A 144179-nucleotide genomic window follows, 5' to 3' on the forward strand; every position below is an offset into this window, starting at 1 on the left:
AATGCCATATCTTGCATATTCCTTGAGACAAATTTATTAACTGATAAGGGCTATTTTTCACATTTGAAAGACAGTTAATAAATTGGGTTGTAGTGTTCTTACTGTGCTATGAGGTTTGCACACACTACATTTAATGCTTTAGTATATCCGGCCCAAACACTCCCTCCAAATGCTCCTGGCCCGGCCCCTCTGTCAAATTTTAGAACCCATTGTGGCCCACGAGTCAAAAAGTTTGCCCACCCCTGGTCTAACCCCAAGAAGTCCTGGAAAATGGTTAAAGATATGGAGAACAAACCCTCCTCACAGCTGCCCATGTCCCTTAATGTTGATGATCTGGTTGTTACTGACAAGAAGCACATGGCTGAGTTCTTTAAGTAAGGATTCCTATTTGACGCCTCCTTGATCGTCCAACATTTCCTCATCTCCCACCTCTTCTAATGCGACTATCCCCGATGCTCCTCCCTCTTTTCCCCTGCCCCGCTACAAAGTTTCGCACTGCAGACTGAGTCCGAGGTGCTAAAGGAGTTGCTGAAACTTGACCCCAAAAAAACATCTGGGTCAGATGGTTTAGGCCCTTTCTTCTTTAAGGTTGCTTCCCCTATCATCGCCAAGCCTATCTCCAACCTTTTTAACCTCTCTCTCCTTTCTGGGGAAGTTACCATTGCTTGGAAGGCAGCCACAGTTCATTCAAATCAAATCAAATTTTATTTGTCACACACATGGTTAGCAGATGTTAATGCGAGTGTAGCGAAATGCTTGTGCTTCTAGTTCTGACAATGCAGTAATAACCAACGAGTAATCTAACCTAACAATTCCACAACTACTACCTTATACACACAAGTGTAAAGGGATAAAGAATATGTACATAAAGATATATGAATAAGTGATGGTACAGAACGGCATAGGCAAGATGCAGTAGATGGTATAGAGTACAGTATATACATATGAGATGAGTAATGTAGGGTATGTAAACATAAAAGTGGCATAGTTTAAAGTGGCTAGTGATACATGTATTACATAAAGATGGCAAGATGCAGTAGATGATAGAGTACAGTATATACATATACATTATATTAAGTGGCATTGTTTAAAGTGGCTAGTGATACATTTTTTATCAATTCTCCCCCTTTATTTAAACATTGTCAATAATCAACTGACTGGCTTTCTTGATGTCTAAGGTATTCTGTCTGATATACAATCTGGTTTCAGCTCAGGTTACGGACGTGTCACTGCAACCTTAAAAGGTCCTCAATTATGTCATCATTGCCCTTGATTCTAAGCAATATTGTGCTATTTTTATTGACTTGGCAAAAGCTTTTGATTCAGTAGACCATTTCATTCTCGTGGGCCCGGCTAAGGAGTATTGGTGTCTCTGAGGGGTCTTTGGCCTGGTAAGTGACTCCAAACCTTTGAACAGTAGTGTATATATATTGTTTTATCCCCCGTCCTCGCAGGACGCCTTTTGGTAGGCCGTCATTGTAAATAAGAATTTGTTCTTAACTGACTTACCTAGTTAAATAAAAAGGTTAAATAAAATACAAATTTTAAAAATCCAGTGACACGAAGGCTGTAATAATGTGGTATGACAGCTCCAATTTAATGCTGCCGAGTCTGACTTCTCAGAAAATATTTAAAAGTTTAGTTTCAAAATAAGTCCCTATTGAGTAAGAACATCTAAGACAGAAAAAAAGACAGAGACAAACACGTACCGCATCAAAATTGTGTTTTAATTAAAAACGGATAACAATTCAATCCAAGCAGTACTCCCCACCCCTTTTCTCCCCCTTTTTCACTCATACAAAATCAAAAGAATCAAAGTGTCTAGTGTTTAGAGAACAATAGAATATATTATAATTCTTCTTTGTATGGGGGTTGATATGAAATACTCTCCTCTTTTTCCCCTGCATTATTATTACTATGTGCAATTAACAATATTCACAACTATGTACATTCAAACCTAAGTCAGTTTCAAATAAACTTCACCAACAAAAAAACAACAATAACCTTTAAAAGTAAAAAGATAGAAAAAAGCTAAAATTAAACAATATATTTATCTTTAAAAATATAATTGAAGACATTTACAATAATATGAGAGTTCAATTATGATTTCTTAATTTTTTATTTTACTGTAGGCACATTGTAGATACACTCTCCTTCATATGTATTAGGACATTGAAGCAAAAAACGTTTAATTTGGCTCTATACTCCAGCATTTTGGATTTGAGATTAAATGTTATACTAGGCCATGTCACCCTTTTGAGAGTATTATCCTACATATCTGTTTTACAGTTTATAAATGAAAGCACTTTATGTATCCAGTGCCCCCATTTGAAGGTGACATAAGTATTTGGACAAAATCACTTACAGTGTACTTTTTAGCTGACAGCCGCTTTGCACTGTTGTACTATGGCTGTATTCATCAATCTAGCAAGACGACCCAGAAAGCGATGGCCTTTGGCTTTTTTAATATTTTTTTTAACTTTTCAACCCATATGATCTAGTAGTACATAAAGGTATAATAAGCCATATACAAATATGATGATATCACAGTAAATTCATGACACGTCAATGAATAATAATTTTTATACCTTATAATCCGTCTATACATAGTTAATCAGTTTTAGGAACATCTACCCCAAATATTACACCTTTATTACTTTACCCAAAATATTGTGACATTAGTGATGTCTTACCAACATTTTGGCCATTTAAACGGCATGCGTCCTCCGTATCAACAAAGGGAAATGCTCTGCAAAAATGCATTTTTATTGGTTCTACTGATGTGCTGTGTCGGTTTTCGACATAAAAAAACTGTTTAACTCATTTTAGGTTTAAGGAAGTGTGTAGGTCGCATTCTTTATCGTACAGCTATATTTGACTAATTTCAGGAAACTAGGCATATGTCATGCATCACAACTTAACAGGAGAGCCATTTCAACGTAATCAAAATATTATTTACAACCATCTGCTCGATAGGAATCCAGCGTTGTCCATGTCATGTCTGTGTCGTGAGCAAGTGAGGTCGGGCACTGATGTTGAGCGATTAGGCCTGGGTCACAGTCTGCGTTCCAATTCATCCCAAAGGTGTTCGATGGGGTTGAGGTCAGGGCTTTGTGCAGGCCAGTCAAGTTCTTCCACACCGATCTCGACCAACCATTTCTGTATGGACCTCGCTTTGTGCACAGGAGCATTGTCATGCTGAAACAGGAAAGGGCCTTCCCTACAAAGTTGCAAGCACAGAATTGTCTACAATGTCATTGTACACTGAAGCATTAAGATTTCCCTTCAGTGGAACTAAGGGGCCTAGCCCAAACCATGAAAAACAGCCCCAGGCCATTATTCCTCATCCACCAAACTTTACAGTTGACAGCGTTCTCCTGGCATCTGCCAAACCCAGACTACCAGATGGTGAAGCGTGATTCATCACGCCAGAGAACGCGTTTCCACTGCTCCAGAGTCCAATGGCGGCGAGCTTTGCACCACTCCAGCTGACGCTTGGTGATCTTAGGCTTGTTGGATGCTCAGCCATGGAAACCCATTTCATGAAGCTCGAGACGACCAGTACTTGTGCTGACGTTGATTCCAGAGGAAGTTTGGAACTCGGTAGTGAGTGTTAAAACCGAGGACAGATGATTTTTACGCGCTATGCCCTTCAGCACTCGGCGGTCCCGTTCTGTGAGTTTGTGTGGCCTAACACGTCGCAGATGAGCCATTGTTGCTCCTAGATGTTTCCACCACATAATAACAGCACTTACAGTTGACCGGGGCAGCTCTAGCAGGGCAGAAATTTGACGAACTGAGTTGTTGGAAAGGTGGCATCCTATGACGGTGCCACGTTGAATGTCACGGAGCTATTCAGTAAGGCCATTCTACTGCCAATGTTTGTCTATGGCGATTGCATGGCTGTGTTCTCAATCTTATACACCTGTCAGCAATGGGTGTGGCTGAAATAGCCGAATCCACACATTTTAAGGGGTGTCCACATACATTTTGTATTTATAGTGTATAAAACGATGGGAAATTTATAAAATAAGTAATGTTAAAGTATTATCAGTAATTTCCGGTCTTAGTACTTGGTCCCATATTACTAGCATGCAATGACTACATCAAGCTAGTGACTACAAACTTCTTGGATGCATTTGCAGTTTGTTTTGGTTGTGTTTCGGTGAAAGGTTGTGGCCAAGAGAAATGAATGTAATTTAAGGAACTGTGTGATTTTAGAATCACTTTTATTGTAAATAAGAATATAAATGTTTCTGAACACTTCTACATTAATGTGAATGTGACCATGATTACAGATAATCATAAAGTAATCGTTAATAATGATGAGCAACAAAGTTACAGAGGAACAAAGATCATACCACCAAAACATGCTAACCTCTCACCATTACCAATAAAAGGGGAGTTAGTATTTTTTGGGGCATTTAATATTGATGCCTCTAATTTCTCAATCATCATTATTCATGATTCATTCATGATTATCCGTAATCATGGTAGCATCCACATTAGTGTGTTCAGAAACCTACTCTATTCTTATTTACAATTAAAGTGAATGAATTACTCATATAATAATTCATTATTTACCATTCATTTCTATTGGACACAACAGAAACAACCTAAACAAATTGTAAACGCATCCAACACGTTTGTAGAGTCACAAGCTTGATGCAGTCATTGAGTGCTAGGAATATGTGACCAAAGTACTAAACTTCTGACTACTTTAATACACTAAGTCCATTTGGCCAAATTCGTATGGTACCTTCAAATGGAGGGGGGGGGGATGAGATACTTTAAGTGCTTTCATTTCTAAACAATGAAACAGATATGTATGAAAATAATCTCAAATAGAAGGTGATATTTTGTACTGTCGCCTCAGAAAACATTTGATCTCAAATCCAAAATTCGGGAATATTTAGCCAAATGAAACTTTTAGCTTCCCTGTCCAAATAAAGATGTAGGGGAGTATACGTGAGGCGCTGTTGAACTGGATTCTCTGGGAGGGAAGAGACGCCCATGTTGGGGGTCATCTTGGTGGCCGTGTGACGGCCATTTTTAGATGCTCAACACTGGCTGACGCTCATGTAAACAAAAACACTGGAGACCCAACAGCCTGTGTCATCATCAGCTAGCACCCAGCTAACCTGTTCTCAATAACAGTACAGGACCTCCAAAATAAAAAGAACACATCTCTTATAGTTTTCCTTCCTTTCCCCTATTTCCACACAATACAGAGCAGTTATGTGACAACACATCCATAAAGTGCTCTGGTTGGAAGAGATATCATATCAGACACATTTAATGATTTGACAAAAAGGGTATTCTTTGGCATCCGTCGTCTTCCCTATTAAATTATGCCACACACATAAAACTTAAACAAAAATAGAACTCTGAATATTGCAATGAATTTCCATCACGTACTAAATAACACTGCAATATAATTATCGATCCAATTCACCTTAAGGAAGCTGTTTTAAAATAAAAGGGCTTCCGTCTTTTAATCTATTTGATCAGGAGAATTTAAAGGAAAAAAAGGAATAAAAACAAAAAATACAAACAAAAAATCTAAAACTAAAACAAAGAACTAAAACAAAAACAACTTAATTCTAGATGTGATCATGAAACATAAGAAGTTCATATGTTTCTGGTAAGAACCAATCACACTCCAGAAAGCTCACACACCTATCTGACCACAACCAATCACATCCCCGCATCAATATCTCAATCTGGCATGTCATTCAGGTCAAATATCCATAGTTCTGATATGTGGAGGTAATACTCACTATTTAATAGAGAGGTCCACATACTGTATGTGTTATAGCCAATTCTCAAGTAGTTTTAGCATGACAATGAAGGAACACAAGCTAGAGGTTGGTTATGGCACATTAAGCATGGACCGCCAGGCTACTATAATAAACTAGCCACACTATACGGTGTGTGTGTGTGTGTGTGTTTGCTGTACAATGGGCTTCATATCACACAGCTGACTGACCATGTTCTCCCTTAGCTTTGAACAGAAATGGCAGGAACACACTTTTCCCCTCATGTGTGTCCTTATAAGCTACAGTACAGTATACAGCCAGAGTGTGAATATATAATATAACCCCATCAATACATGACCACTGTCATGCAGACAACTCTACAGTGGTGCGTGGTGGTCGAGCATTTCACTCGTGTCATAATTAGCCAACACCAGTGACTGTCGACAAAGTGAGTTCTCCTGTTAACCATTGGTGCCATGTCCATGCACTGTGTCATTTTACCATGTCAACAGGTGCATATACCTATAGTCTGTGTGAATATACTGAAATCCAATATACCTTGGGAATATACTGAAATACAATATATAGAGGAACCTAGATTACAATTTCTCCCATTATGTCGCTGCGTGAAAATACTGAAATCCAATATACGCTGTGAATATACTGAAATCCAATATATAGAGGAACCTAGATTGCAAATTCTCCCATTCTGTTCCCCGAGTGAATGAGACTAGGAAGTATGACAACATGAGACTGTTTCCAGAGTAACCCCGTAACCCTCTAAATTAAGTACTGTGATATAGACAGATGACACTGGGGCCAAAAACAGTTGTCCTCTATGTTCACAAAAAGGAGGAAGCTGTGGAGAAAACATAGTGGAGATGTTAGGTCGGAGCTCAGTTCTCTCTCCCCATGGTGACAAATCTGAGGCTCAGGGGCCTAAACAGAAATGTTCTCTCCTGTTCTGGGCTGTAGCTGTATTTTTAGTTCTGCTCTACATTGTCCACAGAGAGACAGGGATTCGGGGAGCTAGGCAAGGTGACCCGCTTCTCCATGAGCGACCGATTTTCTAAAACCAAGGTGGCTTTTGTTAAAAATAAAAAGAATAAACAGAAAATAAACAGAAAATAAACTTCTATTTCTCCACAGAAAGGTGACAAATTTGGCACACTTAATTTGCTTTAGCACAGGGGCTTCTGCAGCATCTTAATCCTAAACAAAGAGACACAGCTAGGCTATCTTCTTTCTCTGAAACCCACACGATGCTGATACGTTGTATTCACCTAAGGCAAAGGATTGTGATAGAGTGATGTGTTGTTGTCGAGTTAGCCCCCCTTCTCCCCAGTCAGTAAAAATAGTACAAAGAGATGGAGAGGGAAAACAGGGGGATTGAGAGAGGATAGAAATGGGGATTGAGAGAGAATAGAAGCAGGGAAGGAAGGAGTGAATCCCTTTTACAGTTCTGCTGTTGTAGGAAGACATTCAGAGGGTGTTTCTTTCTCTCCATCCCCTTCATCCCTCTTTCAGAGCTGGCAGAGACAGGATGTGAGGATATCCACCCCTCCAAGTCGCTAGCTTTCTTTTTCTCCTCCTCTCTCTCCACTGTTCCGTCTCTCTCTCCATTCTCAGGGGGATGTATTGAGCAGCTTGGTGGATTTATTGGGGTAATTGATAGCCAGACTGATGGCTGCGATGTTCTTCAGAGCCTGCGAGATAAAAAAAAAGAGGAGAGTGAGTGAATGAGCAAGTGAGTGAGAGAGTTGATGTGGGAGTGAGAGAGAGAGAGAGAGAGAGAGAGAGAGAGAGAGAGAGGGGGAGAGAGAGAGGTGGGGATGAGGGAGTGTGTGAGAGGGGAGGAGTTGAGCAAGGAGAGAAGAGTTACAGTGCATTCGGAAAGTATTCAGATGCCTTTTTCCACATTTTTGTGACGTTACAGCCTTATTCTAAAATGTATTAAATTGATTCATCATTTTACACACGTCACCCCATAATGACAAAGCGAAAACAGGTTTTTAGAAATTTTTGCAAAAAAAACCAAAATACCTTATTTACATAAGTATTCAGACCCTTTGCTATGTGACTTAAAATTTAGCTCAGGTGCATCCTGTTTCCATTGATCATCCTTGAGATGTTTCTACAACTTGGAGTCCACCTGCGGTAAATTAAATGGATTGGACATGATTTGGAATGGCACACACCTGTCTATACAAGGTCCCAAAGTTGATAGTGCATGTCAGAGCAAAAACCAAGCAATGAGGTCGAAGGAATTGTCCATAGAGCTCTGTGACAGGATTGTGTCGAGGCACAGATCTGGGGAAGGGTACCAAAATATGTCTGCAGCAATGAAGGTCCCCAAAAACACAGTGGGCTCCATCATTCTAAAATGGAAGAAGTTTGGAACCACCAAGACTCTTCCTAGAGCTGTCCGCCCAGCCAAACTGAGCAATCGGGGGAGAAAGGCCTTGGTCAGGGAGGTTACCAAGAACCCGATGGTCACTCTGACAGAGCTCCAGAGGTCCCCTGTGGAGATGGGAGAACCTTCCAGAAGGACAACCATCTCTGCAGCACTCCACAAATCAGGTCTTTATGATAGAGTGGCAAGACAGAAGCCCCTCCTCGGTAAAAGGCACATGACAGCCCGCTTGGAGTTTGCCAAAAGGCACTTAAAGACTCTCAGACCATGAGAAACAAGATTCTCTGGTCTGATGGAACCTGGTCTGATTAACTTTTTGGCCTGAACACCAAGCGTCAGGTCTCGAGGAAACCTGGCACCATCCCTACAGTGAAGCGTGGTGGTGGCAGTGTCATGCTGTGGGGATGTTTTTCCATCGGCAGGGACTGGGAGACTAGTCAGGATCGAGGGAAAGATGAACAGAGCAAAGTACAGAGAGATCCTTGATGAAAACCTGCTCCAGTGCTCAGGACCTCAGACTGGGTCAAAGGTTCATCTTCCAACAGGACAACGACCCTAAGCACACAGCCAAGACAACACAGGAGTGGCTTTGGGACAAGTTTCTGAATGTCCTTGAGTGTCCCAGCCAGAGCCCAGACTTGAACCCGATTGAACATCTCTGGAGAGACCTGAAAATAGCTGTGCAGCGACGGTCGCCATCCAACGTGGCAGAGCTTGAGAGGATCTGCAGAGAAGAATGGGAGAAACTCCCCAAATACAGGTGTGCCAAGCTTGTAGCCTCATACCCAAGAAGACTCAAGGCTGTAATCCCTGCCAAAGATGCTTCAACAAAGTGCTGAGTAAAAGGTCTGAATACTTATGTAAATGTAATTTCAGTTGTCTATTTTTAATAAACTTGCAAAAATTTATAAAAATTGGTTTTGCTTTGTCATTATGGGGTATTGTGTGTAGATTGATGAGGGGAAAAAACAATTTAATACATTTTAGAATATGTCTGTAATGTAACAAAATGTGGAAAAAGTCAAGGGGTCTGAATTCTTTCTGAATGCACTGTATAACCTTCCAGTGTACCTACCTAGCTAATCCAAATATATATTTGCATTTATTGATTAACCTCAGCTTGAATTCATGGTGCTAGCAGCTGCACATAATTGGTTTTTAATGGACATAAATGAGCACGTGAGCAATAAATTATAAATGTAATAAAAACTGTTGCACCTACAAATGTAGTCATTCTGACATTTAAGTCCAATTGTCACTTTAAGGAGGCTATAGTCTTGTTTTAATCCGATGTCTAAAATTTGATCTAGGTCGGCGCAAGAAAAACTCTTAAAAAGGAATTGCTAACGACCCTGTCAAAAAATCTGGTATGTGGTTCTCGGTAACGACCGGACGGTTCATGACGAGAGACCGGGAGTGTATTGTGTGCCTCCAATCAAGTTGATTTGTGAATTTTAATCAAGATTGGTGTCATATTGGCATAGATATGATGGTAGGGAGATTTGAATTGAACACTGAGCTTCAACCAATGCCGATAATAGACTAAGATCAATGAGGTTTTAGACATCTTTAGACAGGTAAACCCTTCTCAGCTCTGACAATCAGACATAATTTTAATCGTGCATCTCCCAGAATCCCCCCTCCCTCCACACTGCTTGCCTGCTGCCCCCTTGCACCTCTGCCCTTCTGTTCGGGATCACAGCATAGCGGGGCGGAGATGATGTTCGCTAAGCCACGCATGATAATGAGAGGTAATTACCAGATACATTAGTACAGAATGCAGCAACAGCCCACATACAGAGCACCGGTAGGGGTTTGTGTGTGTGCAGTCTGCGATGTGTCACTCGCATTATGATTCACCATGCGAGGAGAAAATGAGGAACAGCTGAATATCATAACTAAAGACCACCGGTATTCTCACTGGGACTCATCACACCCTGATTGACAAATGGGAAAACAGATCACCTCAAATTATTTGTCACATGCGCCGAATACAACAGGTGTAGACATTACTGTGAAATGCGTACTACCAAGCCCTTAACCAACAATGCAGTTCAAGAAATAGAGTTAAGAAAATATTTACTAAATAAACTAAAGTAAAAATAAAAAAAACGAGGCTATATACAGGGGGTACCGGTACAGAGTCAATGTGCGGGGATACAGGTTAGTCAAGGTAATTTGTACATGTAGGTAGGGGTAAAGTGACTATGCATAGATAATAAACAGCGAATAGATAATAAACAGCAAGTAGCAGCAGCATAAAAACAAAGGGGAGTGGGGTGTGTCAATGTAAATTGTCTGGGTGGCCATTTGATTAATTGTTCAGTCGTCTTGTGGCTAGATGTTAAGGAGCCTTTTGGACCTAGACTTGGAGCTCCGGTACCGCTTGCCGTGCGCTAGCAGAGAGAACAGTCTATGACCTGCGTGACTGTTTTTTTAATTTTTTGGGGGACTTCCTCTGACACCGCCTAGTATATACAGTGGGGCAAAAAAGTATTTAGTCAGCCACCAATTGTGCAAGTTCTCCCACTTAAAAAGATGAGAGAGGCCTGTAATTTTCATCATAGGTACACTTCAACTATGACAGACAAAATTAGATTTTTTTTTCTCCAGAAAATCACATTGTAGGATTTTTAATGAATTTATTTGCAAATTATGGTGGAAAATAAGTATTTGGTCAATAACAAAAGTTTATCTCAATACTTTGTTATATACCCTTTGTTGGCAATGACAGAGGTCAAACGTTTTCTGTAAGTCTTCACAAGGTTTTCACACACTGTTGCTGGTATTTTGGCCCATTCCTCCATGCAGATCTCCTCTAGAGCAGTGATGTTTTGGGGCTGTTGCTGGGCAACACGGACTTTCAACTCCCTCCAAAGATTTTCTATGGGGTTGAGATCTGGAGACTGGCTAGGCCACTCCAGGACCTTGAAATGCTTCTTACGAAGCCACTCCTTCGTTGCCCGGGCGGTGTGTTTGGGATCATTGTCATGCTGAAAGACCCAGCCACGTTTCATCTTCAATGCCCTTGCTGATGGAAGGAGGTTTTCACTCAAAATCTCACGATACATGGCCCCATTCATTCTTTCCTTTACACGGATCAGTCGTGCTGGTCCCTTTGCAGAAAAACAGCCCCAAAGCATGATGTTTCCACCCCCATGCTTCACAGTAGGTATGGTGTTCTTTGGATGCAACTCAGCATTCTTTGTCCTCCAAAGTTGAGTTGAGTTTTTACCAAAAAGTTCTATTTTGGTTTCATCTGACATTCTCCAAATCTTCTTCTGGATCATCCAAATGCTCTCTAGCAAACTTCAGACGGGCCTGGACATGTACTGGCTTAAGCAGGGGGACACGTCTGGCACTGCAGGATTTGAGTCCCTGGCAGCGTAGTGTGTTACTGATGGTAGGCTTTGTTACTTTGGTCCCAGCTCTCTGCAGGTCATTCACTAGGTCCCCCCGTGTGGTTCTGGGATTTTTGCTCACCGTTCTTGTGATCATTTTGACCCCACGGGGTGAGATCTTGCGTGGAGCCCCAGATCGAGGGAGATTATCAGTATGTCTTCCATTTCCTAATAATTGCTCCCACAGTTGATTTCTTCAAACCAAGCTGCTTACCTATTGCAGATTCAGTCTTCCCAGCCTGGTGCAGGTCTACAATTTTGTTTCTGGTGTCCTTTGACAGCTCTTTGGTCTTGGCCATAGTGGAGTTTGGAGTGTGACTGTTTGAGGTTGTGGACAGGTGTCTTTTATACTGATAACAAGTTCAAACAGGTGCCATTAATACAGGTAACAAGTGGAGGACAGAGGAGCCTCTTAAAGAAGAAGTTACAGGTCTGTGAGAGCCAGAAATCTTGCTTGTTTGTAGGTGACCAAATACTTATTTTCCACCATAATTTGAAAATAAATTCATAAAAAATCGTACAATGTGATTTTCTGGAGAAAAAAATTCTCATTTTGTCTGTCATAGTTGAAGTATACCTATGATGAAAATTACAGGCCTATCTCATCTTTTTAAGTGGGAGAACTTGCACAATTGGTGGCTGACTAAATACTTTTTTGCCCCACTGTAGGTCCTGGATGTCAGGAAGCTTGGCCCCAGTGATGTACTGGGCTGTACGCACTACCCTCTGTAGCACCTTATGGTCGGATGCCGAGCAGTTGCCATACCAGACGGTGATGCAACCGGTCAGGATGCTCTCGATGATGTAGCTGTAGAACTTTTTGAGGATCTGGGGACCCATGCCAAATCTTTTCAGTCTCTTGAGGGGGAAAAGGCGTTGTCGTGCCCTCTTTATGACTTTCTTGGTATGTTTGGACCATGATAGTTTGTTGGTGATGTGGACACCAAGGAACTTGAAACTCTCGACCCGCTCCACTACAACCCCGTTGATGTGAATGGGGGCGTGTTTGGCCATCCTTTTCCTGTAGTCCACGATCATCTCCTTAGTATTGCTCATGTTGAGGGAGATCAGGCCTACCACTGTTGTGTCGTCAGCAAACTTAAATTATGGTGTTGGAGTCGTGCATGGCCAAGCAGTCGTGGGTTAACAGGGAGTATAGGAGGGGACTCAGCTTGCACCACTGAGGGGCCCCCGTGTTGAGGATCAACGTACAGATGTCTTGTTTCCTACCCTCACCACCTGGGGGGCGGCCCGTCAGGAAGTCCAGGATCCAGTTGCAGAGGGGGGTGTTTAGTTCCAGGGTCCTTAGCTTAGTGCCCACAAAGCTCATCACTATGGTGTTGAACGCTGAGCTGTAGTCAATGAACAGCATTCTCACGTGTTCCTTTTGTCCATGTAGGAAAGGGCAGTGGTGAGTGCGATTTAGATTGCGTCATCTGTGGATCTTTTGGGGCGGTATGCGAATTGGAGTGGGTCAAGGGTTTCCGGGATGATGGTGTTGATGTGAGCCATGACCAGCCTTTCAAAGCACTACATGGCTACCGACGTGAGTGCTACGGGGCGGTAGTCATTTAGGCAGGTTACCTTGGTGTTCTTGGGCACAGGGACTATGGTGGTCTGCTTGAAACATGTAGGTATTACAGACTCGGCCAGGGAGAGGTTGAAAATATCAGTGAAGACACTTGCCAGTTGGTCCGCACATGCTTTGAGTATACATCATGGTAATCCATCTGGCCCCGCGGCCTTGTGAATGTTGACCTTTTTAAAGGTCTTGCTTACATTGGCTACGGAGAGAGTGATCACACAGTCGTCTGGAACAGCTGGTGCTCTCATGCATGCTTCAATATTGCTTGCCACGAAGTGAGCATAAAAGGCATTTAGCCTGTCTGGTAGGCTCACGTCTCTGGGCAGCTCGCGTCTGGGATTCCCTTTGTAGTCTGTAATAGATCCGACGAGCGTCAGAGCCGGTGTAGTAGGATCCAATCTTAGTCCTGTATTGATGCTTTGCCTGTTTGATGGTTCGCCTGAGGGCATAGCGGGATTTCTTCATCCACGTCGTCTGACCACTTCCGTATTGAGAACCGTCTTAAAAGTGGTATTTCAACGTCATTTGTATAGCATGGATGGAGTATGTTTTGGAAAATTATGGAGATCTGGGCCTGGAGGCACAGTGAGAATGTTATCTAGCCTATATGTTTGAGCCCACATTTCAAAATGCATCATTCATGATATTGATAACCATCTAGGTCACAGAGTAGTCCTAGGCAAAGTGTAAGTACTTAGAAGATATTTTAAATAATAGTTTCTAAGCATTACCATCCTGGGTGAGTAGAATATGTCGTTACAGCCTCTAAATCTTTATACGAGATGGAAAAAGAATGTCACTTTCTACATGGCTAGCATCATGATTCTGGTGGTCAATCCCTGTCTTCAACATTACCAAGTACAAAGTGGTGCAAGTCTAACTGTGAGTTCTTACCAGTGCTGTGCGGGCTAGGAGCTGTTCATTGGTGGTCAAGGCTAATAGGTACTCTTGGAGAATGCCTTCCTCCTGGAAAACAAAGACAAGGGTTTGTAGTCCTTTTTAATAAGACCTTGCTCCTCCGTCCTTACATGCTTGCTACACTGTGACTTCCACGCACAGAACATACATTGAGCAAGAAAACTGAGGTACAAACAGTGAATATGCTATGGCTTTCAAATCATTGATTTCTGCCAAAAGTGCCCATACAACCTACAGTACACATTCACTGGAAAGAGTTCGTGAAACATTCCAGAGACAATCTCACTTGTCACTGGGAGAGTTTCTGACCACTTACCTCAAGAGTACCGAGAACAGCTTTCTGTGGTATGTAGAATTTAGCGTAGGAAAATCCTTCAAAATTACTAACAAATAAAATAGAGCTTCCAGCAGAAGAAGCCAATTCTGAGAAAGAATAACTCTGTCATGAAGACCTGGGTTCAAATAGTATTAGTTTTCTGTCAGATACTTCAGCTGCGCTTAATTGAGCATGTCTGGCGCAATGGAACGAATGTAATAGTCCCCAGAAGTGCAACTCCAAACCTCACCCACCTGGCACTCCAGACAGGCTCAACCACACTCTGGAATTAGACAAAAAACAAATTCTATTTGAACCCAGGCAGGTCTGGTGTTACTGTTATTATGTAACCGTGGAGAGAGAGAAGAGTTCCAGAACATAGATAAGACTGTGACTGGCCAAATGGAGCTTTTATGGTGTAGCTAGTAGGAGAGGGAGACACAATCCAGACCCTCATACCTCCATCCCTCAGTCTCGCAAGCTGCTAAATGTGACCCTATTCCCTATTTAGTGCACTACTTTTGACAAGGGTCCATAAGGCTCTGGTCAAAAGTAGTGCACTATATAGGGAATAGGGTGTATTTTGGGACATATCCTCACTCTCCCTATCCCAGCCTGCTGTTTATACCAAGGTAACATCTTGGGACTATTTGTACAGCTGACAGTGCACGACAATCCCTGACATGTATACTTCAGGAGATATAGGCGAATATAACTAAAGGATCCATTTGATGATGTTAGAAACGCCTTTATACAAGTCACTTCCTGTCTGAAGTACATTGTCTGCGTACCAAATAGCACCCTATTCACTACATAGTGTACTGCTTTTGAGAAGCAAAAGTAGTGCACTATACAGGAAAAAGGGTGCTATTTGGGATGCTGCCTATGTTTTAGAGATTAACATCTTCCCAAGGTGCTCTCATGCACATAGAACAAACGTTTCGGAAGTTGGGAACCCAGACCCAAATCTCCCATGCACGCTGGCCAGCTCTGTCACGAGACACTATAAGACACTGTTTGGGGAAGCAGCAGAAGTGACTGTATATTAACCACTGAGCCTTGGCAGTTCATACAGTATGTCTACTGGTTCTGGATGATAAAGTCCTGCACCAGATAGACCAGACAGGCTACAGTTGACAACTAGCCAAGCTGGCTTTATTTGGCACATTAACAGAAATGTTGATTCAGGTCTATTGTTTCTGTCAAATTAACCTCAATTATGAGTAGGGTGCTATTTGGGAGGCTTACATAATGTACTTGGTCCTCCGTGTTTGTTTTTTTGAAAACCTAATAAAGTAAAGTAAAGGCTCTGAAACCTGACGCGTCAACATGTTCAACAGCACGCCGCGCTCGCTGCATCAGTGTCAACATGGAAGTGTGAACTACGCTGTATGTCATCACCTTACTGGGAACTGCCCCATTCGTCAACACACTGACAAAGCAGATTCAATGCTCATAATTATTTTTAGGACAAAGGTGATGGCGTATCTATTACACCTTCACAACTCCTGTAGTCTGGTCTGAGCGTAGACATCTGTATAATATATTGTCAGGGTGTGTGTGTGTCGATAACTCTCTTTGTGTACAGTCCGCTACTCCGCTCTCTCCACTGGCTTCCAGTTGAAGCTCGCATCCGCTACAAGACCATGGTGCTTGCCTACGGAGCTGTGAGGGGAACGGCACCTCCGTACCTTCAGGCTCTGATCAGGCCCTACACCCAAACAAGGGCACTGCGTTCATCCACCTCTGGCCTGCTCGCCTCCCTACCTCTGAGTAAGTACAGTTCCCGCTCAGCCCAGTCAAAACTGTTCGCTGCTCTGGCACCCCAATGGTGGAACAAACTCCCTCACGACGCCAGGTCAGCGGAGTCAATCACCACCTTCCGGAGACACCTGAAACCCCACCTCTTTAAGGAATACCTAGGATAGGATAAAGTAATCCTTCTAACCCCCCCCCCTTAAAAGAGTTAGATGCACTATTGTAAAGTGGTTGTTCCACTGGATATCATAAGGTGAATGCACCAATTTGTAAGTCGCTCTGGATAAGAGCGTCTGCTAAATGACTTAAATGTAATGTAAATGTGTAAATGTGTGTGTGTGTATGTATGTGTGTGTGTGTCATAGTAGAACAGAGTCTAAGGTTTGTCTAATGTTTAGACACACACACACAGACTAGTGCATGCTGAGGCTATGGTCAGTGTTTCCCCTCTGATGTTTTTAGTGGCGGTGGCAAGGTTAGTGGGGGTAATTTGGGATACACAATAGTGTGCAATATGAATGACAAGGCCCTGCACACCTCTGGTATGCCCCTCCTCCTCTGTTCTTTCGCAGAACACAACACTTCACTACCCACCAGTTCAGATATGGAGAGTGAGTCAGCAGTAAATAGGCTTTGCAGCAAACAAACACATTTAGGTGTTTGTGAGAGTGTTTGTAAAAAAACAAGTATTTTTCTGTGGGTTGATTATACAGAGAGAGATGGATTATATACAGTACCAGTCAAAAGTTTGGAAACACCTACTCGTTCAAGGGTTTTTCATTATTTTTACTATTTTCTACATTGTAGAATAATAGTGAAGACATCAAAACTATGAAATAACACACATGGAATCATGTAGTAAACAAAAAGATGGTAAACAAATCAAAATATATTTTATATTTGAGATTCTTCAAAGTCGCCACCCTTTGCCTTGATGACAGCTTTGCACACTCTTGGCATTCTCTCAACCAGCTTTATGCGGCAGTCACCTGGAATGCATTTCAATGAACTGGTGTGGCTGTTAAAAGTTAATTTGTGGATTTTTTATTATTTTATGCGTTTGAGCCAATCAGTTGTGTTGTGAGAAGTTAGAGGTGGTATACAGAACACAACCCTATTTGGCAAAAGACCCAAGTCCATATTATTGAAAGAACAGCTCAAATAAGCAAATAGAAACGACAGTCCATCATTACTTTAAGGCATGAAGGTCAGTCAATACGGAACATTTCAAGAACTTTTTGAAGAAAGTTTCTTCAAGTGCAGTCGCAAAAACCATCAAGCGCAATGATGAAACTGGCTTTCATGAGGACCGCCACAGGAAAGGCAGATCCAGAGTTACCTCTGCTGCAGAGGATACGTTCATTAAAGTTAAATGCACCTCAGATTGCAGCCCAAATAAATGCTTCACAGAGTTCAAGTAACACACAACTCAAAATCAACTGTTCAGAGGAGACTGCGTGAATCAGGCCTTCATGGTCAAATTGCTGCAAAGAAACCACTACTAAAGGACACCAATAAGAAGAAGAGACTTGCTTGGGCCAAGAAACCCAAGCAATGGACATTAGACCAGGTGAAATCTGACCTTTGGTCTGATGAGTCCAAATGTTTGATTTTTGGTTCCAACCGCCGTGTCTTTGTGAGACGCAGAGTAAGTGAACGGATGACCTCTGCATGCGTGGTTCCACCGTGAAGCATGGAGGAGGTGGTGTGATGGTGCTTTGCTGGTGACACTGTCAGTGATTAATTTAGAATTGAAGGCACACTTAACCAGCATGGCTACCACAGCATTTTGCAGCGATACGCCATCCCATCTGGTTTGCACTTTGTGGGAATATTATTTGTTTTTCAACAGGACATTGACTCAAAACACACCACCAGGCTGTCTAAGGGTTATTTGACCAAGAAGGACAGTGATGAAGTGCTGCATCAGATGACCTGGCCTCCACAATCCCCTGACCTCAACCAAATTGAGATGGTTTGGGATGAGTTGGACAGCAGAGTGAAGGAAAAGCAGCCAACAAGTGCTCAGCATATATGGGAACTCCTTCAAGAGTGTTGGAAAAGCCTTCCTCATGAAGCTGGTTGAGAGAATGCCAAGAGTGTGCAAAGCTGTCATCAAGGCAAAGGGTGGCTACTTTGAAAAATCTCAAATATATTTCGATTTGTTTAACACTTTTTTTGTTACTACATAATTCGATATGTGTTATTTCATAGTTTTGATGTCTTCACTATTATTCTACAATGTAGAAAATAGTCAAAATAAAAATCCTTGAATGAGTAGGCGTTCTAAAACTTTTGACTGGTACTGTATATATATATATATATATATATATATATATATATACACAGTATATCCAACAAGTCAGTTGGTCAATTGTCTGCCCTGCTAGAGCTGCCCCAGTCAACTGGAAGTACTGTTATTATGAAGTGGAACCGTTTAGGCGCAACAACGGCTCAGCCGCGAAATGGTAGGCCACACAAGCTCACGACCCGCCGATTGCTTAAGCGCATAGCGCGTAAAAATCGCCTGCTCTCGGTTGCGATGTTCGATGAGCAGGTGTGCACATACTTTTGGTCATGTAGTGTATATAGTTAGATAGAAAGATGGATGGATGGATACATCGATGGATAGATACACACGGTCCTCTTAGGTGAATCAGTGTGTGTGTGTGTGTGTGGACTGCTTGTCGATCTCAGGCCATCACTATGGTACCCAGTGTGACTGCGTGAGTGCTAGTGAGAACTCCTACTGCCCCCTGCTGGTAGAACCACACAACACTCCCACATGAAAACAACACATCAACCTTAGTTTGAAGCCCACACACACACAGATCAACAACAACAACAGCAACACATCCAACATAGGTATTAGCCCAAACCAGACAGACAGACACCCAGACATACTAATTTCCTCTCATATCCCCAGCAGCCAGCGGCGGAGATCCATCTCTGAGACAAGTCAACAGATCATTCATTTCAGTAATTTCACTGTTGGACTGGCAGCTTAAGCCTCATTCATTCAGTGGGGAGAGGAGAGGGAACTGGTCTAGTCGAGAGCCTTTATAGCCAGTCAGGTTGAATGGGTATCTATCTTTAAATAAGTAGACGTGACGGCTCCGTCTGAACTCGCTCTTTTTAAGAAAAAATGAACTCACGTCTCCACCTGTCAGAAGACAATGTAGACGTGACTGGCTCAATTTAAGGGACACCAAGCTGGAAGGATCATTTCCTGCTGGACTGCAAAACTACATGCACGCCTTTCCTTAATTCAGAATTCAAGGCAGGTTAAAGAGTGACTGGTCACCCACGCACCTATTGAAGGTTTCAGGTGGGCAGCTCTCTCTCGCTTCATCCTCGCCATCTCTCCTCTCGCTCTTTCCCCCTCTCCCACTCTCTCCCCCTCTTCATCCACTCTCCCTCCCCTCTCTTTCTCTCCCCATCCCAGGCTCCATCCCTCTCTCTCCACCATCAAGCTAGAGAGATAATAAATAGTGGTGTGCCAGCCAGGTAGCAGGTGCCAGGGGCTGTGTTGTGTGACAGATGGCAGACCTGCTGCTCTCTGCCTCGGGCCTGGACTGGGCCCAGCAGGTGAACAGGTGGGCTGAACAACACACTGAGGGGTCAGGGCTATGTGACAGTGCTATATTAACCTTCCTAGGTGGAAACAGGCAGGCTAGCTGACAACACAGATTACCACACACACACATATTGAGAAGTGCATTAACACATCTAGAGTGCCAGCACTATCCATAGACTGGTAACAGGTTCTTCACATTGACATGCCTGATAAAAAGGACAAGCTCCTTGGGTATTAGTAAGCTACATATGAACCTGTACAACCTTTTACTTACTACCCTCCCGCCATAGAACGTTATGTCCTCTAATTGGATAGCAGCAAGTGTGTCTGTGTGTGTATGCTGTGTGTGTTTCTCACCATGGCCCTGGCTTCGGCGATGAAGAAGAGCTCAGTGAGTGCTCTGTGTAGGGGCAGCAGTACAGTGATACTGGTGGGGTCCTGACTCAGACCACTCTCCATGGTCATGAACAGCTGCCATAGAGGCCTCAGCAGGGTCAGCTCACAGCCCCTACACACACAGAGATATAAGAGTTAGAGACTAGCACACACTCAAACACACTCACACACGTTTACTTGTTCAGTGTTTTTTCAGTGAGATGTGAACCTGCAAGTTGGGTCAAGTTAAGCTCCGTTAGTTCTCACCATTAGACGACATGATACATCTGTAGGATAGTGGGTTCTGTTCCTGGGATTACCCATGCGTAAAATGTATGCACGCATGTCTGTAAGTCGCTCTGGATAAAAGCGTCTACTAAATCACGTGTATTATTATAACACATTGTGTATTCTATTTAGTCAGGGTGATGTCACTACAGCCAGACGGGGCCAGCGGCATGGAAAATATGCAAATCCTCCAATAGATATGTGACCTCATCTCCATGGCAACTATCAGGACATTAGGCTTCTCTGGAATACTCTAAGCAAAAACTGTTTTCTCTAGCTCTAGGGGGAAACACAGACGCGGAGGATATAGATGTGTTTGTAATCTTCATACTGAGCCTTGAAATTGGTAACAAAAAGGGTCCCCAGAATCTCATCCTAGGAAACTATTACCTAAATGGTTTCAGCTGCTAATCAGTAGGTTTACCAAAGTTTCAAGTATAATAGTGTACCCCAATATTTGTGACAAGTTTGCTTTATGATTCTAGTAGGCAAAGAGTGCGGTTGAGTCGTGTGTTTGGGAGTGTGAGTCCAGCTTGTTACTTTAGGTACCTGATCCTAAACTAGGCTAGGTAGTGCCTGAAGTCCTGAAAGCCTTAAGCAGGTGACAGAATGAGGTGTGTGTGTGCGTATTTACTTGTGTGTATACTGTGTGGATTTACAGTTTGTGTGTGTGTGTATATATTCAAGATGGATACGATGGACAGGGACATTGGACATCTCACCTCTGTGATTGACACTGCAGGAGGCGGAGCAACAGGTGGATGGCCTTCAGTCTTTGGTTCCCGGTCTGGCGGCAGGCCACGCCCACCTGCCACTCCCAGATGTCAGCCAATGGGAGGTGGCTGAGCACTTGGTCGTCAGCCAACATTTGTTTTAGGATCTCAAAACCTGTTTGAGGAAGAGACAAAGAGAGATTTAGACGTGAAAGGATAGTTTCTATTTCCCTCTATGATCAGACAGAGCACTCAGTAGCTCTTCTTCTCGTGTGCACGTATGTGTGTGTTCAGTCAACTGCATTAAAGACTCAGCTGCATTAAAGACCATTATAAAAGCTTAACCACATGAGACAGGTCCTCTGCTGATGCCAGCCCCGGCCCACTTCGTTCATCAGTCTCAATCTCCCAACGCCGCTGCAGTGTGTGTATGTAAGTGCGCGTACATGCGTGTGTGTAGACCGACCTGTCTGGAAGCGGCCCCTGTGTCCCCCGGTGACAGTGAATTTGTATCCCCACTCTGTGTTGCTCATGTCTGAGATGAACCTGTAGTGCAGAGTATCCCCTGTGGAGAAAACACACAACACACATCAGTAATCAACACGTCATGAGCCTACACACACACAGACAGGTGGTGAAACTATGTAGATAGAAACCACATTGTGGAAACACCTTTAATACCAACCCCGAAGCGATTCACTTAATTGGGTGGCATACTTACTCCTAGTCCACTCTCCCTCGCCCAGACCCCTCTCCCTCTCCTAGTCTCCCCGTCCCCTCTCTCCCAGCCCTTTGTCCCTGTCCCAGCCCCCTCTCTCCCAGACAGTCCCTCTCTCCATGCCCCTGTCCCCTCACCAGGGATCTCGAAGTCAGTCCATTTCTGTGGGGAGCCGCTGAAGTTGTGCAGGTCCTGGAGAAAGTCAGAGCTGCTGCCCATGATAAGTTCATCACAGCCCTCCTCAGTGTAACAGCGGGAGTCAAACTTCACAGATAGGTAGATGGCCCCTGGGATGTGCACCTTGTCCTACAGAGAGAGAGAGAGAGAACAAGAGAACGAGAGAGAACGAGAACGAGAGAGAGCGAACGAGAGAGAGCGAACGAGAACGAGAGAGAAAATGAGAAAGAGATAATAAGTGAGAACGAGAGAGAGAAGCTCTACAACATCCTTGCTCGGCTGCAGAACAGCCAGTCCAACGCAAGCTTCCGCCATTAGGCCACACAGGAAGGCCACAGTACATATCTGGCGTGGAATTATCTTAATATCAAAAGAATGAAAACCACTTCCACATGCTTATATTTGAAGTTATGTATCATTTTCTTGCAAATGCTCATTGATACTGATATACAGTTGAAGTCGGAAGTTTACATACACCGTAGCCATTTAATCTGAGTAAAGATTCCCTGTTTTAGGTCAGTTAGGATGACCACTTTATTTTAAGAATGTGAAATGTCAGAATAAGAGTAGAGAGAATGATTTATTTCAGCTTTTATTTCTTTCATCACATTCCCAGTGTGTCAGAAGTTTACATACACTCAATTAGTATTTGGTAGCATTGCCTTTAAATTGTTTAACTTGGGTCAAATGTTTTGGGTAGCCTCCACAAGTTTCCCACAATAATTTGGGTGAATTTTGGCTCATTCCTCCGGACAGAGCTGGTGTAACTGAGTCAGGTTTGTAGGCCTCCTTGCTCGCACACACTTTTTCAATTCTGCCCATAAATTATTTATATGATTGAGGTCAGGGCTTTGTGATGGCCACTCCAATACCTTGACTTTGTTGTCCTTAAGCTATTTTGCCACAACTTTGGAAGTATGCTTGGGGTCATTGTCCATTTGGAAGACCCATTTGCGACCGAGCTTTAACTTCTTGACTGATGTCTTGAGATGTTGCTTCAATATATCCACATAATTTTCCTGCCTCATGATGCCATCTATTTTGTGAAGTGCACTAGTCCCTCCTGCAGCAAAGCACCCCCCACAACATGATGCTGCCACCCCCGTGCTTCACGGTTGGGATGGTGTTCTTCGGCTTGCAACCCTCCCATTTTTCCTCCAAACATATCGATGGTCATTATGGCCAAACAGTTCTATTTTTGTTTCATCAGACCAGAGGACATTTCTACAAAAAGTACGATCTTTGTCCCCATGTGCAGTAGCAAACCGTAGTCTGGCTTTTTTATGGCGGTTTTGGAGCAGTGGCTTTTTCCTTGCTGAGCGGCCTTTCAGGTTATTTCGATATAGGACTCGTTCTACTGTGGATATACATACTTTTGTACATGTTTCCTCCAGCATCTTCCCAAGGTCCTTTGCTGTTGTTCTGGGATTGATTTGCACTTTTCGCACCAAAGTACGTTCATCTCTAGGAGACAGAACGCGTCTCCTTCCTGTGCGGTATGACGGCTGCGTGGTCTCATGGTATTTATACTTGCGTACTATTGTTTTTACAGATGAACGTGGTACCTTCAGGCGTTTGGAAATTGCTCCAATTTCTTTTGATTTTCCCATGATGTCAAGCAAAGAGGCACTGAGTTTGAAGGTAGGCCTTGAAATACATCCACAGGTAAACCTCCAATTGACTCAAATCATGTCAATTAGCCTATCAAAAGCTTCTAAAGTCATGAAATCATTTTCTGGAATTTTCTAAGCTGTTTAAAGGCATTTAGTGTATGTAAACCTCTGACCCACTGGGATTGTGATACAGTGAATTATAAGTGAAATAATCTGTCTGTAAACAATTGTTGGAAAAATTACTTGTGTCATGCGCAAAGTAGATGTCCTAACCGACTTGCCAAAGTTATCGTTTCTTAACAAGAAATTTGTGGAGTGGTTGAAAAACGAGTTTTAATGACGCCAACCTAAGTGTATGTAAACTTCCGACTTCAACTGTATATCCTATATTGAGAAACTTGTAGAAAGTGAGATGTGGTAAGAGTTCTCAGTGGGGAATTAGATCTGTGTGGTACCCACCTCAAAGTTAGTGTTGTTGTCGTAGGGGTGTTTGGACTCCCTGACTTGCACGGCCATGCCAGGCTCCTCCATGAACTGACACGCTGTCAGAGACAAACTACCCAGCATGCTCTGGCTGCAGCCAACCAGCACTTTCTGTAGAATCTGGTGAGCGGAGGAATGAGTTAACCCACATGAACATGTAGACACCCCACACACCTCCATACCACTCACTCACACTCTAATTTGTTCACCCCCTCTCACCCGTTTCCAGAGTGGAAGCCCAATAACTCCCTGTGTGACACATCACAGACACACCACCACACGCTTACCCTCTCCCAGAGTGGTCTCTCCTCCAGCTGCATCAGCATGTCCAGGATGTAGGCCATGTGCGATGCCCCACTCAGCTCCAGAGCCTCCTCACTCAGTGGCGCCCCCTGGGGCCAGTCAGCCAGCAACGACGCCAGCACGTGGCGGGCATACAGGGTGGCGATGGCCTGGTTCACCTGAACATAATGATATCATCATATCATTCAGAAGACCATTTTATCAAAATCCACTTGCAGTACAGCGACTGCATACATCTAGAGTAAGTCCTGGCCTAAAAAAGCATGTTCAATGGCTTAATATGTGTCCGGGAAACAAGCCCGTTTAGTATATGTGATCCTTGCAGGAATCGAATCCATAACACTGGCATTGCTAGCTAGTGCCATGCTCGTACAGTACCAACTGAACCAGACAGACAGGACCTCCACCTACCTTGACTAGGTACTGTCTGACAGAGCGGTTGCTGCGTGCGTCCAGCTCCTTGTGCAGCAGGGCGGAGGACTTGGTGCGGCGCTGCTTGGCGTAGCTCAGCTGGAGGTCAGTCTCCGTGTTGGTGATCAGCTTTTGAGTCACCACCGTGGTCTCCTCCGTAGCCTTCTCACAGTGACTGGGCTTGGACTGGGAGAGGAAGGGGGAAGGGGAGTGGGTTATTTATCAACCTGTTCTATTATCTTACCGACACCAATTCTTCAAACTACGTCATATGTAATGCAGTGCTCACCACACAGGGCACGACGATCATGTCAGTGTCCACAGCCTTGGTGCTCCTCTCCTCAGAGCGAGGTCTCTTGGTGGGCTGCCACTTCTGAGCCAGCGTCCTAATCGTCTCGTCCGTCTTTATCACGTCGCCATCAAACCTGCGGGACGTCAACCAAGTCAGCCACCACCATGCAACGTCATAGCAGAACATTGTCTGGGATGGATGAAAGCTACACAAGTCAGGCATGAAAATGACATTGGTGCAATGGTATTCAAAACATATTCTTTATGAAGCATATATATTTTTTATTTCTGTAAAGTGTGTTGTGACTGTTAGATGCACTTTTATTCAACTGTGATTTGATTTGTATGGAGGAATGTATGACAGGAATGTGATCCAATTCTCACCTCTTCTGCACCTCCAGAAAGAAGGAGTCCGTTCTCTTCATCTGCAGCTCGTACATGGCCCGCAGGATGTGCAGGGGCGCGTTTAAGGCATCATGGGTAATCTGAAACAGACACAATTCAGAGAGATTGTTACAATTCAGAGAGAGAGAGATCGTTACTTTCTCTTCCAAGTGGTTTAGTGCTATTAAAGCAGTGGTTCACAAGTTTGCCTACAGACTAGAAACCTGGGTTAGAGACCGGAGATCCAAGGGGCTGTTGCCCTTCGATACATTAGTGTCAGAAGTAGGACAATTTTTTATTTATTTTTTTAAACAGTACAATGAGGATGTGGGCATCCCTGCTGACCTGGAAGCAAATCTTAGTCTCTTCGTCGAGCCCCTCCAGTGGGTCAGGCCGGTTTGGGTCGGGGTCGTCGGCACAACAACTAGAGTGGTCCGAGTCATGCTCCTTGTCTTGCTCCTTCTCCTCCCTCTCCCCGTCCTGGCCCTGGGCCATGCTGTGGATCTCTCTCTTGGAGGAGTAGAGCATTATGGAGAGGATCTCCAGGTCTCGGAGCAGCCACAGCTTACTGAAGCCGGTCCCCTTACTGCACTTCCTGACCAGAAGCTGGGTCAGACCGGATTGTTGGATGGCCTCCTGGGCCTCGGCAACGCCGTGCTTCTACAGGGAAGGAACACAACAGGGAATGTTAGACAAAGTCTTCAAGGTCAACCACTAGAAGACGGAAATTCAATAAAAAGACAAAAAATCTAGAAGAAAAACACAGCACAGGTGATTAACATAAAATGTCATATTGAAAAGAGAGAGAGAAAGGCACATAGTGTAGAAGTTGAGTGATGATAACCAAAAAGGTGGCTTTGTTTCTGAGGTACCTTGAGTGTGTTGTAGAGGCCCTTGAGGGCCAGTGAGACAACCCAGGAGGCCTCCACAGCGTCGGGGGTGCTGCTGTCCTGACTGCTCTGCAGCAGGTGGCTGATGATGGAGGTGAAGTTACTGAGGTAGCGGGTTAGCTGGGCCTGGGGGGGTCCCTGACCCTGACCTACGCCCTGGACCTGGGACCCTGGGCTGTGGGAGCCTGTAGCACTGGAGTCCTGCGGCTGGATCAGCTGGTAGTCCTTCACTGTAAGGACAGGAGAGGGGTGGCATACAGATTCAGAAAATCTTTATTGCCCCGTTGCTGGGCAGTTTGGCTGCAGCAGTATAAAAACATCAAAACATACACACAAATGTGTGAGGGTTTAAAATACAGCTCTACTATGTGCACCATGAGCAAAATGTATGAAATTAACTGTGACAGTCCGTCCTCTCACCTGTCTTTCTCTTGCGGGTCTTGACATCCACCACAGCAGCGTGGTTCTTCTCGGTGAAGTGCTTGAGTAGGATCATATGATGCTGCTCGTTGGCATTGTCTATGAACACTGACTGGGTGCCCATACACAGCACCTAGGATAGCAGAAAGAGCCAGGGTCAGACAAAGGGCACAACAGTGCAGGGCAGAAAGTCTACAAGCCCCTTGAATGGTGGACTACTGGAGGAGACAGCAGCAGGTTGAGTGATGCAGTACGACGACGCCAACACCCTCATCAAGTTTGCTGAAGACACAACGGTGGTAGGCCTAATCACTGACTACGACGAGACAGCCTGTAGGGAGGTCAGAGACCAGGCAGTGTGGTGCCAGGACAACAATCTCTCCCTCAATGTCAGCCAGACAATCACGATGATCGTGGACTACAGGAAACGGAGGTCCGAGCACGGGTCGGGAGCTTTAAGTTCCTCGGTGTCAACATCGCCAAAGATCTATCGTATCATGGTCCACACAAACCAACACAGTTGTGAAGAGAGCACGCTTCTTCTCCCTCAGGAGGCTGAAAAAATTTGGCAAGGCCCCTCAGATCCATAAAAAGTTCTACAGCTTCACCATTTGAGAGCATCTTGACTGGCTGCCTCACCGATTGGTATGGCAACTGGCTCCCTGCCATCCAGGACCTCTAGAATTTTGCCCTAAAAACTGTCAAGGACTCCATCCACCCAAGTCATAGACTGTTCTCTCTGGCACCACACAGCAAGCAGTACCGATGCACTAAGTCTGGAACCAACAGGACCCTGAACCGCTTCTACCCCCAAGCCATACGTCTGCTAAATAATTAAAGTTTACCCATACTAACTTTTGACTCATCACATAGTGTATTTGGAAAGTATTCGGACCCCTTGAGTTTTTCCACATTGTTACGTTACAGCCTTATTCTAAAAAGGATTAAATAGTTCCCCCCCCTCAATCTACACACAATACCCCATAATTACAAAGCAAAAACATGTTCTTAGAAGTTTTTGGAAATATCACATTTACATAAGTATTCAGACCCTTTACTCAGTACTTTGTTGAAGACCTTTGGCAGCGATTATAGCCTTGACTCTTCTTGGGTATGACAATACAAGCTTGGCACACCTGTATTTGGGGAGTTTTTCCCATTCTTCTCTGCAGATCGAGTTCAAGTCCAGGCTCTGGCTGGTCACTCAAGGACATTTAGAGACTTGTCCCGAAGCCACTCCTGTGTTGTCTTGGCTGTGTGCTTAGGGTTGTTGTCCTGTTGGAAGGTGAACATTTGTCCCAGTCTGAGGTCCTGAGCACTCTGGATCGCTCTGTACTTTGCTCTCGATCCTGACTAGTCTCCCAGTCCCTGCCGCTGAAAAACAGCCCATAGAATGATGCTGCCACCACCCTGTTTCACCGTAGGGATGGTGCCAATTTTCCTCGAGACGTGACACTTGGTATTCAGGCCAAAGAGTTCAATATTGGTTTCGTCTGACCAGAGAATCTTATTTATCATGGTCCGAGTCTCCTTTAGGTGCCTTTTGGCAAACTCCAAGCGGGCTGTCATGTGCCTTTTACTGAGGAGTGGCTTCTGTCTGGCCACTCTACCATAAAGGCCTGATTGGTGCAGTGCTCAGCGATGGTTGTCCTTCTGGAAGGTTCGCCCATCTCCACAGAGGACCTCTGGAGCTCTGTCAGAGAGCCCATCTGGTTCTTGGTCACTCCCTGACCAAGGTCCTACACCCCTGATTGCTCAGTTTGGCTGGGCGGCCAGATCTAGGAAGAGTCTTGGTGGTTCCAAACTTCTTCCATCTTCCACTGTGTTCTTGGGGACCTACAATGCTGCAGAAATGTTTTGGTACCCTTCCCCAGATCTGTCCCTCAACACAATCCTGTCTCGGAGCTCTAAGGACAATTCCTTCGACCTCATGGCTTGGTTTTTGCACTGACATGCACTGTAAACTGTGGGACCTTATATAGACAGCTGTGTGCCTTTCCAAATCATGTCCAATCAATTGAATTTACCACAGGTGGACTCCAATCAAGTTGTAGAAACATCTCAAGGATGTTTAATGGAAACAGGATGCACCTGAGCTCAATTTCGAGTCTCATAGCAAAGGGTCTGAATACTTGTGTAAATAAGTTCTGTTTTTTATTTTTAAGAAATTTGCAAAAAGTTCTCAAATCTGTTTTCACTTTGTTAATATGGGGTATTGTGTGTAGATTTTTATTTACCTTTATTTAACTAGGCAAGTCAGTTAAGAACAAATTCTTATTTTCAATGACGGCCTAGGAACAGTTTTCCCTGATGAGGATTTGTTTTTATTTAATCCATTTTAGAATAACACTGTAACGTAACTAAATGTGGAAAAAGGCAAGTGGTCTGAATACTTCCCGAATACACTGTTTCTTGCTGCTACTGTTTATTATCGATCCTGTTGCCTAGTCACTCTATTTCTAGTTATATGTACATATCTAATTCAATTACCTTGCACCCTTGCACATAGACTCGGTACTGATACCCCGTGTATATAGCAAAGTTATCGTTACTCATTGTGTATTTATTATTACGTGTTATTACTTTTCAATAATTTCTCAATTTTCTTTCTCTCTGCAAGTAAGCATTTCACTGTTAGTCTACACCTGTTGTTTACAAAGCATGCAAGGAATAAAATAAAATTAGTTCCAGTAAATTATTGTCAATAGTATATAGGTATATAGCATTGGATGCTCCTCAGAGGAGGAAGGGGAGAACCATCCTCTCCAGTGAATGTCATAAAAATGAAAATAGTGAAACATTAAAAAAAGTTATCCTTTTTAGAGATATATATATATAGTTTTATTTAAGCTACAAAATAATTGATTCAAACACACTGTTTGCAATGAAGGTCTACAGTAGCTTCAACAGCACTCTGTAGGGTAGCACCATGGTGTAGCCGGAGGACAGCTAGTTTCTGTCCTCCTCTGGGTACATTGACTTAAATACAAAACCTAGGAGGCTCGTGATTCTAATTCTCTAACTATGACAATTTCTGGAGGACGTCCTCCAACCTATCAGAGTTCTTGCAGCATGAATTGACATGTTGTCCACCCAATCAAAGGATCAGAGAATTAATCTAGTACTGAAAGCATAAACTACAGCCTACAGCTAGCTAGCACTACAGTGCAAAAAATGTGGTGAGTAGTTGAAAGATAGTTGAACAGTTAACAAATTAAATTCTTCAAAAATGAAGGAGAAGCGATAGTTAGCTGTATTTTGTTGTAATTTTCACAATTTCACTTACTTAGCTAGCGAATGCAGCGAGCTAGTTCAGCCTACTCAAACACTCGACTCAAACAAAGAGGAATGTTATGTTAGTTAGCGGGATATGGCTATCCAACACTGGAACTCTTCCAAGTTAAGGTAAGCTTTTGGTTTTATGAATTTATTGCCACCGGGGGCCCCTGCTGTAGCTGTTAAACTGCTTGCTGCTGACTGTACACTGTACTACATGATTGTAGCAGGTTTGCTAACGCGTTAGTTCTAGTAGCTATGTTGACTATGACTGTAATAGGGTGACAACAATGTAGGCTGTGTGTAGCGATTATGATGAAGGTTTGGCTTGGAAAGATTTTGCGCCTGGTCACAGACAGCTGATGTGTTGTGCACTGAAGTCCACAAGTGAAGGGAAAAGGTGAGAGGAGAAGAGCGCATAGATGCGAGAAGGAATTATACAACAGTCAAACTCATGTTTGCAACTGTTGGACTAATGATTACACCCTAGATTGGTACCATATTCCTTTTACGCAATTACTACATCAAGCTTGTGACTACAAACTCATTGGATGCATTTGCAGTTTGTTTTGGCCTATGTTATCCCAAAAGTCTTACAAAACCGATTAACTAGCCTGCTAATATTGTTGCACTTGCTATGTCTAGGAGTCTTAGGTCTAGTTAACTGGTCTGTAACCTGAATACATTTTTTAATTCATGTGAGAAATCAGCATTTGAGGACCGTGTTGGATGCACATGTGCCTAAGGAGACAGCAACCTTACCTTAGGTCCAGGGACAGCTTTGTCTTGACTCTTTTGAGTCGGCGAGCCCAAGCAGATTATTATGGTCAGATGGTGACGGAAACAAATATAAGCAAACAGGAAAACTACAAAACAGGCTAATAAAATCGAATAAAAGGCCTCAAACAAACCCAGCAGCCTCACGGCTTGCAAGCTGGGACACTGACAGACGATCACCCTAAATGGCAACCAGGCTCAGCACCTGGACAAGGTTGCTGCTGCCCCCTGTGGGAATGGAATGTGGACGCGATAGTGAGCTGTAGTGTGCTGTCTAAACTACCTAACCTATTCCATAAAAATAGTAACTGAATTAGTCAGTACCTCAGGGAAGCCGACCAGCACCAGCAGGGTGAAGAGGTTGGTGCGTTTCAGCGTTTGTGGTAGTTGCCGGACACAGTGGTCAGTGAAGGCTGCTATGACAACACTCCACTGGGGACAGGCGTTCAGGCTCCGCAGGATATCAGCCACCGAACACGCCCAGTCCAGACCTATACGACTATATTTCAAAAGAGAGAGAAAATATATCTAGTGACTTCAGCATAACAATGACTGTCAAGCAACCTCTTTAGGTATGTCCCATATGACAACAAAGAAGAGAGCGGGAGAAGAGATGTCTCACAACAATGGCGTTAGAATAATTGGTCAAGCAACACAGTCAAATCTGCAGCAAACATAGGAAAATTTCGGTTGAACAAAATTTTACTGTGAGCTGCAAAATAACTCATTTTTGTAAGGATTACTGTGGCTTCTTTGTGGCAATATTCTAGGACCTTGCCATTCCTACTACATATAACAGACAGCCTATATGGCCACCTGATTATTTACAGCTTCAGTTTAGACCGAAACAAACATTTACATTCGCCACACACTACCTTCTATACTGTTCGCTAACGTTAGCGAATGTTGGCGGGTAACACAAAAACAAATGGAATATGTTAGCCAACATTAGCTAACGTTTGCAAACTATTTCCCTAGTTGAACGCACATCTAGATCTACTGGATGTCCTGTTCCACTCTCCGGTTCACTGTGGTTTACAACTCATATATAAACACAAACAGTGAATGCATGTCTATGGTGCCATTGTTTACCTGTCCAGACAGACAGCCCCCAGGCTGAAAAGTAGCTGGGTGGTCTTCCAGCCCTGTGTGTCAGCCCCGGAGGCAGCCCCCTCTCCAGGGGTGAGCAGCTCGTACTTATCGGCCAGGGCATCTCTGACGGCCGCGTCCGCCTCCAGGGGTGGTATCCTCAGCAGTAGCTGCCCCAGGAGACCAAGGGTCAGGTGGTAGGTCTCGTTCAGACACCCGGCATTGGAGATGACCACCCTGAAGAGCTGGGGCAGGATGGGGCTCAGGCTGGACAGAGCAAGGGTGGAGCCCTGGAGGAGGGGGGCAATGTAAGAGGTCAGAGGTCAATGGATAAATAGTTACAGCGGTAACTACACAGTAATAACTGTAGTAACAATATTGCATTAACATGTAGTTGCATAGTAACTGTTGTTAGTTATTACTGTGTAGTTACATAGGGCAACTTAAGTGACCGCTTGAACTTAAAGAACGGTGTATTGGCTCTGAGCCCCCTTGGCTATTCAGAACAATACAACTGAAGGCACTTCATAGACTCAGTATGGACTTCCTAGCTTCTGCTGCTATCTTGTAGTACAACCATCTTACCGGTTTGGCTGGAGGCAGCATGGCAGCTAGCAGTCCCAGGATCCTCTCTCTGGAGCACTCTGCAAACACATGCTCCTGGATGGGCACCTTGGCCATCTTCTCCATCTTCTCATCCCTCTCCTTCATCATCTCTCTCATCTCTTCTATGTCCTCAGGCGTTGGAGAGGTGATGGTATCTGAGCCCGACTCTGGAGCTGGGGGATACAGGGAAACAGGCAAAGGTTAAGGCAAAGGTTAATTTAGCTTCATCTCCAGACTAGGCGCAACAGTCATGGATAAAGAAGGATGGATGAATGCTGTGATACCGACTGACACACTCATTCAAACAAGTCGGTGGACAGGATGACTTAACCAACATTAAATTCAGCTATAAGATACGTGCAACATTCTTGTACCATTTCACCAATTGGTGATGAAAGCTAACAACAATCTGACACACATTCAATTGAATTGAATTCAAAGCGACTACTAAATTCCATGCGGGGGGGGGGGCGATTAGAAAAGCACAAGGCTGGTCCTTCCATCCTCACCTCTGACCACAGGAGAGAGTGTTCCCTCGCTGGACAGAGACGGGGTCTGGCTGAGGCTGGACGAGTCGAGGGTGTCCTGTTTCACCAGCTTCTTCTTCCCCTTCTCCTGTCCTCCTTCTCCCTCTGACGTGGAGCACACCTCCAGGGCAGCAGGGGGAGACTGCACCTCCTTCTCCTTCCCTTTCTCCTTCCCCTGGGCTTTACTCTGATGGATCAAACAGAAGAAGGAGCGTCAGTGTGTGGTGGTGTATTGGAGCAGTAGAAGTGAACAGCTGCAGGGGGAAATTGATTCTGAAGCAGAATCATATCGGTAAAAACAGACATTTTACAAGGAGTAGGGACACAATATGGAAGCAGAGGCCTGGCTCCAGGCCAGGGTCTAGTAACTCACCTTGTCCCTAGAGGGCAGTGGTGAGCAGATAGCAGTGGTGGAGCCAGACAGAGAGGAGGTGTCTTCTGTGGTGGTGTTGATGCTGAGCTCCTGGGAGGGTGACTCAGGACACAGCTCACTCTCTGACTCATTAGAGGCCAGCAGGGACAGCAGGGCAGAGGACCGCAGACCTGCACACACACAGGGATGGAATGATTTAACAGAAACCCTAACAAGTTGCGATATGTAACTGTACAATTTCCCACCCCCCCTCCCCATCACTACAAGATATACAGGTGCTGTGCGGCCTACCTTTGCCAGTCTGTCCCTTGAGTAGGCACTCGGTAATGAGCTGTGAGCAGCGTGTCTGCAGGGCGGAGGCCTGGGTCAGGGTGTCTGGCCCCAGAGGCTCCCCCTCCTGCTGTCTCTCGCTGCTCAGGTCTGAGGTGTAAAGAAAAGAAACAAATACTTTTCAATGACAATTACAACTCCATCAAGTTGAGTGCTGGTCCCATTTTGTCATTGTTATGTGACAGACTATTGACTTGAAGCTCCCTTTCATTTGTATGCCAGAGGATAAGAGTTGAGCACGTTTACCTGAGGTGTACAGGGCCAAGGCAGCAAACAGCAGCCAGGAGTAGTTGTGGATGTAGGGCTGGATGAGACGGTGGCGGTCACTGATCCTGATGGTCACCATGGGACAGACGGTGATCCGATGGGTCGGGAGGTGACTGGAGGACGACATGAAGGAAAAACAAGAGGCAGGGTGAGAGATGGTAAGCTGCTGCAGTACCTGTGCATTACCACCACAGTCAATTCTACTGAGGAAGACGTATCAGCTTTAGCAGGTTTTAGACAGATTAGATAGAGACGTAACATATAATAAGCCTTATTACAAGACATTATAAAGCCTCGTACATGCTTTTGGCGTTATACCTAAAGTGTTTCTGAAACAAAAAAGTGTTAGTATGTTACCTGTCGGGGTATTTCTTGGCATTGTAGCAGCCGAAGCAGAGGTCAAAGTCTTCACAGACATTACAGTTGATCCTGCTGCCCACAATGAGGCCCTGGCAGTGGTCACACGCATACTCCATGTTCACCATCTCATGGTCGTCCTCGTGACCCTCCGGTTTGGCACCACCTAGATACACACAGAGACGGTTCAGGTAGTTTTGAGGAAAGATGCAACTGTTTTACGTTCTCACGTTGAAGCTTAAACAAGACATTTCAGGTCCAGCTCTACACAGTGTGTGTGTGTGTGTGTGTGTGTGTGTGTGTGTGTGTGTGTGTACTCACTGAGGAAGCAGGTCTTGCACAGGTCCATGTCCATACACTGCAGACAGCGGTACCGGTGCCAGGGGGCCATCCTCTCACAGCCATCACAGGAGATCACCACGTTGAGCAGGTCACAATAACGAGCTATGAACATGTGCATCTGAGGACAGGAAGGGGTTAAGTACATCAAGCTTTTGGACAATATCATGGACATGGTTGGGGTCAATTCCATTTCAATTCAAGCGGTAAACTGAAATTCTAATTCCAATTGTCCTCAATGCATTTCAATGACAAAATTGTAATTAGAATTGACATTTTTGTTAAATTCCTAAATTCCTCATCATGGCCATTCTGTATCTCTGGGGTCCTGAAAGAACCCTGTTCAGGATAAGTGTGTACACCAGCTACGTATTCTTTACATGTCAACTTTCCCTTGCTATATTACAAGTGACCACATAATATATCAGAGATTAGAAGATAGTTTTCAGAAGAAAACTATCAGTAAATATTTGCCAAAGAATTATTCATACTGCAGAGATCCCGGATGTTTTTGTGGATCAGCTGCTGCCTTAAAATACCAACTCACTCAAATATCACGGGAGGTTATGGCAGAAGGTGTTGTCGGGTTTTTATTTGACTCAAATAAGGAACTAAGCACATGACCACGCAGTAGGGATGTTTACAGTTAAATTTGACCAGTCATGCTTATCGGTGTATGGGTAAATTTGCATAATTCTGTGGACTTTAATTGACCAGTCTGTATTTTCGTTAGTCATGCATCTTATTTATCCCACATGACACCCACCCTGTTTAACAACCCTGTTCCGAGGCTTTTAAATGATATCTAATTCAACCGTTTATCTTTTAAATGTTTTGGCATTCAGCTCCAGAAAGTCACTTTCTGACCACATCTACCATTGCCAAATACGTATAAAGTTTGTTCAAATCAAAAGCGGAGCGGTCAAAAAGTGATTGAAATCAAATGAAACGACCCCTTATCCAATCCTCTCAGATCTACACAAGAGCCGAGGGGGTAGGGACTAGGGATTGAGTATTAGGTATTAAAGGGTCCGAGTCCACTCTACCTTTCTCCTGTCCTCCATGGAACCCTCCTCGTCAATCTTGTCATACCACTTCTCAAACATCCCGTCCACGCACTCGTCCATCCAGTCCCGGTTCTTCTTGTAGTCTGCTATCTCATCCTCCTCCGTCCACTGACTGGGGACAAAATCAGACAGGGTGGAAGATGAGACGGCCATTTTCTCACATTTAGGTAACATGTTACCTTCAGGTGATATCCTACCCTTTATGTCTGGCTAATATCTAGCGGAGCATGGTCTTCAAATAAAAACTGATTGATATTTTCACAGGCCATAACACTCACTCTTGTAGCGCATGAAGAAAGCTGTTGTGTCTAACGCATGTTATGTGGCATATATTATGAAGATAGAGTAGTTGAACGCTTGGTGAAATGCTACTAAACAGCGCCACCACTCCACACCACTAGTTGGCACCATTCCTCTGTCCCTCCTCAGACGGTACCTGATGGCAATGTCGTGCACGCTGATGTTCTCCTGGGACATGGTGAGGAGGAGGTCAGGTAGTTTGATCTGGAGGAACAGGGGGAGGTCCTGCACCTCCCAGCTCATGTCCAGGAGATGCAGCAGGCATGTCTGAACACAAGAAAGGGCAGGCAGCAGGACCCTGGGGAGGGGAAGAACACAAATTAGTTATCAATCAGCACATTTAAATGGGAGAGGGGAGGAGAGAGCAGAATGGGTTTCACTTATTTTCTCTATACTCACAAATGCTGTGTCATAACTGGCACAGCAACACAGCCGACCAGTATACATCTTTATCATCCTTATAATGTCTTATTACAAGGCTTATAACACGTTATGTCTCTCTATGCAGCAGATTTTCAACTGAACAGGGATTAATGAATACATACTTCTCGTTGAGACTGCTGAAGCCTTGTACTGCCTCCACCAGCATGAGGACTAGTCGATGGTAGGACCTCCTCACCTTCTCTCTCAGCTCCTGCCCACTGCCAGACAACTGGGAGAAATAACTGCCCAGGGAAAACAAACCCTGAATGAGTGTCTTAACAGGAAAAGTAGGTGGAAATAGATCATTATATCAATACAAAATCAGTGGATCTCAATCAGACTGTTATTATTGCAATCATGAAGCCTTTATGACAGCTACATGACACATTATAAAATCAGTCTTTATAGGGTCAGACGGACCTGGTGAAGTCTTTCTGGCAGGCCAGCAGTTCCTGTAGGAACAGAATGCAGGGGGCCTGGAAGAGGTGTGGTTTCCCCAGGGACAGTAAACACTGCTGCACCGTCTCCAGTACCTTACACACACTCTGAGCCTGGGCCTTGTTCAAGGACAGCGTCTGCCGGACACTGCACAGGTAGATAAATATAAATACACACACAAAAACAAAGGCTTAGCAAAACATAAATCACAACATTGGCTCTAGAGAGCAAGTCTGTTCAATCTAACAGTTTAAGAACGACAATATAATAACACATTTATAAATGAGTTAAAGGAAATCACTGCTTCCTAATCAACAAAGCCAAACAATGAACCCTTCCAGTGCCCAGTGTGTGGATGACAGTGACACATACCTGACAGCAGTCAGTGTCTGGTCCTTCATGAAATTGATGATGTGTTTGAGGAGAGGGTAGCGTTCCTTGATAGAGGGGGCAGAGCGAGGCTCTTCCACGGAGCGCAAGGAGAGGAGGCGAAGGCGGCCCCGGCTGAAGGAGGGAGCCTTCCGGGGGAAGGTGGAGGGGGAGGCAGGCTCTGCTGCCCCTGGCTGGTAGGACAGGCTCTCTGTGGACCCCAGGAGGCCCTGGCTGGATGGGCCCGGCCCTGGGTCAGAAGCTGTCGAACCTTGGGGATGGACCCTGAAAGAATGAGGGCAGCCTGGTCCAGGCACTGGGCCCACAGCTCCAGACCTTGCCTCACAGCCCCCCACCTCAGAGCCTGCTGCCTGGGAGGACTGGGCTCCCAACGAGGTGCTGGGCTGGAAGTCCCCCTCTGATATGGAGGTGGAGTGGAGGAGTGGAGGATGTAGGACAGCGCTGCCCTCTGCTGCCCTGGAGGAGTCGGTGTCCAAGCGAGAAGAAGCGCCACTGGGGGGGAATCTCAACAAAAGATCGGCCTTCCCAAGGACCATCTCAGCTAGAGGAAAAGGAAGTGGCAGGAGGGAGAGATTTGAAGCATTTGTCCATACATATGCATGATTCTAGTTAAGATATTTGTATCAGTACGTTTAAAATACAAATCAAAAGGGTTGTAGTGCTCACCGAGACCATCCATGGTTACTTCACAGTGGCCCTCCTCCTTCTCCTCCTCAGAGACATTCATTTTGCCTACCAGATACCGCTGCTTCATCTCCAACTGAAAACAACAGAACACAACACACTCACACCACTGATAGGGGCCTTTGATTGTGTGTTATTTGTGATTCTTTCTTTTGTCTTCTGTGTGGCTGTGTGTATGTGCGCAGTTTCTAGGTTCATTTCCCCTAGAAAGATAATTAAATTGTGTCGTATTAAATTGTATAGCAAATGAATGAATCAAAGGGATCATTTGAGTTTAAGGATTCACTCAAAAGACACTCACCATCCATGTTTTGATGCTCTCAGCCAGTGAGAAGACCTGCACAAAGTCTTCACTCAGACTCGCCTGACCACCCTGGCTGGCTACTCGTACAGAAAAGGGGGAGGGGGGGGAGAAAAGTGAAGGAACATATAAGTCAATTCACTATCCAAATTAAACAAATGTGAATCTAGTTAAAACAGTTGATATCAACAACAGCGCTGAGCACATAACAACCATGATAGGGATTAGCGTCCTATTCTCATTGGCCACCAGTACGCCTTTTCCCGTTTTCTAAAAATCCATATAAGAGCATAGCATGGAACAAAATGTAAAAAAACCTAAAAATATATGTTTTTTCACCCCAAGTCTGTAAATATTGAATAATCCTCTTGTAATAAAGTTAGTTATGTAGGAGGAAGGAACTTAGTCGAGAGGAAAAAAAACTCTAAATGTAAAAAAGCTCAAATTTACATGCATTGAATAATCCAGTTGACGAGCATGCGTCACTGTCTAGGGTGTGGTCCAGAAGGGGCCAGTGTTGTCCACAGGCGGGTCCCAGAAGGCAGGCTGCAAAGCAGGAGCAGTGGGCCTCTGAGTACATGCCCTTTTCATTGGTTATTATTTTGTTTTTACCCATTTTTCTTCCCAATTTTATGATATCCAAATTGGTAGTTACAGTCTTGTCCCATCGCTGCAACTCGAGAGCCATGCGTCCTCCCAAACATGACCCTGCCAAACTGCACTGCTTCTTGTTAACCCGGACTGCTTCTTGTTAACGACACTGCTCGCTTAACCCAGGAAGCCAGCCGCACCAATGTGTCGGAGGAAAGACCATACAACTGGCGACCGTGTCAGTGTGCATGCGCCTGGCCCGCCACAGGAGTTGCTATAGTGCGATGGGACAAGGACATCCCCGGCCGGAAAAACCCTCCTCTAACCGGGACGACGCTGGGCCATTTGTGCACCACCTCATGGGTTTCCCGGTCGCAGCCGTCTGTGACACAGCCCAGGATCGAACCAGGGTCTGTAGTGACGCCTCAAGCACTGCGATGCAGTGCCTTAGACCGCTGTGCCACTCGGAAGGCCCACCATTTTCATTTTTGCATGTCATCTCCACCTCCCTGTTTAGCCAAAAGATGACGTGGACATGACTCTGTCCCCTGGCTGTTCTTCAGGGAGGTGAGGTGGACGAATACAGAATCTTCAACGTTTATGATTGGATTACTTTCCAACGTTAGGGTCTCTAACCTTTGCAGCCCAAAGAAACTGTTCTCTGTAATCTGAGAGACCTCGTTAGTCATTAGGTTTAGGAACCTCAAGTCACTTAAATGTAAAGTCCACAATAGTGATATCATTCCAACAGTTCCAGATTTATCCAGCAACAGAACTTCTCTGAGGGGATTTCTGCGATCTGAAAGCGTCACAAAGAAAGTATTTTCAGCCATGTAACAGGACTGTCACAAAGAAAATGTTGACAAGTACTAGGTGTTTACTAAGAAAACACATGGTGAATTGATAATTGGACAGTAATAACCTATGAATTACTTGTCTGTTTCTTTGGCATCTTCTCCCCTGTCTGTGGTAATGACAGTTCTCCATCGTGTCGTTTGCTCCACAGAAGGTGACGTTTGAGGCTGGGCCCCAGCTGCAGTTCCTGTTCCACTCAGACAGCAGCAACAACGAGTGGGGCTATAAGTTCACAGTGACGGCCCACGGCCTGCCTGATATCACCGTGTCCTGGATGTCAGACCTGTAATACTATTGTGTACCATTTGAGTGAGATTCTTCAAAAAACGGATCAATCTCAGATTAATGGGAAGCTCCTTAACACTGTGGATCTCTGATGACAACATATCACATATGATCAAAAACTACATATACTAGGGACTAGGGAGGGTAATACTTTTGTGTATCATTTGAGTGAGATTCTTCAAATAATGGATCAATCTCAGATTAAATGGGGGCCTGAACACCAGTATAAAAGCTGATGTTGAGCACCTCAAGCCCTTGACAGTTTCTCACTGCAGATACTGCGTCGTTCGCAGAGTCATGGATCTATCAATCAAGTTCTGTGATAGAGTCTCAATACTGTTTAACAGACTAAAAGGAAATGCTTTTTTCATTGAAAGAAACATAACGCAACTTTGAGACGTTCGAACGCCACAGCACATTTTGTGTAATATTTTTGTGTAGCACATGCAGAGAAGATTATATGGACATTAAAAAAATGTGAAAAGGCGTCCTGCTTTAGAAAATGTGAATAAGGGTGAGGTGAACCGGGAGCCATTTTTGCAATTTTTGTAATTATCAAATAAATTAAATGAATCACTCATTCTAATTATTCAATTACCATAGATCCTGAGAGCGTGGTTGAGGGCTGGCGTGTGGTAAATCATGGCTGCAAAGATGGCATTCACCGCCATGTCAGCCTTCCACCCCGCAACTATCTCGTTCCTAATTGGCTGCTTCTTGCAGGCCAGCATGAGGCTTTTCATCAACTGAGTCCTGCCGTCTAGAGGCTCCTCTGTCGGGTTCCAGTGACCAAAGTCGGCACAGAATCTCATGAAACAATCAGAACAACCTGGCTGGCATGTCTTCACCTGATTCACAGAGCAAGAGAGAATATTAGAAAGTGCCGTAACCATACATACACAATCACATACTTATTTCTATTTCATTCTGTGGCTGCAACAATATGATGTGACCTGCATTTATGCATTGGCATTCAGCTATGGAGTGAGAGGTATATACAAATAGAAACACTGACTCAGTGCTCGTACACCATACCTCATCTGTGTGGACGTGGGGAGATTCAATGAGCCCGTGTCTGAAGACAGGCTTCCACAGAGGAGAGGACAGGACGTGGGCCATCTTCCCAGCAGGAAGCTCCTTCACACTGCGGATCTCTGATGACAACATATCACATATGAAAACCACATATACTAGGGAGGGTAATACTTTTGGGTGCAGGCCTTAGTGTGAATTAGGAGAAAGAACAGAAATGGGGAGATTTTTCTCTCTCTCAATATCTCTGTCTCCATCGTGCTCTAACCAACTACCTCCTTCCCTCCACCCCCTCTAAATCCCTCTCCCCATCCCTCCCTCTCACCGTGGGGTGATTTGAGGGCCATGGTCCTGGAGGCCAGGCGGCCCATGAGTCGGGCCACCAGGAGCTGTAGGTCTGACATCCAGGACACGGTGATATCAGGCAGGCCGTGGGCCGTCACAGTGAACTTATAGCCCCACTCGTTGTTGCTGCTGTCTGAGTGGAACAGGAACTGCAGCTGGGGCCCAGCCTCAAACGTCACCTTCTGCGGAGCAAACGACACGATGGAGAACTGTCATTACCACAGACAGGGGAGAAGATGCCAAAGAAACAGACAAGTAATTCATAGGTTATAACTGTCCAATTATCAATTCACCACGTGTTTTCTTAGTAAACACCTAGTACTTTCTGTAATGTCTCGGGTAGCCGTGGTTACCTGCGCACACTGTTCCTGGTGCGCACAATCACAAAAACAATTTCCGCATCCAAAAACCAACAAGCCAATCATCCTGAAGAGCCTGACTACATGCTCCCCTGAAGGAGTCATCAAGGCTATCCAGCGCCCTATACATCGGGAAGACCACACGCGCGCTGAGAACACGGATCACAGAACACAAAAGCTCTATTAGACGCAAGGATGACAACTACCCTCTAGCAGCCCACTTTATCCTGCACCAACACACAGTCAATGAACTAAAGTTCTGGGCAATAGAGAAAATAAAGAGGAATGAGAGGGGCTGATTTTGACCGTTTCCTACTACAAAAATATACGGTTGCTCCCCACGGACGAAACAAACAACTAGAACTAAACATTTTTCTAGTATACCTAGACTGACTAGCATAGCCTTGTGGATTTTCCTTGTTTATCTGAGTTTTTGATAACTGCTATAGTTTCTTTTTTATAGAGCGTGTTTTACGCACCAGTGCCTGTACTGTTCTTTACGCTCTTCCTTCAAATATATTCCTGTGTGTTATTTTTCATCTTGTGATGTGAAAATGTAGCATATATGTTTTGTATATAGTTTATTTTCCTGTCATGTGACATTTACTTGTCCCCGCCTCTATTTCTAGAGACAGGTCGGCTTCGGTCCACAATGCTGCCTGAGGAAGACTCTAGCAGTCGAAACGCCCTGCAGTTGTGCGTCCTCATGTACAATGCTGAGCTGCTCCTAAATGTATTCTTTTGTAAACATTTTCTGTTTATTGTTCACTAAAAGTTTATTGCAAAGTACTGGCCGCCTGCTGGTCCTTTTTCTTGGATTACCTGCCATTTAGGGGCCTACCTTCCCACTGCCCTAATCTCAGCCGTGGTTACCTACCTTTGGCCATTTCTCAGTCCCGACCTTCATGTCGTAGCGGACCTTCCCTCCTCTGGCGTCTGTGAACTCTAGGTAGTCGTATCTGCCAGGATTCAAGAGAACGCTACATGAGGTAATGGAAATGTAAAGAGATTTCCTTAATCTCTTGATGATATTATGTCACATGAAGAGGAATTCAAATAATTACATGCATGCAAACAGTTGGTCAGATATGCTAAGAATAAGTGTATCTGATAAGGCATAATCTTCAATGAAAAGAACAGAATAGAGAGAGAGAGGAAGAAAAGAGACAGGACAGAGATAAAGAGACAGAATGGTGTGTGGCTCTTATGCTCACCTCTTCTCTGTCTCACTGCGTTCGTCAAACTCCACCTCGAAGGAAGTGGCCCCGGGGCAGGCGAAGATGGTGGTCTCGTGTCTGCTGTTCTCGTAGTTATGAGGAGACTCCATGTTCCAGGTCCTCAGGACCACCGGCTGCTGGGGCTGCTGGCAGCTCTCCAGGTCCACCTAGCAGGGACACAACACATATCACGTTAACATCACATCTAGGGTTGCAAACTGCGGTTTTCCAGAAATCCTGGTTGGAGGATTCCCAGATTTTCTTCATATTCTCTCATATTGGGACAGTTGCCGGAATGTTGCAACCGTAATCAAATCAGACAAAAGCAGCATATGGGTTCATTCGGTTCCTTTTACATAAACCATGCAGTTCTTCATGACATCAAACAGACCCAGTCCTCTACGGTAGTATGAAGGTTGACTGACCTTAGAGAAGATGTCTCCCGTTTCACTGGAGAGGTTTTTAAGCAGCTCAACCAGAGAGGCGAAACTGGTGAGCAGAATACAGTGAGGGATGTCCAGGAAACACAGCTCCAACAAGAAGATCATCTGACAGAGACAGACAGACCCAGAGGGTTGGTATTAGCATTAACATCTGACAGACAAGAAGGTTAGCATGAGCATCTCTCTGGTTCAGTGTGATGGTACGGTTAGCTCGTTCAGTTTAGGTAGAACATAAAGGCCAGACATGCGACAGGTGGATTTTACAAACTGCTGGGTAACTACTATATGTCCAGATTCGCAGAACTGACTATTGAATGAGTGACATAGCACCCAGTAAGTGATAAGAGGCAGGGGAGTTTTTCCACAGTGATAGAAACAAAGAGAGTGTACCATCTGTCTGGTGGCCATGGCCAGGATGGATCCATTGAGTTTGTCAGTGATTTCAGCTCCACTGTATCTCCGCAGCAGGCCTCCCAGCACTGTCTTAGTGCTGCCCAGGAACTGATCCACATCTACAGGGAGAGAGAAGAGACACACTATTTATTCGCTGTGGATCTCTGTAATTTAATTCATTTACAGATGCCCTTCAACCTCACAAAGTGTAATTAAAGGAGTGTTTTCACTTTTTATTTATTTTTTTCAAAATCCCTATTGTTTAAGAAAATGGCATGTTAGAGACACTTTTTGGAGGAATTGACTTGGTTTTGAGAAACGCACATTTCCGCAATAGACTTCCTCATTGCTTGTTCTGCAGTATGGGAACTACGGATAAATATCCAAAAATACCCAAATACGGATTTTTTTTTATTTATTTAGAAGCTGCAAAGCTCTTAGCAGGTCTTTCGATGCTGCACACATGAAATTATCCGCAAAGTTATATTCCGTTTTGGTGGACTTCAGCGTTACATTTTCACGTGGGAGCATTTGCCATTTCTAAAAGGACGTATTTGGGTGCTTTTGGAGCCTTTGCTCATGTTTATTCGTGGCTCCCATACTGCAGAACAAGCAATGAGGAAGTCTATTGCAGGTAGGATAAGTTTCCCCAAACCAAGTTAAATTGCAAAAAAAAAAGTGTTTGGACCCTACTGTAATAAGCTATTTACGTTGATTTGGTTAAAAAAAGTTCATCAGTCCTTTAATTCAATGACCCACGCTAGCATCCATTGACAGCATTGTCCTATGTAACAACAAATCAATGACATGCTGTTCATTTATTCCTCTTCAACTAACTAACTAGGAGAGCCTGTACAAAGGGATATTGAAAGTCAGACATATTGGTGAGACACTTACATTTGAGGAGGATATCTCTGGCCAGGTCTGCAGCGGTGGGGGCTGCAGCAGCCCCTCCTTTGAGTTGCAGGTAACACCAGGAGAGCAGGCTGCCCTGCAGAGCCCAGAACAGAGACAGTAGCACCTTCCTGCTGGCCCCGCCACTCACATCCACCATCATCACCTCACACTGACAGAGAGAGAGAGAGAGAGAGAGAGAGAGACATACAGAAGAGATTACCTAAATTAACACAACATTTTGTCATTACAGTTTGGAACGAGGTCAAGGAAACTGCCCAAAACAGGTTGCACTGTTGAGGCCATTCGCTCCACTAGGGGCTAAAAGGGATTATGGTTAAGTAAGTAAAGTCATCTCAGTTTGTGTACAACTGTATGAGTTGAAAGAAAAAAGGAAGTGGGGTGGGAATGACGACTCACTTCCCGAGTGGCCACCAGTAGCAGGGTCTCCATGACACTGAGGATGGGGCTGATGTCAAAGTCTGAAGGAGCTCCTTTAGGAGGGAGCAGGAGAAGGCCACTGGGATCCTGGTCACTGTAGCAGAGGAAGGGAAGAGAACTGAGCTCTAATTCACCTATTGTGTGTGTGTGTGTGTGTGTGTGTGTGTGTGTGTGTGTGTGTGTGTGTGTGTGTGTGTGTGTGTGTGTGTGTGTGTGTACAAATTATTACCTGAAGTAATTACAAAGCGATTCAAACGTCAATTTCACAGACTCTGGCTGATCCTCCTCTGTGATGTTTTTCTGAAACAATTAAAAATCGAAGATCGTGTATAGCTGTTAACCGCAACTTCAACAGAAACAGCACAAAGTTCCCCCAGTGCCAATGGTCTGTCAGCAGCAGATGGAGCTATTTCCCAGTCACTCACCATCATGTGGAAGAGTTTGTCTCTTCTGCTTTGTTTGTCTGGGAAGAAGATTGCGGCTCCGTTCAGAACGGCTTTCACTGCCTCCTTCCTCAGGGCTTTGTCCACTGTCCCCTCAGCCTCTGGACCATCTACTACTGCTCAACACAATCACAACTTTAAACCTTCTCCACTTCCAATACTCTTTATACCAGTCTCCAGTAGCTTTTATATCGTTTTCTATATTTTACCTTGGCTTCCAAGAGCACATTGCATTTTACAAAAAGTAACACTGAAACTACTGATACACCGCTACCACTGTGTGTCTAATAGATGTACAAGGCATTTACTTTGACAGAGGTGGGTGTAGAGCTCCCACACTGCCCTGGCAGAGTCTGGCTCGCTACTGCTGGATGTGGACGGGGATGCCGAGGCTGATGCTGGGGTTACTGCTCCATCCTCGGTCCCCCTGCTCTCCTCTAGGCCCCTGAATTCCAGCGAGCTGGGGCTGGGCAGCACGGCGAAACAGTTCTGGAGCAGCTGGAGCACCAGCACTCTGCTCTTCATCACCTCCTCTCCATCACTGGGGAAACAGAGGGACAGAAGGTTGGTTAGACAGATGTCATACGCCGACCATACTCTGATATCACGGACCACAAAAGCAGCAGTCCCATGTGTGACTGTGTGATTAGATGTCTTCATCCCGAACCACAATGAGGGGTCAAAGGCAACAGTGACCTATTCACTGACCACACCATAATTAAACCAACACAAACGTTCACTTTATCTATACAGAAAGGGCCATAGACAGAATAGGTAATCATGACTCATATCTAGTGTATAATTTCTCTCTGTACTCACATCTCCCGGAGTTTGTTGTAGAAGCTCCAGAACAGGATGAGGTTGAGGCCACTGAAATCCAGTAGAAACTTCTGCTTGAACAGGGACACATCCTACAGAGTTAGATACAGAGGAGATATCACATCTTTATCTAGCTATTTGATGCATAGACAATCAACATGATCATCAAATAACATCATTGTCAAAGCAATGTTATTCGACTACACCATTTAAAATCTGAGAGCTAAAAACGAATACAACAGCTGTATTGAGAACTGACGGACCTAAATTAAGTTCAGTTTAGTTCACTTAATTGGCCTTATTCATTTGTCTCCCATCCTGAGCTTGGACTTAAAAGACAATCAACATGTACAGACCACACTGACATGCATAGTGTATAAGTGGGCGAATATAATAATTATTTTATTTTGCTACAGCAAATAGTGTCTTATAAGCCAATAAGCTGGGCATCATTAAAGACGCATGACTATGACTGTTGCGGTCATGACATTTTCTCAGCCGGTGATTGTCATGCAATTAACTCCAGGTCTCGCTGTCATTTTCCACCAACAAATAACAAACACGTTCAGCATCTCCTGGCTTTCATAGCCTACAAGCCACTGATGCAGACCTTTGGAACATTTAAAAAAGTATAATAAATCCATTTAATATAGCCTACACCATCACAACAAATCCAATATTTATTTTAGGCAGGTCTAAATAAACATTATGACATGAAAAAAAAAGTTGCCTATTTGAAAAGAACAGAATAGCCTATTCTGAGTCATCCTTATGTTAGGCCCTGATCTGGCTATGTCATATGGCTGTGAGACATACTAGTTGATTTAGCAGGCAAGATTTGCTTATAATTCCAGTGGAATTATTTTATATTATTTTATAGTAAAAACAATACAATAAACATAGCTGAATAAAAGAGAAAGGATATTTTCTCCAAACGATTTGAGGGAGAGTGGCTATTCTGTGTTGAGTGGTTAACAAAGAAACAGGTACTCCTACATGCCAAATAGACTTATTTATATAACTTTAGTTGTAATACAAAGGTTAGGCTATATGTTTAGAAGTTACATGAAAGGCAAGCGCTCTGCTCTGTTTCTTGAGCAGGCTGCACAAACTTCATCAGTCTCTCATTCACAATTTGACAAGCACTTGATAATACTCTCACCCATCAGACTATTCTCAATGTAGTCTGGTCTTTACATATACTAAATAATACACAGTGGCAAGAAAAAGTATGTGAACCCTTTGGAATTACCTAGACTTCTGCATAAAGTGGTCATAAAATTTGATCTGATCTTCATCTAAGTCACAACAATTGACAAACAGTGTGCTTAAACTAATAACACATAAAGTATTGTATTATTCTTGTCTATATTGAATACATCATTTAAACATTCACAGTGTAGGTTGGAAAAAGTATGTGAACCCCTAGGCTAATGACTTTGCCAAAAGTTAATTGGAGTCAGGAGTCAGCTAACCTGGAGTCCAATCAATGAGACAGGTGATGTTGGTTAGAGCTGCCCTGCCCTATAAAAAACACTCAAAATGCTATTCACAAGAAGCATTGCCTGATGGGAACCATGCCTCGAACAAACGAGATCTCAGAAGACCTAAGATTAAGAATTGTTGACTTGCATAAAGCTGGAAAGGGCTCCAAAAGTATCTCTAAAAGCCTTGATGTTCATCAGTTCACTGTAAGACAAATTGTCTATAATTAGAGAAAGTTCAGCAGTGTTGCTACTCTCCCTATGAGTGGCCGTCCCGCAAAGATGACTGCAAGAGCACAGTGCAGAATGCTCAATGGTTAAGAACAATCCTAGAGTGTCTGCTAAAGACTGACAGAAATCTCTGGAAAATTGTAAAATCTCTGACGAGTCTACTATACGTAAAACACTAAACAAGAATTATGTTCATGGGAGGACATTTCGGAAGAAGCCACTGCTGTCCAAAAAAATACTGCTGCACGTCTGAAGTTCGCAAAAGAGCACCTGAATGTTCCACAGGCAAAATATTCTGTGGACAGATTAAACTAAAGTTGAGATGTTTGGAAGGAACACACAACAATATGTGTGGAGAAAAAAAGGCACAGCACACCAACATCAAAACCTCATCCCAACTGTGAAGTATGATGGAGGGAGCATCATGGTTTGGGGCTGCTTTGCTGCCTCAGGGCCTGGACAGCTTGCTATCGTCGACAGAAAAATGAAGTTGGAAGTTTATCAAGACATTTTGCAGGAGAATGTAAGGCTATCTGTCCGCCAACTGAAGCTCAACAGAAGTTTGGTTATGCAACAGGACAACGACCCAAAACACAGAAGTAAATCAACAACAGAAATGCTTCAACAGAAGAAAATGCACCTTCTGGAGTGACCTCAACTCAATTTGAGATGCTGTGGCATGACCTCAAGAGAGCGGTTCACACCAGACATCCCAAGAATATTGCTGAACTGAAACAGTTTTGTTAAAGAGGAATGGTCCAAGATTCCTCCTGACCGTTGTGCAGGTCTGATCCTCAACTACAGAAAACATTCGGTTGAGGTTATTGCTGCCAAAGGAGGGTCAACCAGTAATTAAATCTAAGGGTTCGCATACTTTCCCCACCCTGCACTGTGAATGTTTACACAGTGTGCTCAATAAAGACATGAAAACATATCATTGTTTGTGTGTATTAGTTTAAGCAGACTGTTTGTCTATTGTTGTGACTTAGACGAAGATCAGATCACATTTTATCCAGGTAATTCCAAAGGGTTCACATACTTTTTCTTGCCACTGTGTATACAGCACATCAGGAACACCTTCCTAATATTGAGTTGCAACCCCTTTTGCTCTCAGCACAGCCTCAATTCGTCGGGGCATAGACTATACAAGGTGTTGAAAGTGTTGCACAGGGATGCTGGCCCATGTTGACTAATGCTTCCCACAGTTGTGTCAAGTTGGCTGGATGTCCTTTTGGTGGTGGCCCATTCTTGATACACACAGGAAACTGTTGAGTGTGACAAACCCAGCAGCATTGCAGTCCTTAACACACTCAAACCGGTTCGCCTGGCACCTACTACCATACCCCGTTCACAGCCACTTAAATATTTTGTATTGCCCATTCACCTGGTCAGTCTGTCATGGAATGAGCAGATTTTAAATTAAAAAAATTAAAAAAGACATGTAAACCGTATGCACTTGAATGGCGGACGCTTTTTCTGCGGTTAATTTTCATGCCAGCCAGGTAGGCTACTCTGAAGTTAAATATATATAAATATAGCAAGCCTATAGAAAGCTGATGGGATCCTCCTCTTTTTAATAGAGGCCATCAAAACTCTGTATTCTTACGCAATTGCATAGCCTATAGAAATGTTGTGCAACATGAGCTTATAGGAACACTTATTTCATTCCATGAATCAACCAGCTACAAGGAGCTGGTTCTCGCTGTGCAACAGGTAATCCTATTCCGGTCAAACTCTGAATGCCAGGGCTCTCATGAAGTTTTTGATTAGATTTTCGATTGTATTTGCATTGATGTCAGAATGATTAGAGGGGCAATAGAGCGCTAGCTGTTAGCAAGTTCGGTAGGCTACTAATGACTATCAGTGGCATCACAGTTTTGGAGAAGCCTAGTTATCGCGAATCAAGTGTCAAATGTAATTTTTCTGCAGTCATAACTTGTGACTGCCGGTGTGGCGGTAAAACACATAACACTTTAATAATAAAATAAATCTAATCTTACAGTATAATGACTGAGGGTACTACTGACAGTGGGTACCATGTCTCGTGTGAGCTGCTGGATGAAGAAGAGGGTCTTCTTGAGCAGGGTGAGTCCAGTGACCATGTCCCCCTCTGAGCCATCTCCCTGTGGGCTCAGGTCGTCCAGATCATCCAGCCTCTCGGCCCCGGGACACAGGTACCCACTGAAGGACAGGGACTGGACCCCCAGACGCTCTGCACTGTCCTGCCGCGCACACAGGAACTTCACCATCAGGAACTGGGGGAAGGGGGGGAAGAGAGTCACTTCTCAGTTATCAGTATGAGTGTTACATAAATGTGGATGGTGGGACTATTCTTACACTTAATTGATTGATTCACACAATTAACATTACATATTGGGAAACATGGTAATATCTGATTTCTGCACATAGATACTCTTATTTGATTGGTAGATGGGGAGGAGAGGGAGGAGCAGGGGAGTGAGGGGTGTTGAGTGTCAGAGAGAAATTATTGAAGAGTGGTTGAATGAGAGGAGGGAGAAACAATAATATGGACAGGGCAGAGAGCGATAGTAAAACTAGAAAGAAATGAGAGATAGAGAGCGCGAAAGAGTGTCGAGTACCTTTGCAACGCGACAAGTCTGCAGTTTGATTTCCACATCGTTCCAGTCATCCTCCAGCTCAAACCAGCCAATGGGCTCATCCTCCGCCTGCAGTGGAATCCTCAGACTGCAAGGTAGGTCACATGACAAACCAGGGTTCAGACATTCATACTGAACTGTCACATTCATTCATTCATATGGAACAGGTCACTATACTGACTGTAGTTCAAGGCCTCGTTTTATACCAGACATTACGAACATGGGTAGGATGTCTGGTCCATGAGACTACTGTACGACTGACTTACTACCGAGTTAAATCCAGAAGAAAATAAATAGGCAGTTCATCGGGGTTCAACAGGTACCACTCCGGGGAGGTCCTTACTTGTCTTGCACAAACTCCTTGTAGTCCTTGTAGTTCCAGGAGTCATACTTCTTAAACCTCTTGAAGTGTTTTTCTGCATCAAAGGTGTCTCCTTCACTGTAGGCAAACACCAGGCCACACTTTGCTCCAATGGCACCTTTACGGACCTGTTGAAAAACACAGGTAGCATGAAGAAAACAGCAAACGGTAGGGAGCAATAGGGAAAACACTTGCTTAAGTGCAAACACACACTATGCCACAAATACACTGATAAAGGATGCTTAATACTCCATGAGAACCCCAATGCACTATTGCAAGATATGAACACTACACACACACTCACTTTAATCTTCATCTGAGTGACCTGGAAGTTGCTCTGGTCTTCTGTAGACAGGATCACGCTAGCTCTCTTCTTACCACTTTCTGTAAGAAACCCTGTACAGAACATTAGAGCAACTGATTAAGCATGCAAACTCAAACATGCACATACTTGGAGAGCGTGAAGGAGAGAGAGAAAGAGACAGAGAGACTGCAGTAACTATACCGTCTCCAGTGGCGGCGGATTCAGTCAGCATGTTCTCTGGTCCCGACTTCTCCTCTTTGCCCTTCACATCACAGGCCTGCAGGTGCAACTGAAGGGTCTTCCCTAGAGTAGGGCACAAGACACACCATCACTTCAGAACAGCCATATCTAAAGGCGATGGTCGCAAACCATTTGTAATCCAACTAGGGCTGCAAAATTCTGGTAAATTTCCCCAAATTCACAGGCTTTCTAGAAATCCTGGTTGGAAGATTCCCAGAATCAGGAGGGAATATACAGGAAATCCAGAATCCTCTAAGCAGAAAAACCAGAATCCTCAAATTCTTTGCAACCCTAAAGTTTTCTTGTGTCGCACAAATACGTTTCTATCCGGGAACTAGTGTCTACATGCGATTCAAAAAGAATCAGGCTTGATCCTGGCCCACCATATTGGAAACACTGATCTAAAGCATAATCACAGCACCATCGCCAGAATTGTCTGCTCAGCAGCCCATTGCCTCAACTAACTACAGCCATACTGCTTCCACTCCTAATGGTATGGTTTAAAATGACCACTTATCACCTGCATGAGGGACATAGTAGATAAGGTAAGCGGGGTTGGCTGAAGACTGGGAGAAGGATACTGTAAGTGGGGTTGGTTGAGGTTACCGTTGCGGTAGAGCAGGCGCAGTCTGACTGAGGCCATGGAGGAGATGAGGGACGAGGCTCTGTACTCTGCCTCCAGGTGCTCACTGATACCAGACAGGGATTGGAGGATCTTAGCCACACTGCCCCGGGCCAGGGCAAAGGCCAACAGGGTCAGTTCTGCATCAGGGGTCACACAGCAACTACAGGGGGATGAAGAGAGAAAGAGGGGAAAAAATGGTGTGAGGTTGAGAGCGATTGAGTGTAAGACAAACAGAAAGATGGTGAGTGGGGTAAGATAGAGTGTGCGAGAGAAAGAGAGTAAGCGGGTGTGAGATAGTGTGTGAGGGAGAGAGAAGAGAGGGGGGGGGTGCGTGAGTGCATGTCTACATGCGAGAAATTGATAGTGAGAGAGTATTTACAAAGAGTTAAGGTAATACAGAGAATATCACCACTCAATCAATGTGCTGATATCTGTACAGACACACACATACACATGGATTTTGTATAGTAGATACAGTATGTGATAGTAGAGTAGAGGCCTGAGGGAACACACTTAACGTGTTGTGAAAAGTGTTATGAAATGTAATGTGATGTAATATTTGTAATTGTATATAACTGCCTTGATGTTGCTGGACCCCAGGAAGAGTAGTTGCTGCCTTGGCAGCAGCTAATGGGGATCCATAATAAATCAAATAAAAAATACAAAATGCCAACATAATCATGTAAGCATAGTAGGATCTCTGGGCTCCGAGATTATCAGCATAGTGAGGTCAGTGTAATGATGTAATCACAGGATCTATGCATTGTTCTGTTATTCTCATTTCAATGTTTTTATTGTCAGTCATACTCATTATATAGTTATTACTACTATAGACTTACTCTGCTATTCTGAGCAGGAACCCGTCCACCTCCTCAAGGATGTTCATGGAGAAGAACTTGGGGAACTCAGTGGACGACGGCGTTAAGGACAGTGGTGGCATGTGCTTTAAGGCTTTTCTATGAGGAGGGAACAGAAGATACCAAGCTCTCAGACACAGTGCCACAACAAAAAGTCAAGTCAAAGCAATCAATTACTGTTGACAAAAGTGAAATACTGTAGAACATCTTCAAAATCATGACAACTAGGAGTTGTTCCTGGTTAGGTCAAGTGGTCAGAAAAAAAACTCCTGGCCCTAATGATGATCCCTTCATATGCATGCAATAGACCCATTCATAACATCAGGGCCCGTATCCACAAAGCCTCTCAGAGTAGGAGTTTCACCTTTTAGATCATAATGAATAAGAATATATAGGGACAGGTGGGGACCTGATCCTAGATCAGCACTCCTACTCTGAGACACTTTGTGGCTACGGGCCCAGACCCCTAAATAAGCATGACATAGCACCCTTCCATAACCCTGTCTCTAGTTGGAACTCACTGTGTGCTCTGTAGGACAGTCTGTGCCAGGACAGGGTTGGTCTCCATTGAGGCTGTGACCAGGGATGTGAGCAGTGACAGGTACCAGATAGCCGAGGCATCAGACACAGACACCTCTTTACTCTTGGTGATCTGGTAGCCCAGGGTCTTCAGCCCGTGGATCCGCGTGTCACAACCATCACTCAGGCACCGCTTGATGTTGATCTGGATGTCTGGAGGCCACAGAGCGGAATGATTTGAATGGCGTAGGATAGGATCGTACAGAAATACTTTACTAATCACAGAGTGTACATGTCTTTAGTTGGCACATTGAACAAAAACATATTAAACTAAATACTTGGTCACCAGGGGTGGTCTACGGCCTGATAAATTTAGTAATAAAATAAATAAACACATCTAAAACTAGATAGAAAGTATGCAGAAATTATCATGGATATATGTTTTGAAATAACTGCTCTTTTTCGCCAATGAATTTCAAAATCCCGATGTGGCCCTTGAGCCAAAATGTTTGCTGACCCCTGATGTATACTGTATTCAAATTCCAGGGAGAATCGATTTCAAACAGAAGCTTAACCAGAGAAGCAGATTTCTAGCCTCCCCAAAAGACTAACTCAAAAGACTAACTGGAGGAACTAGATGAATTGAGTAGTGTGTAATACAGTAGGAGCTTTCACATTAGACTCATGATCCGGATGGATTGCACCCATATCGATCTGCATCATTCTTTTCTGGAGTGAAAGGCCCTAGTGACTGACTCACAGAGGTGAAAAGTTAGGTCCAGACAGACAAGCAGACAGACAGGCAGAGAAGACATGCAGGCAGGCAGACAGCGACTGACTCACAGGGGTGAGTGATGTTGGCGTTCTCCAGCAGGGCCACGTAACCTGTGACGTTGGAGGGGATGCGCACATCCTTGATCTCCTGCAGCGAGCGCCGGTTCTTGCCCACGGCCACCGACACCAGCTGGGGCATGTAGCTGTGGTCGTTGGATGCCACTGCGATGGCCAGGCGACGCAGCACCACGTCCGGCTTCATCTTCAACCTGAAAATACGACGATACGGTAAAATTAAAAGTAGGGCCCTGAGTTTAACCTGAGAATGTGACTTGATCAGGTCACAGAAGCTGGATAAAAAAAGGAGCCGAACAAAAAAGGAAAACGTTACATATCTACTTACTGTTTACGGCTTAAAAATATATATTTCAACTACAGAGGTACATTAGAAAGCAGCCACAGCTCCCTTTCAAACTGGATGTGAACGCTTGGATCTAACCCTGATTAAAAAGCCATGCTTATTAGCTGTTGTCTCTCACCTTATCCAGTGTGAGCGTGCACTGCCGTCTGACTGCCAGAAGGTCACAGTCTCTCCGTTGGTCATCTTGTGGATGTCCGCAGCATTGGATGAAGCTTCTATGAAGTTGTAGCACTGTGTGACCACCTTCACTTTATCCACCTCTGGGTCCCGGTTCAACTCTGCCCTGTACTGGATGTCTAAGTCTGGGAGGAGGGAGAGGAGAACCAGAGAGGCTCAATGAGACAGACTGAGGTGTTGTTTCATTGTGAAAAAAGAGTAAACTAATATTACATGACATTCATGATCTGAAGATCGTGTAATTGATGTGTAATAATAGGTTGTTAGTACAAGGCAATCTCCTTGTGCTAATTTAACAACATTCATGTTCCCAGAGGGTATTCTATCGATATTTTATAATACTTTTGTTTACCTTTCTCCTTCTGAAGGAGGAACTCTAGGAAGTCCTGCACCACGGTAGACCTCATGGTACAAATGCTGTTGTATCCCTCTAGAACAGGGAAAGGGATGGCACTACTGGGAATACGGTTCCTGTGGAGGAACTTCAGGATCTTTGAGGCATGCGCTCCCAACCTGTCTTTGGACTTGGAGAATATGTCAACGAATCCTAAAATAAAGAGAGAAGATAAACGTGTAAGATTTATCACGCTGTTAGTGAACACAGAAATCCCTTTTACCTACATCTTTGCCTATCCCTCTCTCCTCTATGCCCTCTGCCCCTATCCTTTCCCCAATCTTCCTGTCGCAACTCTCCACAATGTACAGAATACCCACCACAATATAACTCCCCATTAACCTATAACATACATCAGTATCACATTGGGTCTGTTCCTACCTGGGGTTAGGGTGCATGCCTGGAGTTGTCTGATCACGTGACTCAGCTCTCCCTGTAGATTGGCCCCGTTGGAGTTCTTCAGAGCCATCAGCATGTTCTCAACGTCCACCACTCCATCGCCCTCTGCGTCAAACTGACCAAAGGCCTAGGGCAGGGACAGAGAAACATGAGGAAAAACACTCAAATTCATAGGGACATAGACATTCAACTACGTAGGTTTTTCAACTCTGCTTCAGTCTACACTAGGACGTCACCTGGGTGACGGGGTTAGGAGACAAGCTAATATTTTTGACACACTGACCTGAGGTGGACACATTGCCAATGCCTTGACCCCCCTGGCCTCTACAACAATCTTCCTAGGAAAGGCCCGACAACTGTCAGCTCTGGATAAAAGTGACATAGACCCTAGAACCAAAACATGGAGCTATTTGATATCTGCCTATGCTGATAATCTGTTATGAGATTACACTATAATTTTTTGTGTCTCTGTCAAACCAGACAGGTATACTGTTTCTATGGATTGTGGATGTTACTGTGAGTCAGGATTCCATAGCATTCTGAAGCATGCCTACCTTGCCATAGGCACACAATGTCCTACCTTGACAGAGATAAAGGCAAAACTATTCATTACAGAGCAGGTCCTATTCATATATCAACACGTGACAGAAAACGTAGCTAAAAGGTCTACAAAAAGTACAATGCAGCTTGTTGTAGATAGAGCAGAAACGAGGAAGGTTTAGCATCAAAATATCAATGATCACTGACAAACGTAAGGGTCTGACAGCACATAATATCCCTTTATGGCTCGAGGTGTCGTGACACACTTATTCGTGACACACTTATTGCTTGGCATGGGTTAGTCAGAGGACATGTAACCAGGCCTACAATGTAAACAAACTACTTTCAGCAACTCAGCTGTGAATCACATAATGGTGGACACTCGCTCTTTCTATGCTAACATTTAGGTATAAGAAATATTGTGGGCTTTATATTATGGTAGTTATCGCGGAAATACTGTACCTCTTCGCACTCATCTCGCGGAGCGTCTCGGCTCTCGAGCATCTCGCAAAATTGTTCCACATTTACAGACTCCTCTCCCCGGCTCAACCGGTCCTCGAGCCACCGCACCAGGACGCCCTCATTCCCGGCCAGGACCGACTCAGGAATGGCGACCCCCGAGTCGCTAATGCGGGCCGCCGCCTCCCTCAGTTTGACTTGCTCTAAAAGTACCCCGGGGGTAGGTGGTCCGCAGCCCGGCACTGGAGGGTTATTCGATCCCCTTCCACTCATTCCAGAACCAGAGCCTCCACTGTTTGCAACGCCGACGCCCGTGGCCGCAGAGGCCGGACTGCCTTCCGCGAACCCGGGGCTCTCGGCTTCGACATCCTCCTCGTCCCCACTACCACCTCCGCAGCCGCTCTCTGCGTTTCCCATGTTGTATAGCGGCCTCTGGCTTTCCTAAAATTCGTAGTGGTCCGGTTGGAGACAGTTTTGTAAACGGGATTGAAAAATCCTCAGCCCTTTCCAACCTGTGTTCTTCCGTTTCGTTCCACTACCGCATTGACGTTCAGTACGTGCCCTACTAGATCGCTCACTACGTCATCAGAAACTTTGGACCCAATGGGCGGAGGTGTACGTTCTAGGCCCGGATCATGAAATAGCGTAGATGCATATAGAAAACAATATTTGATGTAGGCCTATTCTTACATAAAAATATTCATGATATAGCTGCAGTACAAAACGCTCAGATTCACTATTATACCGTGCATTGCTGAACGTGCGGACACCAAGCCAAACCAGGGAGCTATATAAGCAGATGGTTTGTAAATCTGCACTGATGTGAGCATGCGCTGTGGATTAAACGCACACCCGGAAATAAAAATCCAGAAACGGCGATTGTTTTTAACATGTTTAATTCATTGACAAAATGTAACGGCACATGACAAGGAATAGCTGAGCGGCGAAGGCTTCGACATAATGCTAGGGTTTATCATTTCATTTATTTGTGTATTAGTGGCAATACTAATACCACAGATAGAACAAACAGAAACATCTGTACTATTACTAAACCAGGACTGGGCCCACATCACTGACGATGCACCACCTGTGCCGCGCATAACCAAAGAGGAGTTATCTCTGTATAGCGGAGAGAACAGCAAGGGCCTTCACCTGTCCATCCTATAATGTTTACATATTTTGCACAACTCATCACATATGTATATATTATATTATACTGTATTTTAGTCTATACCGCCCCGACATTGCTCGTCCAAATATGTATATATTCTTAACTCCATTCCTTTACTTTAAATGTGTGTGTATTGTTGTGAAATTGTTAGATCTTACTTGTTAGATATTACTGCACTGTTTGAGCTAAAAACACAAGCATTTCGCTCCACCCGCAATAACATCTGCAAAACATGTGTATGTGACCAATACAATTTGATCCTAGGACAGGTGTTCGATGTAGAAAAAGGGATGAAGCACTATCATTTCTTTACAGGTGATTTTCTCTACCTAGCTAGCTAACTTAGTTGACTGCTTTGGCTAGTCAAAAAGGACTCCATTTGAAAGTTGCATCATCTTATCCTTTAAGGCTTTAAAAGTGTTCGTACACTGATTTTTGAACATTCAAAGCAACTGGGACGCATCCGTGGCAGGCATTGTTGTCACTTTAGCTTGCAACATAACTTCTGCGTGATAGGAACCCTGAGCACCACCAGCAATCAGTCTACACCACTGAGCACACACCCGGTGTTACAATGACAACTGACTGCTGTCTGAACACATGCAAATCCAATTTGTCACTTGTCTCTTGCTGTTTTGGACAGTCAGTATTCCAAAACGGATTTTTAAAAAATGATTTGAGCTTTAAGGCCTGCAGTGAGAACAAGCATTAAATGTACACAAAAACATGTACAAGATTATATAGCAAATACACTTCAAAAGATACACACAGATTTTGCCAGACTTGTGAATTAATGTAATGCTGCATCTCCGGCCTTTGTCACTGGGGACTTTACAGATACCAGTCTGACTGATGATGTGTCCAGTCTGACCTCTGCTCAGGTGGTGTCCCTGTAAGACTGGCTGACCTTCTATCACAAGGACTACAAGCCTATGGGTGGGTATCAATGCCTGTAGGCCATCGTATCTTCATACGAGGGTCCCATGCATGGTCCATTTGACCAATGAACTTTTGTCATGGAAACTAGCACAGTTGATATTATTGCACTCAATACTAGCCTGGGTACCGGTCTGTTAATAATGCAGTCTTGCCAACTCCTTATGGAATTGTGATGCATTTGCAAGCAGTGGAGTGCAATGATACTTATTGAACAGACTGGTACCCAGGCTAGTTCATTACATACATGAAAATAAGGTTCAAAGGCCCTCGCAGACAACCCGAGAACCGAGTTTGGAAAACCCTGTGTTAAACCAAAAGGACAAGAATATACAGAGAATCCTTTGACAGTTGTGAGATTCAAGTCCTCCCTCTGTGATATGCTGCAGGCAGACTGGTGGGGGCAGTTCTACAGTGACGGTGGAGAGCCCACAGAGGCCCTGCTGCAGGTGGAGGCAGCCCTAGAGGGGCAGACACTCAAGGACCAAGCCCAGGCTGAGAAGTAACACCTCCCAGCCTGCAACTCAGAGTGGAGCGCTGCCAGGAGAGGACGGGTCTGGTGCTCCACCAAGAGGTACTGACATCATGGTGCACAGAGAAACTTTGTGCATGTTTGACATTGCAGTCGGCAGTGCAGGCGACTACCGACTGATTGATCTAAAAATCACCCTGAATCATAAGTACCTACTCTTTTATATGTAGATCAGTCAGTAACAATCAACAATATACCATTGATTTGATGTTCTCGACCACGGCCATTGTATTTACTAGCCTAAGGTTGATGGTGGCAATGTGTGCGGGCCCTAACATGCTGAAGGATATCATACACTAGGGGGCGCTAACTCAAGCCTAAATAACATTAATCGTTGCCTCCTATCAACTAGTATGGATAGAAGCATTCACAGCCATCATAGAGATCAGTCTATGCTCTGGAAGCATTACTAGGGAAGTGTGTTTTTAAGCATGTAGCTCTGATTTGACTGTCCTTTTCTCTCCTCAGTGGTGGAGTGCAGAGATACTCGGCTGGCGTACCGAGGGTACTGTCTCCTGGCTCGGGCAGCTCTCACTGTGTGTGTCCAGAACTCCTCCACAGTGAAAACCCCTAACATCCAGGATTATGAGGGCATCCTCCTGGAGTGGCCTAGCCAGTCTCCAGATCTCAACCCCATAGAACATCTTTGGAGGGAGTTGAAAGTCCGTGTTGCCCAGCAACAGCCCCAAAACATCACTGCTCTAGAGGAGATCTGCATGGAGGAATGGGCCAAAATACCAGCAACAGTGTGTGAAAACCTTGTGAAGACTTACAGAAAACGTTTGACCTCTGTCATTGCCAACAAAGGGTATATAACAAAGTATTGAGATAAACTTTTGTTATTGACCAAATACTTATTTTCCACCATAATTTGCAAATAAATTAATAAAAAATCCTACAATGTGATTTTCTGGATTTTCTTTTCTCATTTTGTCTGTCATAGTTCAAGTGTACCTATGATGAAAATTACAGGCCTCTCTCATCTTTTTAAGTGGGAGAACTTGCACAATTGGTGGCTGACTAAATACTTTTTTGCCCCACTGTATATACTGTTATCTAAAACTTCCCAAGAGTTCTGAATTAGAATTACTGGGTATCTGATTGTCAGTTTGAAGATAACCTCTGTTGAATGGCTTCTGTTCTTTATGTATGTACATTTTAGTTTAGTTAATATGCAATATGTCAATTAATTGCAAGTGCAAATGGCCAAATACTGTACACTCAATAATTAGGAATAGAAGGGAAATGTTTAATACTACACTGAACCAAAATATAAATGCCACATGTAAAGTGTTGGGCCCATGTTTCATGAGCTGAAATGAAATATCCCAGAAATGTTCTATGCACAAATAGTGTATTTCTCCCATTTTGTGCAAAAATGTGTATTTAATCCGTTAGTGAGCATTTCTCCTTTGCCAAGATAATCCATCCACCTGACAGGTGTGGCATATCAAGAAGCTGATTAAACAGCATGATCATTACACAGGTGCAACTTGTGCTGGAGATAAGTGCAAATGGTGTAACTGTTCGCTGCTCTGGCACCCCAATGGTGGAACAAACTCCCCCACGACGCCAGGTCAGCGGAGTCAATCACCACCTTCCGGAAACACCTGAAACACCACCTCTTTAAGGAATACCTAGGATAGGATAAAGTAATCCTTCTAACCCCCCCCCTTAAAAGAGTTAGATGCACTATTGTAAAGTGGTTGTTCCACTGGATATCATAAGGTGAATGCACCAACTTGTAAGTCGCTCTGGATAAGAGCGTCTGCTAAATGACTTAAATGTAAATGTGCTGGAGATAATAAAAGGCCATTAATGTGCAGTTTTGTCACGGCACAATGCCACAGATGTCTCAAGTTGAGGGATCATGCAATTGGCATGCTGACTGCAGGAATTGAATGTTAATTTCTCTAGCATAAGCCGCCTCCAAAGTCATTTTAGAGAATTTGGCAGTACGTCCAACCAGCCTCACAACCGCAGACCACGTGTACGGCATCTTGTTGGCGAGCGGTTTACAGATGTCAACGTTGTGAACAGAGTGCCCCATGTTGGCGTGGGGTTGTTATGGGCAGGCATTAGCAACGGACAACGAGCACAAATGCATTTTGTCGATAGCAATTTGAATGCACATGGATACCGTGACGAGATCCTGAGGACCATTGTCACGCCATTCATCCGCCGCCATCACCTCATATTTCAGCATGATAAAGCACGGCTCCATGTCGCAAGGATCTGTACACAATTCCTGGAAGCTGAAAATGTCAAAGTTTTTCCATGCCCTGCATACTCACCAGACTTGTCACCCATTGAGCCTGTTTGGGATGCTCTGGATAAACAGCGTGTTCCAGTTCCCGCCAATATACTTTGCAGATACATTGAAGAGTGGGACAACATGCCACAGGCCACAATCAACAGCCTGATCAACTGCTGCATGAGGCAAATAGTGGTCACACCAGATACTGACTGGATTTCTGAGCCATGCCCCTCTTTTCAATTCAGATAATAAAAAATGCATTGGTCACATACACATGATTAGCATATGTTAATGCTAGTGTAGTGATATGCTTGTATTTTTATTTGGGGGGGGGGTCTGAACAACAGACACATATCTATATTTCCAGTCATGTGAAATCCATAGATTACAGCCTAATGAATTTATTTCAATTGACTGATTTCCTTATATGAACTGTAACTCAGTAAAATATTTGAAATTGTCATGTGTTTGTATTTTTCTTCAATACACCACACACAGAAATAACCATGTTTTATAAAACATGTTCGTACTTCCAACTAACTGGTAATTGTCAGAGGATATTCATTTGTGGTTAAGACAAAGGACAGGAGCGAACATGTGCCATGAAGTTGTACTTAAACATGTCTTGGACTAGCTGATTTTAGCAACACGGGTGTATTTAAATACACTAGCATTGCTCCCAATCGTAATAGTTGGCACAAAAACAGTCCCCGGGAACCTAGAAGTTAAATACAATTCCATTTAAAAACTTACTGTACCGGTGGGCAGGAAAGTTGGTCATTATGATGGGTGAATGAGACAATAGCTCAAGGATCGTATTATTAAACAGACTCACCGATCACTGTACCTGTACACAGCCCATCTGTAAATAGCATACCCAACTACCTCATCCCCATACTGTTATTTATTTTTTTGCTCTTTTGCACCCCAGTATCACTACTTGCACATCATCATGTGCACATCTATCACCCCAGTGTTAATGCTAAATTGTAATTATTTCAGCACTATGGAGTATTTATTGCCTTACCTCCCTAACCTTACATTTGCACACACTGTACATAGATTTTTCTTTTGTGTTGTTTTTGGTCGCACTGCTTTGCTTTATCTTGGCCAGGTCGCAGTTGTAAACGAGAACTTGTTCTCAACTGGCCTACCTGGTTAAATAAAGGTGCAATAAAAATTATATTTCAAAAATTAAACAGACTTGCCAAACGTGGGTCTGTTGTCGACCCACTTCCTCTCTAACCTCATGTCAAAAATAAAAGTCCCCCAAAATGTATTCCTTTATTGTCCACATGGCACATGTACAGGACTTTTATTTTGACATAACATAAGCAGAATGGAAGTTGGTCAACAAGAAACCCACGTTTGGAAAGTCCTTTTGATAATACGATCCTTTAGATATTTTCTCAAATTAACCCCATCATCCTGCCCAATCATCCTGCCCACCGGCATAGTAAATTGAAATGGAATTGTATTTAACTTCTGGCTTCCCGCTCACTGTTTTTGTGCAACCCAATACAATTGAGAGAAATGCTAGTCTCACGTTGCTAAAATACACTCACGTTGCTAAAAGCAGCTAGTCTTGGACATGTTTGTATTTAAAGTACAGAGCAAAAAACAATATCCTGTTCTTATTTTGATGACCTTTATGTAAAGTCGTCCTCCCTTTCACAAGGAAGAAACAGGCTAGATATCTGAGCATACTGAAACAATGTGCATAAAAGATTAGAGGCAAATATTTCAGTTGTCACAATTACAAAAAAAGCTAACTGCATTAAGTACAAAACAGTTGTAGTGGTCAAAAATATTATACATTTATCTGTACAATTTAACAATACCTAGAGCGGACCACTGACTGGCCAGTGGTCACCACCAACTCCTCTCACATTCTCTCCCCTTATGATCAGAAATGTCATGTAATCTTGATAAAGTGCACCTGTTAGGTTTTGAAATCAAGAATCAGAAAAATAATAAATGGCTTGTTTTCTTGACACAGATGAATAAACCTAGTTCTGGACTTGAAGGCATTAACATTTTAACATTTTCATTGAAATTGCTTTTTAGTCAAGGACTTCACTTAATCTGGTTCGGGGAAACCAGACGGGTAGGTCAAGACAACACCTGAATTGAGGCAATACCAATTGTTACATAAAACAAATCCCCAAGAGGACCTTACTATAGGCCCGGATTAAATGGAATGTACATGTCAGTGATCTGTGTGACAAACATAAATCAGGAGGACTACGATATTATAATAAAAAAAATGTATACACTACAAATTAAATGACATGCATAGACAGGCATTTTATCAAACGTATAATTTTATAGCGAGGATTATTTTGCATTTGGGACTAACAAAACCTTAAATGGTACAGGTTCTCACCTTTTCCAGTTCTCACGGAAAATACATTGATTAAACTTAGTAGTCCAGTATCTCGTCCCATTTACAGATTAAGTGGTGGTCTATAAATGCTTATGAGGTTGTTTTATGCAGTTACATTGAAATCATGTGAATACAATCTCACTTCCTTTTTTCACTTTTTTTTTTTTTTTTTACAAGCAGAGAGCTCACTTCTTTAACCAGTGACAGAGTTAAAATTGAGTGTTTCATTAACATTTTAATCATTGAATCAAAAATGTAATGTTGAAGCATTCATTAAAAAATATATTATTTTGTGTGTGAAAAAGCTGTCGTCCCAACAACAAAAAAACATGATCTGCTTCATAGTAACTCAACTCTATTCCCTTAAAATCCAACACACCGGTCTCTAGTTCTTATTAGAACCAGCCACATAGCCAACAGTAAAAAGTAGAGGGCAAAACAACAAAGTGATCATCTTAAATTGACAGAAGTAGAACAGAGTTGAACACCTGTAAACACTACAACAGAGGGGGTAAACCCAGCCCTGCATCCCAACAATTTATCATTTCTACCAGTGGGCACTGGTGAAATTTTTATAGCAGTCCTTTCTTTAAAATCTATGAAGGGAAGTCGGGAGAAAAGACAAGATTGTGATGCAGGGCAGGTCTTGGAGAGCAGCAGGTGTTTTGCTTTCTGTCTCAGCAGCACAGTGCAGTGATGGATTCATTTGATGAGTGGGCCAGTGAGTGGCTGCTACTGGAGAATACAGTCTGTTCGTTCTTCAGCTCCCAACAGAGACCAGGGTCTAACCGCTCCTGCAATCTGACACCATTACATGTTCATCACTGATTCTCATGATTCCTTCAAACATTTGATAAATTATATCTGGGGTCAAAACCACGATCAGTCCTTAGTAAGACAATCTGAATAACATCTCCCCTCCCCCACAACTAGCCCAGTCCTGGAGTCACTGAGCCAGCAAGCGTTTCCTTTAATCCAATTTCACATCATGATTACTTTGATCAAAAAAACAAATTTGATAAATTCTACTTCATAAGTCCTGCTAGAACTTTAACATATTTGTATAGACTGGAATGACTAGTACAGAGGTTGTGGTTCATCCATAACTCTGTCCAATAACTTTCCAGGAAGTTAGACCTGGCTGCTACTGCCGTGCCGCCACCTTTCCTGGTGTTGCCCAGCCCACAGTGCCAGGGTGGTGAGCCAGGCACGGCTAGCACCCCATAACGGGAAGATGAGGGAGGGAGGGTCGGATGGATGGAGGGGCATGCTGTCCGGTGCTGTTAGGACAACCCACCCAGAGTCAGCACGTCGAAGCAGATGTCACAGACCCTCACAGGCTTGTTCAGGTCAAACTTAATGATGGGGATTTCCTTTATGGAACACTTGTGGCAGAGTAAGCGGCCGCAGTGACGGCTGGGTGGAGACAGGGGAGGAGGGAGACAGGGAGCAAGGGGAGGGGGGAGTGGGAAGGAGATGAGTAAGAAGAGCAGAGTGGGGGAGACAGAGAGAGTTAGGTAATTAAAGGTCAACAGGACAGACTTTCACTTCACTTAAAAAGGGGCAATCAGATGTTCAAACGATAAAAGCACCACCCCGCCACTGTCATGGTAAAATAAAATGTAACCACTCAAATTCAGATATAATATTTGACAAAAAATATTTCAAACCTTGTGTGGGAATACTTGGGAAGAGATTTACAAAACAAAAAAATAAAAATCACATGGAGCTGATTTGCTGGTGTTTTTAGTCTTATGTCCCGAAAAAATGAATAATACAATCACCCGAGAGTCGCCAGTTGGGGAACCCTTGTATAAAAGTATTTGTTTACAATGTAAAACATTGGAGTAAAACAAGCTGATATTTAGGGTTCTGAAGTTCAACCAAGCTCACGGAGGCATTAATAGTGCTATATTACTCAAGAATCAATGGCTATACCATTAATTCATTTATAAGTCAAACAAAATGTTGCAACTGCAGATTGCCCCTTTAAAAAGGACTGAAGCAGTGTTTATTAGGAAACAGTTTTTCCGGATCTTACCAGTGATGTTTTCTTGTGGTGACTCCAAACTTGGCAGCACATTCATAACAGTTTGAGCCATCACACCACGGGGGCTCTTTGGACAACATATCTAAAACACACAAAAGGTAAAGTTACCTGCGTAACCCTGGTTACCTGCGTAACCCTGGTTATCTGTGAATATGGGTGAGATGTATCATGTGGGGTTTGCTAGGACCGCCTACTCTATTGGAAGTATCTATCAAAAGCTTCTCTGTTGTAGACAGACTGGTAGCGGTGAATGAGGAGACCCTCACTTCCATAAAAGGAGCCACTTTCCCGCCCTCTGGTTATCCTCAAGCATGCTTCTCTTTCTCACGCTCTGGCAAACAGGAGAATGCGGGATACAGCTCAGTCGTTACCAAAGAACCGGGGTTATGCAAGTAACCTTAAGTTCTCTTTCAAATGCACGTGGGGATATGGCCTACTCCGGTTTGGCAAAGCATCCTCTCCGAAGCCAGGGTAGTCCCAACATCAGCACCCCTCAGGTCCCAAAACTATAGGAGTATGCACCGAGAAGGTGCAGGGACACAACCCATCAGGGAAAAACCTCAAAGTGAGGGAAGCCCAGTACATGCCGCACAAAAACAGTGCACAAGAGGTAAATTCGTCTGCAGGAGAGCGCTCTTCAAGGCCCCTCCGAAGGCCAACACCCTTGCCATTATAAATAAATATAAATGTTCCCCATGACCCAGCAGGATATAGTCGAAAAGAGAACGATTAGGTTTCCCCATGCCTTGTTGTATAGAGTAGCAGTGCCCTCTGTCGGGAAAATTGGAGCGGTGCATACCAAAACTGGCTAGACTGACAGTCATAGCGCCATAGCAGTCAGAGGCAAAAGGCCATAGGCACGGGGAAAAAGAGCCACAGTGGATGGCGAAAAAGATTGCCTTACTGCTCCATGTGTCGGTGAGACCGGAGGGAGTGCTGACATGCTGACTTCTACCACAGGCTTTAACCTGAGAAGGCCCTGGGGGGAGAGCTTGAGGGAGGCAGGCAGGCAGGCACTCGGGGGAGGACACACAAAGTGCGTCTACTCCATTCTCTCATATGAGCACGGTTATAAAAGTGAGCTTCTGCACAGATACGTTTTTTTCCTTAACGCAGCTCTGCATTCCCACATCTGCGAAACTCGGAGTGGAAGGAGTAGCAACCGTTAAACCCAAAGAGAAAGAGGGTAGGGCAGAAAGCCGTAGACCTTGCACCACTAGCTTCCTCAGCCACAAGGGCTGCGCCCAAGGTTGGCCGACCCTTAACTTCCTTAGGAGGGTTAGAGGGGTGGATCCTTGATACGGCTGCAGTGTAAAACTGCTTCCCTACAGGTTTGAACTGGTTCAGGGGCCTAGCCTGAGTTTTGGCAGACTGTTGTGTTGCAGAGGACCTCATTCCCCCAAGGCCAGCTCTTTGTTCCCTGCCAGCTGTGAGCAAGATGCAGGAACCAACAGGCTGCCACAGTGACCCAGGTCTGCAGAGCAGAAGAAGTTGAAGTCTTCGCCACCTTTCTTGCACATTTCACACTTCTGCCACATGGCGGCGACTTTTGTTGTTGGCTATGACTGATATTTACTTCTGGAGGCTGTTCTATTAGGCACGGAGTGGAGACGGTGCTTGTTGGCGACTAACATTGAACTCACTCAGCCTTGGTTTGAATCTCAAAAAGGTGCAGAGGGCACAACTGAACGTTATGTAAACTATACCAGACAGCCAAGTGGTAAAGCCAGCCTTGCCCCGTTAGCTAGCTGTTTCAAGCCATCTCGTGGACCAGATCATCACCTAGCAGGGCCGTCTCATTAAGCACAACGCAATCAATGCTAGGCAAACTAAATACCAGAGCCAAGCTAGCAATAGCCAGACTGCTAACACCAGCTAGCTAACCAGTGAGGTCTAGTAGACTGGCCAAGCACAGGCCGGTACTCAGTAAAATCTCACTCGCAGGACTTGTTAGAGAATTTCCCATTGCAGGGGCCATAACTCTGGAGTAAAAGCATTGCATAACTGGGTTATGCGTGCTAGTCAACGCTTTCGGTGTTGCTAGCTAGTGTTCACTCACCTAGCTGGTGAATGGCCGAGCTAGCCAGCACCACGTTAGCCAAAGACAACCGAGTGAATAGCGTTGTTTCTTCGGGTTTGAGAGTTTCTTTTTACCATAGGACTGTAAGGTGTAGCTGGTCAGTTTAGCCAATGAAAGCGAGTGAACGTTAGGTGTACTAAAACGAGAGAAGCAAGCTTTTCAGCATTGCTGCAAATTAGCCTTGACAGGCGTGAGCTACTTCATTAGATGCCTCGCGACTAATGGCTAGCTGAAGTGAGCACTATGTATGAATGCTATAGCCGTGAGGCTAGTGTAGGCGTTAGCTAGCTAGCAACCACCTCGTGAGGCTAAGGGTAATCTACAGCTAGTATAGTGCTATCCGAAAGGAACAGCATGGGTGCATTGTTCGAAATCGGGCTGAAAATCTCCACAACCATAATGCCGTGAGACTAAACCAGTCAGTCGAGTCAACACAAAAGAGTGAACATAGGTTGTACCAAACGAGAGAAGGGAGCTAGCAATACTATGGTCTGTGCAGGTAGGGAACTCGTTTCTGCGTTATCTAGCCATGCTAATGCATTCGTATGTGTAGGTAGGAATGATAGTGTGGTTAGCTTGCTTTCCAGCGAGCTAGCCACTGTAAGATAGCTAGTTAAAAGCCTCGTGGCTAATGCTAGCTGGGGTGAGCATAGTAATGCGCACGCTAGCATCTACCTCGTGGCTAAGGAATGCTGTATCTAGCATAGTGCTAGCCGAAGGGAACCGCATGGGGGCAGTTCAATTTCGGGTAGGTATTCTCCCACGACTGCAGTGTCGTGAGGTTAGCCAGTCGCTCTAGTTAATACAAACAAATAAACTTAGGTTAAACGAGACAAGAGAAGGGAGCTAGCAATATTACCGTGTTGCAGGTAGTAATGCTGGTGTGGTTAGCTTTCCTGGGGCGTTAGCTAACTAGCAGCTACATTGTGGCGAGCTCAGTGTTGGCTGAAGGAAACCGCGTTGGGGCAGAGTTGGCCTTCAGATTGTGCTCCCGCGACCGACGGAGCCTTGAGGCAGAGACGGTCGGTCTAGTTAACACAACGGGTAAACGTAGGTTAAACTAGACAAGAGAGCTAGCAATGCCACCATGTTGCAGGTAGGGTATTCTAGTGAAGTTAGCTTAACTCTCAGCGAGCTAGCCATGTTAGCCTTGCAGCGTGGGCTAACTGAGTCTCAATAGCTATCCGTGAGACAGAAGTAGAAAAGTAATTTCTACATGAAAAAAAACCTTAAGATTAGTACTCAACCAGCGATATCCTTCACGGTTCACTTGTAAGCAGATTAAGCAGGCAAACAGGTATCCAACCGATATGAGGAGAGCTAGAGTACTGAGGAAGAGAAGCAATAAAAAACAGAGGGTGGGAGAGTGGCTCTTTTTGATAGATATTCCCAAGAGAGAAGGCAGTCCTAGCGATACATCGAAACGAGTATTTGAAAGCGAACACAATGAGAATTGCTCCCCTTCTTCTTAAAAACACCTATTAAAATTGTACCGACCGTGACGATCATGATTAATGCATGGATCAAAAGATCAAATAAACTCTTCTCTATGCTTAACTGATATATAACTACTGTAAACTACGGACTGTATTCTTATGAACTGTACTCTATGCTGAACTACTGTACAACAAACCAATTGCAGTGAATAGCATATCTATTCAAGGAGTACACCAGGACCAAGCGTCTCACCTAGAAGGCGGAAGAGCAGCTGCTTGGTGGCTACTTGGTAGTTGAAGATGTTGATTCCCTGGTTGTTGTTGAGGCCCATACGAGCTCCAGACCTCACAATGGCACGACAGAGGTTAGCATTGCCCTTCATGTAGGCCAGCAACAGAACTGAGGAACAAAAATGTTTGATGTTATTCTTTAGAACAGGGGTGTCAAACATATGGCCAGCGGGGCAGATCCCGCGGGTGGTTTGAGCAAAACATTTATTTTCTGCCATTGAAATGACTTAAACCAAATTGAAACGAAGTATAAATGATAATGGATCTACCTACATTTATAGTCTTCATTCTGTCCAACTTGCTAAGAGTCATTGAAACGAAAGCTAGACAGTCAGGGGAGCATCAAATCCCAAAAGCGAAGGAAAGAGGACTAGTTTTAGCTCATTTTGACCGTGGGGAAATATAATACATTTTATGTTTGAAACCACTGTTCTAATGAATAACATCTTAACATCAGTAAGAACAAGAAAGAGGAGAGAGCACACCTCCATCCACATCAACAGGGCTGTAGTGAAGCGGATCGAGAGCTTCAAGTTCCTTGGCATCCACATCACTAAGGAGTTAACATGGTAGACAAACACCCGCACAGTCATTAAGAGGGCATGACAGCGCCTCTTCCCCCACAGGGGGCTGAAAAGATTTGGCATGGGCCCTTAGATCCTCAAGAAGTTCTACAGCTGCACCGTCGAGAGAATCTTGCTTGGCTGCATCACCGCTTGGTATGGCAAATGCACCACCCTCGATGGCAAAGCGCTACAGAGGGTGGTGCAGACAGCCTATTACATCACTGGGGCAGAGCTCCCTGCCATCCAGGACCTCTATATCAGGCGGTTCAAGTGTAAGATCAGAACAATTGCCAAAGACTCCAGACAACCAAGCCATAGACTGTTCACTTTGCTACCGTCCGGTAAACAGTACCGGAGCATCAGCTTTCGGACCAACAGGCTGCGAGACAGCTTCTATCCCCATAAGACTGTTAAATAGCCATAAGACTACTAAAAATAGTTAAAGGTAGAATGTGCAGATATCGTTAAGCAAGTTCCTTGTTGCTAAAATTCTAATAGTTCACCTTATTTCAATTTATGCGACAAAACAAGCAGTCGTGTAGAGAATCATTGTACCATCTAAACTGCTGTGAAATATATTTTCCATAACCAAAAATATTATATTTTCAGCTGTTTGAAGCTGGTGTACAAAACCGAAAGTGAAACAAGCACGGGAAGCATAGAAATAGCACACATTGAACAGATCTACTGCTTCTTAGACTTGCCTTCATAGAAAATGACAAATCAATAAATCACATTCCTATGTGAATTTGGTCGGGTCGCCCAAAAAGTTACATATTGCAGCTTTGATCAATGGTTACCCGGACTATTTGCACTGAACCTATCTTGCAGTGACTATGCACACTAACAAGACTATATACAGTGCCTTCAGAAAGTATTCACACCCCTTGAGTTTTCCGACATTTTGTTGTGTTACAGCATGAATTTAAAACCGATTAAATTGTGTCACTGATCGACACACAATACCCCATAATGTCAAAGTGGAATTTTGTTGGTAGACATTTTTGGAATGTAAAGATACCTTAATATAAAATGAAAAGTAAAAGTGAGTCGCCCAGTAAAATTCTACTTGAGTAAAAGTACATATAATTTAAAAAAATCCTTATATTAAGCAAACCAGACTGTACAATGTTATTGTTTTTTACATTTACGGATAGCCAGTGGTACACTCCAACACGCAGACATAATTTACAAACAAAGCATTTGTGTTTAGTGAGTCCGCCAGATCAGAGGCAGTACGGATGTTCTCTTGATAAATGTGTGAATTGAACCATTTTCTGTCCTTCTAAGCATTCAAAATGCAACGAGTACTTTTGGGTGTCAGGGAAAATGTGTAAAGTACATTCTTTTCTTTAAGAATGAAGTAAAAAGTAAAGTGAAGTAAAAGTCAAAGTTGTCAAAAATAAATAGTAAAGTACAGATACACCAAAAAACGAATGAAGTAGTACTTTAAAGTATTTTTACTTAAAACTTCTTATGGCTGCAATCCCGCTACCGGGATCGATATGACAACAGCCAGTGAAAGTGCAGGGCGCCAAATTCAAACAACAGAAATCTCATAATTAAAATTCCTCAAACATACATGTGTCTTATATCATTTTAAAGGTAATCTTGTTGTTAATCCCACCAAAGTGTCCGATTTCAAATCTGCTTTTCAGCGAAAGCACTACAAACAATTATGTTAGGTCACCACCAAACCACAATTTCCAGCGAAAGATAGCAGTCAGAAAAAGCAGAAATAGAGATAAAATGAATCACTAACCTTTGATTATCTTCATCAGATGACACTCATAGGACTTCATGTTACACAATACATGCATGTTTTGTTTGATAAAGTTCATATTTATAACAACAAATCTGAGTTTACATTGGCGCGTAACATTCACTAGTTCCAAAAACATCAACTGATTTTGCATAGCCACATCGTTTCAACAGAAATACTCATCATAAATGTAGATGATAATACAAGTTATACACATGGAATTATAGATATACCTCTCCTTAATGCAACCGCTGTGTCAGATTTCAAAAAAACTTTACGGAAAAAGCAAATCATGCAATAATCTGAGACGGAGCTCAGAACAATAGCCAAATTAGCCACAATGTTGGGGTCAACAGAAACCAGAAAATACATGATAAATGTTTCCTTACCTTTGATGAACTTCATCAGAATGCAGTCCTAGGAATCTCAGGTCCACAATAAATGCTTGATTTGTTCGATAATGTCCGTTATTTATGTCCAATTAGCTACTTTGGTTAGCGCGTTTGGTAAACAATTCCAAAGTCACAAAGCGCGTCCACTATAACGTGACGAAATGTCCAAAAGTTCCATAACAGTCAGTAGAAACATGTCAAATGATGTACTGAATCAATCTTTAGAATGTTGTTAACATACATCTTGAATAACGTTTCAACCGGAGAATTAGATTGACTTCAGTTGAGCAATGGAACGGAGATGCCGATCACGTGAACGCGCGTGGTCAGCTCGTGGCAGTGGTGACTAATTCCTGTCTCCTTCGGCCCCCCTTCACATTAGAGTCATCAGACAAAGTTCTATTGACTGTTGACATCTACTGGAAGCCGTAGGAAGTGAAAACTCATCCATATCTCGCTGTAATTTCAATGAGAGCTTGGTTGAAAATCTAGCACCCTCAGAAAAAATCCGGAACAGGAAGTGGAACTTCTCAGGTTTTTGCCTGCCATATGAGTTCTGTTATACTCACAGACATAATTCAAACAGTTTTAGAAACTTCAGAGTGTTTTCTATCCAATACTAATAATAATATGCAAATATTAGCAACTATGACTGAGGAGCAGGCCGTTTCCTCTGTGCACCTTTCATCCAAGCTACTCAATACTGCCCCTGCAGCCATAAGAAGTTAAGTACTTTATGCCACTGAATGCCTTTGGACAATAATTATTCAACCCCTTTGTAATGGCAAGCCTAAATAAACTTCAGGAGTAAATATACTCTTAACAAATCACGTAATAAAAGTTGCATGGACTCATTCTGTGTTCAATAATAGCGGTTAACATGATTTTTGAGCAACTACCTCATCTCTGTACACCACACATACAACCATCTGTAAGGTCCCTCAATAAAGCAGTGAATTTAGAGCACAGATTTAAGCACAAAGTCCAGGGAGGTTTCTCAATGCCTTGCAAAGAACGACACCAATTGGTGGATGTGATTTTTATTTTATTTTAAAATAAGCAGACGCTGAGCATGTTGAAGTTATTAATTAGGCTTTGGATGGTGTATCAACACACCCAGTCACTACAATGATAAAGGTGTCCTTCCTATCTTGCAGGAGAGTAACGAAACTGCTTAGGGATTTAACATAAGACCAATTGGTGATTTTAAAACAGTTACAGAGTTTAATAGTCGTGATAAGAAAACTAAGGATGGATCAACAATGTAGTTACTCCACAATACTAACTGGAGGTCGACCGATTAGGATTTTTCAACGCCGATACCGATTATTGGAGGACCAAATAAAGCCAATACCGATTAATCGGACAATTTTTATATATATATTTATAATAATGACAATTACAACAATACTAAATGAACACTTATTTTTAACTTAATATAATACATCAATAAAATCAATTTAGTCCCAAATAAATAATGAAACATGTTCAATTTGGTTTAAATAATGCAAAAACACAGTGTTGGAGAAGAAAGTAAAAGTGCAATATGTGTCATGTAAAAAAGCTAACGTTTAAGTTCCTTGCTCAGAACATGAGAACATATGAAAGCTGGTGGTTCCTTTTAACATGAGTCTTCAATATTCCCAGGTAAGACGTTTCAGGTTGTCGTTATTACAGGAATTTATAGGACTAGTTCTCTCTATACCATTTGTATTTCATATACCTTTGCCTATTGGATGTTCTTATAGGCACTATAGTATTGCCAGCCTAATCTTGGGAGTTGATAGGCTTGAAGTCATAAACAGCGCTGTGCTTCAAGCATTGCGAAGAGCTGCTGGCAAACACAGGAAAGTGCTGTTTGAATGAATGCTTACGAGTCTGCTACTGCCTACCACCGCTGAGTCAGACTACTCTATCAAATCACAGACTTAATTATAATATAATAAACACACAGAAATACGATCCTTAGGTCATTAATATGGGCAAACTACCATTTCGAAAACAAAATGTTTATTCTTTCAGTGAAATACGGAACCGTTCCGTATTTTATCAAACGGGTGGCAACCCTAAGTCTAAATATTGCTGTTACATTGCACAACCTTCAATGTTATGTCATAATTATGTAAAATTCTGGCAAATTAATTACGGTCTTTGGCTGGAAGACATGCTCTTTACACAGATTGCAACAAGCTAGGCAGCCCAAACTGCTGCATATACCCTGACTCTGCTTGCACTGAATGCAAGAGAAGTGACACAATTTCCCTAGTTGATATTGCCTGCTAACATGAATTTCTTTTAACTAAATATGCAGGTTTAAAAAAATATACTTGTGTATTGATTTTAAGAAAGGCATTGATGTTTGTGGTTTAGGTACATTTGTGCAACAAATGCGTTTTTTTGCGCTTTTGTTAAATAATCACTTAGGATTCACTTTTGGCAAAGTTGAAGAAGGCTGTGATTCGATGATAAATGAACAAAAAATGCCGATTGTTATGAAAACGTGAAAATCGGCCCTACCAAAGTTTTGCCCCAGCTAACTCCAATAATCACCTAATCATGATATTCAGTTTAGAATTCAATTTGATTAATCAGCTGTGTTTGCTAGATGAGAAAAAGTGTGACACCAAATCAGGCCCTCGAGGACTGGAGTTGCCCCACCCCTGCACTATTTTTTGAATTTAGTCTGTAAAATCAACAAGGGGTATGAACACTTTCTGAAGGCACTGTAAATGTCATTAAAAATTACTTACACAAGTAAGACATTTAAAACTAAGGCCGCTGTTAGTAATGACAGAAACACTCAACCCAAAGGGCCTTGATCCAGCCAGTCAGATATAGATTACATTACCTCAGCACCTTGCTCTCCTTCCTACCGGTGTTCAGGGCTGGGCGAAATATGGCCTGAAAATCATATCTAGACTTATGGGTGATTCATGATATACATCTCGATTTTAAATGTTCTCTCTAAATAAGCTTTGTTGTACAGTCGTGGCCAAAAGTTTTGAGAATGACACAAATATTCATTTCCAGAAAGTTTACTGCTTCAGTGTCTTTAGATATTTTTGTCAGATGTTACTATGGAATACTGAAGTATAATTAGAAGCATTTCATAAGTGTCAAAGGCTTTTATTGACAATTACATGAAGTTGATGCAAAGAGTCAATATTTGCCCTTCTTTTTCAAGACCTCTGCAATCTGCCCTGGCATGCTGTCAATTAACTTCTGGGCCACATCCTGACTGATGGCAGCGCATTCTTGCATAATCAATGCTGGGAGTTTCTCAGATCTTGTGGGTTTTTGTTTGACCACCCGCCTTGAGGATTGACCACAAGTTCTCAATGGGATTAAGGTCTGGGGAGTTTCCTGGCCATGGACCCAAAATATGGATGTTTTGTTCCCCGAGCCACTTAGTTATCACTTTTGCCTTATGGCAAGGTGCTCCATCATGCTGGAAAAGGCATTGTTCGTCACCAAACTGTTCCTGGATGGTTGGGATAAGTTGCTCTCGGAGGATGTGTTGGTACCATTCTTTATTCATGGCTGTGTTCTTAGGCAAAATTGTGAGTGAGCCCACTCCCTTGGCTGAGAAGCAAACCCACACATGAACGGTCTCAGGATGCTTTACTGTTGGCATGACACAGGACTGATGGTAGTGCTCACCTTGTCTTCTCCAAGCTTTTAACCGGATGCCCCAAACAATCAGAAAGGGGATTCAGAGAAAATGACTTTACCCCAGTCCTCAGCAGTCCAATCCCTGTACCTTTTGCAGAATATCAGTCTGTCCCTGATGTTTTTCCTGGAGAGAAGTGGCTTCTTTGCTGCCCTTCTTGACACCAGGCCATCCTCCAAAAGTCTTCGCCTCACTGTGCATGCAGATGCACTCACACCTGCCTGCTGTCATTCCTGAGCAAGCTCTGTACTGGTAGTGCCCCGATCCCGCAGCTGAATCAACTTTAGGAGAGGGTCCTGGCGCTTGCTGGACTTTCTTGGGCGCCCTGAAGCCTTCTTCACAACAATTGAACCGCTCTCCTTGAAGTTCTTGATGATCCGATAAATGGTTGATTTAGGTGCAAATCTTACTGGCAGCAATATCCTTGCCTGTAAAGCCCTTTTTGTGCAAAGCAATGATGACTGCACGTGTTTCCTTGCAGGTAGCAATGGTGGACAGAAGAAGAACAATGATCCCAAGCACCACCCTCCTTTTGAATCTTCCCGTCTGTTATTCGAACTCAATCAGCATGACAGAGTGATCTCCAGCCTTGTCCTCATCAACACTCACACCTGTGTTAACGAGAGAATCACTGACATGATGTCAGCTAGTCCTTTTGTGGCAGGGCTGAAATGCAGTGGAAATGTTTTTTTTTGAGATTCAGTTCATTTGCATGGCAAAGAAGGACTTTGCAATTAATTGCAATTCATCTGATCACTCTTCATAACATTCTGGAGTATATGCAAATTGCCATCATACAAACTGAGGCAGCAGACTTTGTGAAAATTTATATTTGTGTCATTCTCAAAACTTTTGGCCACGACTGTACAAGTAAAGGTAAAATACAATTCATTGCAAACAGTCTGCAATCATTTTTATAAATTCAGGGCTTGTGAAATTATACCTCGGCTAAATATAAGCCTTGCACAACCAAAAGACCAACTAATAATGTATTATTTTATCAAAATAGTTTAACCTACTTTTTGTAATAATCACTGATATGGCTTTCAAATATGTCTATGCCCTTTTTGTTAAACATTTCAACCGGAAAAATGCATAATGCACATTCACTAATAATGACTAACTTCTTGTAGCAGGCATTATAGAAAATAAACACAGGTCTCAAACAATCTCTCAAGCACAAGCCCACGTGCTAGTCAGTAGCCAGCTAATCTTTATAATTCAAGTTTAGCCAAATTGGATCCATTTGCTAGCTAACAAGGTGGAACAGTTGCATTGTTATGAAAACACTCTTCTGTCCGTCTCCAACTGAATGTTCAACCTCTCTTTCGTATCGTCTGAGATTCCCAAAGATTGGAAAGCTGCCGCGGTCATCCCCCTCTTCAAGGGGAGCTGGTCATGGGTGCACCTCAGCCATGCTCAAGGTCCTAAACGACATCATAACCGCCATCGATAAGAGACATTACTGTGCAGCCGTATTCATCGACCTGGCCTGGCCTTGTTTTCTCAAATGATTGCCTCGCCTGCTTTACCAACTACTTCTCTGATACAGTTCAGTGTGTCAAATCAGAGGGCCTGTTGTCCGGAACTCTGGCAGTCTCTATGGGGGTGCCACAGGGTTCAATCCTTGGTCCGACTCTCTTCTCTGTATACATCAATGATGTTGCTCTTGCTGCTGGTGATTCTCTGATACACCTCTACACAGACAACACCATTCTGTATACTTCTGGCCCCTCTTTGGACACTGTGTTAACTAACCTCCAGACGAGCTTCAATGCCATACAACTCTCCTTCCTTGGCCTCCAACTGCTCTTAAACGCAAGTACAACTAAATGCATGCTATTCAACCGATCACTGCCCGCAGCTGCTCGCTCGTCCAGCATCACTACTCTGGACGGCTCTGACTTAGAATACGTGGACAACTACAAATACCTAGGTGTCTGGTTAGATTGTAAACGCTCCTTCCAGACTCACATTAAGCATCTCCATTCCAAAATTAAATCTAGAATCGGCTTCCTATATCGCAACAAAGCATCCTTCACTCATGCTGCCAAACATACCCTCGTAAAACTGACCATCCTACCGATCCTCGACTTCGGTGATGTCATCTATAAAATAGCCTCCAACACTCTACTCAACAAACTGGATGCAGTCTATCACAGTGCCATCCGTTTTGTCGCCAAAGCCCCATACACTACCCACCATTGCGGCCAGTACGCTCTCGTTGGTTGGCCCTCGCTTCATACTCGTCGCCAAACCCACTGGCTACAGGTTATCTACAAGTCTCTGCTAGGTAAAGCCCCGCCTTATCTCAGCTCACTGGTCACCATAGCAGCACCCACTCGTAGCACGCACTCCAGCAGGTATATCTCACTGGTCACCCCCAAACCCAATTACTCCTTTGGTCGTCTTTCCTTCCAGTTCTCTGCTGCCAATGACTGGAACGAACTGCAAAAATCTCTGAAGCTGGAGACTCATATCTCCCTCACTAGCTTTAAGCACCAGCTGTCAGAGCAGCTCACAGATCACTGCACCTGTACATAGCCCATCTGTAAACAGCCCATCCATCTACCTACCTCATCCCCATACTGTATTTATTTATCTTGCTCCTTTGCACCCCAGTATCTCTACTTGCACATTCATCTTCTGCACATCTACCACTCCAGTGTTTAATTGCTATGTTGTAATTACTTCGCCACCATGGCCTATTTATTGCCTTAACTCCCTTATCTTACCTCATTTGCACTCACTGTATATAGACTTTTTGTTTTCTACTGTATGTTTTGTTTATTCCATGTGTAACTCTGTGTTGTTGTATGTGTCGAATTGCTATGCTTTATCTTGGCCAGGTCGCAGTTGCAATTGAGAACTTGTTCTCAACTAGCCTACCTGGTTAAATAAAGGTGAAAAAAAAAATGTAAAGCATGCTACCGTGTGCACTTTGTTCAGATGTTGAAATCTACATTATTTCTCAGAATGAGAACGAGTTGACAATTCCAAATATAAATTGTGCTTTATGCTTATTCCACATTTATAAAACAGACTAGACAGCCAATATAACAGTCTTGGCTAAAATGCTGCCAGTGGTACCGCAATGCCGCGTGCGACAAACTGAATGAATTTTCTAGAATCAATGTTCTTAATACTCCTATTTTAGTAGTTTATGCTCTGCGTGCAATTTGAGTAGTTGATACATAAAAAAGGTATCATTAGAAAGGTTAACTCCTCTACTACAGTAAAATAATGTCTCAAAGTCTTTCGGTGTCCATATGACTGATACTGTTGGACCAAAACTCAAATAGTGAGTTGAAACCGCTTGTCAGAGAGGAAGAAGTGATCTCAAATCTTTTTTATTGTGAGTGGCAGGGGAAGGGGCTTGGTGTGTATGTGTGTAAATGGGAAGGTGTACAGTCACAGCAGAAGGAGCGAAGGAGATGAGACCAAAAAGACAACATGTGGACATAAATGCTCATAAAAACAAAAAACTTGATTTTTGCAATACAGGTATTTGAAATATCTCCCTAAAACATTTAATTTGAATTAAATGTGATATATTACTCAATCCTACCTGTGTTCCCTTCATTGTCCGGTTTGTCCAGAGGGTACTCAGGCATACATTCCAAGAACAGTTCAAAGATGGCCGCCGCATTCTCTTTCCCATATTGCCCCAGAACGTGCATCGGTGACTGGCCCCTACAAAACAAAAAATAGCTCAGTGAACAAACACATTAAACCTTTCCCTTTGTCCTTCAACATCTTGATCTTACTTGCTGTTTTTAATGTAAGAGCTTCGGTGGGAAAGATTTCCAATGTATTTTTACATTAAGTAAATCAATTTGAACTGTAAAACGGAACTGAAGTACTGTTGAGGGAGTGTACCTGAGATTGAAGGCCTCAGCATCAATGTTGGACTCCGTGAGAAGGGCACGCACGTTATTAAGGCGACCCTGCATTACGGCCAGGTGCAGGGCTGAGGAGAGAAAAGAGAGGAAAACCTGAGTATTAGCACGAGCTAAACTGAGATGAGAGACAAAGAAACAGTTAAACGAGATTGCAGGGTAATGATATTGCATAGCAGAATTTCAAACTAATTACATTTCAGGAGTTGGAAATTGAATCTAAGCTGAAACAGCCTCATCTACGGTTGTGTCCCAAATGGCACCATCATCTCTACTTCCCTGGTCAAAAGTAGTGCACTATATATAGGGAATAGGGAGCCATTTGTGTTACAGCCTACATTACGTGTCAGTCAGTACCGTTGTTGCCATTCTCATCCACAGCGGTGAAGTCCACTCCGTTCTCCAGCAGCACAGAGCAGATAGCAGCCAGGTCCTGCTGGGCTGCCAGGTGTAGAGCTGTCTGTCTGTGTTTGGTCAGCTCATTCACTTTGGCCCCTGCCAGCAGCTGCAATGGACATACAAGAGTCAGATAGGAGTCGAAATCAGACACACAAGCATCTCAGACATGCACACAGACATTGGTTGCATTCCAGGTTGTCTCTTTTACATTTTAGTTGCATATCTCAGAACAGCATATTAAATGTGCTTCCTGACATTAAACACTTCACAATCTGATCATCTGCACACCATGACCGCAATTATGACGAAACACCCTAGACAGACAATTGGGGCTCTATTTTGCTGGGTTTGGATAATACCACCACACAGTTACAGTATTAACCTCACTAGGGTATGTGGGACGGTAGCGTCCCACCTCGTCAACAGCCAGTGAAACTGCAGGGCGCCAAATTCAAAACAGAAATCCATAATTAAAATTCCTCAAACACAAGTATTTTATACCATTTTAAAGATACACTTGTTGTAAAACCAGCCACAGTGTCCGATTTCAAAAAGGCTTTACGACGAAAGCACACCAAACAATTGTTAGGTCAGAGCCAAGTCACAGAAAAACACAGCCATTTTTCCAGCCAAAGAGAGGAGTCACAAAAAGCAGAAATAGAGATAAAATGAATCACTAACCTTTGATGATCTTCATCAGATGACACTCATAGGACTTCATGTTACATAATACATGCATGTTTTGTTCGGTAAAGTTCATATTTATATCCAAAAATCTCAGTTTACATTGGCGCGTTATGTTCAGTAGTTCCAAAACATCCGGTGATTTTGCAGAGAGCCACATCAATTTACAGAAATACTCATAATAAACATTGCTAAAAGATACAACTGTAATGCATGGAATTTTAGATCCACTTCTCCTTAATGCTACCGCTGTGTCAGATTTCCAAAAAACTTTACGGAAAAAGCACACCATGCAATAATCTGAGTACAGCGCTCAGAGACCAACACAACCCAAACAGATATCCGCCATGTTGTGTAGTCAACAGAAGTCAGAAATAGCATTATAAATATTCACTTACCTTTGATGATCTTCATCAGAATGCACTCCCAGGAATCCCAGTTCCAGAATAAATGTTTGATTTGTTCGATAATGTCCAACATTTATGTCCAAATGCCTCCTTTTTGTTTGCGCGTTTAGCCCAGTAATCAAAATTCATGACGCGCGATCACTAGGTGCAGACGAAAAGTCAAAAAGTTCCGTTAGTCCGTAGAAACATGTCAAACGATGTATAGAATCAATCTTTAGGATGTTTTTAACATAAATCTTCAATAATGTTCCAACCGGAGAATTCCATTGTCTTCAGAAATGCAATGGAACGCAAGCTAACTATCACGTGAACGCGCGTGGCCAGCTCGTAGCTCTCTGGCAGACCTCTGACTCATTCCCCTCTCATTCGCCCGCACTTCACAGTAGAAGCATCAAACAAGGTTCTAAAGACTGTTGACAACTAGTGAAAGCCTTAGGAAGTGCAATATGACGCCATAGACACTGTGTATTCGATAGGCAAAGAGTTGAAAAACTACAAACCTCAGATTTCCCACTTTCTGATTGGATTATTTCTCAGGTTTTTGCCTGCCATTTGAGTTCTGTATACTCACAGACATCATTCAAACAGTTTTAGAAACTTCAGAGTGTTTTCTATCCAAATCTAAATATATGCATATTCTAGCTTTTATGGCTGAGTAGCAGGCAGTTTAATTTGGGCACGCTTTTCATCCAAAATTCCCAATGCTGCCCCCTATCCTAGAAAAGTTAAGCCATGGAGCATGTTGATTGGCCAGTGAGTGGTCAAGCCCACGTCACACCTGTAAGTTATTAATGCATCAAAAGCCAGCCCTTTCTTTCCACAGCCAGCTACTGCGCCATTGATTCCGACTGTGCTACAGCGCCACGCAAGAGCACCAAGATCGACTTAATTTTGTTAAAATAGAGCCCAAAGACACAGCTATTCACAAAAATAACAGCTTCTCACACTGGTGAAAAAGCCGCTTAGCTACTGGTGAGAAGGTAGGGTAGGCATCATTACTAGGTTGCGGACGATGATCTCCGAGCCAGCCTGAACAGCCAGGTGTAGAGGAGTCTGCTTGGCAGCGTCCTGCACCCGGGAGTTCACGTTGGCCTGGACACTGATCAGGAACAGAACACTCTCGATGTCAGAGTTCTGCACCGCCACATGCAAGAAGTTACGCCCTTTGTTGTCCACCTGAGAGGAAAGAGAAGGATGGTGGGGGTTAAACTTCATCATACACAATGTGTTTGGCGTTAGTAACAAAGTAGGGATGGGCACGGTTATTTAAATATCCGAACAGACGTTAGGATTCGACCTATTTTAACTCTTAACACTCGTACCTGTATACAGACTCACAATAGCAGATTTGAAAACGGATAAGCACCTAAATTGGAACACAGTTGCTGTACAGTAACACTTTAAACATTATGTCAGAGCTCAAGGTCTCCACTTCACAGCGCAGTATTGTTTTGACTGACAGCGGTTCTGAACTTGAACACCACGAGAAAAGAAGTTGCTCCCACCACTCCCGCTAATTGGGTGACATTGCAAATGTTTTGTTGTCGGACTGAGGGAACTGCTTTAAATAGGGCTCAATGTATTTTGAAAGAGATGACGTTGAGGATTATAATAATTACCGCTTTGATGTCAAACAAGCAATCCAAGCACCCGTTAGTCCAAATGTGCACTTCACATATCCAGATCATAAAACTCATGTCATACACAGTGTCAATGTTTATGATCACTATGCTTGATGTAAAGTTACAAGATGACATAGCATCATACGTTGGGTTGTTCTGAACAGAATGAGCCTATGTTTGTCATATTGTGAAGACATTTGGTAGGGAACATGCACTTGAATGCACCGGACTATTCTAAGCGCACTAAAATAACGATCGTATTTTGTACCATGTTGGCAATAGAAAACGCTTTCAAATGATGGCTCTATCCCGAGAAAGTCTCCATTTAAGTTTAAAATCTAAATAAATGTTACATTTTATATATATTATCCGGATATACCCCCCCCAATTATATAATTTGAATAGTGAAATCATTTCAAATGCCCATCCCTGTGTATGTCTCTCACCTGTTCGGCAGCCCCGGGCTCTCTCTTGAGGATGGCCTCTGCAGCCTTGTTGTTTTTGTGTGTCATGGCGCAGGCAAAGGGGGTCATGCCCAGGCGATCACGCGCGTTCAGACGTATGTCTGGGTGGGATATGAGCTGCTGGATGATGACATTGTGTTGGTTGCTAATGGCAACGTGGATAGGCGCTCGGCCCTCTGCGTCCTGGGTAGACACAGCTCATATTAGCCACAATAAACGGGGTTTGATGGGACAGACACGAGACACTCCTCACTCACTCATTAAGCATGCTTTTGGACCACGATTCTCAAAGTGGAGGAATCTATTAAAAGTGAGGAGTGGGAGATGCCTGTGCTTAGAGGAGTGACTGCCAGGTGAAACTGACCTGTGGATTGACAGTCAGGGAGACTGCATATGCTGAAAAACTGCAGTAGATGTTCTAGGCTCCAGGAGGAATAAAACGCCTAAGTAAGTAAGTAAGTAAGTAAGTAAGTAAGTAAGTAAGTGAGACATACCTGTGTGTTGACATTGGCCCCAAACTCCAGAAGGCACTGCACCACCTCCTCCAGCCCCCATCTGCCTGCCAGATGGAGGGGTGACTGTCCGTCCCTGGCCTCCTCATCCCCCTCTCCGTTAAGACCTGGACGCCGTGGGCTGTTTACATCACAACCACTAGAGGAGAGACAGGGTTAGATTAGACACAGTCATTAGGCACAGATCACACTGGTTAACCATGAAACTACTTCCTCTTGCTGACTCATTCAGAACCAAGATGGATTACTCAACTATGCTGAATAAAAATATTTTTTTAAACGCAACAATTTCAAATATTTTACTGAGTTACAGTTCATATAAGAAAATCAGTCAATTTAAATAAATTCATTAGGCCCCAATCTATGGACTTCACATGACTGGGCAGGGGTGCAGCCATGGGTGGGCCTTTGAGGGCATAGGCCCAGCCACTGGGGAGCCAGGGCCAGCCAAACAGAATAGGTTTTTCCCACAAAAGAGCTTTATTACAGACAGAAATACTACCCCCCAAGCAGTTGTGAGGCCAGTTGGACATACTGCAAAGTTCTCTAAAACGACGTTAGAGGCAGTTTATGGTAGAGAAATGAACATTAAATTATCTATCAACAGCTCAGGTGGATATTCCTGCAGTCAGCATGCCAATTGCGCACACCCTCAAAACTTGAGACATCTATGGCATTGTGTGACAAAACTGCACATATATGACTGGCCTTTTATTGTCCCCCCAGCACAAGGTGCACCTGTGTAATGATCATATTGTTTAATCAGCTTCTTGATATGCCACACCTGTCAGGTGGATGGATTGCTAACTAACAGGGATGTAAATCAATTTCTTCACAACATTTTTAGAGAAATAAGGAACATTTCTGGGATTTTTTATTTCAGCTCATGAAACACGGGAGCAACACTTTACCTGTTGCGTTTCTGTTTTTGTTCAGTGTAGATTCAACTCAACTGGAATCTGGAGAATTATCACTCCACAAATAAAGAATGGATAAATGGGAATGCTCAAAGGTGCAAACATGGCAGCTAGTGTAAAAGTTGGCCAAACTCTATAGGTGACTGTGTAAAAGTAAATAAACTGTTTGAATTAGCAGCCAAACAACAATACACTAATAAGCACCCAAATTGGAACATAGTGGCTGTACACTAACGTGCGATACATGACATCAGAGCTCTGGCTCTGCGCATCACCATATGGGTTTGTACGAGCACCGTGCCCCCATCCCTCACGGTAATTGGGCAACATTTGCAAATGTTTTGTTGTCCAAGTGAGGTTAATGCTGTAAATTAAGATGACTCGGTGCATTTTGAAAGATGAGGCATTGAGGATTATAAATCAGGGATGCAAACTGGTGAGGGCCGAAAAATACATTTAGCACAGAAACACGCAAAACAAAATTGCCTATTTTCACAGTGGGGTTGTCACAATACCAACATTTTACTAATGTGATACCAGGCTAAGTATCACGATACCGAGTAGTATAGTGTCGTGACTTTACTTTCATTAATCTAATTACCTATTTAATCCACGAAATATGTTTAATTGTTACCCAATTAAATTAATTATGTTACAATTAACTCAGTAGGATTTGGGGCACCATGGAAGAAGTTGTTTAGAGAGTTACCATCTCCCAAATTAAACTTGAAGGTCCCATTTCATCAATAAACAGTCCTCTTCATAATTATTACCTCTTATCATCATTCTGACCATTCGTAAACTTCCTGGATCTGCAAAAACCCCAGCCTACCTCATTATTCAGTACTACACATACTGGTTTAATTATTTATTTACTCGCTTACTAAATAATAACACAATAAACATACACCCTTTACATGAGAAAGGCCCTTAGCGGACCGACAAGATATGACTGCTTGTTACAACAGATACAGTTGAAAGTCGGAAGTTACATACACCTTAGCCAAATACATTTAAACTCAGTTTCACGATTCCTGATATTTAATCCTTGTAAAAATGCACTGTCTTAGGTCAGTTAGGATCACCACTTTATTTTGAGAATGTGAAACATCAGAATAATAGTAGAGAGAATTATTTATTTCAGCACATTCCCAGTGGGTCAGAAGTTTACATACATTCAATTAGTATTTGGTAGCATTGCCTTTAAATTGTTTAATTTGGGTCAAACGTTCCGGGTAGCCTTCCACAAGCTTCCCACAATAAGTTGGGTGAATTTTGGCCCATATCTCTTGACACAGCTGGTGTAACTGAGTCAGGTTTGTAGGCCTCCTTGCTCGCACACGCTTTTTCAGTTCTGCCGACACATTTTCTATGGGATTGAGGTCAGGGCTTTGTGATGGCCACTCCAATACCTAGACTTTGTTGTCCTTAAGCCATTTTGCCACAACTTTGGAAGTATGCTTGGGGTCATTGCCCATTTGGAAGACCCACTTGCGACCATGCGTTAACTTCCTGACTGATGTCTTGAGATGTTGCTTCAATATAGCCACAATTTTCCTGCCTCATGATGCCATCTATTTTGTGAAGTGCACCAGTCCCTCCTGCATCAAAGCACCCCCACAACATGATGCTGCCACCCCCATGCCTCACAGTTGGGATGGTGTTCTTCAGCTTGCAAGCCTGCCTCTTTTTCCTCCAAACATAACGATGGTCATTATGGCCAAACAGTTCTATTTTTGTTTCATCAGACCAGAGGACATTTCTCCAAAAAGTATGATCTTTTCCCCTATGTGCAGTTGCAAACCGTAGTGTGGCTTTTTTAACAGCGGTTTTGGAGCAGTAGTTTCTTCCTTGCTGAGCGGTCTTTCAGGTTATGTAGATATAGGACTCGTTTTACTGTGGATATAGATATTTTTGTACCCGTTTCCTCCAGCATCTTCACAAGGTCCTTTGCTGTTGTTCTGGGATTGATAAGCCCGTTTCGCACCAATGTACGTTCATCTCTAGGAGACAGAGCGCGTCTCCTTCCTGAGGGGTATGACGGCTGCGTGGTCCCACGGTGTTTATACTTGCGTACTATTGTTTGATTTTCCCATGATGTCAAGCAAAGAGGCACGGAGTTTGAAAGAAGGCCTTGAAATACATCCACAGGTACACCTCCAATTGACTCAAATTATGTCAATTAGCCTCCCAGAAGCTTCTAAAGGCATGGCATCATTAACTGCAATTTTCCAAGCTGTTTAAAGGCACAGTCAACTTTGTGTATATAAACTTCTGACCCAGTGGAATTGTGATACAGTGAATTATAAGTGAAATAATCTGTCTGTAAACAATTGTTGGAAAAACTACTTGTGTCATGCACTAAGTAGATGTCCTAACCAACTTGCCAAAACTATAGTTTGTTAACAAGAAATTTGTGGAGTGGTTGAAAAACAAGCTAATAACTCCAACCTAAGTGTATGTAAACTTCCGACTTCAACTGTAGATAGCGAATGAGAGAAAGAGAACAAGAGAGAGAACGAGAGAGAGAGAGAACGAGAGAGAGAGAGAGAACGAGAGAGAGAACGAGAGCGAGAGAGAGAACGAGAGAGAGGACACTTATCGTGGATACATTCTAGGACTGTCCTCATATTAATCATATAACTTGCACACGAACCGCAGCCCGTTTGGAATAAGAAATCATTCATGTATTTACGTGTGAAATTCCTTCATTCGTCGTTTATCTCGGTCAGAACCAAGCCTTCTCTGAAATTTGTTGGCCTTCCCACTGTATGGCTCTGATTTTCCAAAATGGGTCTCCACGTTCCCGTCTTCTACTGTTGTTCACTCTGGAAGATAACCAGCCATGTCGACGGTTCCCATTGGTGATGAGCGTAGTACGATAGTCTCACTTTTATTCGCTTTTCTCGATATCTGACTTAAGACAGCTAATCAGCTGTACCAGTGATTGTCTGAGGTGAGCTTCTCGCCTCTTCCTCCTCGTGTTGGTATTCAGGATTCAGACAACGATGTGCATAAGCTAAATCTCTTCGTCTCTCTGGTCCAAAGGAAGGTGAGTTCATTTCTTCACCTCGTGTTGAGGTTCAAAGCGTCAACCATTTCCAACATGAAGCTACCCGCCTCACATTTCAAGGTTGAAACCTTTTCCAAGCCTTTATGCACTCTTGGTCAAAAGGGGCGTTCTGTCATGGTGACAAGCTATCTGACCTCACCTCGGGGCGTGGATACTTAATGTGCAAAGGATATGATTACAAGTTCTCTTATGACTCCTAAATTCACATTCCTATCTTAACAAAATTACTTTCATAATTTGTCATATTGTATGCACCACATATTGGATGAACACTTGACAGATAAAGGGGTATCCTTTCTAAGTTACAGTATTTGGTCATTACAGTTTTTACTGACATCGCAAATGTAAAAAAAAACAAGTTAGTTTTCTACATCTACCCACTGACCATTCCCCACGTTCTTCTGTTAGAAATATTGTTCCGATATTCACTTTTTGGACATTAGAGTTTTGGGTGGGCAAAAGTCTATCTAGACAAAGGCATTCCTTTGGTTGATACTAAAACGGAGAAAGAGAGAGAGAACGAGATCTCTCCTGCTTAAATTTACGACCGGGTATAAACGGTCAACCATCCAGCAACCTCCCTCTCCCCTCTGTGGGAAAAAAGAGAAGCCTGGTTACTGTCACAATCCCACCAGTCTGATCCTCACAGGACAGTCATGACAATAGTGACACCACAGGGTTTGCCACGCCAATAATTAAACAAATATAACATCACTGTCTGCACACCCCAGCTTGCCATCATGTCTAAATAACATTTCAAAACTGATGGCGATGCGCAAAAAGAACAGACGATGAGAAGCAGCTGAGTAGGCTAATGGCTGGTTAGGGGGATGCGACTGGCTGCTCACAGCTGTCACACAGGATATTGGATGAAGCACCCATTCTGATAGAACATATCTGACATCCCGCTCTGAACTCTGATATTCTTTTGTAGGGCAGGGATGCATTCTGTGCTCAGTCATTAATATCGAGAGAGAAGGTAGTGATCACACAGGGAACAGATCTATTCGCAGCCCTCTATTATAGCTCAATGGGAGATACACTCTGCTTCTGAGCACTTTGTCAGACCCCCTCGTGACTTTCTATGCGCACCAAAATTACGATCGGTTTCTCTGAATTGCCTTGTGAAAGCTTAGCACTAAGACCGTATTTTATCATTTAGCTAGTCATGTTGGCAATAGAACAAGCTTTCAAAACATGCCCACCTTACCCAGATTGCGATTTATAATACACCGTTATTGGATTGCCTAAAGAGTAATTCTGTGATGGCAGGGATGTGTTCCAAATTAACTTAAAGTGTGCTTGCTCTAGTTCCTAAACGGCACAGCTAAGAGAGCTCCAAAAAGTACCTTATAGTTGAAGAATCTTCTTTGAGTCATAAAAGTGCACTGAAATGGCTTAGGAACTGTGCACACTTTGGAAAGGTGTGTGGCCACTTGGAGACACCAGTTAGTCCTCATTCAAACCCTTGTAAATGTTTTGTTTTACAGTATGGTTGCACCTAGCCCACATTTTCCAGGAATAGTCTCCTGTTACTGAATGTATCCAGAGGTAGGGCTGAGCGGTGTACCATATTTTACTATATACCGGTATTGATGCAAGGACCAGTTTGGGTTTTTACTTTACCTTGTATTACGGAATTTGAATGTTTGGTTTGTTAAAATGTGATATGCCGTGTTTTACGTACATCTTTATAGTTTACACCACTACTTCATCCACCTCTGGCCTGCTCGCCTCCCTACCTCTGAGGAAGTACAGTTCCCGCTCAGCCCAGTCAAAACTGTTCGCTGCTCTGGCACCCCAATGGTGGAACAAACTCCCTCACGACGCCAGGTCAGCGGAGTCAATCACCACCTTCCGGAGACACCTGAAACCCCACCTCTTTAAGGAATACCTAGGATAGGATAAAGTAATCCTTCTAACCCCCTCCCCCCCTTAAAAGAGTTAGATGCACTATTGTAAAGTGGTTGTTCCACTGGATATCATAAGGTGAATGCACCAATTTGTAAGTCGCTCTGGATAAGAGCGTCTGCTAAATGACTTAAATGTAATGTAAATGTAATGTAAATGTACTTGAGTCATCCCTCTCCATGCCACTTTCCACACAGACCTAGCCCTGCCCCGTCACTCAAGGAGCACATTTGTTGTTGCTTGACCGGGAGGGACTTGTGTTCAGTCTGCATGGTCAATGCAGCACATGCAACAATGTTGATGACAACGATGTTTCCACTTTGCTTATTAATATAAATCCACAAGCGTTATATAATTGCACTATTAGTTTGTGTTTCTTACTTCTGCAAACAGCTAGTTGGTATTTTCTTTGCAAGTTTCATCTAAATTGTGTTAGCTAGCTCACTAATAAATCTACTGAATCAGAACTATACAGCCTGATACTCGTGATGGCGTAGGCCTAAATCAGCATATTTTTTGTGCAACAGTTTCTTCTAAATCACAGAGGAATAGCCAAAGCATGAATATGTTGGCTACATGAAGAAACATTTAATGTAGCCAGAGATTATAGAGTCCCCTAGAAAACCACTGACCAACACTTTGGTTGCTACCCAGTCACAATAACTCCTCCTTGGCATTTTCATTTGTTGTCATGGCAAACACTCTATTCAAAGTGCCCTCAATTACTTATATTCTAACTAATGCATTTCCATGATTCCAACAGTTCAGCCAAGTGTTTTGAACTAAATTGCAAGTCAAATAGCAATTGCAACATTAGGTTAAAAATAAGGCCTCGGATTTTTGCCCATATCGTGCAGCCTTATGTGCTAGTGTGAAAATTCTCTCAAATCAGTGCAGGAAATTAAGAAATTGATTAAAATACAGGGGGGGGGGAAATTGGTTGATGTTGAACAGTATAAAACAATCAGAATGAAGAAAGACCCATTGAAATCACTTAGAATGTATGTGTTGCCCCCCTAGGGTCACGCACAACTAATAAAGCAAAATGTATAACTTATATTATTCAAAAACATGAAATAGCGTCAAAGATATGAAAAATATTGTGATACTATATTTGGGCCTTATTGCCCTGCCATATCCAGAGTATTTTCAGATTTAGTTGTCAACAAATGGCGCAAAAAGTACAGTAAATGTAAAAGGCACATAAAACCAACAGTGTAATGTTTGGATTCAGTGTTGTGTCAGGTGAACTGTTGTGTATTCACCTTTGGTCTAATAATTTGTATGTACAGTTGAAGTCGGAAGTTTACATACACCTAGGTTGGAGTCATTAAAACTCATTTTTCAACCACTCCACAAATTTCTTGTTAACAAACTAGATTTTTGGCAAGTCAGTTAGGACATCTACTTTGCGCATGACACAAGTAATTTTTCCAACAATTGTTTACAGACAGATTATTTCACTGTATGACAATTCCAGTGGGTAAGCATTTTACATACACTAAGTTGACTGTGCCTTTAAACAGCTTAGAAAATTCCAGAAAATGATGTCATGGCTTTAGAAGCTTCTGATAGGTTAACTTGTTATGGATAGGGGCAGCATTTTCACGTTTGGATGAAAAGCGTGCCCAGAGTAAACTGCCTGCTACTCAGTCCCAGTTGCTAATATATGCATATAATTAGTAGATTTGGATAGAAAACACTCTGAAGTTTCTAAAACTGTTTGAATGATGTCTGTGAGTATAACATAACTCATATGGCAGGCAAAAACTTGATTAAAAAATCCAACCAGGAAGTGGGAAATCTGAGGTTGGTCGTTTTTCAACTCATTCCCTATTGAAGATACAGTGGGATATGGGTCATGTTGCACTTCCTAAAGCTTCCACTAGATGTCAACAGTCTTTAGAACCTTGTTTGATGCTTCTACTGTGAAGTGGGGCCGAATGAGAGGGGAATGAGTCAGAGGTCTGCCAGAATGCCTTGAGCTCGTGACGCTCGTTCACGTGAGAGCGAGCTCTGTTCCATTGCTTTTCTGAAGACAAAGGAATTCTCCGGTTGGAACATTATTGTTTAAAGATTGATTCTATACTTCGTTTGACTTGTTTCTACGGACTGTAATATGACTTTTCGTCTGAACTTTTGCCTGGACCTGCCCGCGCGTCGTGAGTTTAGATTGTGTACTGAACGCGCAAACAAAAAGGAGGAATTTGGACATAAATGATGGACTTCATGGAACAAATCAAACATTTATTGTGGAACTGGGATTCCTGGGAGTGCATTCTGACGAAGATCATCAAGTGTAAGTGAATATTTATAATGCTATTTCTTATGTTGACTCCAACATGGCGGATATCTTCTTGGGTTGTGTTGGTCTCTGAGCGCCGTAATCAGATTATTGCATGGTTTGCTTTTTCCGTAAAGTTTTTTTGAAATCTGACACAGCGGTTGCATTAAGGAGAAGTATATCTTTAAATCTGTGAATAACACTTGAATCTTTAATCAATGTTTATTATGAGTATTTCTGTGATTTGATGTGGCTCTGTGCAAATTCACGGGATATTTTGGAGGCAAAGCCAAATGTAAACTGAGGTTTTTGGATATAAATATGAACTTGATCGAACAAAACATACACGTATTGTGTAACATGTTGTCCCGGGAGTGTCATCTGATGAAGCATATCAAAGGTTAGTGATTAATTTTATCAATATTTCTGCTTTTTGTGACTCCTCTCTTTGGTTGGAAAATCACTGTATGCTTTCTGTGACTAGTTGCTGACCTAACATAATGATATGTTCTGCTTTCGCCGAAAAGCTTTTTTGAAATCGGACACTGTGGTTGGATTAACGAGAATTTTATCTTTAAAATGGTGTCCAATACTTGTATGTTTGAGAAAATTGAATTATGAGATTTCTGTTGATTGAATTTGGCGCCCTGCAATTTCATTGGCTGTTGGCGAGGGGTTCCGCTGAACCCCAGTCCTAGACAGGTTAATTGACATCATTTGAGTCAATTGGAGGTGTACCTGTGGATGTATTTCAAGGCCAACCTTCAAACTCAGTGCCTCTTTGCTTGACATCATTGGAAAATAAAAAGAAATCAGCCAAGACCAAATTGTAGACCTCCACAAGTCTGGTTCATCCTTGGGAGAAATTTCAAAACGCCTGAAGGATATCACATTCATCTGTACAAACAATAGTACGCAAGTATAAACACCATGGGACCACGCAGCCGTCACACCGCTCAGGAAGGAGAAGCGTTCTCTCCTAGAGATGAACGTACTTTGGTGCTAAAAGTGCAAATCAATCCCAGAACAACAGCAAAGGACCTTGTGAAGATGCTGGAGGAAACGGGTACAAAAGTACCTATATCCACAGTAAAACGAGTCCCATATCGAAATAACCTGAAAGGCCGCTCAGCAAGGAAGAAGCCACTGCTCCAAAACCGCCATAAAAAATCCAGACTACGGTTTGCAACTGCACATGGGGACAAAGACTGTACTTTTTGGAGAAATGTCCTCTGGTCTGATAAAACAAAAATGGAACTGTTTGGCCATAATGACCATTGCTATGTTTTGAGGAAAAAGGGGGAGGCTTGCAAGCCGAAGAACACCATCCCAACCGTGAAGCACGGGGGTGGCAGCATCATTCAGAAAATAGATGATTTGCAGTATCGATCAGAAGGTCATTACCACTAAATTAATTAATAGGGAAACTTTAGGTGTGCCGCAGAATTTTATATGCCATCAAGATGCCACAAAAAAATGTCATGTTGGAAACCACTGCTGTGTAGCTCAGTTGGTAGAGCACGGCACTTGCAATGCAAGGAATATGGGCACATTGAGGGATATTAAAAGGGCATTAAAAGGTGAGGTGCCACTCTCTCAGATATAAAAAAGCAGTTTATATATTTCCTATAAAGAGGGATGAGTATAATTTGCTGTGAGACCACAGTAAGGGCTGAGTGCAGCCACCCGTTGAGGGATGAGTGCATTAGAAGGTGAGACGCGTCGGCAACACTCGCTCCATTATACAAATAGGTTAATTTGATCAAGAGGAATGAGTGCGTTGTGAGGGATGAGTGTGATCAGACAGACCTGCGGATGAGGAAGCAGGCGGTGACCTCGTTGTTCTCATCCACAGCCCTATGGAGGAGGGTCTGCTGACAGCCTGAGGGACCAGAGCTCCAACTGGTGGCATCACAACCGTGTCGGACCTACAGTAGCAAAGACAAGCAGACATTCACATACCAATCCCACTCAAAACTAGGACCAGCCAGAAGTTCTCTCCTGACCTGGATGACTCCTGGCCCTACTCATGACAAGCACGTTATTGACTAGAATACTTGAGGCTCTCACATACAACCATCATGGGATTACATGGTCACTTATTTACATTAATCTGTGGGCTTCCACTTCCACAACCTTCCTCTTCCTCCCCCCATCGCTTTCTCCTTTACCCCCCTCTTCCTCCCCTCTCCTCCAATCTCACCAGTGTGGACGCGATGTCCTCGAGACCGTTCTCCAGGGCCAGCCACAGAGGGGGATGTCCCCTCTCGTCCACCACGGACATGTCGGCCCCCCGTGTGCAGATGGCGTCCACCACCAGGGGGAGTTGGTTACTGATGGCCAGCTGCAGCGCCGTCTCACCCTCCTGGGTTCTGCAAGGAGAGACACGTTGTTTAAAAACTTTTTTTTGTTACACCTACTTACATAAACACCTCACAGGGATACTCAGCCAATGTGTAACACTACAGATCATATCACCTATGGCTTGTGCTTCCATACATCTTTGCATTGTTGTATAAAATGGGAGACTGCTCCACAGTTTCTTTATGATACGTTATCTGACTTTTAAAATTCCCCTCGAGGGGAAATAAAGAACTGAGAAATGCATCTGCTGGTTTATGAAGCTCTTGATCTGAGTCCTCCTACTTGACATTGATGTCAGCCTGGTGCTCCAGGAGGAACAGGGCACTCTTGCTGTCCTGTCTGCGGATGGCCATGTGCAGCAGGGTCTGACCGTTGGACATGGTGTCGTTGATGGACGCCCCAGAGCCCAGGAGTTGGGCTGCTATGGTGTGCATACCTGAGAGACAGACGAGAGGACACAGACATACTGAAAGCTGTGGATCCCGAATGGCAGTGAGGTTGAACACATGATCTGATGCAGATCTTGCTATACTTGCTATATTGTATTTACTTCGCCACCATGGCCTTTTTTTGCCTTCACCTCCCTTATCTCACCTCACATTGTATATAGACTTATTTTTCTACTATATTATTGACTGTATGTTTGTTTTACTCCATGTGTAACTCCGTGTTGTTGTATATGTCGAACTGCTTTGCTTTATCTTGGCCAGGTCGCAATTGTAAATGAGAACGTGTTCTCAACTTGCCTACCTGGTTAAATAAAGGTGAAATAAAAATAAAATAGTTCCGTAAGACCAAACTACCCTTTTAAAATCTTGTCAATTGCACATCTCCACTGTTAATTTGTTCTGTATCTTGATCTAAGAGGGGGAAAAGTCCAAAAGGAGCAGGTGCAAAGCACATGCAAAGCAGTGGAGCACACGGCAGGATCCAGAACTCAATCTGGGATAATCTGTAAGGGGAACTACTGCTCGACTCCAGCGTGGACTACGTCTATAGCAGCGGTTCCCAACCTTCTCCTTTCTGGGGACCACCAAATTAGTCAAAAGCTTGAGGACCACCATTTGCAGAGTCAAAAATAATTTTAACAAAATCTCTTGGCGGTCGAATTTAGCAGTGAAAGGCCTATTATTAACAATTTTCATTGTGATAAGTAAATGTAAAAATTGCTTAAAATACTATAGGAAGTATTAATAGTAATTAGGAAGAAAACAAATATATATTTTATTTACGTTTAAAATGTGCGGACCCACAGGTTGAAAACCACTGGTCTATGGACTATGTTTTAGGTTGGACTATCATGACTAAAAACGTTTGGATGCACATACCTCCTCTGTTTGTCTCGCTATCCATGGCATGCGAGACTGGAAAAGGAGGAGGAAGTGTGAAGGTGTGAGCCCTACAAGGACATGAAACTACTCCGTTTTTAAAGTGATACGCCGCAATTCTGGCAATTAAGTCATCTTTCTACTTACTCAGTCAGATGAACTGGTGGAGTACCCGTAGTCTTCCAATGACTAGAAGTCCACAGGTACATTAGCATATGCTAGCGTACCTGTAGAGTGTGAGTCATTGCGCTTACGCTTGTTAACATTGGCTCACAAAATGACCTCTAATTTCTTTCATACTGCACGCAGAGAGATAAAATTCATGTCCATAAATTAATCTGACTCTGGTTATGTAGACAAAGGCCATAATCTCACAGTATCCCTTTAAAAGCATTTGAAATTGATAGAGCGTCGGCAGGCTCTTTCACACTGACATAGCTAGTAGCTACCCATCTGATGTGTAGCGTTTTTGTTGTTGGTGAAGCCTACCTGTCCAAAGGGCTAGGCCCAACACCGTCTGGTCCATGGAGTCTTTGAGGCTGAAGTCTGGGATGATCTGCAGGTTGTTGGTGGCGTGAAGAGCATTGGCTGGAAACACCAGGAAATGAAATTGTCGGTATGCAGGTAACAATTCCAATTTTCCCTCTGGGTGTCAATCATGTTCATTCATCTCCCTGGGCTGCTTGACATGGAGATGCTGCCCACTGTCCACTAACCTACCTTTCTGCTCCAGGATGACTGACACCACGTCGGGGTGGTTGTGTATGATGGCCATGTGGAGCGGGCTCTGCAGGGACACCCCCTGGGCCAGGGCCTCGTCGGGGAGGGCCTTCTGCGTCTGCAGGTTAGGGTTAGCCCCTTGATGGAGAAGCTCTGCCGTCAGGCCAGCCAAACCACAGCGGCACGCCGTGTGGAGAGGGGTCTCACCCTATGGGGGAGGAGAGGAGACACACAGAGTCAGACATACAAGCAGACAGAATGGAAAGGGGGGGGGGGGGGGGTTAGATTGTATGAGGCAGTAGTTTGTGATGCAGTGCAGTATAACTTGTGATTCACTATTGCACTGTAGTGTCTGAAGTAGTAATGTGTGATGAACTGGCAGAGGTGTGATGCTTCATGTGATCCTGCAGTACATCATTACATACCCATTTGTTGGCATGGTTGACCTTTGCCCCATGTGTGGCCAGGAAGAGGGCAGCAGCCTCACTGCCTACACCCGTTGCCCTCTGCATGAGACAGTTCTCTGAGGAGGAATGGAGGGAGGGAATAAGCGAGAAAGAAAGGGGAAAATAAAGTAAGATTCAAAAACATAATAGTGCACTGATTTCCGTATTGTTTAATAATTTTATTGCATCATATTCATCAAAGTTACAAATCATACATAAACATGTATACATTTTAGCATGTTCCCTTCAAATCAGACATTTTACCTGTGGCTGTGTCTGGTGCATCTGGGTTACTGCCTCTCCGGATGAGCTGGGCAGCAAAGCTGTTTTCATCAAACAGTGTTCCATTCTCCACCACCGGAGCATCGTCCTCAAAGGGGTTAACGTTGGCGTCAGAGGACACGGTGATGTACTGCAGGGCCAGCCACAGAGCTGTGCTCCCCTCATGGTCCTTCAGCTCCAGGTCCAGCCTCGGGAGAGAGGCACAGGAGGGAAGTGAGGAGGAAAGAGCAGAGGAAAGAGGGGGGGGACGAGTGGAAAGATGACAGTATTACACCAGGAAATAGAGGCTACTCCTCAGGCTGTTTTCAATAAGGTCAATGGGGAGTAGGACCCAGGTCATTGGTTTAGTAAATGGTTTTCTGTTTTAACTCACTGTTTACACTGTAGGAGCTGGTTGAACACAAGCTCATTCCCCGACACCACCGCTTCTTGTAGAGGAGTTCTGGGAAACAAAAAACGTATAAAGTCACAGTATAGGGATCATGACAAAAAAACGTCATGTAACACAAACAGATCAAAGTATTGGAAGCAGGTGCAGATTTTCTCTATAAAGTTCAGATGCTGATTTGAAGTCAGAACAATCAGTCGAAACATCAACTCTCATTTGAATAGACCGTTGCTATATCACACCAGATGGGCTCGATGGATCAGAGGGATTGCCATATAGTATTACCCACCTTCCCTTGCTGTTCTGCATGTTGGGGTTGGCCCCTGTCTTGAGCAGGGCCTCTGCGATGCGGGCCATGCCACTCATCACCTCCCCAGAGTGCTTCTTGGGGCTAAAGGAACACACCAGGTGCAGGGGGGTCTCTACCGCCCCGACCGTGGCCGCGTTCACCTGGGCCAAGTGGCGGATCAGGAAGGTGGAGGCAAACTCATCACCTGCGGGGGCGGAGGGAGAGAAGGGGCCAGGGGAATCATGATCTGTCTCTCCATTCTCCACACTTTTCCATTCCATGACTGGCTGTGTGCAGGTGCTGTAGTAGTGCGCACATCAGGAGACGTGTGGAGAATTAGGACGCACAATGGGGTGTGTGTTAACCCTTAATATTCAACACGGTTCATCTCTAGCCCAGCATTGAGCTTACATAGGGAGGGCTGTGTTGTTGTGGATAATGCAATGTGCCTGAAGCCATATAGTACGTACTGTAGAGAGAATGTGCAGCACCCCCTACCTCTTTGGATGGCTTTGTGAAGGAGGCTCCAGCCACTCTGGTCCACCATGTCCACGTCTGCTTTGTTGTTGACCAGCGTGGTGGCGATACTCTCCAGTTTACGAGACAGAGCCAGGTCCAGGGCCAAGTCGCCATTGTTGTCCAGTTCATTCAGCTTCCCAGGCAACTGCAGATGTGGAGAATACAAGATGTATATAAAGAAGGAAAAAAAGGTATAGTTGGCTTCTCAACACTGGTCTGTAAACTGATCCTTTATCAGCACTCCAACAGACTCCTGATATACCCAATTCATCTTTAAGCGCCATGTTCCAAATTTCTGTATCGCAAGAATCAAGGCTTTTATATTTTTGTCTCTTCTTCGCTCCTTCCCACTTGCACAGACACTAAGCTCCTCCCCCTGCCACTCGACAACGACAAAATATTACTTATTTCTCTCTGACAACAAGCAGTTTCAACTCGCTATTTGCATTTGAGTTTTGGTCCAACAGAAATCGGTTGATTTTTTGTCTCAACTTCCAAAATTTAGCACAGAGCAGACCCTACTAAAACGGGACTATTGATGATTGTGGAAAATGACGCTCAGTTTGTCACACATTGCTAGCAGCATAAAATGCATTTATATAAGGAATTGACATAGCAACTAGAGAAATGCTTATCTTCTTATCCAGATAGGGCACTTGATTTCAACATTTTAAACAAAGTGAACAGGCTGTTGTTCTAACAGTTGGAGGTTGGAGACAGACAGGAGGGTGTATAACGATTAAACTATTCTACCTTATTAGCAAGCAAATAGATCCAAGTTGGCTAAACTTTAAATATAAAGATTAGCTGGCTACTGACTAGCATGTGGGCTTGTGCTTGAGAGATTGTTTATGGTCATTATTAGTGAATGTGCATTATGCATGGTTCTGGTAAAAATTGTAACAAAAAGGGCATTTTCAGAGACAGACTTGAAAGCCAGATTAGTGACTATTGGAAAAAAAAATTAAACTGTTAAACTATTTTGATAAAATAATGTCATTATTAGTGGGTCTTATGGTTGCGCAAGGCTTATATTTAGCCTAGATGTATTTTTTACAAGGCCTAAATTCATTAGAATATCCCTAACTGTTTGAAATAAAGTGTATTGACCTTTAAATTGTGGGGCAGGGTATGATTTTTAGGCGATATCGCCCAGCCCTAATACAGGCCCTGCTCCAGCTGAGATAACAGCCTATTGGTCTTCAGTGAAATTACTTCTCAGAGGAAGACCTGTGAAGCTCTCTCACCTGCGAGTCCATCTCAATGAGGTAGAGGAAGACCACATCTTCCCTCTCAACTTTGATGGCTTTGTGAAGAGGGAAATTTGTTTTAGACTTGATCATCTTGAAGAGCAGCGGGGCACTCATAGTGCTGAAGTCCTCTTTCCTCAGGTCATCCTGTTGAGACAAATAGGAGTTTTTTTTTTTAAATATATGAAAAAAGCTCTGTCATCTGGGTCCTAGAAATATCTTTACTAGAACAGACATTCCCATACTCCTTACAGGAGTCAGTCAGCTGAAGAAAGATGAAAAGTAATTTCCTCTGTTCTAGTCATTTACAAAAACTTGAGAATCACAGGGATCTGGCCGCTGAGCACGGGATTAATGAGGTGATAAGACGATGGGCTCCTTGACACGCAGAGATATAACTCAGGTATGGGCTCAGGACTTAAAATACATGGGATACACCCCACAGACTGGACACAAGGAGACAGTACAGATGACCAGTTGCAGTGTTTCCCCTACAATTTTATTCAGCAGCTGGTGTGGTCAAACATTTTTTTTTGAATCTGTCCTTTTAGACAAAATGTTGCTGTTTAAAAGCAAATGTTCTGTTCTACACATTTTGCCATGGGCGGAGAAAAGTACAGTTTTAAAGCAGGTTTCCTGCAATTCTACACATTTTGTCATGGGGCTGAGAGAAGAAATTGCAGTTTCAAAGCTAATTTCCTGTAATGCGACATTTTGCCATTGCTTATGCCGTGTTCTTATGCTATCGGAGTGACTTAAAAACACAACAACAAAATCCATGGCCCATGGAATTTTAGATTCTCCCTGACTGTAGTTTATTTTGGTGATCAAATATGATATTATTTACAAACATATTGATCCATTATCTTCTCTACATACTGCCTATCCTGGTTTCAGTCATTTAAGTTTACACTGACAGCAATTTAACATGCCGAAAATTGTAAAAAAAAATAATATATATACATTTTATGAGAGTAGAAAGTGTGTATCATACAGTATCATTTGCAGTGGCCGTCTGCTGCTGCTTAATAAATATAGGGTAATCACTGCATTTGCTATGGGAAACTAGGTAGTGATACCATAGAGATTCAGCTGTTGAGTACAACTTGGCTACTAGATTATTGATTGGATTGATTTTAATTTTAAAAAAGGACAGGTTGCACGATATATTTCCAAAAATCTAACAGCGTAGATGGAATATATTCCATTTAAACGCTCTTTATGCAAAAGTTTATGAACAACAAATATTACACACTTCTATTTACAGTCGTGGCCAAAAGTTGAGAACGACACAAATATTCATTTCCAGAAAGTTTGCTGCTTCAGTGTCTTTAGATATTTTTGTCAGATGTTACTATGGAATACTGAAGTATAATTACAAGCATTTCATAAGTGTCAAAGGCTTTTATTGGCAATTACATGAAGTTGATGCAAAGAGTCAATATTTGCAGTGGTGACCCTTCTTTATCAAGACCTCTGCAATCCACCCTGGCATGCTGTTAATTAACTTCTGGGCCACATCCTGACTGATGGCAGCCCATTCTTGCATAATCAATGCTTGGAGTTTCTCAGAATTTGTGGGTTTGTGTTTGTCCACCCGCCTCTTGAGGATTGACCACTAGTTCTCAATGGGATTAAGGTCTGGGGAGTTTCCTGGCCATGGACCAAAAATATGGATGTTTTGTTCCCCGAGCCACTTAGTTATCACTTTTGCCTTATGGCAAGGTGCTCCATCATGCTGGAAAAAGCATTGTTCGTCACCAAACTGTTCCTGGATGGTTGGGAGAAGTTGCTCTCGGAGGATGTGTTGGTACCATTCTTTATTCATGGCTTAGGCAAAATTGTGAGTGAGCCCACTCCCTTGGCTGAGAAGCAAACCCACACATGAATGGTATCAGGATGCTTTACTGTTGGCATGACACAGCACTGATGGTAGCGCTCAACTTGTCTTCTCCGGACAAGCTTTTAACCGGATGCCCCAAACAATCGGAAAGGGGATTCAGAGAAAATGACTTTACCCCAATCCTCAGCAGTCCAATCCCTGTACCTTTTGCAGAATATCAGTCTGTCCCTGATGTTTTTCCTGGAGAGAAGTGCCTTCTTTGCTGCCCTTCTTGACACCAGGCCATCCTCCAAAAGTCTTCGCCTCACTGTGCGTGCAGATGCACTCACACCTGCCTGCTGCCATTCCTGAGCAAGCTCTGTACTGGTGGTGCCCCGATCCCGCAGCTGAATCAACTTTAGGAGAAGGTCCTGGCGCTTGCTGGACTTTCTTGGGCGCCCTGAAGCCTTCTTCACAACAATTGAACCGCTCTCCTTGACGTTCTTGATGAGCCGATAAATGGTTGATTTAGGTGCAATCTTACTGGCAGCAATATCCTTGCCTGTGAAGCCCTTTTTGTGCAAAGCAATGATGACTGCACGTGTTTAATTGCAGGTAACCATGATTGACAGAGGAAGAACAATGATTCCAAGCAGCACCCTTCTTTTGAAGCTTCCAGTCTGTTATTCAAACTCAATCAGCATGACAGAGTGATCTCCAGCCTTGTCCTCATCAACACTCACACCTGTGTTAACGACAGAATCACTGACATGATATCAGCTGGTCCTTTTGTGGCAGGGCTGAAATGCAGTGGATATGTTTTTGGGGGATTCAGTTCATTTGCATGGCAAAGAGGGACTTTGCAATTAATTGCAATTCATCTTTTCACTCTTCATAACATTCTGGAGTATATGCAAATTGCCATCATACAAACTGAGGCAGCAGACTTAGTGAAAATTAATATTTGTGTCATTCAAAACTTTTGGCCACGACTGTACATTGCGGCTTTGACGTCAAGAGAAGAAAGGCCTGGTGGTGGCGGCAGTACACTGTTCACCGCCATGCATGTTTGGTCGAAATGCGAGAAGAAAGTTGTACCACTTCAGGCAGACTGGGAATGGGAATCCCTGGCCATTCAGTCATAGTTGGAGCTCACAGGGCCTCCTGTGTTACTACAGAACCTGGTTAGATTCCAGGCTGTGTCGCAGCCGGCCGCGACCGGGAGACCCATGAGGCGGCGCACAATTGGCCCAGCGTCGTCCGAGTTAGTGGAGGGTTGGGCCACCCGGGATGTCCCATTGCGCTCTTGCGACCCCTGTGGCGGCGCATGCACGCTGACACGGTCGCCAGTTGTATGGTTTTTCCTCCGACACAATGATGCGGCTGGCTTCCGGGTTAAGCGGACATTGTGTCAAGAAGCAGTGCGGCTTGACGGGGGTCGTGTTTCGGATGACGCACGGCTCTCGACCTTCGCCTTTCCCAAGTCCGTACGGGAGTTGCAGCGATGGCAAAAGACTAACTACCAATTGGATACCACGAAATCGTGGAGAGAAAAAATATATATAAATGTTTGGCCTCAAACGATTATGACGGCTTCCAATAGTGGAAGAGTGGATTCCCCATGAAGCTGTAGGCTCCAAGTCCACTGACACCAATGGTGTTACAGCACCACGGGGTGGCTTCAGTGATGGAGCTGAATCGGTTAAGTAGGTACTGAAGTGCCCAAAGAGTTGTCATGTTACTACTAGATGATAAAAAAGGACTTGGCACTTGATCATGCAAAATTAACTGGCCCACTAACACGGATCCAGCATGGTGTTTGCTGATAGAAAGCTAGCTACATCAGAATATTGCACGTTTTGCAGAAAATAATGGTCAAATACCAATCGGATCAATGTCATTGTTCATGTCTTTATTTTTGCTGAACTGCCTGGTCATTATTGGCCGATATAACATGCAGGATATCATGGAAGGCAATGTTTGTGTCAGTAATTATCCCTGGATTTACTACTGCTAGTAGTAGCACTCAGTTTGGCATGTGGCTAGATTTGGCTACCATCGGCAAACTACAGAGTTTTAGCCAGTTTGGTTATAGACGTTTAATGTCTACTATGATGGTAAAGGTTTATCTTGATTTTCTGTAACAGTACAATAAACACTGATGTGCTGAACTGCTAATAAGTGATGTGTTTCCAGGCTGCTAGTGGTTATTAGCTAGTAGGGGGTAAGCCAACAGGGGTGGGAAAGGGTCTATGCTAAAAGCCTGCGCGCTGTGTAAGATTTTTTTCCCCCGATACAGAATAATGAAATTAGAGGATATGGTCAGATGATAAATTTATATTTATTTTTGCAAAAACAATAGGACTCGTTCTTTACCGTCTTATGTGGACAGTGGTTTGCGTCACCCCTGCTTGCGTATTGCTCCTCTTTACGTCACTTTTCCAAACTATTTTCCGACGTGACTTCGGTCAAATTCACATAAAATATACGTTTTTCCCAAAATACAATTGTCAGGTGATATGTCACATTGGGACTTTTAGTTTGAAGGATTAAACAAATTAGAATGTTTAACAGCAACCTAATCCTGCAATCTTCCCTTTAAAGGTGTTTTGAAACAGAGTTTTAGATGAGGTTAAGGAGAGTTAAGTATGTAACAGGTCATCCAGGTGGGAGCTAGAGAATAATCAATAGCACTGTAAATTGAGATCACAGTATAGTGATGCATGATCAGGCCGAGCACTTCGGGACATCATCTGAGAGATTAAATGGATTGTGTATCGATTCAAGCCCCTTCAATCCCAGGACTGACTTTCCAATGAACCCGGAGACAGTCTTGTCCAGTTGGATAGTCAGTTGAACATTTAACAGTCAGTTGGACAGTGGAGACTCACCCAGTGGCTGGCGATAATCTCTCCACAGTAGTTCATGAGTGTTATGGCGTCCAGCTCCTCAGCAGTCTGGTAGAACCGGATACAGTTCCTCACATTCACAGATGACATCACCCCTTTCTCACACCTGTTCCAAGAGAACAAAAGCAATGTTTGAGAACACTGATGTCAATTGGAAATATTGGACAATGCATTTATAGCTGCCCTAGAAGGAAAAACACAAAGAGCACATGTGCCCTTAGGCAGTAAACCACCAGTAACACCATTTGGCTTTAGAACAACTTCCAACCCCCAGAGTGTGTGCACGTGTGAATGAGATGACAGTCGGTAACAGATCAGTGACTAAGCAGAATTAATGCTCTCAAACACAGCCAATGTCTTTCAGCCCCTGCCTACCTCTCTCGGAGCAGCTGCAGCTGGAAGCGGTTGGCCAGCTTCATCAGGTCGATGAGGAAGGCATCGTTCTCACTGAGCTCCAGATCGTCTGTGTAGGCCCAGCGCAACATCGCCATGGCAACCTCCGGCTTGGCATCTGGAACACCCAGCATGGGAGAAACGGTGTTAACTACCCAGAGTGGAATGAAAGATAACGTCACTGAACTAAAGCTACACTATAAATGAACTGCTTTTAATGCAGTTGTTGGAAGGAACAGTTTGTGGTGCATTTTTCCAAAACTGTGAACACAATGGACTCGAGGGTGGAGACTTCGTTTTTGCGCAGCAAGTTCATGGCGTAGCAACCGAAATGAATGCGAGATTTTACTTCTGGGTTTACTGAGATTACATTCTGGGTTATAGTGACGTGAGTGTGACAGAAGTGAGGGTAGCTCACCAGACAGGTCCAGTTTGGAGGTTGAGGCCAGGTTAGCCAGGCTCCAGGCATCACTGCGAGCAGCCAGGACAAACTTGTGAGCGTTGAGCGTCGTCTCTCCAACCATCACCTTCAGATCACTACAAACGTGAAAACAACCACAACATAAGTGATAAAGAATATATGTTCATAGCTAGCTTAAGTATTGCATAATTTCTCAGGATTTCTGTAGATAGCTGTGAATCAGAAAATCTAAAACCGGCTTGGTATAATCGATGCGATTTTGAACAATGATATCACATCATGTGCAATTATTTTCTTGTTTTTGGCTTTCCACCTCAAGAAAACAAAGGAGCATTGATAAACGCAGGTCCTCTTACCGGGTGTTACCATGGCAGTATGTCGCTGCATACATCACAAACTACATGCCCCCAGACACACCTCCCCTCACCTGTACTGTTCCTGCTGGTAGAGCTCGGCCACGATCTCCAGCAGGCGGCTGATGAAGGTGTCTTCTGACCCGGCTACGGAGGCCTTGGTGGAGCCCTGGACAGAGGCCCGAGCAGCCAGCACGGCACAGCGCCTCTCTGTGTCAGCCAGCTTCTGCTGCATCTTCACATACTCCTGCCTCAGCAGGGCTAGGTGCTTCTGCAGCTTGGCCACCTCCTCTGTCACAGAGAGAGTAAAGAGATAAAGGAGGGGAAGAGAATAAGAAAGCTGCTTAAAAGCAAGGTTGCATTGAGCACATTCTGTCTCACAATGCTTTGTGTTGTTTAATAACCAGTTAAGGAAATTAAGACAAATAGGAATTGTTGTACAACCAAACAGCACATAAAAAAAAACAGTCTCATTAGCTAGGTTTCCATCCAATTGGCAACAGATTTTCATGAGAATATTCTAAATCTGCATAAAGAAAATATGCACATTTTCCCACAAGTGGTATGTCTCCAACAAACGGACTTGTTGAGGATAAAAATCAGTGTGTGATGACATAGTGTACACAAAATGTACTTTTTCGCTTAAGTGTTCATGTACTGAATAAAAATCTAATGTTGAAAGGGTTTCCATCACATTTTTTAACTCTACCGATAGTTGTCACAAACTGTTGCGTTAAATAGCAGTGTGCATACTCTGGTACTTGCATGTGCGCTCTAGCTAACAGCTTGCAGATACAGTGTGGGTAGACTCCACAGGTAGGTTAGCCGACATAATGAAATTATGGAGAATATTTGTATTTGTCAAACGGCAGTCAAGCGTCGATCATCAAGTTACCAGAATAAGACCCTCAACATTTATTTGAAAGGAGCATCAAGTTAATACCGTGCACTTTCGCCACCATGTGAAGTTCATCATCACTTATTTCATCTGTAGCCCAATAATTCGATGTGATGGTTATTATGTAAATATTTGTGCATAAAAGGAGTTTCCGTCACCATTTCTCCCATAATACATTTTACAGACACAAAAATATATCCCACCATGTCAAACGAACAAATTATCTGTCGGCATTTATAAAACTTGTACCAAAACTTCCTGTTTCCATCATAGCGGTTGTGATTTATTTTATTTATATGGTATGACATTACTCACATAAAAACTGGATGGATACGTGGTTATTTTCTCTTGCCAAAGTATCCCTAATTGAGGTTGTATTGTTTAAAGAAGACCTAGTATTTTGCAAGGCAGCTTCCTGTCTGGATATAGGCTATGGATGTTTCACATTAGGGTTTAGTACACGTCTGAGCCCACTCAGCCCAGAATTGCACTTAACTTCCCTCTCCCATTTCCTTCCCCTTTCTCCCTAAATTTAAGTGGAGACAGAATGCTGAGGCGGCACATAACTTTGCTCTCCCTCGGGTCAGAGTGTAAGGCTAACACTAGCTTGCTGGCTATAGTCATGGATAAGGCGGTACCAACTGATCAACGACCACAGGAAAGGTTCACTGATGTAAAAGTAAGATAGGCTGATGTAAAAGTAAGATAGCCACAATCTAAATGCATGCTTTACCCCAGTGCCACTCATACCTGTCACACTTCATTCATAATATTCCTTTCATTTTGAAAAGAGAGGATGCATGTTTTAAGCTTGTTACCTTCAACTCAGCACTTACGGGCATCATTAGAATAAACTTTATAGGGACAATAAAACTACAGCCTTATCCAACTGTACGCATCACTTGGGACTACAAGTGAGTGACAAGCTTATGAAATCTAACGTTTGCTAGTAAAAAATTATTGGCTGGCTTAGCATGACAAAAGGGAAATACTTAAAATCAATCCATGCAAGTTTTAGGCAGCACAAACACTAACTTAGCTGAGTTTACTCAACTCCACGACGTGCTAGAGCTACACAAACACCTGCTGGTGTAGCGTTATAATTGTCACAGAGTAGTTAGTTAGCATGTACTGTAGGCATACTGTATATGCACTCTTCGAGGAGGCTGCCACACAGTTGAATGAGCAAAAAAATAAATAAACTGGCGGTAGTCACATTATTCAAAACATTTTCACTGTAACGTTACTGACAGCGCTGTGTCAAATCGGGTAAATTTGTTGCCGAATCGAGTTACATTTATCTTCAGTCGAGATTAATTGCCATCTATCCCACAAACTCATACAATCTAGGCAGCTATACTTTTAGCTCACTAGCTACAATAAAAGGAAAAGCGTTCAATAATGTAACACCAAATTGAGCAACTCAAGTTAGGTAGCCAACTAGCTAACGTTAGCTACATTTTAACGTTATTCTCGACATGAATTGACTCTTTGTGGGGGTCGAGTTGTACAGTTAGTTTTAACTACAATATCGACAAAAAAACTAACGTAAGAAGTGTATAATCACTTCCCTTAGCCTTATGCGTTAGAAAATTCGGCTTTCTTTAGATATACCAATCCAGTTAATTGTGTTCAAACACCCCGCGAATTACTAGCTTCACAAGTATTGCTGGCAAGATGCTATCTCCGCCCAAACCACACCATCAACACCAGACCACCTTACCAGCTAGCTAGGGTTTCCACTAGATAGCACAGGCACTAAGTTAATATTGGCTATATCGTAACAATTCATGAAAAATAAACGTAGCTTTTTGGTCTTAATTTAAGGTTATGGTTAGCAGTGTGGTTAAGGTTACATTTCAAATAGCATGTTAAGAAGATACATTGTACAAATGGGCGGGGTGTACGACTTTGTGGCTGTAGTAACTAGTTACGACCACTAGCTAGCTGCAAATTTAAATTAGCCGCTAAATGCACTAGAAAAATAGACAGTCGTTTATTTTTTTAAACAGTGCAAATCCCCATTAAATCAAATATCGTATAGTCATTCAGCTATTCCTGTAATAGATTTAATCCGCATCTAGCTAGCTAATAAGGAAGGGCGTAAAAATACATATACCTTCCGCCATGTTGGTTCTGTTGCTTTTGGTTTGCTAGCGTTTTCTTCTTCTTTGGTATAATTGCGATCGCAACAGGAATATGTGAATTCCGCCACCTATACTGTGCGGGTGGATATTAAAGATCGGAAAGTTGGAGGGGAGGGTAAATTCTAGCTCAATACCTTCTTCATAAAATATATATTGGAAGAAATTAACAGTGAGTTGCATACACCGCCACCTACTGTAGTGGACTGTGAGGCCGGTTACTTCCTCCCTATTCATCCATTTACAGTTGAAGTCTGAAGTTTACATACACGTTAGACAAATACATTTAAACTCAGTTTTTCACAATTCTTGACATTTAATCCTAGTAAAAATTCCCTGTCTTAGGTCAGTTAGGATCACCACTTTATTTTAAGAATGTGAAATGTCCGAGTAATAGTAGAGAATTGATTTATTTCAGATTTTATTTATTTCATTACATTCCCAATGAGTCAGAAGTTTACATACACTCAATTAGTATTTGGTAGCATTGCCTTTAAATTGTTTAACTTGGGTCAAACATTTCAGGAAGCCTTCCACAAGCTTCCCACAATAAGTTGGGTGAATTTTGGCCCATTCCTCCTGACAGAGCTGGTGTAACTGAGTCAGGTTGTAGGCTTCGTTGCTCGCACATGCTTCTTCAGTTCTGCCCAAAAATGTTCTATAGGCTTGAGGACAGGGCTTTGTGATGACCACTCCAATACCTTGACTTTGTTGTCCTTAAGCCATTTTGCAACAACTTTGGAAGTATGCTTGGGGTCATTGTCTATTTGGAAGACCCATTTGCGACCAAGCTTTAACTTCCTGACTGATGTCTTGAGATGTTGCTTCAATATATCCACATAATTTTCTTTCCTCATGATGCAATCTATTTTGTGAAGTGCACCAGTCCCTCCTGCAGCAAAGCACCCCCACAACATGATGCTGCCACCCCCATGCCTCACAGTTGGGATGGTGTTCTTCAGCTTACAAGCATCCCCCTTTTTCCTCCAAACATAACAATGGTCATTATGGCCAAACAGCTCTATTTTTGTTTCATCAGACCAGAGGACATTTCTCCAAAAAGTACAATCTTTGTCCCTATGTGCAGTTGCAAACCGTAGTCTGACTTTTTTATGGCAGTTTTGGAGCAGTGGCTTCTTCCTTGCTGAGCGGCCTTTTAGGTTATGACGATATAGGACTCGTTTTACTGTGGATAGAGATACTTTTGCACATGTTTCCTCCAGCATCTTCACAAGGTCCTTTGCTGTTGTTCTGGGATTGATTTGCACTTTTCGCACAACAGTACGTTCATCTCTAGGAGACAGAACACGTCTCCTTCCTGAGCGGTATGACAGCTGCGTGGTCCCATGGTGTTTATACTTGCGTACTATTGTTTGTACAGATGACTTGTGGAGGTCTACAATTCATTTTCTGAGGTCTTTGCTGATTTCTTTTTATTTTCCAATGATGTCAAGCAAAGAGGCACTGAGTTTGAAGGTATGCCTTACAATACATCCACAGGTACACCTCCAATTGACTCCAATGATGTCACTTAGCCTACCAGAAGCTTCTAAAGCCATGACATCATTTTCTGGAATTTTCTAAGCTGTTTAAAGGCACAGTCAACTTAGTGTATGTAAACTTCTGACCCACTGGAATTGTCATACAGTGAATTATAAGTGAAATAATCTGTCTGTAAACAATTGTTGGAAAAATTACTTGTATCATGCACAAAGTAGATGTCCTAACCGACTTGCGAAAACTATAGTTTGTTAACAAGAAATTTGTGGAGTGGTTGAAAAACGAGTTTTAATGACTCCAACCTAAGTGTATGTAAACTTCCCGACTTCAACTGTATACAGTTAACACACACAACCTCCACTGGTACTACACAATCATTTGTCTCATGCCCTCCTGCACACTTCTCACATGTATGAATCTCCCTTCTACAAACTGCTGCAACATGACCATAAGCTTGGCACCTAAAACACTGTAATGGGTTTGGGACAATAGCTCTCAAGGCACATCCTAACTTAACTCAACTGGCACATACTAACTCAACTTTGCCGGGTAAAGACTGCATACAAAAATCAGCAAAACAGACAATGTCTTCTCTTTTTCACCACGATCTCTACCAGGTTTACGTCGCAGCAAACTGGGGACGTCACAGACACCGGGAATCTTCCATTTCAATTGCTCCTCCTCAACACGTAATGCCATTCCAGTTATCACTCCTTTCAACGGCGCCCTGCTCCGGAGAGCAAAGCAAGTAACAGGACTTGTCCCTAGGCGCTTGGTATGAATCGCCCACTCCCTCTGGATGGTACAACCACAAAAAATCATCATGAGTTCACTTCGAGTTACTTTCACCAACTCAACAGTCCCCAACCTCTTCTCCATCATACCTGACACCACATATGGATCCTCCAGACTGCAAGGATCCATTCTCTCCAAAAGTCTCACTCCCACTTGGCCAGAATCATCGTTGTCATCATCAGGATGATACTCAATCTCGGCGGTCTTCACAGCACCTGCCACCAGGTAATTCATCCTTACTCTTGTCAGGTTTAGTGGTAGATGTTGCTTGTTTGCACCTTTTGCTTTTATGTTTTCCTGCCATGCTGGATTCCTTTCGTTCGACTTCCTCTTCCCACCAATCCTCACTCTCGTCAGGTGTAGTGGTAGATGTTACCTTCTTCCATCTTTTAATTTTCTGTTTTCCTGCCATGCTCAAAATACTTTCATTGACCTCCACGCTCTGCCATTGCATGCAGTCTCTTTTCCCCTCTGTTCATCATTTACCTCATCGACACAGCTAAATTCCCTCTCTCAACAGCCTTCCAATGACCTAAAAAGTAAAGTACCCACATGGAGATAGAGGACTCATCTTTGTATCTCTGCCATTATAGCGTCTGTGACAACATGTGCAGATTCATTTTGAAGAAGTCCATTTTCTTTTACACGATTTGGCTGATCCCTTCTGATGACCCGGTTGGACACCAACCGGGTCAACAGGAGCAATCAGCCAATGAAGTTTGAAGTCCCACCCAGTTGACTACATTAACATGGTGGAAACCCTCAATGGCGCTGCCAATGCTAATATGGCCTTTTTGCCAGTAGAGGCATCAATCATTCTCCATGAGTACCCCTTCTTGCGGCACATAGAACAGGGTGGGGTCAGCTGTGGGCGGGGTCGTAGCCTGCGGGGTGATACATCAGCACCAACATGGGACTGACTAGCTAGTTAGCTGGCTAACATTATAGGTTTACGGAGTCTAACAATAAAAATCATTGTTTTCTAATACATTTTTAGGTTAGTAATTTATGTTGCCTGTAAATCATTGTTATGCATGTTTATGGGGATATAACATTCACTTTTTTTCACAAGTAGAAGATTTTCGTTTACTCTGTTGCTATGGTAACCGGCAGCTGTCGTACTCGTGTGCGTTTGTGGGTTCACCTTCAAAATAAAAGTCCCTAATTGACAGTGATGTAGACGGATACAAATAGTGGAATCATGCCATATTTGGACTAGATAATGCTAAACAAGATTGCAATGTATGGAGAACCAAATCTGCAATAATTAGAAATAAATGAATAAATGCACACATAAATAGATAAATAAATGGATGGATGAATGCACACATAAATAGATAAATAACTATTTCAATAATTAATCCCACTTTCTTTCATTTTATTCATTTATGTTATTTCTTAATTTATTTATGTATTTATTCCTCCAATATGATAAGGCGGTGTCAAACAAATATGTGTGGGTGGTATCTAACACACCATTGGTTGATCAATGCCACATAGCGCGTTGATCGATTGCATTTGCCTGGGCTTCGTTCAGTTTGACAGAACGGTATTCAACGTTTAAATGCTATGTTTCACATAAGCACCCCCCCAAAGGCGGGGGAAATGACAGCGAGTAGTGCGGACGAAATGGAGTAAATGGAAAATGGGTTGTCATGGGACAGAGAGAAAAAACGTACAGCTAATATCCTGCAATTCTACACATTTTGACTTATGCCATGAAAAACTATATCTGAGTGAGAGTGATTAACAAAATCAATGGGGGCCCCCAGGAGGTCAGGGACCCTGGGCACATGTACTGTGTGCCCAGTCGGTATTCGGCGATGATTATTACAAGTTTAGATTGCTGGCAAGACTAGTCTCAAAATTTGTACATTTTGAGTAACTGCATACGTGGAATGTCTGAAAGTGGGTGTTGCGAAATAAGAGGATCAACATAAGTAGGTGTATGGAAACAGGTAATTGGGCAGATTGGTTGCCACTCGAGACCGTTTTGCGTGGCTGCTCACTGCTTCCTTGTAGCATTTTATCTAAGCTGGTTAAGAGAACTAACGTGGCAGGTTAGGAGAACTAACTCATCAGGTTAGGATCATTAACATGGCAGGTTGCTCTTTTGCGCCTAGCTGGGTCACCAGCTGTTAAAGTGAATATAAAAAAATCTCACCTATTCGCATTTGCACACAAAATAACCCAAAGCTAGTTTTAGTTTCTCATTGTCTTCCTAGGGTTACCTCGGTGGAAGCCAACAATCTTTTACAGTTGGACGGTTGACCACTGAAAGCCCTGACGCCCTACACTTCAGTGAAGCACAATAGACAAAGGATATTAAGCTTTGGTTGACATTTGAGAAAGCAAGAAATGGTAGTTATAAAAATGTGCCTCTTCAATTTACCTCTCGAAATGACTTTAGGACCAACGACTGTCCGAGCCCCCCAGGAGGTATTCTATCCATCAGAACCAATGAGTTCGGATCAGTCTGATTGTCTGTGCTCCGAGTCAGAGGGAGACCATCTTGAGGTAGGCTATACCTTCCAAAAGTGTTGAAAAGTTCTTATCTCCCATTTATAACACTGCACTAATCCATCACATTTTCTCACAGTAAAGTGTAACCTGTGTGTTTGCTTGTTAAAGTCTCTGTCTACTGCCCTGTTCCCTTTAACTCTGCTCCTGTTCTCCAGGATCTAGGGGTTCTGCCCAACACCCAGAAATGGATCCACCTGATGTCCTACATTACCAACCACCCTCCAACTTTTCATTACATCATCTATAGCTACTGTTGTCATGATCTGAAAAAAAATGTTTTTGCTCTATCATACTGGGCACATACTATCATACTGGTCACATAACTTGTGAGATACACAGATTAACTCAGAACAAAGAGAGCAGCAGTGCCTGGACTTTTCAGTCTCCCTCTTCAAGTCCCCCTTCCAAGACTGGCTGCCTGTTGAGAACAAGTGACAGGCAGAACCTCCCACCCACACAGCAACCACCTTCTATATTCCACACACCAGAATTCAGTATTTTAGTCTATGATTGCCATGTGTGTACAAAAAATCTGTGAAAATAAATTAATGACACAACTGTACCAAAAAATATAAACATTTATGTATTAAAACCTTAAATATTCGGTGTTCAGTATTGTAAGAGGTATGGTGTCCTATGATGGTATTTATTTGTTCCACATTATTCATTGTTGTATCCTAGGATCTACAATAGATACACACATATATATATATATATATATTCAAGGGTGTATTAATGAGCTATGCGATAGAAAAAAAAAAGATTCATAATAGAGGACTTCTGAAATTATATTATTTCAGTGTAGATAAGGGCAGGTTAAAATAAAAACATGAGTCAGACAAGCCAGTGTATGAATCAAATGGATTTGCCTATGAATGGAGTGGAAATTAGCTGACTTCGTGATCCGTAAGGTAATTCGCTTTAATGTGTCAAGCAGATTACACGTTTTCTTTGTCATTTCCGAAACATAGCAACTTTTAAGACATGGATTTCATGTTGTAATGTTAACAAGGTACCAAAAAGTAGTTAGAATTCATGTTTTCATTTTATTAGCAAGACTATTAGCAAGCTTGTTTCAACAACAAAATTGTCGCGGAAATTAGCCTTGTTTGCATAGCGATGATGAAAATTACATCCTTTAGGCTGTAATATCATCTAAAATTCAAATCATTATGTCATCACACCGTTGCTATAACAACAGACGCGAATAGTTTATCAAATCCGATTGTCACGTAGAGGGACATTATTTGGCATGACAGCCAGGGGCCCAAAGCGACCACTGATGTTGCTTAGGCCTGGAGCACTGTTTGACTGCAATGCATTGTGAAATACACAGAAGCTGCCTAATCTTCATTGACTGTGTGTGAAAATACAAGTGGTTATCAACATAGAGGGGTTGATATTGAATGGATGGACAAAGATACAGTATTTTTTTCTTAAAGACTCAAAAACGAAAATATTAATACTTTACCCTGAATATTGTTTCAGATCAGTTCCACTTGTTCAGAGTTACAGAAATACACGCATTAGGAGTTTAGCTATAGTACAAGTCAAACACTTGGACACACCTACTCATTCCAGGATTATTATTTGTACTATTTTCTATATTGTAGAATAAGTGAAGACAACTATGAAATAACACTTATGGAATCATGTAGTAACCAAAAAAGTGTTTTAGGAATCAAAATAGATTATAGATTCTTCAAAGTAGCCACCCTTTGCCTTGACAGCTTTGCACACTTGGCATTCTCTCAACCAGCTTCAGGAGGAATGCTTTTTCCAACAGTCTTAAAGGAGTTCCATTGAATGAGTAGGTGTCCAAACTTTTGACTGGTACATGTTATAAATGATCTTCATAATAATACGTGGTTGGTTGCAGAGGGTGAGACATTTGTCCTTGCCTAGTCTAGACTGGAGCCTGTTCTTGGCACAGCTCCCTGAAACCCATCCAAAAATAGACAAATCTGCTCTCCAAAGATCTCTGCCTGGCCAATTGTTCATGTGGGACAGGGATAATTGCGAGACAACTCGGAAACTCAGTTAAAATTAACATACTTTTTTTTAAACGTATAGCTTCCTATTGGTTGATTCTGAAACTGAATACATTTTTCTATGAGTTCCCAAGTCAGAAATTTCAGAGTATTCTTGAACGCGGCATAAGTCTGTGGCAATCAAAACACCAACACCTCACTTGGTGTAATGTTGTTACATGGCTTTCTTCTGAATATAGGGCACTACTGTGCACAGAATACACTTGACCCATATAATATTCTCACCTTTGTGCCAAATGACAGTATCCTATCACTAACACTTGTTAAATTTAGCGTAATGTGTTGCATGACAAGTACATGATATGTTTCACCTAGGGGTCAGACACCACATGATAAAAGGCAGGGAGCTTTGGTCAGGACCAGGTAATGACATGCTAGGAAAGAAGATAATGTGTGTATCAATCATGCCTGATTGTATGACAAAACACTGCAGATAAGAATTTCATTAAAAGAAAAAACACCAGCAAATATTGGGAAAAAAAATCTTATTTTAGAAGAACTCACTACATAACACAGAAAATATACATCAGTATTTTGTCTTTGTACATTAGACAAGTAAACTGCAATAGTCCATCAGAGACAGAATCAAATAATAAACCAGGGTAAAAAAATAAAAAATAAAATAAAAAATATCGAGGATCAGGGGAATAGAGAGTAAAGAAAAAAGGGCACGGCACACACACACACAATCTTTCACACATTTTAAATCAAAACCCCAATACTACCAGCAAGAAAACCTAAAGTTAAAAGCATGCATAACAAATCCTACCTAGGACACTACACAATTCATCTCCTTTATCAAGGTGAATACAGGAGAAATAGGTCTCCACATCACCCGAATATCAATTTATTTATTTTTTTAAATAAGATGGTACACCACACAGAGGGGAAAGTTATTGCTAAACCAAATTTTAACCAATATTTGAATTACACATTGTCCTGATGTTATAGAATAACTGACACTTTGTGCAAACTAACAGGGTGTTAAGCAATTTCTCATATTTTTACAGGGGGCAATTGCCAAGCAATTTAATAGGAGGCACTTTTGGAAAAAAATACTAATTAAAAACTTACCTATGACTTCAATTTGTGCATGCATGACTTGTAATGGTTATGTCATTCTCCGGAGAAACACACCTGAACTTGACAAATTGGATCATGGTAGGGGGAGCACTGCATGGTGTTAAAATCCAAAATAAAGACTTGCATTTATAACCTTATTCATATGTTAAATAGTGACTTACAGCAACTTTTCCTGAAGTGCTGAGGTGAATGAACCCAACATGACAAGCAAGCTACAGTATGTGTAATGCACCCTTATGTCCATCTTCCATAAATGCAAATTCGGCCTGATATTTCGGTCATTCTAGAACCAAAGCAGCTCTCCTCCAATAGAGGGATTCTACAATAGCATTGCATTCTTACCATTCTGCTCCCTACAAGGCCTCCTGTCCGTCAAAGCAACCTGTAACAGAACTGAACTCATGCACACTAGAGCAGATGTTGAAGAAGGGGGAAGTGGAATAAAAACATACGAATCTATAGGATTCAGATTCTACCTACAGAAACGCTATTTATTTGGTACTAAGTGTCTTGCTGGATGGGATAGGGACAATTGATATATTATCCAGTTTTATGTCTGTGCTATATACAGGTCTTTACAATATCTTCCTGAAAAGCAGTTCATAGACTTAAAAAAGATAGACTTATTCATCTTTCGCTTTGTTGTTGTTTTTGAGTTGGCACTTGCTTGGCGGTTTTCAGTCAGGATCTGGTAACAGCTGTTATGTTCTATTGCAGCCTATTGTTGCCAGACGGTTTCTGACAGTCAATGAAGACCAGCCATGCAATAGGGTGGTAGAGTGCAGGAAAACATTGCTATGTTGTTTCTCAATTGGAGACCTGTGTTAGACAAGAACAGGCAACTTAGCACATATTGGATATACTGTAATAAACTTCCGGCATAGTCTTTCAGAGACTTCAACAGGTTTGAATGAACCATCTACATATTTAATTTGAAGTGTGAACAGTATAATAAGTTACTCAGAGATGCCATAAAATAGCATTGGGACCTCCTCAAAATCACAACACTTGGTTTGTAAAAGATCCAAGGGGCAAAGGTCCACTACACTTACCCTGAAAAAGTGAAGCAAGAAGCCGCTTGATAAATAAATCACTCAAAGGCAGTCTCTTGGCTCTTTCTTACACAACGGGCCACTTTCCTTTTGAATTCCCCATGTCGGTCTTCCCTCCACTCTTTCTGCAGGGGGAACAATGAAGGGGGAAAACATTTTAGTTGAAAGATGACAGATTCTTGCTCTCCAAAGGCAAATATGATGCTTGGGAACCTGGAACATTCAGAATTCTGTGCACTACAGGATGGAATATACCATTAAAAGGTCCAATGCAGTCGTTTAAACTCAATATCAAATCATTTCTGGGTAACAATTAAGTACCCAAACTCCATCCCACCAAAACAGGCTGAAATTTCAGGTGGTCTTTTCAAACAGCTCTTACACGAAAAGGGCATCATCAGCATTTTCACAATATTATTATAACCTCAGTGTGGAAATGTATATAAAACACAGGAAATCATGTTTTTGACTGCACTGGGCCTTTAACTCCTTTTGTCCTAAATAACCATCCACAGATTGTCGATTTATAAAGAACCGTAACCAGAGTGAGCTCAAACCCCTGATTTGGCCCCTCAGGTGAAAATGAGACTTACTGCAGCGTCAACATTGGCAGGCGAGTCTCCGTTAGGGTCCGCCAACATGGAAATAACACTAATCATAATGGTTTCCACTGTGTGGATGGGCAGCCAGCGCTCCTCAGGCTTCTCATAGCCGTACTTATCTTCACCAGGCTCGTGCAAAATAGATATACATACGTCACCATTCTTGTCAACTGCAAACAGGATAAGAGACATGAAATTAGAACAGATTTATTTACTTATTTCTGTGTGCATGCGTGTGAGTGTGCGTGCAAATAACTGCCAGAGTAAGGGATTTTGGTGGGTTACAAAAAAGTATTACTTTACTGAGAAACACTACTGATCCTCCTGAGGGATAGTCTACATTTCCCCAACAGTAAACAGACAAAAAAGTGCCAATAATTTCAAGAGAAAACAGTGCAATACACTCATACTTACCATTAGGGTGCCATAAATCTGTGATAAATTTCATTTTAGGTGGCCTGAGAGGGTAGTCTTTGGGAAACGTGAGATGTGCTTTAAACACACCGCCTTCACTGTGGCAGAGAGAAATATGGTTCATTATGGTCAAATATCAGGTGTTGGAATATAGGGATGTGACAAATGGAAAAAGTCTAACGTTTAAACAGCAATTAAAAATATTTTTTTTCTGTTAAAACAATAAGAAAAATTCATAATTCCACGTGATTATCACATTTTGTCCGGACCTCTGGCAGTCTATATGGGGGTGCCACAGGGTTCAATTCTCGGGCCGACTCTTTTCTCTGCATATATCAATGATGTCGCTCTTGCTGCAGGTGATTCTTTGATCCATTCTGTATACATCTGGCCCTTCTTTTGTTAACAAACCTCTAAATGAGCTTCAATGGCCTCCAACTGCTCTTAAACGCTAGTAAAACTAAATGCATGCTCTTCAACAGATCGCTGCCCGCACCTGCCCGCCCGCCCGCCTAGCATCACTACTCTGGACGGTTCCGACTTAGAATATGCGGACAACTATAAATACCTAGGTGTCTGGTTAGACTGTAAACTCTCCTTCCAGACTCATATTAAGCATCTCCATTCCAAAATTAAATCTAGCGTTGGCTTCCTATTTCGCAACAAAGCCTCCTTCACTCATGCTGCCAAACATACCCTCGTAAAACTGACTATCCCGCCGATCCTTGACTTCGGCGATGTCATTTACAAGATGGCCTCCAAAACTCTACTCAGCAAACTGGATGCAGTCTATCACAGTTTCATCCGTTTTGTCACCAAAGCCCCATATACTATCCACCATTGCGACCTGTATGCTCTCGTTGGCTGGTCCTCGCTACATATTTGTCGCCAAACCCACTGGCTCTATAAGTCTTTGCTAGGTAATGCTCCGCCTTATCTCAGCTCACTGGTCACCATAGCAACACCCACCCGTAGCACGCGCTCCAGCAGGTATATTTCACTGGTCATCCCCAAAGCCAACACCTGCTTTGGCCGCTTTTCCTTCCAGTTCTCTGCTGGCAATGACTGGAACGAATCGCAAAAATCATTGAATTTGGAGACTTATATATCCCTCACTAACTTCAAGCATCGGCTGTCAGAGCAGCTTACCGATCGCTGCAGCTGTACACAGCCCATCTGTAAATAGCCCATCCAACCAACTACCTAACTCATCCCCATATTTTTTTTTCTGCTCTTTTGCACACCAGTATTTCTACTTGCACATCCTCATCTGCACATCTATCACTCCAGTGTTAATTGCTAAATTGTAATTACTTCGCCACTATGGCCTATTTATTGCCTTACTTCACTTGCACACACTGTATACCGATTTTTTCTATTGTGTTATTGACTGTACGTTTGTTTATCTCATGTGTAACTGTGTTGTTGTTGTTTTTGTCTCACTGCTTTGCTTTATCTTGGGCAGGTCACAGTTGTAAATGAGAACTTGTTCTCAACTGGCCTACCTGGTTAAATAAAGGTGAAATAAAAATAATAAAAAAACATTGCAGATGTTCTAGAGAAAATTGTATAATCTATGCTGGAGTTGGAAGGGGACAGTTATAGTTATGTAGTTTTAATTAGTCTAGCTGACGTTAGCTAGCTAGCTTCTCTCAGTTTGATGCAGTCAAGACAAAATACTACGTAATCAGATGAGATGATAAATAACTAGCAATAAGGTAGTCTAGCACAAATCAACTTGGTTGCCCTCTCTCCCCCTCCCTGCATCATTCACAGATGCATACCGCACAGTTCCGGTTAATAAAGTAGCAAAAAAATGTATATTTTTTCTGATCCCAATTTCGTTTAAACGTTCACACTAATTGTAATATAATTGAAAAGATCCCAATACTTTGCATGAACGGACAACTGCTGTATATGACAAATAGCAAATTCCTCCTCACATCCACATACTCCCCAGCTGCCTTATCAACCCACCCACACAGCAAAATCAGAGTGGAACTGTGCTGGCAGACTTACTAGCATGTGTCTGGTGGGCCGATGATTAAGACTTCCCATCTGTAGAGGTCATTATCGTCTATCAAGCCTGCTGAGAATCCTTCCACTGGGTTCTTATTCAGCTCTGGTAAATAAAGAGAAAACATTTTAACATCATTTGGTTTTCATCAGAAATAAATACACAAAAATAAATGGCTCTATTGTGATATTTGACTCTTGAACTTCATCCAGTCAATAAAGTAAGAAGTACATCTCACAAATCAGTTGTGTTAGAATGCTGGATTCAGCACTCAGATTTAAATGTTCCTCCCTGTGAACATAAATCTTTAAATAATTTGTATCCCTATTAAGTAGCAATTTAAACAACTCAAACATTTAAACTGCTAACTCAAAAGTGCAATGTGGTTTAAATGTGCTGTCACACTGGCAGCCAGTCCCCTGCTGTGCTTCGACAGCAGCAGTCAAATGGCTACTGCAGTAGTAGGTTACACACCCTTTGAACAGCAACCCTGACGAGTGCGTTTACGTTTCATAGTTACTTTTAAATCATATCAACACATTTATTCAAGCAACTGTTTCATTATTTTGCATAGACCAGGTCAAGTTAATCTAGTTAAATTCTAAGTACTCCAGAATTTGTTGGGAGGGAGGAATTGAAAGTGTGCCAATGCAAAAGAGAAACTGGTAAATATGAGTGGTGCTTTTAAGTCACATGACCAGTAATCAATACAGAGGAGCATTGTCAAGGAGGTCATAGGTTCAGAGAGTTCATGGAATGTGTGAATCTCAAGGCTTCCCCTTTTGAGAAACAAAGCGTCAGGGACCAAGAAAGGCCTCTGGGACACAGCCACATAGGGCTTTAAGAAGGTGTTCTCCCTCCGCTGAGAACTTGGCAAGGAGCCGCAGTAATAGGGTCCTGTAAAATCTGTTTAATTTTCTGCTTGATTCCGTTTATCCCCCAAACTCCGTTTTCTCCGCTTTTCTAAGTTTTCATTTCCTTCTATTTTTTCAGGTTTTCACTCTCAACATTACACCTGGTATAATAGGAAAAAAAACTAAATGGGATGTTAAGTCCACAACATCATTTAAACCACATCAGGAGATGTCTGGGGAAATTGATTTAGAAAAAGCCATATCTGAGACTGGCCAAAACATTTTTTTTTATTAAGATGGGCAAAAGAACACAGACACTGGAGAGAGTAACTCTGCCTAGAAGGCCAGCATCCCGGAGTCGCCTCTTCACTGTTGATGTTGAGACTGGTGTTTTGCGGGTACTATTTAATGAAGCTGCCAATTGAAGACTTGTGAGGTGTCTGTTTCTCAAACTAGACACTAATGTACTTGTCCTCTTGCTCAGTTGTGCACCGGGGCCTCCCACTCCTCATTCTATTCTGATTAGAGCCCGTTTGCGCTGTTCTGTGAAGGGAGTAGTACCGCAGTGTACGAGATCTTCAGTTTCTTGGCAATTTCTAAACATGGAATAGCCTTCATTTCTCAGAACAAGAATAGACTGATGAGTTTCAGTAGAAAGTTATTTGTTTCTGGCCATTTTGAGTCTGTAATGAAACCCACAAATGCTGATGCTCCATATACTCAACTAGTCTAAAGTAGGCCAGTTTTATTGCTTCTTTAATCAGAACAAGTTTTCAGCTTTACTAACATATGTGCAAAAGGTTTTTGTAATGATCAATTAGCCTTTTCAAATGATAAACTTGGATTAGCTAACACAACGTGCCATTGGAACACAGGAGTGATGGTTGCTGATAATGGGCCTCTGAATGGAATATCTACATAGGCGTACAAAATCAGCCATTTCCAGCTACAATAGTCATTTACAACATTAACAATGCCAAAGCATCCACCCGGGGTGCATGCTTTGGTTTTTGCAATAGCACTACACAGCTGATTCAAATAACCAACTCATTATGAAGCTTTGATGATTTTGAATCAACTGTGTAGTGCTTGGGCAAAAACCAAAACAGAGTTTGGGAAACCCTGCTTTAAAACACCATGTTTCATCTGTATGTGCTTAAAAAAAAAAAGTAAAGTGTCATATGAAGCGTTACCGCTTTCTCTGTAATATGAGTAGTATTTTGATTTCAATAACAATTTTTTTACATTAAATTATGAATATTAAAAAATATAAACTTGAAAATACACTTTCTGATTGGGTTCATTCTTCAATATGAACATAATATACTCTACAGGCACATCAATGTTCCAGAGTGGGATCTCTGCTAGTTTTAGAGTTGAAGTTTGCACCCCGTTTTTTTGCTCCATTGTTCAGGTGGCCAAGCGGACACAAGGCTGTTTGGCTCATCTCAGTCACGAAGAGGAACAATTTAAATCTGCCGTTCTGCCCTTGAGCAGAGAGGTTGGGATAAAAGCGGAAGACACATTTAGGTTGAATGCATTCAGTTGTGCAACTGACAAGGTATCATAATTGCCTTTACCAATGCATGTGGTAACGTTCAAATAAAACCCAGCCCTTAAACGAAACAGGTTGAAAATAATTTGTATGTCATATCATAGGAAAATACACTGCTCAAAAAAATAAAGGGAACACTTAAACAACACAATGTAACTCCAAGTCAATCACACTTCTGTGAAATCAAACTGTCCACTTAGGAAGCAACACTGATTGACAATAAATTGCACATGCTGTTTCCACAACAGGTGGAAATTATAGGCAATTAGCAAGACACCCCCAATAAAGGAGTGGTTCTGCAGGTGGTGACCACAGACCACTTTCAGTTCCTATTCTTCCTGGCTGATGTTTTGGTCACTTTTGAATGCTGGCGGTGCTTTCACTCTAGTGGTAGCATGAGACGGAGTCTACAACCCACACAAGTGGCTCAGGTAGTGCAGCTCATCCAGGATGGCACATCAATGCGAGCTGTGGCAAGAAGGTTTGCTGTGACTGTCAGCGTAGTGTCCAGAGCATGGAGGCGCTACCAGTACATCAGGACAGGCCAGTACATCAGGAGACGTGGAGGAGGCCGTAGGAGGGCAACAACCCAGCAGCAGGACCGCTACCTCTGCCTTTGTGCAAGGAGGAGCACTGCCAGAGCCCTGCAAAATGACCTCCAGCAGGCCACAAATGTGCATGTGTCTGCTCAAATGGTCAGAAACAGACTCCATGAGGGTGGTATGAGGGCCCGACGTCCACAGGTGGGGGTTGTGCTTACAGCCCAACACCGTGCAGGACGTTTGGCATTTGCCAGAGAACACCAAAATTGGCATCTGTGCTCTTCACAGATGAAAGCAGGTTCACACTGAGCACGTGACAGAGTCTGGAGACGCCGTGGAGAACGTTCTGCTGCCTGCAACATCCTCCAGCACGACCGGTTTGGCGGTGGGTCAGTCATGGTGTGGGGTGGCATTTCTTTGGGGGGCCGCACAGCCCTCCATGTGCTCGCCAGAGGTAGCCTGACTGCCATTAGGTACCGAGATGAGATCCTCAGACCCCTTGTGAGACCATATGCTGGTGCGGTTGGCCCTGGGTTCCTCCTAATGCAAGACAATGCTAGACCTCATGTGGCTGGAGTGTGTCAGCAGTTCCTGCAAGAGGAAGGCATTGATGCTATGGACTGGCCCGCCCGTTCCCCAGACCTGAATCCAATTGAGCACATCTGGGACATCATATCTCTCTCCATCCACCAACGCCACGTTGCACCACAGACTGTCCAGGAGTTGGCGGATGCTTTAGTCCAGGTCTGGGAGGAGATCCCTCAGGAGACCATCCGCCACCTCATCAGGAGCATGCCCAGGCGTTGTAGGGAGGTCATAGAGGCACGTGGAGGCCACACACACTACTGAGCCTCATTTTGACTTGTTTTAAGGACATTACATCAAAGTTGGATCAGCCTGTAGTGTGGTTTCCCACTTTAATTTTGAGTGTGACTCCAAATCCAGACCTCCATGGGTTGATAAATTTGATTTCCATTGATAATTTGTGTGATTTTGTTGTCAGCACATTCAACTATGTAAAGAAAAAAGTATTTAATAAGAATATTTCATTCATTCAGATCTAGGATGTGTTATTTTAGTGTTCCCTTTATTTTTTTGAGCAGTGTATATCGCATTCGCACAGATTTTCACTAAGTGGGCAGTTCAGATGTGTCACTTCAAGCCCAAATATCATACTTTGACTAAAACGATGACTTGATTTAAATAGTTGTGCAACGTCATGGGTAAACTCTGGCCATCGTCTTGATGTGGCCGTTTAAAAGGATGCCTGGGTAAAGCCAAAATGCCACAAATGTAACCTTTATTTAACTAGGCAAGTCAGTTCATTACACATTTTTATTTACAATGACGGCCTACCCCGGTGCCACCCTACGGGACTCCCAATCACAGCCGGATGTGATGCAGCCTGGATTCGAACCAGGTACTGCAGTGACGCCTCTTGCACTGTGATGCAGTGTCTTAGACCACTGCGCCACTCGGGAGGACAAATGTTCCAACTTCAATTAATTATTTTTATCAATGCTGATTTGCGATACAACGGTCATATTTCAAAGTCCTTCCTCCAAAGGTCCCCTGTATGGATTCAATTTCGTAAAAAATAACTATCGTAGCACAAGTCAAATAACGTTACTTAACAAAATGAACACATTTAGCTAACGGGTGGTTCAGTTAAACTCACGGCTCCGTCTTCGCCAACGTTAATATAAAGTCTGACAATTGTGCATCAATGGCTACAGTTGACATGTGTCCGCTAATGTTTGCTAGGCATCTAAATTACGTTCAAAACAAAGGGGTAACAAACGTTAATAAGTAAACTACCGGTGAATCGTTTCGCGTCCACAAAACAAAACCAATGTAGACGTTCCTAAAACATTACCAAAACATACATCTAGCGTTAGATGGATAGCCATCGAACTATTTTATCAACCGAAACTTTGTGGAAACATAGCTACTAAAGTGTCCTATATCAACTGTCTGTAGCTAGCTTCGTAACTGCCTAGCTCGCTGCCACTGGTGGGCTTACTTTACTGTATTCAACTATCACAATGAAGTAATTAAAGATGACATTTCACACCATAGTCCATACATGACAGTATATAAAAGCCGAAACAAAGATTAATTAGTTAACGTTCGCTAGCTAGCATAGCAACCCGACAAGCAATCAGCGCGTTAGCCGGCTACGTTAGCCACCAGTTTATAAATTACCTGCCAGCTGTCTCCTGAGTAACAGTGCTGCCTGAGGCTCCGTCATGTTTTACAATTTTGATTTTAAAATGTTAGCTAGCTAATAATGCGAGGTTAGAGAATTAGCTAGCAACTTTCAATAAATAATGCCAGTGTTTTTTTTCTAGTCTGTTTTGCTCAACATTCTCATTCTGGGGCACATGCGCACAAAAAAACCAGTAAAGCCGCGTGAAGGCAATTATCAGTACGCGTAACAGCACTTGTGACATCACCGTCTTCTTCGGTGGAATTTTGACAGCCTCTGCATATGAAATCCGGACGGCCCTGACTTTGACAACCTCATTTTCACCCACAGTTGCAACACTTCAATGCTCAAAAAAAAAAATGCTCACGAGAGGCAGTTGATATGTTGTACATTTTGAGATGTGAATTATGAATGTTTTTCAGTTTGAGCACCTGCCCCCTGAAAGGTCTGTGTACGCCCCTGATTGAGAACTGCCCTACTGAATGGTCTGCACAGCCCTGATCTTCTTCTTCTTCTTGGATTTTATATGGTGGTTGGCAATTAACTTTAAAGTGCATTACACCTGCCAGCTGGACTGGAGTGTGGACCAGAGACAGTGAAAGTCTAAATCCTACCCAATATTGTTATCTCCTTAAGGAAACAAAATACATAATTAAATACTACATCCCCTGAACATAGCTGCGGGAAGTAGGGTTGCAGATTAAGTATTGGATGCCATTATAAGACACATCATTGCACAATGTATGAATTACTAAATTGGCTGTCAGGGTGGTGACCAAGAATCCAATGTTCACTCTAACAGAGCTCCAGAGTTCCTCTGTGGAGATGGTAGAACCTTCTGGAAGGACAACCATCTCTGCACCACTCCACCAATCAGGCCTTTATGTTAGTGGCCAGATGGAAGCCACTCCTTTTTTAATGTAAAAAATAGGGACCACAATGGAAATAAGTCCCCGCCTTTATTTTTAATTTTTTTAACTTCTTTTAAGGGGTGGATCTTCTTAATTATGCGGAAAGATTGTTGCTTCCATCAATGTAATTGTCTGCATCATTTCCAACCCCCCATATATTTTGGGGGTAAATATATATATTCTTATACATACACGTATGCATACTTATATACATATATACATACACATACACGTACCTATATTGATATACATACTTAAAAAAAATATATACCTTTATTATTCCCCACAAACCCTACCACCCTTCCCCCAATTGGAGTAAACTAATAAACACTTAGGGTTCTACCTTCAGTTTACACATTTTATACACATATTACAGACACAATCTATTTTACAATAGTTATATTTTGTTTGTTTTTAGTCCTTCCTCTATTTCTGATGTAGCTATTCCCTCCGCAAGGCAATCAAACAAGCTAAGCGTCAGTATAGAGACAAAGTAGAGTCGCAATTCAACGGCTCAGATACGAGACGTATGTGGCAGGGTCTACAGTCAATTACGGATTTCAAAAAGAAAACCAGCCCCGTCGCGGACACCGACGTCTTGCTCCCAGACAAACTAAACAACTTCTTTCTCACTTTGAGGACAATACAGTAGCACTGACACGGCCCGTTACCAAAACCTGCGGGCTCTCCTTCACCGCAGCAAACGTGTTAACCCAAGCAAAGCTGCCGGCCCAGATGGCATCACTAGCCGTGTCTTCAGAGCATGCACAGACCAGCTGGCTGGTGTGTTTACGGACATATTCAATCAATCCCTATCCTAGTCTGCTGTTCCCACATGCTCCAAGAGGGCCACCATTGTTCCTGTTCCCAAAAAAGCTAAGGTAACTGAGCTAAACAACTATTGCCCCGTAGCACTCACTTCCGTCATCATAAAAGTGCTTTGAGAGACTAGTCAAGGATCATATTACCTCCACCCTACCTGACACCCTAGACCCACTCCAATTTGACTACCGCCCCAATAGGTCCACAGACGACGCAATCGCAATCACACTGCACACTGCCCTAACCCATCTGGACAAGAGGAATACCTATGTAAGAATGCTGTTCATCTATTACAGCTCAGTATTTAACCCCATTGTACCTTCCAAACTCGTCATTAAGCTCGAGACCCTGGGTCTCAACCCCGCCCTGTGCAACTGGGTCCTGGACTTTCTGACATCTCCACCCCGCAGATCCTCAACACTGGGGCCCCACAAGGGTGCGTTCTCAGCCCTCTCCTGTACTCCCTGTTCACCCATGACTGCGTGGCCATGCACGCCTCCAACTCAATCATCAAGTTTGCAGATGACACTACAGTGGTAGGCTTGATTATCAACAACGACAAGACGGCCTACTGGGAGGAGGTGAGGGCCCTCGGAGTGTGGTGTCAGGAAAATAACCTCACACTCAACGTCAACAAAACAAAGGAGCTGATCGTGGACTTCAAGAAACAGCAGAGGGAGCACCCCCCTATCCACATCGACGGGACAGTAGTGGAGAAAGTGGAAAGTTTTAAGTTCCTCGGCGTACACATCACGGACAAACTGAAATGGTCCACCCACACAGACAGCGTGGTGAAGAAGGCGCATCAGCGCCGCTTCAACCTTAGGAGGCTGAAGAAATTTGGTTTGTCTCCGAAAACACTCACAAACTTTTACAGATGCACAATCGAGAGCATCCTGTCGGGCTGTATCACCGACTGGTACGGCAACTGCTCCGCCCACAACCATAAGGCTCTCCAGAGGGTAGTGACGTCTGCACAACATATCACCTGGGGCAAACTACCTGTCCTCCAGGACACCTACACCACCCAATGTCACAGGAAGGCCAAAAAGATCATCAAGGACAACAACAACCCGAGCCACTGCCTGTTCACCCTGTTATCATCCAGAAGGAGAGATCAGTACAGGTGCATCAAAGCTGGGACCAAGAGACTGAAAAACAGCTTCTATCTCAAGGCCATCAGACTGTTAAACAGCCGTCACTAACATTGAGTGGCTGCTGCCAACATACTGACTCAAATCTCTAGCCACTGTAATAATTAAAAATTGGATGTAATAAATGTATCACTAGTCACTTTAAACAATGCCACTTTAAATAATGTTTACATACCCTACATTTTTCATCTCATATGTATATACTGTACTCTATACCATCTACTGCATCTTGCCTATGCCGCACGACCATCCATATATGTATATGTACATATTTGTCACGTTCCTGACCTGTTTTTCCTTTTTCTTGTATTTATTTAGTTGGTCAGGGCGTGAGTTGGGGTGGGCTGTCTATGTGTGATTTTCTATGTTGGGGTTTTGTGTTCGGCCTGGTATGATTCTCAATCAGAGGCAGCTGTCAATCGTTGTCCCTGATTGAGAATCATACTAAGGCAGCCGGGGTTTCACGTGTGTTTTGTGGGTGTTTGTATCTCGTGTCAGTGTTCGTGCCACACGGGACTGTTTTCGGTTTTGTCACGTTTGTTGTTTTGTATTGTATTGTTTTCGTTTTCATTAAATAATGACCACTTTCCACTCTGCGTCTTGGTCCGATCCATGCTCCTCCTCGTCTGAGGAGGAGAACGACTTCGACAACCGTTACAATATTCTTATTCATTCCTTTACACTTGTGTGTTTAAGGTAGTTGTTGTGAAAGTGTTAGATTACTTGTTAGATATTACTGCACGTCGAAACTAGAAGCACAAGCATTTCACTACACTCGCATTAACATCTGCTAACCATGTGCATGTGACCAATAACATTTTATTTTATTTTATTACTGCAACTTATGTATGAAATGTGTTTTTTTCGTTTGCTCTTTGGGGTCTACATTTGATTGAATGATGCTCTCATCTTGCTCTCATTAGGAGCTGCTTAGTAAAACACATTTGAACAAGCATTATGTTGACCATATGTTTGATGCCTGTAAATGTCTAATTTTGCTCAGGAGTTCATTGGGGGAGCCTATATTATCACTGAACTTGGGCCATTCTAGCTGATATCCTCCTGGTGAGTTTGATTCACTGCAATTTGAAGTCACACGATATCAAAATGCATTCACCAGTCAGTTTCAGTGAGTTAGCCATAAGTTCTTGCAGGGGCCACATTTTGAAATAGCATGTTTGGCCCCCCCACCCAGCTTTATCATTGGAATGTGACACCAAGCGATGTGCTTTAGGACCATGCGGATGCCTCCGAGCTGTCAGGTAGGCTGTTTGGAGTGTTTATCCGACTGGATATCTACAAATATATAGTTATGCCCCCCCCCACTTATAAAACCAAAGTTGTGCCCCTGTTTTCTTGTGTAACAAAGTTGATATGCCTTTCCAACCCTGCACCCCCCAAAAATTGTTGAGCATGCCGTGCTCTTGATTCTACTTATCTGCCCTGAAATACACTCAGTAGCCAGTTTAGTAGGTACACCACCCCGTTCACGGAAATTGTTTGTTCCTACAGACAGTGAGTCATGTGGCCATGGCTTGCTATATAAAGCAGGCAGACAGGCATCAAGGCATTCAGTTACAGTTCAATTGAACAAATGTGCAAAACGACTGACATAAGCGACTTTGAGCATGGTATGTTCCAGTTTCCTTGAAACTTCCGGCCTCCTGGGCTTTTCACGTACGACAGTGTCTAGGGTTTACCGAAAATGGTGCGACAAACAAAAAACATCCAGTCAGCGTGATTTCCTGTTGGCGAAAAAATCTAGGTCGAATGAGAATGGCAAGAATCGTGCAAGCTAACAGACAGGTCACAAACAGGCAAATAACGGCGCAGTACAACAGTGGTGTGCAGAACGGCATCTCGGAATGCACAACTCGTCTGTCCTTGTCATGGATGGGCTATTGCAGCGGACGACCACACCGGGTTCCACTCCTATCAGCTAAAAACGAGAAGAAGCAGCTCCAGTGGGCACGCAATCACCAACACTGGACAACTGAGGAGTGGAAAAACATTGCCTGGTCCAACGAATCTCGGTTCCTGTTGCATCATGCTGATGGCAGAGTCAGGATTTAGAGTAAGCAGCATAAGTTATGGCCCCATTCTGCCAGGTGTCAACGGTACAGGCTGGTGGCGGTGGTGTAATGGTGTGGGGAATGTTTTTCTGGCACACATTAGGTCCCTTGATACCAATTGAGCAATGTGTCCATGCCCCAAATAATTCAGGCTGTTCTGGAGGTAAAGAGGGGTGCGACCCTCTTTTCTAAATGGGTGTACCTGATAAACTGTCCATTGAGTGTATATTGCAGTGTAATTATAAGTCACTGGGTTCACCTGCATGTATTTCTTCTCAGCTGAAGCTGAAGCTCTGCAAATCATGGGCTGTCATCTCCTAGGAGATGCCGGAAGCCCTTACCTGCTAGGAGCAGTAAGACTGTCATTTACAATTCATTACAATACATTATTTTGTTGAATCAAAATCTATCATCCCTACAGTAGGGTTTGTATGTCAGTGAACAGTGACAACCAGGGTTGGGGTCAATTCCAATTTCAAATGCTTTTCATTCAATTCTCATTGAATTTACTTAAATGAAATGGAATTGAGCCCAACCCTGGTACTACTGTCTCTTCTCTTTCCCCTATCTGTCTGTAGATCTCTGATGCTCTGATTAGACACCAACCTGACTCTCATGCATGTAGTTTCCTTAGTCTGGAGTAGTTCCATATTGACATGTCCCTCCCCAGGCTCAAGCCTTCCTCTCCCTCTCCCACCCAGCAGCCAGTTGCTTCTTGCTATTGAGGACGGTAGGGGGCCTGGGGCTAGGCTATAGCAGGAGCACCTGGGTTTGAGATGGAGGCTTCTCCACTCCACCTTAGTGTGCAAGGGAGTCCCCTCCCAATTCTCACTCTCCTCTAGCCTGGTCAAGCCACCAATTAAAAGAACTGCAAAAATTGTGAGAATAATGACCACGTGGTACAGTCGTGGAGTTTAGTTGCTGTTGTTGAGAATGTATGTATGTGTTTCTATCGAAGTACATTTTTTAAATTTAAAGTCCCAATGTGTTTTGAGCGTCCGTTGGAAAAGTGTGCCATTTAATCTACTAGATGCTGATGTTTCATCAGGAAAACTTTAACTGCAGTTATTCAGAATCAGATAGCCATACTGGTTGTAGCACAGTTCAGTTTAAAGATCCAGTGCAGTCAAACACATGATTTTACTGTGTTTTATATACACTGAGTGTATATATTTTCCCTCAGAATAGCCTACATTTGTCAGGGCATGGACACTAAAAGGTGTCTAAAGCGTCCCATAGGGATGCTGGCCCATGTTGACTCCAACGCTTCCCACAGTTGTGTCAAGTTAGCTGGATGTCCTTAGGGTGGTGGATCACTCTTGACACACACGGGAAACTGTGGAGCGTGAAAACCCCAGCAGCGTTGCAGTTCTTGACACACTCAAACTGGTGCGCCTGGCACCTACTGCCATACCCCCACCCCCCTGTTCAAAGGCACTTAAATCTTTTGGCTTGACCATTCATCCTCTGAATGGCATGCACATAATCAGTCTCAATTGTCTCAAGGCTTAAAAATCCTACTTTAACCTGTCTCCTCTCCTTCATCTACACTGATTGAAGTGGATTTAATGTGACATCAAAAAGGATCATAGCTTTCACGTGGATTCACCTGGTCCGTCTACAGCGTGTAATAGAAAAAACATGTTTTGTACACTCAGTGTTAATTTCCACACAATGAGGTTGGAATAATACTGTGAAATTTAGAAAATTATGATAATGGCCTTTTAGTGTAAGAGCTATTTGAAAAAGACATCCTGAAATTTCAGCCTGTTTTGGTGGGATGGAGCTTTGGCCTTTCCATGGTGACATCCCCATGCGGTAAATTAGTTTATAGAACAATAAGAAAAACCTCTGCCAATAACAGCAAAATTGTCCCTCCCCACTCAGACCACTCCCAGACAGTCCTAGCAAAATTCTTGTTTGAGAAATTGCAATTTGCAAAGAAGCTATTTGTTTCTTTTTGACCATTTTAATTGAAATCAATCACAGTAAGGTACTTAATTGTTTCCAAGAAATGATTTTATATTATGATAAAAACGTCTGCATTGTACCTTTTAAGCTGAGCAGGATTTAAGTGAAACAGTGGGGAATATACAGTTGAAGTCGTGTAACGATCCTCTTCGTCTGATGAAGAGTAGTCAGGATCGGACCAAAACGCAGCATGGTAAGTGTCCATGTTAATTTATTATAACAGAACATGAAACAAAATAACAAAGAGAATGTAAGAAACGAAACAGTGCTGTCAGGTGAAACAACACAAAACAGAAAACAACTACCCACAAAACACAGGTGGGAAAAGGCTACCTAAGAATGGTTCTCAATCAGAGACAACGATAGACAGCTGCCTCTGATTGAGAACCACACCCGGCCAAACGCATAGAACTAGAAAACATAGAATGCACACCCCAACTCACGCCCTGACCAAACCAAAATAGAGACATAAAAACGATCTCTAAGGTCAGGGCGTGACAGTAACCCCCCCCCCCCCCCCAAAGGTGTGGACTCCGGCCGCGGTGGCGGCTCTGGTGCGGGACCTCCGCTCCACCTTAAGCTTGGCCCACTTAGGTGGCGCCTCTGGAGCGGGGACCCTCGCCGCCGACCCCAGACAGGAGGGCGACTCTGGCAGCTCCGGACAGGAGGGCGACTCTGGCAGCTCCGGACAGGAGGGCGACTCTGGCAGCTCCGGACAGGAGGGCGACTCTGGCAGCTCCGGACAGGAGGGCGACTCTGGCAGCTCCGGACAGGAGGGCGACTCTGGCAGCTCCGGACAGGAGGGCGACTCTGGCAGCTCCGGACAGGAGGGCGACTCTGGCAGCTCCGGACAGGAGGGCGACTCTGGCAGCTCCGGACAGGAGGGCGACTCTGGCAGCTCCGGACAGGAGGGCGACTCTGGCAGCTCCTGACAGGAGGGCGACTCTGGCAGCCCCCGGACAGGAGGGCGACTCTGGCAGCCCCCGGACAGGAGGGCGACTCTGGCAGCCCCCGGACAGGAGGGCGACTCTGGCAGCCCCCGGACAGGAGGGCGACTCTGGCAGCCCCCGGACAGGAGGGCGACTCTGGCAGCTCCGGACAGGAGGGCGACTCTGGCAGCTCCGGACAAGAGGGCGACTCTGGCAGCTCCGGACAGGAGGGCGACTCTGGCAGCTCCGGACAGGAGGGCGACTCTGGCAGCTCCGGACAGGAGGGCGACTCTGGCAGCTCCGGACAGGCTGCAGGCACAGGACTCACCAGGCTGTGGAGACCTACTGGAGGCCTGGTCCGTGGAGGAGGCACAGGATAGACCGGGCTGTGGGGGAGCACTGGAGATCTGGTGCGTAGCCTTGGCACCACTCTTCCAGGCTGAATGCCCACTCTAGCCCGGCACATACGAGGAGCTGGAACAGGCCGCACTGGGTCCTCCTGGCGAACTGGGGAAACCCTGCCTAGAGCCGGCGCAGGACTCACTGGACTGTGGAGGCGCACTGGAGGTCTGGAGCGCCAAGCTGGCACAAGACGTGCAGGGCTGGGGAGGCGCACAGGAGGCCTGGTGCGTGGGGCTGGCACAGTCTTCACTAGACGGCTAGCACGCACCTCAGGACGAGTATGGTGAGCTGACTCAGGTGACATCAAATCGAGGACACGCTCTGTCGGGCGGATGTCATGCCTCATGCACCAACTCTCTCATTACTCTCTCCTCCAATCTCCCCATCAACTCCTTCACTGTCTCTGCTTCTCTCCCTTCGCTCACCTCCAATTTCACCTCGACTGGCTCTGGTTCCATCCTCGGCTCCCTACGGTAAGCACCGGGAGTTGGCTCAGGTCTGAATCCTGACTGCTACACTCCCCGTGTGCCTCCCCCAAAAATGTTTTGGGGCTGCCTCTCGTGTCTGCTTCGTTGCTGTGACTCCTGGTAGCGAAGTTGTTCCTCCCTCGCTACTTCAGCCTGTTTCCATGGCAGGGTCTTGTCCCCTGCCATCCCCTCCTCCCATGTCCACGATGTCCTCCATTCTTTCTTCTCCCGGGCCCAGGATCCCTGCTCCTCCTGGTCACGCTGCTTGGTCCTTTGCTGGTGGGTAGTTCTGTAACGGTTCTCGTGGGCTGAAGGAAGAGTGGACCAGGGTGCAGCGTCTAAAATGTTCATGATTTAATCCAAAAAACCACATCGAACAAAAACAACAAACAGGAGAACGGAAGCGAAACAGTTCTGTCTGGTGCAGACACAAAACAGAAAACAACTACCCACAAAACACAGGTGGGAAAAGGCTACCTAAGTATGGTTCTCAATCATAGACAACGATAGACAGCTGCCTTTGATTGAGAACCACACCCGGCCAAACACATAGAAATAGAAAACATAGAATGCCCACCCCAACTCACGCCCTGACCAAACCAAAATAGAGACATAAAGAGGATCTCTAAGGTCAGGGCGTGACAAGTCGGAAGTTTACATACATCTAGGTTGGAGTCATTAACACTCGTTTTTCAACCACTCCACAAATTTCTTGTTAATAAACTATAGTTTTGGCAAGTCGGTTAGGACATCTACTTTGCGCATGACACAAGTAAATTTTCGAAAAATTGTTTACAGACAGATTATTTCACTTATAATTCACTGTATCACAATTCCAGTGGGTCAGAAGTTTACATACACTAAGTTGACTGTGCCTTTAAACAGCTTGGAAAATTCCAGAAAATGATATCATGGCTTTAGAAGCTTTTCATAGGCTAATTGACCTAATTTGAGTCAACTGGAGGTGTACCTGTGGATGTATTTCAAGGCCTAACTTCAAACTCAGTGCCTCTTTGCTTTCCAAACGCCTGAAGGTACCACGTTCATCTGTACAAACAATAGTACGCAAGGATAAACAAACACCATGGGACCACGCAGCCGTCATACCGCTCAGGAAGGAGACGCGTTCTGTCTCCTAGAGATGAACGTACTGTTGTGCGAAAAGTGCAAATCAATCCATGAACAACAGCAAAGGACCTTGGGAAGATGCTGGTGGAAACAGGTACAAAAGTATCTATATCCACAGTAGAACGAGTCCTATATCGACATAACCTGAAAGGCCGCTCAGCAAGGAAGAAGCCACTGCTTCAAAACTGCCATAAAAAAGCCAGACTACGGTTTGCAACTGCACATGGGGACAAAGATCGTACTTTTTTGGAGAAATGTCCTCTGGTCTGATGAAACAAAAATAGAACTGTTTGGCCATAATGACCATCATTATGTTTGGAGGAAAAAGGGGGAGGCTTGCAAGCTGAAGAACACCATCCCAACCGTGAAGAACGGGGGTGGTAGCATCATGTTGTGGGGGTGCTTTGCTGCAGGAAGGACTGGTGCACTTCATAAAATAGATGGCATCATGAGGCAGGAAAATAATGTGGATATATTGAAGCAACATCTCAAGACATCAGTCGGGAAGTTAAAGCTTGGTCGCAAATGGGTCTTCCAAATGGACAATGACCCCAAGCATACTTCCAAAGTTGTGGCAAAATGGCTTAAGGACAACAAAGTCAAGGTATTGGAGTGGCCATCACAAGGCCCTGAATTTTTACTAGGATTAAATGTCAGGAATTGTGAAAAACTGAGTTTAAATGTATTTGGCTAAGGTGTATGTAAACTTCCGACTTCAACTGTAAATAATATGTTATTTCATAGTTTTGATGTCTTCACTATTATTCTACACTGTAGAAAATAGTACAAATAAAGAAAAATTAGTAGGTGTGTCAACTCTTGACTGGTACTGTATATCGGGGGCCCCTCAGGGGTGCGTGCTCAGTCCCCTCCTGTACTCCCTATTCACTCATGACTGCACGGCTAGGCACGACTCCAACACCATCATTCAGTTTGCCGATGACACAACCGTGGTAGGCCTGATCAACGACGAGACAGCCTATAGGGAGGAGGTCAGAGACCTGGCCGTGTCGTGCCAGGACAGCAACCTCTCCCTCAACGTGATCAAGACAAAGGAGATGATTGTGGACTACAGGAAAAGGAGAACCGAGCACGCCCCCATTCTCATCGACAGGGCTGTAGTGGAGCAGGTTGAGAGCTTCAAGTTCCTTGGGGTCCACATCACCAACAAACAAACATGGTCCAATCACACCAAGACAGTCGTGAAGAGGGCACAACAAAACGTATTTCCCCTCAGGAGACTGAAAAGATTTGGCATGGGTCCTCAGATCCTCAAAAAGTTAAACGGCTGCACCATTGAGAGCATCCTGACTGGTTGCATCGCTGTCTGGTATGGCAACTGCTCGGCCTCTGACCGCAATTCACTACAGAGGGTAGTGTGTACGGCCCAGTACATCACTGGGGCCAAGCTTCCTGCCATCCAGGACCTCTTTACCAGGCGGTGGAGGAAGGCCCTAAAAATTGGCAAAGACTCCAGCCACCCTAGTCATAGACTGTTCTTTCTGCTACCGCATGGCAAGTGGTACTGGGGCTTCTAAACAGCTTCTACCCCCCAAGCCATAAGACTCCTGAACAACTAATCAAATGGCTACCCAGACTATTTGCATTGCCACCCCCCTCTTTTACACTGCTGCTACTCTCTATCATTATCTATGCATAAGTCACGTTAATAGTCACTCTACCTACATGTACATATTACCTCAATTACCTTGACTAACCGGTACCCCCTGTATATATCCTCGCTATTGTTATTTTACTGCTGGTCTTAATTATTTGCTTTTTTTCTTATTATTATTCTTATTTTTTTTATTTTTTTTTACTGCATTATTGGTTAAGGGCTTTAGGCATTTCACTGTAAGGTCGACACCTGTTGTATTCGGCGCATGTGACAAATAAAATTTGATTTGCTAAAACTAATGTCTGATAATCATAAGCTGCTATTTATTGCTGACCAGCAGATGTCCCTAACGTGCATTCTGAACAGATAATGAAGCTCAGAGTAAAGAACCGTTTTTCGGTACAATTTGGTGAAAATGCCGAAGCCTTCAGAAAGCCTTGGTTTCCCATCATTACATTATACGTTGATCCACGAAAACACAGACCTTGTTTGAAGTGATTCTAAAATCTCCTATGGGAAAAAATGTATGGTGAAAAACCAATGGAACCATTTCCGTGTTTGACCGTTAGGTTTTATGGGTATTATGATGACAACACTGTGGTACTCTATCCGGTAGTATAAAGATTGCCACGAGTTAGCGGAGTCGGAGAGTATCCATCTTGAATAGCAGCGTACATTTTAAACAGTAAGCGCTATTTTCGTTTTATATCGCACACATTGCGTTGTGATTCAACGATTTATGTCCCTCGGTTTCGCGCTAGCTAAATAAAGTATAGCTGCTCTAACGTCATTAGCTATTGCAAGCTAACTCGGTTTGTCAAATCAGGCACTGGCAGGCCGCAAACACGAGCAGAATAACCAGCTAACATTAGCGAGCTATCGTAATTGCTAAATAGATCTGTTCAGATTAGGATATCAGGCCTTTGAATTGATTATGTGCACAGTTTGATTGTATCCGTATAAAGTAGAATACAATTAAACTTTGGCTGTGGTGTTTTATCAACTCAAATGTTAGTGTTGCTATGTTAACAAGCTTAGAGAAGCCGGTTAAGTGTATGGCAGGGCAGTCATTGGGGCCTACTTCTAGAATGTTCATGGTTGTCTACAGGAAATGCTATTCATATAGGCTGCTAGCTAACGTTATTTTTTCCCATGGTAGGCGATCACTATGTCTGACGACGCTGAGCAGCAATTCATGGAGACTGCTAAAAATGGAAATGAAGCCGAGGAAGAACTGAATGGAGCAGAAGAATCCACAGAACACCCCGTGGCAGAGGAACAAGAAGAACTGAGCTGCACGGTAGAGGGAGAGCCAGTGGCAGAGGAACCGGCTGTGGTGGAGGAAGGAGTCACGCAGAACGGAGCGGCAGAGGGGGGACAGATAAATGCAAGTAAAGGCGAGGATGACGCTGGGTACGTTTCTGTATGGTTGTTTTAACATACTAACGTAACCTCCTTGGTATATTTTCATTTTTGGAGCCATGTGCAGCCCATTTGGGGGATGGACTTCAACTGGCTAGAATTCAGTTATATATCATTTTTCAAAATATTTAGTGTTATGAGTTGCAGTGATTCAACTAGCTGAGAATTCTCAACTCTACAGTGGAGTTGATAAACTGTGGATTTGAACTCCCACTGACAACTATGACAAGCACAAATGCACAGTAAGCGTTCAATCATTGATATTTATAGAACTATTGCTTGGTAGTGTATGTTTTAAGTAGTTAACTTCATAGTCATGCGCAGATTACGTGACGCAATTTGACAGGTCACACAGAATTTAGTTACAAAAAACTAAATTCAGCACCCATAGAAAATAACGCCTTTACACAGGACTAATGAGGTATGTATTTACTGAATGATACGACTCGATTTAGTTGGAGGTACTCCACCAAAACTCATCGTGTCCAACTCTATTGAGATGTGATGTACATATCGTGGAGTTGAGAATTCTCAGCTATATTTCCACCAAAATGTGTGAACACCCAGTCTGTTACTGGCCTGTACAAGTTTGTAAGCCACAATGTCCGTAGTAATTTGAGATTTTTTGTAACTCAAATAATATCAAAACAAATGTTTATAGTGGCTGCTTAGTTGTCAGCCTATGAAAATTGTCCTAGGTGTGTTACTGATCTGTGTTTCTCTGCAGCAAAATGTTTGTAGGTGGACTTAGCTGGGACACTAGCAAAAAAGACCTGAAAGACTACTTCTCCAAATTTGGAGAGGTGACTGATTGTACCATCAAGATGGACTCAAACACAGGACGATCACGTGGGTTTGGGTTCATCTTGTTCAAAGAAGCAGCAAGTGTAGACAAGGTATGTGCCATGAGGAAGGTGACATGGTTTTACATTGTGACAAGTTGGGCTTTGTATACTAACCTTATCTCTAACCTGGTAGGTTCTTGAGCAGAAAGAACACAGGCTAGATGGACGACAGATAGACCCAAAGAAGGCGATGGCAATGAAGAAGGAACCAGCCAAGAAGATCTTTGTTGGTGGCCTAAACCCAGAAGCAACAGAGGAGACCATAAGAGAATACTTTGGAACCTTTGGAGAGGTTTGTCATTGTCCTATGATGGCCTCAACCTGACCTTCCTGTATGTTTTAGTAGCTATTGATTTTCCAGTGTTCTAAATGTGTCATAATTCACATCTTCAGATTGAATCCATTGAACTTCCAGTGGACCCCAAGTTCAAAAAAAGGAGGGGGTTTATCTTCATCACATTCAAAGAAGAGGCCACTGTTAAAAAATGCCTTGAAAAAAAGTTCCACAATGTCTGTGGAACCAAGGTAACAAACGGAAAGGAAGGCCTTGTATGTATATTTCTTAAACCTATTTTTAATTTACGGTTGATGGTGGGAAATGTGGGTTAATGTGTATGCTGTGGTTATCATTCTATACTGACAAAAATATAAGCGCAATATGCAACAATTTCTACGATTTTACTCAGTTATAGTTCATATAAGGAAATCGGTCAGTTGAAATAAATTCATTAGGCCCTAATCTATAGATTTCACATGACTTGGAATACAGATATGCACATGTTAGTTACAAATACATTTAAAAAAACGTGCTCAACGGGTTTCTGAGTGCAGGCCAAGAACGAACTGAGACATTTTCAGCTTCCTGGAATTGTGTACAGAACCTTGCGACATGGTGCCGTGTATTATCATGCTGAAATATGAGATGTCGGCAGATGAATGGCACGACAATGGGCCTCAGGATCTCGTCACAGTATTTCTGTGCATTCAAATTGCCATCGATAAAATGCAATTGTGTTGGTTCCATAACCCCACTGCCCACACGGGGTACTCTGTTCACAACTTTAAGATCAGCAAACTGTTCGTCCACACAAAGCCATACATGTGGTCTGAGGTTGTGAGGCCGGTTGGACGTACTGCCAAATTCTCTAAAACATTTATTGGAGGTGGCTTAGAGAAATGAACAATAAATGACCATATCTGGCAACAGCTCTGGTGGACATTCCTGCAGTCAGCATTCAAATTGCACGCTCCCTCAATTGGAGACATTTGTGGAGTTGTGATAAAACTGCCAATTTTAGTGCCCTTTTTATTTTCCACAGCACAAGGTGTTGTGATCATGCTGTTTCATGAGCTTCTTGATATGCCGTACCTGTCAGGTGGATAGATTATCTTGGCAAAGGACAAATGCAGGGATGTAAACAAATTTGTGCACAAATTGATTATGGGACGTTTTTGGGATCTTTTTATTTCTGTTCATGCAATGAGTACTTTACATGTTGCGTTTTATATTTTTGTTCAGTGTTTATCAGTCTGGCTAAGCATCTTATTTGTGTGAAATGCAAACTTGTCTAATTGCTTAGTCTGTACATTTGTTCATTCTCTCCTGAAATGCTTTGGGACATGCTCATGCAATGTGGTGTTAAATAATGCTTCCTCACTGAAATGCACATTGCATGCAAGAGTTTTTCAGACCCACTTGCATGGTGTGAAATTACTAGAATTATTCTGTCCAAATTAAACACCATTTCAATTTTGCATGTCGGTATTCAGATACAATTTGTCAAGTTCAAATAGATTGTGTTGGCAGTGTCCTGACTGAAATGGGGGTCCAGTGTGAGCTTGACACTAGAATCCAAATGAATGTATGAATAACTCTTGCATGTTTGTACTGCATGCTGTCATGTCCTTACAGCATCTATTATTAAACATCCTTCCTGATTTAATTCCAGTGTGAGATCAAAATCGCCCAGCCCAAGGAGGTGTACCAGCAGCAGCAGTTCGGAGGCCGTGGTGGTGGTGGCGGCGGCGGCGGCAGCTATGGAGGAGGCCGGGGAGGCAGGGGGCGTGGTGGTGCGTATTAAAGCAAGCAGTCCGACGTAGTTATGAGTGACCTAAGGCATAAGGGTGCATGACGGGTGTTGAGCTCACAAGGCATTGAAGGATCTGAGAAAGTGGGTTGCTAATGGGCATCCATCCTTGGACCATAAAAATCTGGATTATAATTTAGTGCAAAACGATTTTGTGACTTAAAACCACGTTTCTTTCCCTCAGGCCAAAACCAATATGGGAACCAGGGTTATAGTAATTACTGGAGCCAAGGCTATGGCAACCAGGGCTATGGCTATGGTGGGCAGCAGGGCTATGGAAACTATGGAAGTTACGGCAACTATGACTACTCCGCTGGATACTATGGAGGGGGCTACGACTACAGTGAGTATAGACCTCTGGCAAGCGCCTACCTGATTGTTTGACTTGTCTTTGCACAGAAGCACTCAGTCCTCTCTCTCTATTCCTGCAGACCAGGGCAATACAAGCTATGGGAAAACTCCAAGACGTGGAGGCCACCAGGGTAGCTACAAGCCATACTGATCACATGTAGTGCAGGTATGCATTTTAGTGCTTTGTAACATTGTGGTGCGATATAGCTGTTAGATTTGTGGCATTGATGCCCAAAAATTTCCTTGCCAAGATTTACAGTCTGGCTCAGGGGAAGGCTATTGTAGATTATAATGAAATTACTCCACACTTCATCAATTGGATTAAGTAAATACAGTGCTGTTGGGGATAGGAAACTTGTTTTGAAAGTACACAACCTCAAACCCTCAAATTTGCCAGCACACAATCTGCATCAGATGCACCCCTACAACTACACTACTGGATCAATAAGGGTTGATGTTGCGGTGGACCACAATGGGTTTTCTAGAGTGGGAGATGGGTGACTATCTGCTTAAAGCTGCACAGCAAATTTAACAATGTCTGCCGTTTCCCTTAATGCTATGCCATAACCACTCTAACCGGCAGCATTGACTTTCTAATCCATCCCGTTTCTTGCATGCTTGTTGCCCTAGCTGTTTGCTTGCTCTTTGATGCAGGGTGGTGGGCTCATGTCTTAAGTGGTGTGCAACAATTCCTTTTTCTCCTCTCTTAAAGGACTCAAGTAAACACAGATTTGAAAGACCATGGGTGCGGCAGAAGTATGCAGGACTTGATTCTTTCCTGTGGGATGACTCATGCTCCATTTGTACAGACCATCTGAGGAACTGGAGAAGTAAATGCCACTTTTCCATGTTTTTATTTTATCTTTTTTTGGGGGGGTCCACATTTCCAGAGATGGAAGTGTTATTTTTACTGTACTTTTTGGTACCTTTTTTGAATCTAATGTATTGTATGGTTGTATTTTACATGTCGACTGGATTTACATGAATCAGAAGCTGTCAGGGCTTTTGAAATAAACCAATTTTGAGTAATTTTTTTCTGGTTTCTAGATTACTTTCTTTTCTGGCTCTGGACTTGCAACAAGGAATTCAGTGTGGGATTGGGGTATGATGTAAAAGGGATTTGCCTAAATCTGAATTCATTTAAGATTGTCTAGAGAATGTCAACTTGTAGATGGAACCAACCAGTATATTTTGGATTCATTTTAATTTTGACCTGTTAAGTGGCATTTATAGAAAATCTAGTTAAAGCCTGCAAAATATTGCTACGTGGAGTTGCAGCCCCTCTGGAATCTCATTCATTGTCTTTGGCTAATTGTTAGAAATAAAATTGATTTTATAATTTTGTCTCTTTAATGCTTAACTTACAGATACTGTCAAATTATTCAAATGCTAATCAAACAAAATGTCCAAGATAATGCATTGGAGATTAATTCCATATAATTTGTAGACAATTATTTGTCCTTTCCCTACTGTTGTGGAAAGTCTCTCCTGCTGTGTCATATTTAAGTTGTCTATTTACTAGGTTGACTGTTTGCTTTTTGATGCATCATTTTGGTTTCATTAGATTTGTTTATGGCTGTTTACTTATACAGGATGTCCAATTCCGATTTTTGCCAATTGTCAAAAGACCAATTGGTGCAAAATATCAGAATTGGACTGTGGTTTGACATTCTCACTAACATGTTTGTGGGGCAACATCTAAATTGGACAGTGGTTTGT

At 43.2% G+C, this 144179-nt stretch overlaps 4 protein-coding genes and 1 pseudogene across 16 annotated transcripts; 2 read left to right on the top strand and 3 right to left on the bottom strand.

Moving 5' to 3' along the window:
- Positions 1-1706: 1706 nt before the first annotated feature.
- zzef1 (zinc finger, ZZ-type with EF hand domain 1) lies at positions 1707-57411 on the bottom strand. 8 transcript variants are annotated; one of them, XM_071413588.1, is made up of 56 exons: positions 56861-57411; positions 55841-55985; positions 55418-55612; positions 55007-55190; positions 54537-54736; positions 53696-53906; positions 53157-53273; positions 52299-52477; positions 51654-51755; positions 51453-51544; positions 51131-51276; positions 50770-50875; positions 50206-50424; positions 46455-46525; positions 45944-46176; positions 45618-45751; positions 45422-45492; positions 45172-45286; positions 44755-44923; positions 43855-43976; positions 43447-43569; positions 43019-43188; positions 42682-42784; positions 41426-41627; positions 41104-41222; positions 40667-40916; positions 38338-38417; positions 38019-38112; positions 37335-37893; positions 36945-37109; positions 36647-36766; positions 36238-36399; positions 35781-35913; positions 34717-34855; positions 34396-34561; positions 34018-34151; positions 33733-33861; positions 33442-33611; positions 33051-33255; positions 32521-32714; positions 31939-32225; positions 31171-31345; positions 26794-26926; positions 26356-26603; positions 25829-26143; positions 25484-25584; positions 25098-25233; positions 24809-24994; positions 24382-24555; positions 24071-24214; positions 21959-22127; positions 21570-21668; positions 21113-21278; positions 20085-20235; positions 14053-14124; positions 1707-7465 (listed from the first exon to the last, which is right to left on the bottom strand). In XM_071413588.1, exons 1-56 carry the CDS (start codon positions 57272-57274, stop codon positions 7385-7387), a joined length of 9279 nt encoding a protein of 3092 aa, XP_071269689.1. In that variant the 5' UTR covers positions 57275-57411; the 3' UTR covers positions 1707-7384. The 8 variants fall into 8 exon arrangements, with proteins under 8 accessions (XP_071269689.1, XP_071269661.1, XP_071269670.1 ...); XM_071413560.1 differs by having other exon boundaries at positions 46455-46546; XM_071413569.1 differs by having other exon boundaries at positions 50197-50424.
- Positions 57412-58825: 1414 nt separating this feature from the next.
- Positions 58826-60391, top strand: LOC139563965 (neuferricin-like; annotated as a pseudogene).
- A 2991-nt stretch (positions 60392-63382) lies between these two features.
- Positions 63383-109189, bottom strand: LOC139583004 (rabankyrin-5-like). Of its 3 annotated transcripts, XM_071413614.1 has the most exons (25): positions 109060-109188; positions 106117-106333; positions 105687-105805; positions 105251-105386; positions 104858-104981; positions 100142-100291; positions 98874-99039; positions 98376-98580; positions 98072-98140; positions 97681-97886; positions 97396-97493; positions 96971-97178; positions 96740-96838; positions 95205-95358; positions 94762-94930; positions 94368-94486; positions 84356-84512; positions 83844-84044; positions 82775-82951; positions 80643-80790; positions 80266-80356; positions 79955-80079; positions 69959-70105; positions 66181-66271; positions 63383-65555 (listed from the first exon to the last, which is right to left on the bottom strand). In XM_071413614.1, exons 1-25 carry the CDS (start codon positions 109067-109069, stop codon positions 65423-65425), a joined length of 3519 nt encoding a protein of 1172 aa, XP_071269715.1. In that variant the 5' UTR covers positions 109070-109188; the 3' UTR covers positions 63383-65422. The 3 variants fall into 3 exon arrangements, with proteins under 3 accessions (XP_071269715.1, XP_071269732.1, XP_071269722.1); XM_071413631.1 differs by lacking the exons at positions 82775-82951; positions 83844-84044; XM_071413621.1 differs by lacking the exons at positions 63383-65555; positions 66181-66271; positions 69959-70105 and adding an exon at positions 75565-75617 and having other exon boundaries at positions 109060-109189.
- A 7232-nt stretch (positions 109190-116421) lies between these two features.
- On the bottom strand, positions 116422-126538 carry ube2g1a (ubiquitin-conjugating enzyme E2G 1a (UBC7 homolog, yeast)). The gene is made up of 6 exons (XM_071413647.1): positions 126278-126538; positions 121124-121226; positions 119105-119202; positions 118682-118860; positions 118089-118213; positions 116422-117855 (listed from the first exon to the last, which is right to left on the bottom strand). Exons 1-5 carry the CDS (start codon positions 126321-126323, stop codon positions 118127-118129), a joined length of 513 nt encoding a protein of 170 aa, XP_071269748.1. The 5' UTR covers positions 126324-126538; the 3' UTR covers positions 116422-117855; positions 118089-118126.
- Positions 126539-138313: 11775 nt separating this feature from the next.
- On the top strand, positions 138314-143799 carry LOC139583016 (heterogeneous nuclear ribonucleoprotein A/B-like). Of its 4 annotated transcripts, none has more exons than XM_071413660.1 (9): positions 138314-138440; positions 138915-139168; positions 139905-140073; positions 140156-140314; positions 140416-140571; positions 141972-142092; positions 142294-142452; positions 142541-142626; positions 143173-143799. In XM_071413660.1, the coding sequence occupies exons 2-8, from the start codon at positions 138924-138926 to the stop codon at positions 142609-142611; spliced, it is 1080 nt and encodes a 359-aa protein (XP_071269761.1). In that variant the 5' UTR covers positions 138314-138440; positions 138915-138923; the 3' UTR covers positions 142612-142626; positions 143173-143799. The 4 variants fall into 4 exon arrangements, with proteins under 4 accessions (XP_071269761.1, XP_071269771.1, XP_071269780.1 ...); XM_071413670.1 differs by having other exon boundaries at positions 140416-140547; XM_071413679.1 differs by lacking the exon at positions 142541-142626.
- Positions 143800-144179: the final 380 nt, after the last annotated feature.

The sequence above is a fragment of the Salvelinus alpinus genome, chromosome 1 (genome assembly GCF_045679555.1).
Source record: "Salvelinus alpinus chromosome 1, SLU_Salpinus.1, whole genome shotgun sequence".
Taxonomy (NCBI): Eukaryota; Metazoa; Chordata; class Actinopteri; order Salmoniformes; family Salmonidae; genus Salvelinus; species Salvelinus alpinus.

What these genes read in the sequence shown, in the direction of transcription:
- LOC139583004 (XM_071413614.1), bottom strand. An exon ending in TCATTGAGATGGACTCGCAG is followed by an intron (nt 99,040 to 100,141) that starts GTGAGAGAGCTT and finishes CCACATCTGCAG; the next exon opens with TTGCCTGGGAAGCTGAATGA. An exon ending in ATGCAGAACAGCAAGGGAAG is followed by an intron (nt 98,141 to 98,375) that starts GTGGGTAATACT and finishes TTTGTTTCCCAG; the next exon opens with AACTCCTCTACAAGAAGCGG.
- LOC139583016 (XM_071413660.1), top strand. Translation starts at nt 138,924, where the DNA reads ATGTCTGACGACGCTGAGCAGCAATTCATGGAGACTGCTAAAAATGGA. An exon ending in AAAGGCGAGGATGACGCTGG is followed by an intron (nt 139,169 to 139,904) that starts GTACGTTTCTGT and finishes GTTTCTCTGCAG; the next exon opens with CAAAATGTTTGTAGGTGGAC. An exon ending in ACTTTGGAACCTTTGGAGAG is followed by an intron (nt 140,315 to 140,415) that starts GTTTGTCATTGT and finishes TCACATCTTCAG; the next exon opens with ATTGAATCCATTGAACTTCC.
- ube2g1a (XM_071413647.1), bottom strand. Translation starts at nt 126,323, where the DNA reads ATGACGGAGCCTCAGGCAGCACTGTTACTCAGGAGACAGCTGGCAG. An exon ending in ACTCAGGAGACAGCTGGCAG is followed by an intron (nt 121,227 to 126,277) that starts GTAATTTATAAA and finishes TTTATTTACCAG; the next exon opens with AGCTGAATAAGAACCCAGTG. An exon ending in AGATTTATGGCACCCTAATG is followed by an intron (nt 118,861 to 119,104) that starts GTAAGTATGAGT and finishes TCCTGTTTGCAG; the next exon opens with TTGACAAGAATGGTGACGTA.
- zzef1 (XM_071413535.1), bottom strand. Translation starts at nt 57,274, where the DNA reads ATGGGAAACGCAGAGAGCGGCTGCGGAGGTGGTAGTGGGGACGAGGAG. An exon ending in AGACTTGTCGCGTTGCAAAG is followed by an intron (nt 50,425 to 50,769) that starts GTACTCGACACT and finishes CCCTTCCCCCAG; the next exon opens with TTCCTGATGGTGAAGTTCCT. An exon ending in TGCCAGAAAGACTTCACCAG is followed by an intron (nt 36,767 to 36,944) that starts GTCCGTCTGACC and finishes TTCCCTGGGCAG; the next exon opens with TTATTTCTCCCAGTTGTCTG.